Consider the following 144,179-nt stretch of genomic DNA (forward strand, 5'->3'; position numbering starts at 1 on the left):
GCCAATCTCTCCAAAAAAATGTGGTGATCGATGGTGTCAAAAGCGGCACTAAGGTCTAGGAGCACGAGGACAGATGCAGAGTCTGGTCTGATGTCATTAAAAGGTCATTTACCAATTTCACGAGTGCAGTCTCAGTACTATGATGGGTCTAAAACCAGACTGGAGCGTTATACATGATTTGTCTTCAGGAAGGGAGGGAGTTGTTGCGCAACAGTTTTACGTTTTTTTATTTAGAGGAATGGGAGATTCGATTATAATTTTGAAAAATTTACGGGTCAAGTTTTGGATTTTTCAGGAGATGCTTTATTACTGCCACCTTTAGTGCGTTTGGTTCACATCTGGAGAATAGGGATACTTTTATTATGTTCAACATAGGAGGGCCAAGCACAGGAAGTAGCTTTTTCAGTAGTTGAGTTGGAATAGGGTCTAGTAGGCAGCTGGAAGTTTCAGAGGCCATGACTATTTTCGTGAATGTGTTGAGAGATACAGGATTTAAAAACTTAAGTGTCTCCATTGATCCTAGGTCCTGGCAGATTTGTGCAGACTCAGGACGACTGAGCTTTAGAGAAATATGCATATTCATAGTGGAGTCCATAATTTGCTTTCTAATGATCATGATCTTTTCGTCGAAGAAGTTCATGATTTCATGACAGCTGAAGTGAAGGCCGTCCTCACTTGGAGAATGCTGCTTTTTAGTTAGCTTTGCGACAATCCAACATTTATTTTTTAGACTATTTTTATTCTCATCAATCAGGTTGGAAAAGTAGTCTGATCAAGCAGCAGTGAGGGCTTTTTCAGAAGAGCAGCATTTCCATTACAATTTTCTGGAAGATTGCTTCAGGGCTCAGGTATTTTCTGTATACCAGGGAGCTCATTTCTTGTGACAAATGTTTTTTATTTTTTAGAGATGTGACTGTGTCCGAGGTATTACGCAAGGTTAAGTTTAGGTCCTCGGTTAGGTGGTTAACAGATTGTTTTTACTCTGACATTCTTGGATAGGTGGAGGAAGTCTGAAAGGGCATCTGGGAATCTTTGTGTTGTCCGTGAATTTATAGTGCGATTTTTAATAATCCTTGATTGGGGTCTGATCAGATTATTTGTTGCAATTGCAAATTTAATTAAATGGTGGTCCAATAGTCCTGGATTATGAGGAAAAACATTTAGATCCACAATATTTATTACACTAGACACAATGTGTAGGTCCAGAGACATGCTGGATAAAACCCACTGAGTTGATGATGGCTCTGAAAGCCTTTTGTAGTGGGACTGTCACCAGAAATGTGAATATTATCAGCCATGACTACGAGGTCCGAGGAATTCCGAGAACGCAGTGAGGAATGCTGTATACGGCCCAGGAGGCCTGTAAACAGTATCTATAAAATAGTGATTGAGTAGGATGCAAAGATTTCATGACTACAAGCTCAAAAGACAAAAACGCAGTAATTTTTTACAAAATCAAATGACATTTGCTGTCGTAAATGTTAGCAAAGCCTTTGCGGGACGTGGGATGTGCAGGGGGAAATGGTCACTAATGTAACCAGGAGGAGAGGCCTCATTTAATTAACACTGTAAACTCATAAGGCTTTAGCCATGTTTCAGTCAGGCCAATCACATCAAGGTTCTGATCAGTGATTACTTAATTGACTATGACTGCCTTGGAAGTGAGGGATTTAACGTTAAGTAGTCATATTTGAGATGTGAAATAGTATCACAATGACTTTCAATAATGACAGGAATGGAGGAGGTCTTTATTCCAGTAAGATTTCTAAGGCAAACACCGCCATGTTTAGTTTTGCCCAACCTAGATTGAGGCACAGACACTGCCTCAATGGGGATAGCTGAGCTGACTACACTGACTGTGCTAGTGGCAGACTCCACTAAGATGGCAGGCTGGTAACGGCCTACTGCCTTGCCTGCACCCTATCTCATTGTGGAGCTAGATGAGTTAGAGCCCTGTCTATGTTGATAGATAAGATGAGAGCACCTCTCCAGCTTGGATGGAGTCTGTCACGCCTCAGCAGGAGAGGCTTGTTCCTGTTTGTAGGGAAGTCCCAGAAAGAGGGGCAGTTATCTACAAATTCTATCTTTTGGGAGGGGCAGAAAACTGTTTTCAACCAGCGATGGAAAACAGTGGGCAGGGAAACCGACATAAAGGTTCATCTGAAGATGGTTCTGGCTGAAGCTAAAACTGCATATAGATGGTATGGGGATATTGTTACCCACATCGGCACCAACGATGTTAAGTTACACACTGAAGTTATGTTGCACTTGGTGACCTCTGACTGTTTCACTTTTAACATCGTTGGTGGAGATGTAGGTAACAATATCCCCATACCATCTATACGCAGTTTTAGCTTCAGCCAGAACCATCTTCAGATGAACCTTTATGTCGGTTGCCCTGCCCACTGGTAAACAATGTATGATCGCTGGATAATTCTTTTTAAGTCTAATATTGCGGATAATGGAATCTCCAATGACAAGGGTTTTTCAATTGGTCAGATCTAATGGTGTGAGGCTAAGGCTGTGAACACAACTCATTGCTTTGTGGGGAAACCATCACATCATTTATATGATTTCACAATGTTAACTGCAGGGTTCTTTGTTTTGTCATCCTACCATTGTGGGCCAAACATATACACAAAAACATTATTTTAACCATAATAATAATTAGCACAGTCAGACAGAACACTACACGGGCAAAACGCCTAGAGAAATTCTGAGATTACTGTGTGCTGGTTGTTCAAAATTCGCTATGAATGCTGGACGTTGTGCTTCACTATGAGCAGACGAAAAACACAGGAAGTCAACATTTCTATATTTTCCCAGTGAAATGAAAATGCACTCGTTCTAGCTTGTGGTTTGGATAATGTTGACGTTTATGACAAAAAGGTGACTATATGCCATGGCAGAGCCAGGGTGAAATTCCCCTTTAATCATATGCATCTGCGTAACTGCGGCACTTTTCCCTTCAATCGCTCAATTGTACCACTAGACAGGTTTCCATTGACCCAGGTTTATTGACAAAAGCAATGTCCTAAATAAAATAATAATTGCGATGTGTAAAGGAAACCGCAGATATAGGAGAACATTTCTGAAGATTGGTAACATTTGTTTCCATTCGACAGGGGTGGATTTTTCTTTTGTCTAACAACTGACTATGGAAATAAATTACACAATTACACAACTGCAGCCCACAAGTCGGGGCATCCCTGCATGTGGGCATTTGCATGAAGCCCCCCCCCCTCGGGAACCCCCTTGGTTCCTGCATCTTCATGCTTGTGTGACACTTTCGAATGTGGGTCAAAAGGGAAATATATTTTTTACTGGAGTTTAGCAGTGTCCTTCACTCCCGCATGTCCTCACCTTCATTAACAGAACTGTGGGAAAACATGCCCGACAGGCGGGGGTGAACGACACTCTAACGCTCTCCCCCGCCTCACACTAGCACAGCAGGCGGAAGGCTGGGGCAACACCCCTCCCAAAAGAACCTGTTGTGCACCAGAGAAAATTGTGGCCGACAGGCGGGGGCGAAGTACACTGTCTACTGGTCGTACCCTGTACTAACTAGCTTGATAGTTAGCGTCACCGCCTGTTAGCTAGCTTATTAGTTAACACAAGGTTTCGCCCCTGCCTGCTGTGTACCGGAGTACTCCTTGGACTAGCTGGCTGGCACACTGTGTCCTTCGACCAATAGAAGTATAAAGAAGGGTTCCTGCAAATGCATTAATGCCCACATGCAGGAACGGTTCCATTGGCACCCTTCTCAAATGACGATGACCTTATAATTTTGAAGGTACGCAGGGCACGCAATCTCATCATGGAACTATAAAGCTCCACTCCACATTTCATTCAAAATGCCTACTGCTTGCAAAATAATGTTTTTCAACTATAAAAATAATCTTTCATTGCAGGACAAGGATCGCCCTGACTTTCAAAGATGCCTGAATTGCTATGCCTTTCTGGTTGGCTGGCAAGTTTCACCATCCAATTAGTATTGCAATAGTGCATGTTTCACCATGGCACGGACCGTGGAGATACGTTGGCACATGAGAATTATTAGTATACAGTGTATGGCAAACAGTCAGTTATTACATTCTATCCATGCTGGCTTTTGCGGACTACCTGAGACATGAAACAGATGATGGGAGGGCATATAGACTGTCGCCGATTTAATAACGCAATTGGCAATTGTCACATCTATTTTCTATGCAAACTTTCTAAATTTTTACAAAACAAATCACAGGACAAGTTCATGGAAACATAGCTACTGTATCATTGTACCCCTCAGGAGACTGAAAAGATTTGTCATGGGTTCCTAGTTCCTCAAAAAGTTCTACAGCTGCACCTTGGTATGGCAACTGCTCAGCATCTGACCACAAGGCGCTACAGAGGGTAGTGCGTATGGCCTAGCACAACACTGGGGCCAAGCTTCCTGCCATCCTGGACCTAAACAGCAGAGGGAGCACCACCCTATCCACGTTGACGAGACAGTAGTGGAGAGGGTAGAAAGTTTTATGTTCCTCTGCGTACATATCACGGACAAACTGAAATGGTCCAACCACACAGACAGCGTTGTGAAGAAGGCACAGCAGCGCCTCTTCAACCTCAGGAGGCTGAAGAAATTCGGCTTGTCACCAAAAACACTCACAAACTTTTACAGATGCACAATCGAGAGCATCCTGTCGGGCTGTATCACCGCCTGGTACGGCAACTGCTCCGCCCATAATCGTATGGCTCTCCAGAGGGTAGTGAGGTCTGCACAACGCATCACCGGGGGCAAACTACCTGCCCTCCAGGACACCTACACCACCCTATGTCAGTACAGGTGCATCAAAGCAGGGACCGAGAGACTGAAAAACAGCTTCTATCTCAAGGCCATCAGACTGTTAAACAGCCATCACTAACATTGAGTGGCTGCTGCCAACATACTGACTCAACTCCAGAAAAAATTTGAAAAATTGATGTAATAAATGTATCACTAGCCACTTTAAACAATGCCACTTCATATAATGTTTACATGCACTACATTACTCATCTCATACGTATGTACTGTACTCTATACCATCTACTGCATCTTGCCTATGCCGTTCTATACCATCACTCATTCATATATATTTATATGTACATATTCTTATTCATTCCTTTACACTTGTGTGTTTTTAAGGTAGTTGTTGTGAAATAGTTAGGTTAGATTACTCATTGGATATTACTGCACTGTCAGAACTAGAAGCACAAGCATTTCTCTACACTCGCATTAACATCTGCTAACCATGTGTATGTGACAAATAACATTTGATTTGATTTATATACTAGGTGGTGTCAGAGGAACACCCCCAAAAAACCATAAGACTGCTGAACAATTAATCAAATGGCCACCCGGACTATTTACATTAACACCCCACCCGACCCTTTCATTTTACACTGCCGCTACTCGCTTTTTATTATCTATGCATAGTCACTTTACCCCTACATACATGTACAAATGACCTGCGCTGACCTGTACCCCCGAGCATTGACTCGGTACCGGTAACCCCTATATGTAGCCTCGGTATTGTTATTTTGAGTTGATTACATTTTTTTGGTTTATTTAGTAAATATTTTCTTAACTCTATTTCTTGAACTGCATTGGTGGTTAAGGGCTTGCAAGTAAGCATTTAACTGTAAGGTCTACACCTGTTTTATTTGACACGTGACCAACAAAAAAAAGCTCTGAGGACGGGATATGGCCTTGGTTGATGAAGTCATGTATTTCAAGCGGCGACTGATGTAAAACCTTCAGGTTTTTGAAGATCAGCTCATTTTCCTGTGCTTTTTTAAATATGCATATGTGTAACATCAAAAATGGATCCGTTTTAATGTACTGCAGTCTCATTTGGCAGGTGCACGAACCCTCTTTGATGTCCACACTCAGAGGCCAAGTCCAACGAGATATGAACATTTTAATTTCCTTGTAGTTCCAATGTTGTTCCAAATCTTTTTTGATCTTTTTTTTCAGTAGAGTGATTGGCTGAGCTAATGGTACAAAAAAAATCACTCCAAACTAAATGAGGAAAGATCTATCGGTTTGGGTTAGGGTTTTACATTACGGTTTGTTGTCACCATCATGTCCATACAGTATTGATGACATTTTGCCCCAAGGCAGACTTCCGATCGTCCAACAGATTTTTTTGTGACTGATCCATGTGAAAAGTCCAACATCAGCTTGTGAAGGAGAATGCTGCATGAGTCATTTTCAATGACACCCGTTATATGGCATGTCTGGTCCAGTGCAGTCAAAAATGTGATTTTCCTGTGTTTTATCAATATTTCCACATTGAGGTTGGAATAATAATGTGCAATTGTGAAAATTATGAAAATGCCCTTATAGTGTAAAAGATGTTTGAAAAGACCACCTGAAACTTCAGCCTGTTTTGGTGGGAGGGAGTTATGGCCTTCGATGGTGACATCACCATGTAGTAAATTAGTTAATGGCCAATAAGAAAGAGTTCCAAAACTCTGTCAATAACAGCTCATTTTCAGTTTTCCCTCCCAACTCAAACCACTGACAGTTCTAGCAAAATTATTGCATGAGAAATTGGTTTTTGCTAAGAAGCTATTTGTTTCTTATTTTTGACCATTTTTATGGAAAACAATCACAGTAAGGTACTTAATTTTTACCCAGAAATGATTTGAAGATGAGATAAAAACGGCTGCATTGGTACTTTACTTAAACAATTCCATCCTCAAAATATGGAAAGATATTTCTGCCCTCAGGCTAAGATTTAATAAGGAAAACAGTGTTTATGAAAGTGTTTACATAATGTAGTTGAATTAAGAGAAACTCAACTGCATATTATTAATAAAAAAGGACTTATTAATGTAAAAGTTCAGAGTGCTGAGGGAGAGACTGCTGGTGCATGTAGACAGCATTACAAAAATCATGTAAGGTCCAATTCCTCATTAAGCCCTTCGGGGTGTAGAGTTTTTAATGAGGAATTGGAGGGCTTAATAAGGAATTGGACATTGTTGCATGTTTCTTGTAATGTTGTCTACAGGCACCAGCAGTCCCTTCAAAGCCCTGATGAGCCCGAAACGTGTGCTCCATATGTGTTTTATAGCACCTTGCACGTTCTGTAATTTTTGAGCATGGATTGAATTAATGTCACGTCCTGACCATAGAAAGCCTGTATTTTCTATGGTAGAGTCGGTCAGGGCGTGACTAGGTTTTTTTTTGTCTAGTTTATTATTTCTACGTGGGGTTCTAGGTTTAATTTTCTATGTTGGTGTTTGTGTATGATTCCCAATTAGAGGCAGCTGGTAATCGTTGTCTCTAATTGGGGATCATACTTAAGTTGTATTTTTTCCACCTGTGGGTTATGGAATGTTGTTTATGTTTAGTTGCCTGTTAGCACTGCATTGTCGTCATGGTTCGTTTATTGTTTTTGTTTTTTTCTAAGTTTCACTCTCTAATAAATAATGTGGAACTCTACGTACGCTGCGCCTGGGTCCGTCTATACTAACGATCGTGACAATTAACTACATTATTTTTGCATCTTGGCTTCCTTGGGGTATTCCTTTTCATGGTTTTGAGTGTGAGTACCTTTTGAACTCCACATATATTTTTTCTCCTACGCACCAGCCACCTTCCATTCTAGCCTGAGCCTAAACCCATATTCTGGCTTTTATTGTAGTTAATTACCACGTTTCTGTGCTGATCTAGGTTGAATATTTGAACAATGAAAACTACAACTTCCAATCAGTCTAGCGTCCCACATAGTTCTTGACTAAGTTTTTCTCCTGCATGATTTGATTTCTCTAGAGAAACGGCACATTGAGCTCCCCCAAAAAACTATTCAATTAGTTTAATAACCCCCCCCCTCAATAACCCCCTCAATAACCCCCCCCTCAATAACCCCCTCAATAACCCCCCTCAATAACCCCCCTCAATAACCCCCCTCAATAACCCCCCTCAATAACCCCCCTCAATAACCCCCCAATAACCCCCTCAATAACCCCCCTCAATAACCCCCCTCAATAACCCCCCTCAATAACCCCCCTCAATAACCCCCCTCAATAACCCCCTCAATAACCCCCCTCCAAAAACCAACAATTTTTTTTTTTTGCTCAGCACTATGCAAATTGGTGAATTTTCATAAAGGGCACGTTGTAATTTTTTCCAACAGCACCGGTCAGACATTTCAGAGGACTTCTCGGTCTTGTCATATGGTCAATCCTCTATTGACAGATCTAACTCCTTAAATAAATTCCCAGTGAGAACTAGATTTTCAAAAAGCAGAATAATACATTTCACTGGGACTTGTGCATGGCCTTAGCAGTCCGACACAGCGATAATGGATTCAAGAGAGACTCATAATGTCTCCTCAATTTTCTCTCCGTGGTTAAATAATAACTGTTGTGTCAGTTTACATGGACTTCAGAATGTAAAATTCTTGCCTATGCATACATCAACCAGCACTATCTGCCCCAGAGTGGGTGGCTGTCATTATGTTTGGAGAGTCCCATCCACTTTCCTGCATTACCATGGAAACAATGCTAACAATGCCAGCAAATCTTCATCTTTTATTTTCCGTTCGAATATATTCAACTGGGGCCTCTTACCGACCTCTTGTAGATGAGCCCTGATTGCAAGAGATGGACCAGGGCGGTTTTTATTGGAAATCTTACCACATTACTACTGGTTTCTGAGTGTATCAGACAGTTTCAGTTTTGCGTCAACTATCAGTGAAATAATCAATAATCAATTATCTAAAAACATTGTTCACATTTCCATTTTCTGACATGTTTTGTCCCTGGCAGGGAAGAGAACTTCACCTGCTAAATGTTGTTGTGATACACAGCAATTTCATTTGAGACTAACTGCATGATCATTTCAGCACCATGGATCGAGACAATTTAGACAAGCAGGGTTAAAATCAGTGAGGCATGTTTTAAGAGTCTCTGATGCTCATTTTCTTCTCATTCAAAGAGCAAACGCAAAGCAGTCAAAGTGTTCATGTAATTTGCCACCACATTTTCCATCTGTCAAAGCAATTGGTGAGTTGCGTTTTCTTCAATTTACTAAGCTTGGGTTTGTTTTTGCTATGTGCTCATGGTAAGGGATTCGTAATTGGGTTGTACACTAGGTCTGAAAAATGTGTTGAAGGAAATCTTGTAGTTCCTCTAGTTTAATATTATATTTTATTGAATGCATTAAATGTCTTTAAAACAAAACATCTCACCTTGAAAATGTGCAGTACACTACCAAACAAACTGGCGTATACTGGCCACCTGATATAATACACAGATCTTAATGTACCTCTGCAGAGCAAAAATAGATAGCCTTGACAATGTGCATTGCCTCAAAACAGAGCATCAAGGCATGTTAACCTCCGTTATAATTGAAAAACTCCTGATCTCCAATTCAGATCTTTGGGGGAAGTAGGAAACTTGTGAAAATGGCCAGCAGCTTTTTCCTTGTTAAGCGGCAACAAATAGAGACTTACAGAAACAGTCTTCCGTTGCTGAATAATCCGATTTTTCAGTGATTTTCATAAAAGTTATTGGGTGAGCAACAGAAAGACGGCTTGGGGTTAACACTGCAGCAAAGGCTCTGTCTTCAGCACACCATAATTACTGTGGCTCTCTACCAACACTTCCAAAAACTGTGCTGCTCCAACCATTGTTTTTGATTGGATGACTTTCCCCAAGGTTCAAATCCTGATGTAAAATATGACTAAACCAGCCTCTATCTAGTCATTGTAAGACAACTGTCTTCCCATTTTCTTAGCCCAGCACCGAGAGATTTATTCATAAAAAGCTGGTTTCCCAGACACTGATTAAGCCTGGTCCTGGACTAAAAAGTGTCATAACATGATATATTTTATTGTAGAATAGAAAAGTAGTGACAATAAATGACAATAAATGTCATTACGCACATATTGACCATGGGCAACAACAGTAAACACAAAGGAAGTCCATGGTAGATACTGAATGGACATTTTCCCCTCTTTCCACTATGTGGATTTACAAACTTCTTAAACAATTCACATGTTGAACACTTAATTATCTACAGAGAGAATAATGTACTTTCAGTCTTTAGCGGTCTACAGTTTATCTATGTTTTCTTATTTGTTAACAGTCATCTGCATTCACAACCATTTCAATCCACTGACACTGAATGTGTCAAATAATGGAAATATCCACTCAGTTACCAGTTTATTAGGTACACCCATCGTACCGGGTTAAAAAAAAGGCCAAACTACGGTTTGCAACTGCACATAGGGTGGCAGGGGAGCCTAGTGGTTAGAGTGTTGGACTAATAACCAAGAGGTTGCAAGTTCAAATCCCCGAGCTGACAAGGTACAAATCTGTCGTTCTGCCCCTGAACAGGCAGTTAACCCACTGTTCCTAGGCCGTCATTGAAAATAAGAATTTGTTCTTAACTGACTTGCCTAATTTAAATAAAGGTTAAAAAAATGGGGTCAGAAATCATGCTTTTTTTGGAGAAATGTCCTCTGGTCTGATGAAACAAAAATAGAACTGTTTGGCCATAATGACCATCATTATGTTAGGAGGTAAAAGAGAGAGGCTTGCAACCCGAAGAACACCATCCCAACCGTGAAGCACGGGGTGGCAGCATCATGTTGTGGGGGTGCTTTGCTGCAGGAGGGACTGGTGCACTTCACAAAATAGATGGCATCGTGAGGATGAAAAATTGTGTGGTTATGTTGAAGCAAAATCTCAAGACATCAGTCAGGAAGTTAAAGCTTTGTCAAAAATGGGTCTTCCAAATGGACAATGACCCCAAGCATACTTCCAAAGTGGCAAAATGGCTTAAGGACAACAAAGTCAAGGTATTGGAGTGGCTATCACAAAGCCCTGACCTCAATCCTATAGAAAATTTGTGGGCAGAACTGAAAAAGCGTGTGTGGGGAAGGAGGCCTACAAACCTGACTCAGTTACACCAGCTCTGTCAGGAGGAATGGGCCAGAATTCACCCAACTTATTGTGGGAAGCTTGTGGAAGGCTACCCGAAACGTTTGACCCAAGTTAAACAATTGAAAGGCAATGCTACCAAATACTAATTTGTGTATGTAAACTTCTGACCCACTGGGAATGTGATGAAAGAAATAAAAGCTGAAATTAATCATTCACTCTACTATTATTCTGAGATTTCACATTCTTAAAATAAAGTGGTGAACCTAACTGACCTAAGACAGAGAATTCTTACTTGGAGTACATGTCAGGAATTGTGAAAAACTGAGTTTAAATGTATTTGACTAAGGCGTATGTAAACTTCTGACTTCAACTGTATTCTGCCCATTCTAACAGTCAGTCGAACAGTAACTGAATGCCTCTTTGCATGTCTGCATGCTTTATATAGCATGCCACAGCCACCTGACTCGCTGTCTGTAGGAGCGAACCATTTTTGTGAACGGGGTGGTGTACCTAATAAACTGGACAAATGTACAGTAGTCATATACTGTACACATAGGCATATTGTTTCAAACGTAATCTCCAATGCAATCTAGAACTGAAGAGACAACATACCGGTAAAGGGGATGTGCCCCAGAAATGCATGTGCTTACTAACCTTGTGCCTCCCCTCACAAAAACAGTTTGTTGATCATCCTTTTAACTTCATTTGAACTGGAAGACATTTGAGAATGAATCATAGCACTTAAAACCAGCCAAATGGAGGGAATCCAAATTAAAATGACTACTGCTTGTGGCATGGTGTTAGAAAAGGGTCCCTATAGACCATACTTTTGGAGTAGTTCGGACTGCCACTGCCGCTTGCGCTCGGGGAAAGCCTGTGGGATTTTGATGTTGTTAAAGTCCTGTATGCACTGCTTCATCTCTTCCTCTGCGCTGGGTCTCTCCGTGTTCTTCTTCCTGCTCAGGCCGCCCTCACGCCCCATCAGCGACTGGAAGAGCTCGCTGTTGCGTCGCTTATCTGGCAGCTGCATCCACTGCACTGACGAGCCCTTCTTGGAGGGCCGCCCAAGGGTGAGGGTGCTGGGCTGCCGAGAGACAGACTGGAGGGCTCCGCAGGGGGCCATGGATGCCCCGCCGCCTCCCCCACCCAAGTTGTGGCCGTCCTGGGGCGAGGTGGCCTCAGAGTGGGTCTCGGAGCTGGAGGTGGAGAGTTCGTTGAGGGAGGTGCCGCTCTCGCTGCCCTTGTCGGTGCCCAGTTTGTCCTTCTGGCGCTCCTCACAGTCCTGCTTGGGGGAGACGATCTTCGATGCCGGCCCTGGCAAACACAGAGCAGATAGACAAGGTCAGTCACATGTTGAGACAACTGGAGTAAAGAGCACCTGTGAATGTCATGCTGCCAATTTCCCCCAAATTTCTCCTTCAGTGCCACAGCCGTTCCACTTATGTTCTGTTACAGTACAAGCACACCTAATTCATCTTGGTGATTAGTTGAGCAGTTGAATCGGTTGTGCTAGGTACTCGCTCGCGTTCTCACTCTCTCTCTCTCTCTGGTTACAGTAAGAAGGCTAACGCATCTCAACACTCAGCATAAAATCCTTGTCAGTGGCTAGGTTTCCATCCAATTGGCTACAGATTTCCGTGTAAATATTCTGAAATCTGCATAAAAACAATATTCACATGTTTACAAGTAACTCATTTTGATTCAAGTGAAAGGGTGCCTTTTTGCAGCGTTAGTATTTTCTGACATTCCACAGCTCAGGGTTTTTTGTAGAATGAGTTTGGCTGAATCTGACCCCTGGTTTTATAGCATCAGAACTAGAGGCATAATTTCTATTATGTCGATTCTACAATTTGCCCATAACATTTAATTGAAATATGAATCAAAAAATGCTTCTACACCCCCCTACCCACTGCAGAATAAACAAAAACACATAAATGATCTACATTCACAATAGCTGATATGGCTTGTGTTCAAATGTCAGCCAGCCCTGGGTTTTTGGTGGGCCGCTGCAAGCCCGTATTAGCAAACACATGCAGGCTGTAAATCAGTGATGCACCTCAAAGGCATTGTACTTCATGGCTTCCACTTTGGTTCACTATCTCACTAATAGCAACAGTAGCCAAGACCCCAAGGACGCCAAACATCATTCACAATGAATGCCTCCACCACGGAAACCAATTACATATGTAGATCCTAGATTACTCTTCCCACAATGCAGTTCCTTTGTGTGGACAGAGATGTTTCTACCTCTGGGATTTACAGTAGTGATAGAGACAGATCTCGTTATCTCTGACACACACGCTCGTGCGCACACATGCTGTATCTCTATTGCCCCCCTCCCCCCCTCACACAGCAATTTTTTAAAGTTGAATCGAATCAGTACCAGGTTTCATTTTTTCATCTTTCTCTACACTCAGTGGCACGAATGGAGAAAAAAATAATGCAATAGACTGCAGAGGGTCAGTAGAAATCAAACCAATTTAGAACGTTCCCTGGGAACGTTCCCTGTTCCCTTTAAAACGGAGAATGTTCTGTCCTACTGTCTCCCATTTGATTTGAAAATAGAGCATGAATAACTTGCTACTCTCAATGCTTAGACAACTAAAGTCAAGCTAGTAGAGGGACTTTAGAGTTAGGGAGCCAGTACATCAGAGGAGAAAATGTGACTCCATTAGATAAATAGCATATCATACATCTTGTTTGACAAAGGCACGTCATATGTGGCTCCTTATTCTCTGTATACAGTAGTGCACTACCTTTGATTAGGGTCCGTAGGGAAAGTGTGCCATTCAAGGATTACTAACTCACCGAGACAGTTGGCATTCAACAATGTGTCCCGCCCTGACCTTAGATTCTCTGTTTTTCTATATATTCTGGTTAGGTCAGGGTGTGACTAGGGTGGGTACTCTAGTTGTTGTATGTCTAGGGTTTCTGTCATCTAGGGGTTTTGTATGTCTATGATGGCCTGGTATGGTTCCCAATCATAGACAGCTGTTTATCGTTGTCTCTGATTGGGGATCATGTTTAGGTAGCCATTTTCCCCATTGTTAGTTGTGGGATCTTGTCTATGTTTGGTTGCCTGTCAGCACTAGTTTGTATAGCTTCGCGTTTCATTTGGTTGTTTGTTGTTTTTGTTCATTCATTAAAAAGAGAATGTACACATACCACGCTGTGCCTTGGTCCAATCCTTATGACGAACGTGACACAATGTGCTTTTGTGTGGGATGGTTCTTGGCACCCTATCTCAATAAGTCTTAGGGACGCGACTCAATCGAAACCACATTGCAGTATTAAAAGAATAGTGTCAACATAGCTTTATCAGCAGAGTCAAATGAAATTACAGAATGGTTTGGGTGACTATAATTAATAGCAGGTAGACTACACAGGTATATTCTTTCCAGTTTTCAGAATAAGAATGTGTGCATGGGCAGTAGTGTTAGTGGATAGCTGCTATTTTGAAAGGGTTCACTTGCGTATTTTTTTTAATGTGATTGTTTTACATACTGGCTACTGTCGTGACTTTACTTTCATTCATCTTTTTATTTATTTTACCTTCATTTAACTAGGCAAGTCAGTTCAGAACAAATTCTTATTGTCAATGACAGCCTAGGAGCAGTGGGTTAACTGCCTGTTCATGGGCAGAACAACAGATTTGTACCTTGTCAGCTCAGGGGTTTGAACTTGCAACCATCTGGTTACTCTCCAACACTCTAACCACTAGGCTACCCTGCCGCCCTAATCTAATGACTTATTTATTTAGTCAACTAACTATGTTTAATTGTTACCTGATTAAATTAATCAGGTCTTTACCTATCACATCCATAAAACAGTCAACGTATTAATTATAACCTCGTATCATATCATTTTGAACAGTCGTAACCTCCTGCATCTGCAAAAACCCCAGCCTTACTTGATTCAGTACTACACAAATTGGTGTAATTATTTATTTACTAAATAACTACAGTAAATGGTAACACAGGTAATACATAAAAACAGGCCCTAGCAGACTGACAATATGGCGGATTATTACAAAGGAGATGAAGAGAAAGAGATGGAGAGAGGGGCAGAGACATAATACTATGGTACATTTAGAAACTACTCTCACAGTAATCATATACTTTGCACACAAACTTCCGCCCATTTGGAGTAAGAAATCATGAATGTAATTACAGTGGCTTTCGAAAGAATTTACCCCCTTGGCATTTTTCGTATTTTGTTGCCTTACAACCTGGAATTTAAAATACACTGCTCAAAAAAATAAATGGAACACTAAAATAACACATCCTAGATCTGAATGAATGAAATATTTTTATTAAATACTTTTTTCTTTACATAGGTGATTGTGCTGACAACGAAATCACACAAACATTATCAATGGAAATTAAATGTATCAACCCATGGAGGTCTGGATTTGGAGTGACACTCAAAATTAAAGTGGAAAACCACACTACAGGCTGATCCAGCTTTGATGTAATGTCCTTAAAACAAGTCAAAATGAGGCTCAGTAGTGTGTGTGGCCTCCACGTGCCTGTATGACCTCCCTACAACGACCTCCCTACAACGAGAACGGTGTTCTCTGGCAAATGCCAAACGTCCTGCACTGTGTTGGGCTGTAAGCACAACCCCCACCCGTGGACGTCGGGCCCTCATACCACCCTCATGAAGTCTGTTTCTGACCGTTTGAGCAGACACATGCACATTTGTGGCCTGCTGGAGGTCATTTTGCAGGGCTCTGGCAGTGCTCCTCCTGCTACTCCTTGCACAAAGGCGGAGGTAGCGGTCCTGCTGCTGGGTTGTTGCCCTCCTACAGCCCCCTCCACGTCTCCTGATGTACTGGCCTGTCTCCTGGTAGCGCCTCCATGCTCTGGAAACTATGCTGACAGACACAGCAAACCTTCTTGCCACAGCTCGCATTGATGTGCCATCCTGGATGAGCTGCATTACCTGAGCCACTTGTGTGGGTTGTAGACTCCGTCTCATGCTACCACTAGAGTGAAAGCACCGCCAGCATTCAAAAGTGACCAAAACATCAGCCGGGAAGCATAGGAACTGAGAAGTGGTCTGTGGTCACCACCTGCAGAACCACTCCTTTATTGGGGTTGCCTTGCTAATTGCCTATAATTTCCACCTGTTGTTTATTCCATTTGCACAACAGCATGTGAAATTTATTGTCAATCAGTGTTGCTTCCTAAGTGGACAGTTTGATGTCACGGAAGTGTGATTGACTTGGAGTTACATTGTGTTGTTTAAGTGTTCCCTTTATTTTTTGGAGCAGTGTAGATATTTTGTATCATTTGATTTACACAACATGCCTACCACTTTGAAGATGCAAAATATTTTTTATTGTGAGACAAACAAGAAATATGACAAAAAACTGAACTTGAGCGTGCATAACTATTCACCCCCAAAGTCAATACTTTGTAGAGCCACCTTCTGCAGCAATTACAGCTGCAAGTCTCTTGGGGTATGTCTCTATAAGCTTGGCACATCAAGCCACTAGGATTTTTGCCCAAGGCAGAACTGCTCCAGCTCCAAGTTGGATGGGTTCCATTGGTGTACAGCAATCTTTAAGGCATACCACAGATTCTCAATTGGATCGAGGTCTGAGCATTGATTAGGCCATTCCAAGACATTTAAATGTTTCCCCTTAAACCCCTCGAGTGTTGCTTTAACAGTATGCTTAGGGTCATTGTCCTGCTGGAAGGTGAACATCCGTCCCAGTCTCAAATCTCGAAGACTGAAATAGGATTCCCTCAAGAATTTCCCTGTATTTAATGCCATCCGTCATTCCTTCAACTCTGACTAGTTTCCCAGTCCCTACCGAAGAAAAACATCCCCACAGCATGATGCTACCACCACCATGCTTCACTGTGGGGATGGTGTTCTCAGGGTAATGAGAGGCGTTGGGTTTGTGCCAGACATAGCGTTGTCTTGATGGCCAAAAAGCACATTTTAGTCTCATCTGACCAGAGTACCTTCTTCCATATGTTTGGGGAGTCTCCCACATGCCTTTTGGCGAACACCAAACGTGTTTGATTATTTTCTTTAAGGAATGGCATTTTTCTGGCAACTTTTCCATAAAGCCCAGCTCTGTGGAGGGTACGGCTTAAAGTGGTCCTATGGACAGACACTCCAATTTCCGCTGTGGAGCTTTGCAGCTCCTTCGGGGTTATCCTTGGTCTCTTTTCCTCTCTGATTAATGCCCTCCTTGCCTGGTCCGTGAGTTTGGGTGGGCGGCTCTCTCTTGGCAGCTTTGTTGTTGTGCCTTATTCTTTCCATTTTATAATAATGGATTTAATGGTGCTCCTTGGGATGTTCCAAGTTTCAGATATTTTTTATAACCCAACCCTAACCTGTACTTCTCCACAACTTAGCCCCTGACCAGTTTGGAGAGCTCCCTGGTCTTCATAGTGCCGCTTGCTTGGTGGTGCCCCTCGCTTAGTGGGGTTGCAGACACTTGGGCCTTTCAGAACAGGTGTACATATACTGAGATAATGACAGATCTTGTGAAACTTTGATTGCACGCAGGTGGACTTTATTTAACTCATTATGTGACTTCTGAAGGTAATTGGTTACACCAGATCTTATTTAGGGGCTTCATAGCAAAGGAGGTGAATACATATGCACGCACCACTTTTCCGTTTTAAATTATTTTTGAATTTTATGAAGCAAGTTATTTTTTTCATTTCACTTCACCAATTTGGACTATTTTGTGTATGTCCATTGCATAAAATTAAAATAAAAATCAATTTAAGTTACAGGTTGTAATGCAACAAAATAGTAAAAATGCCAAAGGGGATGAAGACTTTTGCAAGGCACTGTATGTGTAAATGCCTTGGGTATCTCTGTCGGAACCAAGCCTTCTTGGAAAGGGGTTTGGTTGGCCCTTTCCGCGGCACACTTGTAATACTCTGATTGTCCAAAAGGGGTCCCCACCCATCTCTTCTACTGTTGCTCTCAACTGCCTTCGCTTGGCAACCGGCAATCCGTTGTGTAGTCCTGAAAAGAACTACAGAAGACACTCCACTTCCACTCGCTCTGGAAGATGATTCTTTGAAAATAGGCTAGCCAGCTATATCGATAGCTCTCAGTGGGGTGATGAGAGTAGTAGAATACGATGGTTTGAAGATTAGTTGAATGGTTCCATAAACTGATCCCACTCATAGGGGTGTCCATTGAAAGTTGACTAGCAACAACAACTGGGACCTAAAACACCCCCACCATGAGCACCCAATAAATTTGCCCAAGAAGAGTCAAACAAAAGAAAAACCCACACCAAACATAAAAAACAGGAAGAAATACAAAAAGTGAAGAATAACAACAAAAAAAGAGAGATGATCAGATAAAGGATTGTTTGTCTATAACTCAAATAGGGAGTGCAAACTAAAGGTGTTAACCCTCCACATCTCTCAAGACAACTGCACTGGGCCAGCCACTCTTAAATATCACCTGGGCCAGCACAGGTGAAACATCTTCCAACTAACGAGATGACGCCAATTGACAAACGAGGTGATACCTAACATCCAACCTCAAAATATAAATGGAAAAATCTAAGCCTGTAACATCTTCCCCCTTAAGACACCAAATATATCCTAGATTTTTGTTGGACAAGTTTGCTCACAACCAACAGAAAATAACATCCATCTCACAACATGATCAACTTAAATGCTTTGCTATTTAAATACGTCGCCTCCTCCAATTTATAAACATTGTGTCTACTGGCTGTCAACACTTAAATGCCAGACAGAACAGCTAAGCGTAACTGGATCATCAATTTGAGATACACTGGCCCAATTGCCTTGCCCAGAAGTGGCACGAGAATGCAATTTCCTCATTAGAACACCATCTCTGTCTAAGTATACCCCACAAACTTCAACAAACTCTTCCTCCGGACGTATCTCAGCAGAAAGGGGAGATGAAAACATCTTTACTCTGTTCAGAAATCAGCTGCTTCCTAGAAATCGAAGTGTCAACTGTAGGAACTCTCTTCCTTCAGTGGTCCTACAAACTCACTCACCTTAGGGGTTTTCAAAGGAAAAGTCAATTCAGGAGATTTACTAAAATTAGGATCACCCATAAACGTCTCAGACAGATCGACCATTGTGGGATCGCTGACATGTTCCTCAACACTAGACTTACTCCCGGCAACTTTCTTGGACATAGCACATGTAACGGCACACATTGGGAACACTCTAGGGTACTTTTCTGATAACCCATCAAGTTCCTCTACTCAGGGTTCTTTACAAACTACAGGATTTGGCACGACCTTCCCTCCAGCCAAATCATTTTCCAAAATAAATGAGCCCCTTCATTGGTAGGCTAGGATTCACTCCAACGACAACAGAACCAGAAACAAGATCAGACTTGAGTTCCACATTATAATTGATGGGAAATTATGTAAAATATATCACTAGCCACTTTAAACAATGCTACCTAATATAATGTTACATACCCTACATTATTCACCTCATATGCATACGTATTTACTGTACCCTATATCATCTACTGCATCCTTATGTAATACATGTATCACTAGCCACTAACTATGCCACTTTGTTTACATACTCATCTCATATGTATATACTGTACTCGATACCATCTACTGTATCTTGCCTATGCTGCTCTGTACCATCACTCATTCATATATCTTTTTGTACATATTCTTTATCCCCTTACACTGTGTATAAGACAGTAGTTTTGGAATTGTTAGTTAGATTACTTGTTGGTTATTACTGCATTGTCGGAACTAGAAGCACAAGCATTTCGCTACACTCGCATTAACATCTGCTAACCATGTGTATGTGACAAATAAAATTGGATTTGATTTGATTTGAAAAATGAACTTCCATGCAACCCATCTCCACGCCTTGTACTAACACACTGTAACCAGTTGCTGAAGTGTCTCAGACAAAGCAAAAAAACACCCTCCAAAATGAAAGGCTGGGCTGGAGGGCTCCCACAAGAAGAAACTGATTTTTTTCGCTCTCATTTTTCTGTTTCAACTTAGGACACAGAGACAATGTGTCCTTTTCTCACGGTAATAATAACAAACTGGCATATACAAAAAATCTGTTCTGTCGATCTTTCTTTGGGCACTGTAGAAAAGGACCGAAACCTTTTGGAGGTGACTTCTCTGAATTGCTTTTATGCGTAGGGATAACTACTGTGTGCATTGTTTGTGAAGGTAGTTTTATGTGCCAACACACACTCATCTGCCAGAGCTGCTGCTTTTTCAAGAGTGAGATCCTTGTGCTCATAAATGTAGGTAGAAACCCTTTCGTGAAGGCAATTTTTGAACTTCTCGAGAATTACGAGTGTCTTTTAAATCCTCAACGTCGTTGACCTTTTGAGAACCACACCACCGATCAGAAAGACACGCTTGTTCCCTTGCAATCTCAGCACGGCTTTTTGATTCTATCTTTTGTAGTTTACGGAACTGTTGTCCGTACGCCTCTGGGACCAACTCGTAAGCCTGAAGGATAGCAGCTTTACCAGTGTCATAATCTGAACTCTGGCCAAGAGAAAGCAGCGGTCACTTTGTTTTCCCCACAATAACATTTTGGAGGAGCAGTGACCAAATGTCACGCGCCAATTTTAGGGATGTGGCAGTCCGCTCAAACAGAGTAAAATATACACTATATATGTGACCCGATTCGTGAAGCTAGGCGTATGTCGCAAGTCACGACTTTCACATTCACAGGGGAGTCGTGCGAATGTAAAGAAATATATATATTTTTATCAAAATGCGTTTTTGGGGCGAAATGCCTCCTCAAACAACTTTCATGTGCCTTAATAACAAACTTATATGACATCTGTAAATTTGAATAAAATTGTTAAATTACAAGCCATTTTGCTTAAGCCACAGAAAAAGTTGGCAACCTTCCCCCTAGCCATGATTGGCTGAGATAATGAGTGGGCTGGACATGCCGAGAGAGGATTTCGGATTGGTCTGTCATATTGAAGGCTGCTGTCTATTTGAGCTGGTAAGTCTGTGTTGGTAATCCTGTCGAACGCGGCTTTAAAAAAAAAGTATTGTGTAGTGGAGCTGCATAAGTGTTGTTCTCCACTTTCTGGGAGACCGAGTTTTGAAATCAGTGGATTTAGAGTATGATAGCTAAAGAGATGGAGAAAACACCTGTCTCCGCATTACATCTGCAAACTGTTAGCAAGCTAGCTAATGTTAGCTGGCTGGCTCCCTAGCTGACGTTATTATTTGTTTCCCAGAGCCATTTGCAATTCTAGTTTAGGCATTGTTGGCACTTTGTTCATTGTTGGCACTTTGTTCATTGTTGTTTAACTAGCTATCTTTAGCTGGCTGGCTCGTTAGCTAACGTTACGTGAAGTGTGTACACCACCGGTTGAATATTGCCGGTGTCAGTAAACAACAGTAAACACAAGAGCGAAACGAGATGGGTGGGGCTAAAGCTTAAGAGGGTGTGAACGATGCTAAATGGGTGTAGACAAAGAAGAGCTCTTCACTAGGTACCAAAACATTCAAAGGCAATTTTATCAAAAGTGAGTTTACAAGTTGATCAACTTTCATAGCAGAATTACTTTCCCATTGTCCTCAAATGCAGTGTCTGATATACCATTTTGTAGTGCTGAGTCTCTACTTTTATCCAACGTAAAAAACACAATTTCACGTTTTGCTACATAAGACCGAATCCAGGTGGTGAGTCGCATATACAAAAGTATGTGGACACTCCTTCAAATGAGTTGATTTGGCTATTTCAGCAAAAACCGTTTTAAAACAGGTGTATAAAATCAAGCACACAGACATGCAATCCCCATAGACAAACATTAACAGTAGAATGGCCTTACTGAAGAGCTCAGTGACTTTCAACGTAGCACCGTCATAGGATGCCACCTTTCCAACAAGTCAGTTCGTCAAATTTCTGCCATGATAGAGCTGCCTCGGTCAACTGTAAGTGCTCTTAGTAGTAGGACACACAAGCTCACAAATCGCCTGTCCTCGATTGCAACACTCACTACAGAGTTTCAAACTGCATCAGCATAAGAACTGTTCTTCGAGAGTTTCATGAAATAGGTTTCCATGGCCTAGCAGCCGCACACAAGCCAAAGGTCACCATGCGGCAATGCCAAGCATTGGCTGGAGAGGTGTAAAGTTTGCCGCCATTGGACTCTGGAGCAGTGGAAATGCATTCTCTGGAGTGATGAATCACACTTCAAATCAAATGTTATTGGTCACATACACATGATTAGCAGATGTTAATGCGAGTGTAGCGGAATGCTTGTGCTTCTAGTTCCGACCATGCAGTAATATCTAACAAGTAATCTAACAATTTCACAACAACTACCTTTTACACACAAGTGTAAAGGAATGAATAAGAATATGCACATATAAATATATGGATGAGCGATGGCCGAACGGCATAGGCAAGATGCAGTAGATGGTATAGAGTACAGTATATACATATGAGATGAGTAATGTAGGTTATGTAAACATTATATAAAGTGGCATTGTTTAAAGAGACTAGTGATACATTTAGTACATTCAATTTTTAATTATTAAAGTGGCTAGAGATTTGAGTCAGTATGTTGGCAGCAGCCACTCAATGTTAGTGATGGCTGTTTAACAGTCTGATGTCCTTGAGATAGAAGCTGTTTTTCAGTCTCTGGGTCCCAGCTTTGATGCACCTGTACTGACCTCGCCTTCTGGATGATAGTGGGGTGAACAGGCAGTGGCTCAGGTGGTTGTTGTCCTTGGTGAACTTTTTGGCCTTCCTGTGACATTGGGTAGTGTAGTTGTCCTGGAGGGCAGGTAGTTTGCCCCCGGTGATCCGTTGTGCAGACCTCACTACCCTCTGGAGAGCCTTACGGTTGTGGGCGGAGCAGTTGCTGTACCAGGCGGTGATACAGCCCGACAGGATGCTCTCGATTGTGCATCTGAAAAAGTTTGAGTGTTTTTGGTGACAAGCCAGATTTCTTCAGCCTCCTGAGGTTGAAGAAGCGCTGTTTGTCTGTGATGAGTACGCCGAGGAACTTAAACTTTCCACCTGAGCCACTACTGTCCCGTCGATGTGGATAGAAGGGTGCTCCCTCTGCTGTTTCCTGAAGTACACGATCATCTCTTTTGTTTTGTTGACGTTGAGTGTGAGGTTATTTTCCTGACACCACACTCCAAGGGCCCTCACCTCCTCCCTGTAGGCCGTCTCGTCGTTGTTGGTAACCAAGCCTACCACTGTAGTGTCGTCTACAAACTTGATGTTTGAGTTTGAGGCGTGCATGGCCACGCAGTCATGGGTGAACAGGGAGTACAGGAGAGGCCTGAGAACTCACCCTTGTGGGGCCCCAGTGTTGAGGATCAGCGGGGTGGAATGTTTCCTACCCTCACCACCTGGGGGCATCCCGTCAAAGTCCAGGACCCATGTGCACAGGGTGGGGTTGAGACCCAGAGTCTCGAGCTTAATGATGAGTTTGGAGGGTACTATGGTGTTAAATGCGGAGCTGTAGTCGATGAACAGCATTCTTACATAGGTATTCCTCTTGCCCAGATGGGTTAGGGCAGTCTGCAGTGTGATTGGGATTGTGTCGTCTGTGGACCTATTGGCGCGGTAAGGCGTCTGACATTCCGAAGAACGAATCTGGGTTTGGCGGATGCCAGGAGAACGCTACCTGCCCGAATGGATTGTGCCAACTATAATGGTCTGGGGCTGTTTATCCTGGTTCAGGCTAGGCCCCTTAGTTCCAATGAACGGAAAACTTAACGCTACAGCATAGAACATTCTAGATTATTCTGTGCTTCCAACTTTGTTGCAACAGTTTGCGGAAGGCCCTTTCCTGTTTTAGCATGGGTAACAAAAGCAGACATTGAATATCCCTTTGAGCATGGTGGAGTTATTAATTTCACTGTGGATGGTCTATTAATTCATCCAGTCACTGCAAAGATACATGTGTCCTTCCTAAATCAGTTGCCCGAGAGGAAGTAAACCGCTCAGGGATTACACCATGAGAACAATGGTGACTTTAAAACAGGTACAGAGTTTAATGGCAGTGAGAAAACGGAGGATGGATCAACAACATTGTAGTTTCTCAATACTAACCTAAATGACAGAGTGTAAGGAAGAAAGCTTGTACAAAATAAAGTTATTTCAAAGCATGCATCCTGTTTTAATAAGACTCTAAAGTAAAACTGCAAAAGATGTGGCAAACCAATGAACTTTGTCCTAAATACAAAGTTCTGGGAAAATCCAACCCAACACATCACAGAGTACAACGCTCCATATTTTCAAGTATGGTGGTGACTGCATCATGTTATGGGTATGCTTGTCATCGGCAAAGACTAGGGAGGGTTTTTTTTTCAATAAAAAGAAACGGAATAGAGCTAAGCTTAGGCCAAATCCTAAAGGGATATCTTGTTCGGTTTGCTTTCCAACAGACACTGGGAGACATTCAGGAGTTGCTTACCAATACATTGATTGTTCCTGACTGGCCTAGTTACAGTTTTGACTTAAATTGGCTTCAAAATCTATGGCAAGACTCTAAAATGGCTGTCTAGCATGGATCAACAACCAACTTGACAGAGCGTGAAGAATTTTAAAAATAATAATGTACAAGTGTTATACAATCCAGTTGTGCAAAGCTCTTAGACTTACCCAGAAAGATTCAAAGAGAGACTTACTAATGTTAGACATTATTCTTCCACTTTGACATAAGAGTATTTTGTGTAGATCATTGAGAAAAAACAACAACAATTAAATCAATTTGAATCCCACCTTGTAACACAACAAAATGTGGGAAATGGTAACAGGTGTGAATACTTTCTGAAGGCACTGCACATGATAATTACAAGTATATCCTATGTAACTACATTGTTCTTATATGACAATTGATTCGGTATAGCCATTGAGCCACCTCAAAACATAGAAATAAACAAATAGAAAATCAAACCAAATGTTAATTGTCACATTCACTGAATACAGCAAGTGTAGACCTTACCTTGAAATGCTTACTTACAAGCCCTTAACCAACAATACAGTTCAAGAAATAGAGTTAAGAAAATATTTACTAAATAAACTAAATAAACTAAAGTAAAAAATGTAAATACATATTAACAAGGCTATATACAGGGGGGTGCTGGTACCAATGTGTGGGGGTACAGGTTGGTCGAGGTAATTTGTACATGTAGGTAGGGGTAAAGTGACTATGCACAGATAATAAACAGTGAGTAGGTGAGCCCCATTTGATGAACTGTTCAGCATTCTTATAGCTTGGGGGTAGAAGCTGTTAAGAAGCCTTTTGGAACTGCCGTGCGGTATCAGAGAGAACAGTCTGATTTGGGTGACTGGAGTCTTTTGGGCCTTCCTCTGACACCGCCTAGTATATAGGTCCTGAATGGCAGGAAGCTTGGCCCCAGTGATGTACTGGGCCGTACGCAGTACCCTCTGTAGCGCCTGTCGTGGAAATTCATATTGAGAGAGACTTTGCCATTTCTTCAAACAATCATCTTAATTTCATTTTGATTAATTATTGCAATAAGGGCCGAGCAGCCTAACCCTTACAGACAATGCAGAGTTTTTATATAGCTGACATTAAAGATGCTTAGTCATTGCTGGTTCCACCCCTCCTCTGCAGATTGGGGCATCATAAGTCATCCTGTGGTCATCCAAACCCGGTGCCGTTTCAACCTGACCCCGGCTTAGTTTCCCAGATGCCAGGATGATTAGAACAATAAGGGATTGTTCGAAACTCTTCCAGGCTATCTCTATCTCGGGTCACACACACCACATTTTGTCTATGGAATGCCGGCTTTAGATTTTATCACCAAGACATTGTCAGCTCAAGCTATCTCTGGCAAAACACATTTTCCTTGACCATACGCCCACTCTAACTGTAGGAGTGGAGACCATAAAAACACAGCATTAGTAGGACAGAAATGTATTTTTTTCTATCACACGCCTTACAGTCGGGTGCCAAGCAGTTGCCATACCAGACAACTGTCAGGATGTTCTCGATGATGCACCTCTAGATCGTTTTGAGGATCTGGGGATCCATGCTACATCTTTTTAGTCTCCTGAGGGGGAAAGGGTGTTGTTGTGCCCTCTTCACGACTGTCTTGGTGTGTTTGGACCATAATAGTTTGTTGGTGATGTGGACACCAAGGATCTTGAAACTCTCGAGCTGCTCCATTACAGCCCGCTGATGTTAATGTGGGCCTGTTCGGCCCTCATTTTCCTGTAGTCCACGATCATCTCCTTTGTCTTGCTCAAGTTGAGGGAGAGGTTGTTGTCCTGGCACCACACTGCCAGATCTATAACCTCCTCCCTCTAGGCCTTCTCATCATTACCGGTGAAAGTTAAAATGACAGGGTGTGTCTTGTTAAAATTGTTGTTACCAGGTCCTAGCCTATTTATCAACACTGGTATTACATGTGGATTTGATGATAGTGGCACCTTGTAGTTACATGTCATATTTTGGTTTTAGTTATTAACATGGTAATTCACAAGTGTCTAAAATGTGCAATTACAAAACAGTTATATAGTGGAAAAATAAAATGTGTAATAACATCAGTAATTACACATGTGGAATAACCTTCAGCAAGTGGATGTGTAATTACACATTCCTTCTTACAATTGTGTAATAACTTATAGGGCTTAAACCTTATTGCCAAGTAGTTACATACTAACACATGTAACTACTATGTCGTTACTACAGTTATTGTGTAGCTGCATAGTAATAGTGGCAACTTAATGTAAAGCGTTACCGAATTACATATTTGAACTTAAATTGTTCACATCCAAGGACAAGCTGGTGATCTAATATTGAACTGAGTCAAATCTCAACCCTCCCTATAAAGGATCTAGTTCCCCATAACCACTCTCCCATATAATTCCCTGCTGAGTCTTCATGTTTCAGATCGATTCTCTGGGAGAGTCTTTCTCAGGGCTGCAAGATCATCACTGAGCCCTAGGGACAGTAGGGAAAGGCTACTCAGGTGGGGTCGGTTAGTGCTGAATTAGGACCACTGATGCCACCGCCCTTCTCCGGTGACATTGGGACTATAATAGGTTTCCATCCAAACTTTTTATGCGCGTAAAGTGCAGCTGAAGTCGGAAGTTTACATAAACTAGTTTTAATGACTCCAATCTAAGTGTTTCAAACGCTCCACAAATGTCTTGTTAACAAACTAGAGTTTTGGCAAGTCGGTTAGGACATCTACTTTGTGCATGACACAAATAATTTTTCCAACAATTGTTTTCAGACAGATTATTCCACTTATCATTCACTGTATCACAAATCCAGTGGGTCAGAAGTTTACATACACTAAGTTGACTGTGCCTTAAAACAGCTTGGAAAATTCCAGAAAATGATGTCATGGCTTTAGAAGCTTCTGATAGGCTAATTGACATAATTTGAGTCAATTGGAGGTGTACCTGTGGATGTATTTGAAGGCCTACCTTCAAACTCAGTTACGCTTTGCTTGACATCATGTGAAAATCAAAAGAAATCCGCCAAGACCTCAGAAAAACAATTGCAGACCTCCACAAGTCTGGTTCATCCTTGGGAGCAATTTCCAGGTCCCTGAAGTTACCACGTTCATCTGTGCATATAATATTACGCAAGTATAAACACCATGGGACCACGCAGCCGTCATACCACTCAGGAAGGAGACGTGTTCTGTCTCCTAGAGATGAACGTACTTTGGTGCGAAAAGTGCAAATCAATCCCAGAACAACAGCAAAGGACCTTGTGAAGATGCTGGAGGAAACAGGCACAAAAGTATCTATATCCACAGTAAAATGAGTCCTATTTCGACATAACCTGAAAGGCCGCTCAACAAGGAAGAAGCCACTGCTCAAACTACGGTTTGCACATGGGGACAAAGATCATACTTTTTGGAGAAATGTCCTCTGGTCCGATGAAACAAAAATATAACTGTTTGGCGGCAGCGTAGCCTAGTGGTTAGAGCATTGGACTAGTAACCAGAACGTTGCAAGTTCAAACCCCCGAGCTGACAAGGTACAAATCTGTCGTTCTGCCCCTGAACAGGCAGTTAACCCACTGTTCCTAGGCTGTTGTTGAAAATAAGAATTTGTTCTTAACTGACTTGCCTAGTTAAATAAAATAAGGACCATAGTTATGTTTGGAGGAAAAAAGGGGAGGCTTGCAAGCCGATGAACACCATACCAACTGTGAAGCACGGGTGTGGCGGCATCATGGTGTGGGGGTGCTTTGCTGCACGAGGTGCACTTCATAAAATACATGGCATCGTGAGGATGGAAAATTATGTGGATATATTGAAGCAACATCTCAAGACATCAGTCAGGAAGTTAAAGCTTTGTCGCAAATGGGTCTTCCAAATGGACAATGACCCCAAGCATACTTGCAAAATGGCTTAAGGACAACAAAGTCAAGGTATTGGAGTGGCCATCACAAAGCCCTGACCTCAATCCTACAGAAAATCTGTGGGCAGAACTGAAAAAGCATGTGCGAGCAAGGAGGCCGACAATCCTGACTCAGTTACACCAGCTCTGTCATGAGGAATGGGCCAAAATTCACCCAACTTATTGTGGGAAGCTTGTGGAAGGCTACCCAAAACATTTGACCCAAGTTAAAAAATTTAAAGGCAATGCTACCAATTACTAATTGAGTGTATGTAAACTTCTGGCCCACTGGGAATGTGATGAAAGAAATAAAAGCTGAAATAAATCATTATCTCTACTATTATTCCGACATTTCATATTCTTAAAATAAAGTGGTGATGCTAACTCACCTAAGACAGGGCATTTTTACTAGGAATAGATATCTGGAATTTTGAAGGTGTATGTAAACTTCCGACTTCAACTGTACATGTCGGATAAGAAAAAATTAGCGACAGGCCCGATGAAACAGCAAATTTTCCAAATGTTGACTAAACATGCTAGACAAGGTGGGTTCTTTGTCCGTCTGTAAAATTAATTGTGAGAAATGGCGATGGAAATGCTCTTATGCAAAAATATGAATATAATAACCATCATAACGAAGTCAACTTGGAGTCAAACAATGACATGTTGTGTGGTCCTCTCACTATGACTTGTTGGGAAAGAAGGCAGTTTATTAGGCTACAGATTAAGTATGTGATAATGAACTTCACAAGGTAATTGATACTCCTTTCCAGTGAAGGTCTTATTCTGGAGACATTATGATCGATGTTTGGCTGCCTTTTGACAAATAAAAAGAATCGTTATCTTTTGTCCATAATCTAATCATCAAGGCTATCCTACCCACACTGTATCTGTGAGCTGTTGGCTAGAGAGCCTGTGCCAAGACCAGAGTGGACGCATTTACAATATACTGTAACGCAACATTTGTTTTTTACACAACCATCAGTAGAGTTGAAAATGCAATGGAAACTCATTTAACTTGTGTTCTTTATTCGGTACATGGGAATTTAATCGCAAAAGTTATTTATGTGCACTATGTCATCATAGTAGTGTGTAGTCTCTCTCTTTCCCTCGCTCTCTGCCTCTCTCTCTCCAACCACAGAACAACAGTTTAGGTTACCTATATTTTGCCTGTATTTTGATGATGGAAAGAAACAATGTTCTCAGAGAAATCTTTTATTTTTAAATGATTTGTTATTTGGATCCCCATTAGCTTTTGCAGAAGCAGCAACTACTTTTCCTGGGGTCCACAAAAAAAACATGACAATTAACCAAAGTCACACAAATGTAAAATACAACAATATACAAGCAATACAAAAAATATATAAACAATACAACTAAAGCATAATGTGTTAGTGTGTATGTGCATGCGTGTGTCCCCTCACAGCTCACGCCATTACATGAGTTGAATTTGTTTTTAAAGTTCATTTTGCTGTTTGCCTTCAGTAATTGGAAATTGAAGGGAGTTCCATGCGATCATGGCTCAGTATAAAAAACTTTGCTTTGCCGTGAATTCATTTTGTACTTGGGGACTGTGAAACCCCTGGTGGGATGACTTATGGGGGTATGGTTGTCTGAGCTGAATGTTATTTGATTATGCAGACAATCTAGAATTTTGGTCAAACATTTCTCATCAAATCCAGAAGAGAAATGGATAATCTCTCATCAGCCCCTAAGGCATGCTGCTCTGTTTTGAGCCAGCTGCAGTTTCGCTAGCTCTTTCTTTGCAAAACATGACCATATTACCAGACAGTAATCAAGATGGAAAAAGACCAGAGCCTGAACAACTAGTACAGTTGATTTGTGTCAAAAACAGACAGACCACTTCCCATCTTCACAACAACTTTGTCTGTAAATGATTTGACCATGATAATTTACCATCTAATGTTATACCTAGGAGTTTAGCTTCCTCAAGCTGCTCAATGGTCACATCCTTTATGAACTCCAGTTGAGGTTTGGGTCTTACTGAATGTTTTGAACCCAATAGAAGTCTTTTAGTTTTAGCTATATTTAAAGGGATACTTCAGGATTTTGGCAATTTACTTTCCCAGAGTTATATGAACTTGTGAAAAACATTGTTATGTCTGTGTCCAGTATAAAGAAAGTTGGAGGTAATTTCGTGAGCCAATGCTAACTAACATTAGCACAGTCATTGAGCAAATGCTAGTTAGCGACTTCCTTCAAACTGAACGCAGAGATATATAAAATGGCATCCTCAAGTTCATCTGACCCTAGGGAAGTACATAGATAAAGGGCCTCATTGCCAAAATCCTGAAGTATCCCTTTAAGACCAATTTATAATTAATCACCCATTCTGATACTGACTGTAACTCTTGATTTAGAATTTCAGTGAGCTCACTGGCTTTGGGTGCTGATGTATAGTGTGGAATCATCCACGTACACAGTCATTCTAGCTTAGTTTCCCAGATGCCAGGATGATTAGAACAATAAGGGATTGTTCTAAACTCTTCCAGGCTATCTCTATCTCATCTCGGGTCACACACACCACATCTTGTCTATGGAATGCCGGCTTTAGGTGTTTATCACCAAGTCATTGTCAGCTCAAGCTATCGCAGCAAAAACCATTTTCCTTGACCATACACCCAGTCTAACTGTAGGAAGCTAGAGTGGAGACCATACAAACACAGCATTAGTAGGACAGAAATGGATTTTGTTCCTGTCATCATTTGTAAAAATAGAGAAGCGTAACAGCCCAAGGCAACTGCCCCGAGGGACACTGCCCTATACATATCTGATGTTAAAGAAGCTTCCATTGAAGAACATAACATTGCAAAGTGGGGTTGGAGAAGTACATCCAGCACTTTCTCATATTGGAAATGTTTACGTGAAAGAGTAATACATCTCAATGAATAACAGGATATCATTAAGGCATGAATCCTTGGTTAAGAATCACTTGACACTTTAAAAACACCTTTCAGACCAGCCTCAACAAATGGACCAGACTGACCTCAGAGCCATATGGGTCGTTCCACCTCAAAAATGACAAAAAAAATGCAAGAAAGTTTGAATTTGAAACAGTGGCCAGATAAACAAAACCAAAGCATGGGCTGCTGTCATAGCTGGTCCATAGAGAGTTTACAGGGCTAGAAAAACTCAATTCAATTTTGTAAACTGTCCCTTTAACAATTTGTAGGGGGGGTTCTTTAATATCCTTGAAAATAAATATCTGAACACTATGAAGTTGATATGCGTACACACGCACTCAATTACACGCTCGCTTACACATATGGACGCATACACACACACACACACACACACTTGATCTCTCACTCTCTCTTTCTCTTCACTCATCTCCCTCTCTCTCCTCTCTCTCTCTCTATTGTTGAGAACCTTTCTCTTATTTAATGTCTTGTTTGTCTATGTTTACAACAAGCAATGGGAAGAGATCAGAACAGGGATGATGCGGGATAATAACTTATTGTAAGGGATACAGTTGTACTGTAGTAAAGCAATCTCTATAGAAATGTCATAATCATGTGAAATTTCAATTGAAATGGAAATGCTGGGATGTGTTTTTCAATTCAAACTATAATGCTAATATCATGGTGATACAATGTGGATTACAATTATCATCCTGAATATTAAGGCTTCATGTGACACACATAGACACTCAACCATGCAAATTGGCCGGGTTATTATTTATTTAGACATGACATGTTATAGACTTACTCTTATCCAGACATCACACCCACTCACTAAGTCGCATCCAATATCATACACATCAACCTACTCAGATTTACTACACAGATAATAGCTTGACAACATTTTCTAACATCTGTGGCACTGGCTCACAGGCAAACAGACAAGGGAATACAACAAATATTACTAGAACCTGTTTCTTGAATTCTAAACATCAGACATTTGAAATCTCAAATTTTGACCGTCATAATACCTCTTACGACAGTACATTTACAAGCACTAATTATGGTCAGTTTAGACTGAGAATAGTATCTAGTTACGGTACGGGGTGAAATAAGTATAGCCAGTTGTAATTGTAATGGTTTAGCAGATTATAAAAAATATCAGTCTTTACAGGGATTTGGTTTTATGTAGCAAAATGTTAAATGGTGTTTTTTTTTAAACATTTTATAAATGACTCGGAGCTAGAAAAGGTTATCATACACTACAGTTGAGGAACAATGGGAAAGTAATTCTGCTTTGAAAGTTGATAAACTTGTAAACTCACTTTTGAGAAAAGGGCCTTGGAATATTTTGGTATGTGGTGAAGAGCTCTCCTTTGTCTACACCCATTCAGCATTGTTCACACCCTCTTAAGCTTTAGCCCCGCCCATCTCTTTAAGGATTCACATGTGAGGCCATGTGCTAAACAGTGAGTAGTGTAGGAAAGATTAAGACTAAAAGTGGTAGTAGCCTACAATAAGGAAACATTTCAGGTGAACAGAAAGTGTCCAGATGTAAAGATACCTCAACAGAAAATGACTGAAGTAAAAGTCACCCAGTAAAATACTACTTGAGTAAAAGTATTTGGTTTTAAAAAATACTTAAAACCTCTTAAGCCTACCCCCTACTTTTTCGAACATTCTGTTAAAAATCGCGCAACATTTTGGCGTCCTGCTACTCATGCCAGGAATATAGTATATGCATATGATTAGTATGTGTGTATAGAAAACACTCTCACGTTTCTAAAACTGGTTAAATCACGGCTGTGACTATAACAGAACGTCTGTTTCATCGAAAAGCGCAGGAAAATCTGATCACTGAAAGTGGAAAAAAATATCCATGCGCCACTTCAACCCATTGTTAAAGGTGAACCGTATTAAATGAGGCCGAGGTTGCAGTACCTACAGCTTCCACAGGATGTCTAGAGTCTTCTCATTTGCTTCGGATTTGATTCTTGGTAGAACCGACCCAAGGGAACCGATTCCCTCCGACCTCCAACTTGATGTATTGGCTGAGTTTTTTCCGGACATTTTTTCCAGACGACCACCTATCGAATTTACATCGCCTCCTGATGATTTTTATCGCTTATTAACGTGTACTAATATCTAAAGTTGCATTAGAAAAGTATTTTGAAGTGATTTGTGAAAGTTTATCGTCGACTTTTTAACTTTAAAAAAATGACGTTACGTTATGAAACGCTATTTTTTTCCGTTTATCACACAGTCTTCATAGATCGATATCTAGGCTATATATGGACCGATTTAATCGAAAAAAAGACCCAGTATTGATTATGGGACATCAAGGAGTGCCAACAAAGAAGATGGTCAAAGGTAATGAATGTTTTATATTTTATTGTGCGGTTTGTGTAGCGCCGACTATGCTAATTATTTTGTTTACGCCCCTACGGGTCTTTTGGGGTGTTACATGCTATCAGATAATAGCTTCTCATGCTTTTGCCGAAAAGCATTTTAAAAATCTGACTTGGTGCCTGGATTCACAACGAGTGTAGCTTTAATTCAATACCAAGCATGTGTATTTTAATGAACGTTTGCGTTTTAACTAATACTATTAGCGTTTAGCGTAGCGCATTTGCATTTCCAGAGCTCTAGTTGGGACGTCTGCGTCTCAAGTAGGAGCAAGAGGTTTTAAGTATCAAAAGTAAAAGTGTAAATCATTTCAAATTCCTTATACTAATCCAGATGAACCAAAAAATTGTACACATTTTTTTCATTGACGGATAGCCAGGGACACTCGCTCAGACATTTACAAACGAAGCATGTGTTTAGTGAGGTCAAATGCAGTAGGGATGACCAGCGATGTTCTCTTGATAAATTTGTGAATGGGACAATTTTCATGTCAAAATGTAACGATTACTTTTGGGTGTCAGGGAAAATGTATGCAGTTAAATGTCCATTATTTTCTTTCAGAATGTAGTGAAGTAAAAGTTGCCAAAAATAGTATCAAAAGTAAGTAAAAATCTTTTAATTCCTTAAACTAGACCCAATTGTTTTTATTTATTTTTATTGACGGATAGCCAGGGGCACACTCCAACACTCAGCCATAACTTACAAACGAAGCATTTTTGTTTTGTGAGTCTGCGTCGTATGTCACAAAATCCTGTTATGACCACACATGTCAGTATTTATTTTATATATCAGTTTTTGTCTTGCAAGTGGATGGGTCTCTACAGAAGGTGTAAACGGTACAGCCAAATGGTTACTTGCATAGTAGCAATATCAAAATAGATCATGTCAATGTAAATAAAATATACAGTATGTACACGAACAATATCAATAACGATAGTGATAGATGAGGTAGTTATATGCATACAGTCAGGGGTAAAGTGGCTAAGCAGCAGGATAAAAAAAATGTGTAGCAGCAACGTATGGTGTGTGTGTTAGGAGAGAGTCATTTGAATAGAGGCACTGCAGATAATGCTGATGACTGGTCCGTCTGACCCACGCATGAACAAGGGAATCTATATTCGGAGAGCCTGTTTCTATCCTGCCCTTGACTTTGGTGCAGGGCATGCGATGTCCATAGCCTCTTCGTCGCAAAACTCCCTGATCTTCTCAAAAAGATACGTTTTCCTAGCTGTGTCCAGTCCAGGTGGTGCTTGTACAGGCAGACCATCTACGGGAGGAAGGATGTCAGTGTTGCGCAGCAGCTGAAACCTGGTCCCGACTGAGTCCGAACACTCCTTGGCGACAACAACACCAGGCTCCAGAGCATGGAAACTGTAAAACAGGAAATATATTTTCCAAAAACAAGACATTACAACACCAATTCATCTCCCAATTTCAGATAAGAAGAATAACCTCATACAATGCAATGAAAATTATATTCACCTGAAGTGCTGGTACTGCTTGAACTGTGGCAGTGGCCTAAAGTACGGAGTCAGGTGTTGTTGCCAGCCATTGCTTTCCACCAGCACCGTACCATCCTCCGAGACTGTGGTGGAGTATGTGTATGTTCCGCCAGGCACAATACCAGAGCACAAACGTGTTCTTGTTTTGGCCACTGCAGTTATCACAAATCAGGTGAACACGTGTTTCCACAACTCCGTGGTTGGTGAAGAAATGGTGCATGTAGTTGATGACTGCGCTGCTGCCTTTGCTGGATGACATGCCTGCATCAATCAAGTAGTTGACTTGTTGTGGTATTCCTTCACAGCAGACACCAAACAAGCCACACTTGCAAGGAGTTAAAAAGTAGATGGGACCTGGCTGCATAGGGTCAGAAGGATAGTGCACCTGCAAACAACAAAAGAACATTAAGATAAGTTAATGAAAAGAAAATGTAATGTAAAACGTGATATCATTTTGTAATGCATCGTTATCAGGTAAGTTTCACTTACCTACAAATGTGCAGAGCAGCAGCACTGCATACAGAAACATCGTCTTGGAAACTGGAAGTTAAAATGATATAACACACAGCCTGACTACACGTAACTCTGGAAAATACAGATCAATAAAAGTAGTGCCAGTCATGTTGGTCAGTTAAATAATGAAAACGTGTTGTTCATGCTTTACATACCAAGTGTTCAATTCCATGTAGAGACGCCACACTGCTGCTTTTGTCACTTGGGATGACAGCAGCTTTCCACCAAAGTGTTTGTGTCCTGTGTGGCGTCCTGGTAACACTATTGCATTATCCTCTGTGTAGCTGTTGATGAAGTTCACCACTCGCTGCAAGTCCTCATGCTTCAGGTGTAAGCTGTGCTTGCTTGGACCAGCTTTCTTTTTGATGGGAGGCATTAGACCATTCTCCTTGAATGACTGGTGGAGGTGAGTCAAAACAAATTTTATTCATCACATGCATCAAATACAACAGTAAACCTTACAGTGAAATGCTTACTTACAAGCCCTTAACCAACAATGCAGATATTATGAAAATACCACCAAAAAAAAGAAAAGAGATAAAAGTAACAAGTATTTAAAGAGCAGCAGCAAATTAACAATAGCGAGGCTTTATACAGGGGGCACTGGTATTGAGGTAATATGTACATGTAGCTAGAGTTATTAAAGTGACTATGCAAAGATAATAATAGAGAGCAGTAGCAGCGTAGAAGGGGGGGGGGCTATGCAAATAGTCTGGGTAGCCATTTGATTAGATGTTCAGGAGTCTGTTTAGAAGCCTCTTGGACCTAGTATTGGCGCTCCGGTACCGCTTGCCATGTGGCTGGAGTCTTTGACAATTTTTGTGGCCTTTCTCTGACACCGCCTGGTATAGAGGTCCTGGATGGCAGGAAGCTTGGCACCGGTGATGTACTGGGCCGTACGGTCTACCATCTGTAGTGCCTTGCTGTTGGAGGCCGAGCATTTGCCATACCAGGCAGTGATGCAACCCGTCAGGATAATCTCGATGGTGCAGCTGTAAAAACTTTTGAGGATCTGAGCACCCGTGCAAAATCTTTTCAGTTTCCTGAGGGGAATTAGGTTTTGTCATGCCCTCTTAATGACTGTCTTGGTGTGCTTGGACCATGTTAGTTTGTTGGTGATATGGACGCCAAGAAACTTGAAGCACTCAACCTGCTCCACTACAGCCCAGTCGATGATAATGGGGGCATGCTCAGTCCCCCTTTTCCTGTAGTCCACAATTCACTCCTTTGTCTTGATCACGTTGAGGGAGAGGTTGTTGTCCTTGCACCACACGGTCAGATCTCTGACCTCCCTATACGCTGTCTCATTGTTGTTGGTGATCAGGCCTACGACTCTTGTGTCATCGGAAACTTGAAGTCATGCCTGGCCGTGCAGTCATGAGTGAACAGGGAGAATAGGAGGGGACTGAACACGCACCCCTGAGTGGCCCCCGTGTTGAGGATCAGCGTGGCGGAAGTGTTGTTACCTACCCTTACCACCTGGGGGCGGCCCGTCAGGAAGTCCAGGATCCAGTTGGAGAGGGAGGTGTTTAGTCCCAGGGTCCTTAGCTTAGTGATGAGCTTCGAGGTCACTATGGTGTTGACTGCTGAGCTGTAGTCAATGAATAGTATTCTCACATAGGTGTTCCTTTTGTCCAGGTGTGAAAGGGCACTGTGGGGTGCAATAGAGTGAATAATTTGTGGATCTGTTGGGGCAGTATGCAACTTGAAGTGGGTCTAGTTTTTCTGGGATAATGGTGTTGATGTGAGTCGTGACCAGCCTTTCAAAGCACTTCATGGCTACAGACGTGAGTGCTACGGGTTGGTAGTCATTTAGGCAGGTTACCTTAGTGTTCTTGGGCACAGGGACTATTGTGGTCTGCTTGAAACATGTTGGTATTACAGACTCGCACAGGGAGAGGTTGAAAATGTCAGTGAAGACGCTTGCCAGTTTGTCAGCACATGCTGCATTAAAGTCCCTGTCCACTAGGAGCGGGGGATTAGCATTTTCCTGTTTGCTTCTGGCGGCTCTGGATGAACGTTTTCCTGTTTGCTCATGGCGGTATACAGCTCATTGAGTGCGGTCTTACTGCCAGCATCAGTCTGTGGTGGTATGTAGACAGTTACGAAAAATACAGATGAACTCTCTAGGTAGATGGTGTGGTCTACAGCTTATCATGAGATACTCTACCTCAGGCGAGCACAACCTCAAGATTTCCTTAGATATCGTGGACCAGCTGTTTACAAATATACATAGGCCGGCACCCTGTGTCTTACCAGAGACTGCTGTTCTATCCGGCCGAGAGTGTATAACCTGCCAGCTGTATGTTATTAATGTCGTCGTTCAGTCACGATTCGGTGAAACAGAAGATAACAGTTTTTATTGTCACGTTGGTAGGATATACGTGCTTTTAGTTTGGCCCATTTTTATTTTCCAGCGATTGAACGTTGGCTAACAGTACGGAGGGCTGTCACGCCCTGACCATAGAGAACCTTTTTATTCTCTATTTTGTTGAGGTCGGGGTGTGACTAGGGTGGGTAATCTAGGTTGTTTTATTTCTATGTTGGCCTGGTATGGTTCCCAATCACAGGCAGCTGTTAATCGTTGTCTCTGATTGGGGATCATATTTAGGCAGCCATTTCCCCACTGTGTTTTGTGGGATCTTGTTTTGAGTTAGTGCATGTGGCATCTTTGATGTCACGGTTCGTTGTTTGTATCTTTTTGTTTGGAAGTTTCGCGTCAATAAATATGTGGAACTTTAATTGTTCCGTCTCTTCCACACAACCATGACAGAAGATCCCACCAACAAAGGACCAAGCACCGTGAACATGAGGTGAGGAGGTTTTGGACTTGGGAGGATATGAGAGGATGCGAAACCCTTCCTTGGCGGCAGACGGAAGGAAAAAAGGGAGGACCTCGACGACGCCAGGGTTCGCACCCACAGAAAGCCCAAGGACAACCTTTAATCACACTGCACCTTTGTCACGGTTGTGTGGAGAGACGGACCATGGCAATGTCAGATTAGCCACTCGTCGCCTGATTCTCAACAAGGCACCCCAAACTCCTTCCGCAAAATCTCTATCTTTTTCCTGCGAATGACGGGGATGAGGGCCTGTCTGGGTGTTTGGAGTATATCCTTCCCGTCTGACTCATTAAAGAAAAATTATTTGTCCAATTCAAGGTGAGTAATCGCTGTTCTGATGTCCAGAAGCACTTTTCAGTCATAAGACACGGTAGCAGCAACATTTTGTAAAATAATTGACAAACAATGCAAAAAAAATAAGAAAATAGCCTGATTGGTTCATAAGAGCCAATAAAACATCAGCCATCCTCTCCAGCGCCATCTTTCATTTTTTACCTTTATTTTACTAGGCAAGTCGGTTAATTAAGAACAAATTCTTATTTTCAATGAAGTCTTAGGAACAGTGGGTTAACTGCCTGTTCAGGGGCAGAATGATAGATTTGTACCTTGTACCTTGTCAGCTTGGGGATTTGAACTTTCAACCTTCCGGTTACAAGTCCAACACTCTAACCACTAGGCTACCTTGCCACCCCAACATGTCAGATGTGTTAACCAGGTGTGTTCTATTGATGCTGAAAGACAAATTCCAGGTACAATTATTTGCCATTATTATACAATAGACAGCCGTAATCACCGTCAGACACACCTGGCTAACTTGATGGGTCATGTAATCATCTGGCGAAGTGGAGTCTTTGATTTAGACATGCTAGCTAAACAATGAACCATAATCAATAGAATACTAGCATTACAAACCGATTGTTATAGCTAGCTAAAGTTAACCAAATAGGTATCATTAGGCTATAACTAGTAATGCGAAATGGCATTCTGAGATAACATTACTACACACAGACCATAAACGTAATGTTAGCTAGCCGAGCCAGCCATCTAACATCGGCTAGCTAGCTAACAGTTAGCTTTAACTTGGTATTTTCTTTATACATGGAGCTAGCTAGCTAGCTACCTAAACCATGAACAATAATCCCCAATCCATAGAGTACTAGTAATACAAACCAATTGTCATAGCTAGCTAAAGTTAATCTTTGGGGTGTTCCTAGCAGAAAATAAGAATTTGTTCTTAACTGTTGCCTAGCCAAATAGTGGTTGACAGTGGGGGCATGAGATGATCAGTGGGGATCTAATGGTAGTATTCAGGGTGATGAGCTGTGTGCCTGCTTTTGCGACCTTTTGCCAAAGGCTTCCAACATAAAGATATAAAACTGTTTTTTTTATGAAGAATCATTGTTTTATTGCCAAACTTTCTTAACAAATCAAAAACTGTTCAAAATTTTGGTTTTTGCATCTGACCAGAGCACCTTTTTTTTCTTCCACACGTTTGGTGTGTTTTTCCCAGGTGGCTTTTGACTTGGCAAACTTTAAACCATTCCACACTTTATATGGATATCTTTAAGAAATGGCTTTCTTCTTGCCACTCTTCCATAAAGGCCAGATTTGTGCAATATACGACTGATTGTTGTCCTATGGACAAAGTCTCCTTCCACCTCAGCTGTAGATCTCTTCCATTGTAGATTTTGTTTAAGTTTTGGATCCTTGTTGGATCTTCCCATCAGGCCTTTGCAGACTTCAGGTAGAATGGTCCTGTATCTTCCATCTTCCCATCAATTTTAACCATCTTCCCTGCAGTTCATCCAGAGTGATCATGGGCCTCTTGGCTGCATCTCTGATCAGTCTTCTCCTTGTATGAGCTGAAAGTTTAGAGGGACGGCCAGGTCTTGGTAGATTTGCAGTGGTCTGATACTCCTTCCATTTCAATATTATCGCTTGCACAGTGCTCCTTGGGATGTTTAAAGCTTGGGAAATCTTTTTGTATCCAAATCCAGCTTTAAACTTCTTCACAACTCGGACCTGCCTGGTGTGTTCCTTGTTCTTCATGATGCTCTCTGCGCTTTTAACGGACCTCTGAGACTATCACAGTACAGGTGCATTTATATGGAGACTTGATTACACACAGGTGGATTGTATTTATCATCATTAGTCATTTAGGTCAACATTGGATCATTCAGAGATCCTCACTGAACTTCTGGAGAGAGTTTGCTGCACTGAAAGTAAAGGGACTGAATAATTTTGCACGCCCAATTTTTCAGTTTTTGATTTGTTAAAAAAGTTTGAAATATCCAATAAATGTCATTCCACTTCATGATTGTGTCCCACTTGTTGTTGATTCTTCACAAAAAATACAGTTTTATATCTTTATGTTTGAAGCCTGAAATGTGGCAAAAGGACTCAAGGGGGCCGAATACTTTCGCAAGGCACTGTACATGGATGAGTGCTTCACAGCAGACTGCAACCCCTTTCATTAAATAAGACTTCCTGTGTCATTTCCGTTGCTTGGCCCGTTGTTGTGTCAAGTCACTCTGGTTCAAATTGACCGTGTACAATGCCATACGAATCATCTTAAGCTTTAGCCCCCACCCAAACTCTGACCATTTCACTCTCCCTAGCAGAGCTGGTAAGGCTGTTTTCATGTTATCCAGAGTGTTGGTGACTAACTGTGCTCCTAGCAACAATTTAATGATGCTTTTTTTGCCAACGTTTACTGACACCGGCCATATTCAACCGGTGTTGAGCGTTCATAAATTCACGAGTTATTCTGCACTCTGGCACACAGACGAGAGCGCTCTAAAACAAAAATGGATACTTGAATAGTCAAGTCTTTTTGTTAAGATTTAAGATGCGATTCATAAAAGAAAACCGGCGTTAGACAGAATTACCTAGTGACCAGCTCAAATAGACAGAAGAGTGCTATATGGCAGACCAATCCAAACTCTGCTTTGCTTTATCTGGTTAAATAAAGGTGAAATAAAATAAAAATCATTAAGTTTGCCGACAACACAACCGTGGTAGGCCTGATCACCGACAACGATGAGACAGCCTATAGGGAGGAGGTCAGAGACATGGCAGTGTGGTGCAAGGATAACAACCTCTCCCTCGACATGATCAGGACAAAGGAGATAATTGTAGACTACAGGAAAAGGAGGACCGAGCACGCCCACAGTCTCACAGTAAAAGTGGTGAAGGACCGTAGTGAACGCTTAATTTGAGAGGTCCCTTCACATCTGGATCCGGGTGCTTTAAAAAAAAAAATGTAAATGTTTCTCCCCAATTTCGTGGTATCCAATTGGTAGTAGTTACTGTCTTGTCCTACTGCTCTACTAAGGAAACTGTCTCAGGAAGCCTTGCAAAGGGAGAGATACAGAATCATTGATAAACCTGTAAAAACAAACTTGGTAGTGGATATTCCATCAATACTAGATGAAAGAAAAAATAAAATAGGGTTTACTTTATCTTGGCCAGTTAGGCTTAATACACCCATTCATATACAGAATTATACTTCAGACACATCAGATGATCCGGTGTCCCGTAAAGCTGATTTGGGCACCTTCTAAAGTAAACAACTCTCTTCTAATCTTAATCTTTTTGACCTGTTTCATTGATATATAATTCTGTACAAACTGTCCCTAATTTCCCCACTATGTCTCTCACAGCCTTGCACATCCAAGTACAGAGCACTTTATCTAGAATGGAAAAAGATTATATTCACATTCATCACATCCACCTACGTACATTAGCATTGTAGCATGACAAATGTAGTGTAGTGAATGCAGGGGATAGCTTGACTGGGATTCAAACCTATATAGCAAATTTCAGTCCAACAACTGTCTGTCAAACAGCAAGAGACTGGAAGCCAGAGCAGTAAAAAACTTGATTTTCCATATATATAAACATACAGTACATACATACAGTACCAGTAAAACGTTTGGACACACCTACTCTTTCAAGGTGTTTTCTTTATTTTGACTATTTTCTACATTGTAGAATAATAGTGAAGACCTCAACACTCTGAAATAATACATATGGAATCTTGTAACCAAAAAAGTGTTAAACAAATAAAAAATATATTTTATAGGAGATTTTTCAAAGTAGCCACCCTTTGCCTTGATGACAGCTTTGCACACTCTTGAAATTCTCTCAACCAGCTTCATGAGGTAGTCACCTGGAATGCATTTCAATGAACAGGTGTGCCTTGTTAAAAGTTCACTTGTGGAATTTCTTTCCTTGCCAGTGCGCCATATTATGTCAAGAACAGCTCAAATAAGCAAAGAGAAACGACAGTCCATCATTACTTTAAGACATGCAGGTCAGTCAATGTGGAAAATTTCAAGAACTTTGAACGTTTCTTCAAGTGCAGTCGCAAAAACCATCAAGCGCTGTGATGAAACTGGCTCTCATGAGGTAGTGTATATTACGATAAATAGATTTGAAATTGTGTCTCATGGTAAATGGTGAAATAAGTATACCCAGTTAATTGTAATGGCTTAGCAGATAATAGAATAACAATACTTACCTGGCTCAGAGATGGAATATAATATCAATTGTTTACAGGAAATTCAAAAGGGGTGATGATATTAATTAACAGTCATTTTGATCCGAAGGACCGTTATTAGCATGTTTTAACCACCCCTATGCAAATGGTAGATCATCAGACACAACCAGGTCTGATTTCTTTATTACTGAAACAGGATACAAGTGGTAAATATAAAGGTCCAGTCCATAAAAAAAATAAAAATAAATCAAGGCCCCTAACACTTCAGTGTTGTGATGCAAAATGTATAGCGCATAGAATAAAAAAAGGTTTTGTTGGACATTATTCATTCTAATCAGACAGTTTTTTTGGGATGATAGGATGATACATTGCAGATAATATACTGTAAGGCAAGTACTGGAAACAATAGGACACTATGAAACATCAGGGAAAATCAGGCCTACTGACTTTGAAAAAAACTTTTGATAAATTACGACTGAAGTTTATCTATAAATGCCTGGAACATTTTAATTGGAGAATCTCTTATGCATGTGTTTTAATTAGTACATAGTTTTTTTACTTTTATCTTTGACCGTCGGGGTGGGGGGAATAGATCAGCTTTAATATTGCAGATTGTAGCTTCCATCAATGTAATTGTCTTCATCACTTCCAATCCCCCATATCTTTTTTTCTCTGAACAGGGGGGAAAATATCACAAATTTCACTGACAATACATTACATAGGATGAAGAAACAATATTCCAAGCCACAGCTCCATACTACTTGTCAGATATAGAGAACTGATGCTGTATACTCGTTGTTGAGATGGGATTGACATGGGATGTGGGGGGTCCGTGGATGGCTTTTGACCACTTATTTGGATTCCTCATGTCTTATTCATTGTCAGAATAAAGTTTAGTTTAAATTTGATGTTAGTTACCATCATTATTTAATATTAGATGAATCCTATTAATTAAAATGGCCAATTTGTGTGCAATCAATTAGTTTACTTTCTCAAAAATCGAATTATACAGTTGAAGTCGGAAGTTTACATACACTTAGGTTGGAGTCATTAAAACTCAACCACTCCATAAAAATCTTGTTAACAAACTATAGTTTTGGCAAGTCAGTTAGGACATCAACTTTGTGCATGACACAAGTAATTTTTCCAACAATTGTTTACAGACATATTATTTCACTTATAATTCACTGTATCACAATTCCAGTGGGTAAAATGTTTGCATACACTAAGTTAGAGCCTTTAAATGGGGAAATTAGAGCCTTTAAACAGGAAAACTAGAGCCTTTAAACAGGAAATTCCAGAAAATGATATCATGGCTTTAGAATCTTCTGATAGGCTAATTGACATAATTTGAGTCAATTGGAGGTGTACCTATGGATGTATTTCAAGGCCTACCTTCAAACTCAGTGCCTCTTTGCTTGACATCATGGGAAATTCAAAAGAAATCAGGCCAAAAATTGTAGACCTCCACAAGTCTGGTTCATCGTTGGGAGCAATTTCAAAATGCCTGAAGGTACCACGTTCATCTGTACAAACAATAGTACGCAAGTTTAAACACCATGGGACAACGAAGCCATCATACCGCTCAGGAAGAAGACGCGTTCTGTCTCCTAGAGATGAACATACTTTGGTGCAAAAAGTGCAAATCGACCCCAGAACAACAGCAAAGGACCTTGTGAAGATGCTGGAGGAAACAGGTACAAAACTATCTATACCCACAGTAAAATGAGTCCTATATTGACATAACCTGAAAGGCCGCTCTGCACGGAAGAAGCCACTGCTCCAAAACCGCCATAAAAAAGCCAGACTACGGTTTGCAACTGCACATGAGTACAAAGCCCGTACTTTTTGGAGTAATGTCTTCTGGTCTGATGAAACAAAAATGGAAATGTTTTGCCATAATGACCATCGTTATGTTTGAAGAAAAAAAGGGGAAGAACACCATCCCAACCGTGAAGCACGGAGATGGCAGCATCATGTTGTGGGGGTGCTTTGCTGCAGGAGGGACTGGTGCACTTCACAAAACAAATGGCATCATGAGGAGGAAAATGATGTGGATATATTGAAGCAACATCTCAAGACATCAATCAGGAAGTTAAAGCTTGGTCGCAAATGGGTCTTCCAAATAGACAATGACTCCAAGCATACTTTCAAAGTTGTGGCAAAATGGCTTAAGGACAACAGAGTACCAAATACTAATTCAGTGTATGTAAACTTCTGACCCACTGGGAATGTGTTTGAAAGAGATAAAAGCTGAAATAAATCATTATCTCTACTATTATTCTGACATTTCACATTCTTATAATAAAGTGGTGATCCTAACTGAACTAAGACAGAGAATTCTTACTTGGACTACATGTCAGGAATTGTGAAAAACTGAGTTTAAGTGTATTTGGCTAAGGCGTATGTAAACTTCTGACTTCAGCTGTATTTTGCCCATTCTAACTTCTAACAGTCGAACAGCAACTGAATGCCTCTTTGCATGTCTGCATGCTTTATATAGCATGCCACAGCCACCCGACTCGCTGTCTGTAGGAGCGAACCATTTTTATATATATTTGTGTGTGTGTGTGTGTGTGTGTGTGTGTGTGTGTGTGTATGTATGTTTTTTTACTTCTACCCATTTTTCTCCCCAATTTGGTGGTATCCATTTGGTAGTTACGGTCTTGTCTCATCGCTGCAACGTACGGACTCGTGAGAGGCGACGGTCGAGAGCCTTGCGTCCTTCGAAACAACCCAACCAAGGCGCACTGCTTCTTGACAAAATGCCCACATTACCCGGAAGCCAGCCGCACCATTGTGTCGGAGGAAACACCGTGCACCTTGGGGCCGTGTCAGTGTGCACTATGCCCGGCCCGCCACAGGAGGCGCTAGTGCACGATGGGACAAGGACATCCCTGCTGGCCAAAACCTCCCCTAACCTTGATGACGCTGGGCCAATTGTGCGCCGCCCCATGGGTCTGCAACAGAGTCTGGACCCGAACCCAGAATCTCTAGTGGCACAGCTAGCACTGTGATGCAGTGCCTAAGACCACTGTGCCACTTGGGAGGACCAAATAAGATATTTCAACAAAATTGTGTTTCCGGAATGCTTATCTTATCTGTTTCTAAATACAGAAAGGATTTCAGAACAATCTGAGATGGTGGGTGTCATGGCATGATGAAATTACATACACAAATTAGACTTTACGTATTCCTGAGTACTGCCAAGAAGTATGATACCTAGGAATGGTCTAGTTACTTGGTACAGAAATTAAAGTAGGGATGATGAGGAGTAATCCGTGACAGTCAAACAATCAAAGGTTGCATTTTCGAGTAGCTAACCCTTCCTCTAACTCTTATTCTAAACTTAACCCAATTCACCTAACCTGCTACATAAATACACCTTTCATTTGTCATTTTAATTCTCCTAACCTTTATCTTTAGTTCCTCTACGACGCACATTTTTCCCATATTTCTCCTTTGTTGGAATGTGCAACAAGCAACCTGGTCTCAGATAAAGATGTGCAACACTGTACGTCCTCCAGGATGTATGATAATTACGTCATTCCATTTGTATGCTATTGTATGACCAGGTAAGACTTATCGTATGATACGTCCTCTAATTCGTATCCTATTGTAAAACTGCTATTCCATTCATAATGTAACCTAACATAACACATCTGTCACACCCTGACCATAGTTTGCTTTGTATGTTTCTATGTTTTGGTTGGTCAGGGTGTGATCTGAGTGGGCATTCTATGTTGGATGTCTTGTTTGTCTATTTCTATGTCTGGCCTGATGTGGTTCTCAATCAGAGGCAGGTGTTAGTCATTGTCTCTGATTGGGAACCATATTTAGGTAGCCTGGGTTTCACTGTGTGTTTGTGGGTGATTGTTCCTGTCTCTGTGTTTTGCACCAGATAGGACTGGTTTAGGTTTTCGCACGTTTGTTGTTTTGTTAGTTTATTCATGTACAGTTTCTTTATTAAAGTACGATGAATAACAACCACGCTGCATTTTGGTCCGCCTCTACTTCACCTAAAGGAAACCGTTACAACATCATACTAAATGGGGTTTTAACAGATTTACATACAGAATAATATGAATTGCCCGAGACCACATTGAATGGACACCACATAAAAAAAGTGAGATATGCGAGAAAGCACACCAACGGCTAAGGAAGACATCTATTATCTAATCAAGTGAGAAAAAAAATATATTATATAAGTGCTCCCGATAATGCTTCACTGGGTGCTCATCCAAGAAATGAAGGCAAATTACAGTACATCTAGCTGTGCGCTAAGGATGAAAGGTGCAATTATGTTGAAAAGACACGGTGAATCTTAAGGTTGGAAAGCTCCACCGAATACTCACAGAACAAAACATGTACACCTGACCTGAGATGTTAATCATTTAAAAACATATGTCAAGCACACTGATCTCAAAAATGAAAAGCAGATAACTGTAATGCAATTCCCTATTCGACATCCATTGGCGATGAAGTGCATGGTTTGAAAGCAATATGATGGATAAGGTATCAGGGTAATATTTGATAAGGGCAATCGTTGAAAAAAGAAGACGACGAGAAATAGAAAGACTCATAGCAGGAATAAAGAAAACACAAATATAGAGATGGAATGCTGTTACAAATTGTCAGAATGATCATGTGTGTGTGTACATTCAGTCCAGGTTACTAATGAATGTAATAGAGGTGAAGGATCAGAATGAAAAGCAGAGGCCTCATAAAGTAATGATTTATAAAGATGGTCAGACTGAAAAAAAGATGGCGCGGGCTTTGACCTTTTGTCAAGGGAAAAGGGATTAGAGAAAAGAGTTGAATGTGATACCAATCTATAATTGAAATGCAAGTCTCCCTATCTCGCAGCAGCTGAGTTGGGGAAAGAAAAGGAGTGCATGGAATAAAAAATACATATGTGCCGATGATGCCCATGGGGAAATGGCTTTAGCATATACAGAGGGAGGGCAGCAGCATGATCAAGCCTTAAGCCACAAAAATGCAGGTTGTTTCTATGCTTCAGCACCATAGAATTGAATACCATTGAATACATGTACTGTATGTACTGTACATCAGTGGAGACTGGTGTATTGAGGAAGAGGGCGATTATCATTCGTTCTCCTCCTATGTGAGAATTTGAATTTAACTTGCAGTACATTCTCCGCTGGGTGTTTTTCAGACAGGTTTGTGGCTATTGCCACCTGTAATCTGTAAATCAATGTGCACATTTACTCTGTAGTAGAAATGGCTATTAAAAACAAGTTAAAAACATCCTGCTAGTGAACATCCAATTACAATGAAAGCACTAATCTGTTCATACTCAGGCTCACAACTTGTGTAGTGGTGGGAGTCTGGGAGAGCAGATGGCCTGACAAAACGATGTCCTAGAAATAATGCACATGGAAACGGTGGAAACATATTGTGTTCACTCATGCTTACATCTGCTAATCGGGTGCATGGAACATTCCCATCTGTGTCCATTTTCATGGTCCGGTAGAGTCCACAATGACTGCTTGGTCATGACTACTTACATTCCTGGTGTCTATCTGGATTTTAATAGACAGGCAAAGTGGCTACCGCCACTATTTTTCAGGCATGTTATCAGACAGCTTTCTGCCTAATTAATTAGACTTAGGCAGATAAAGACCACCATAGCTGGCATTTGCTTGATAAGAATCCCCAGCGCAATTGTACTTCCTAAAAAAAAGTTATGTTTTTTTTCCAGCAAAATGGCAGCCCTGATACTTGTTTTGCTATGCAGCCGAGGGATTGGGCTATTGAGTAGATTACTATGTAGCCTGCCAGACTGCACCATTTATGGCCTTAAGTTGTAAACAGGAAGGGATCGTTGTATGGCTATAGTAGAGATTGTTTTGAAAAGTAACGGTACTGATGGAAATCATTCTAACCGTAACCCGTAGAACGTTTGAATATGTTGGGGAAATATGTATACGTTTATGCATAGATCAACGCATTATTGTAAAATACAGTGCATTCGGAAAGTATTCAGACACAACTTTTTCCACATTTTGTTACATTACAGGCATATTCTAAAATGTATGAAATAGTCCCCCCCCATCAAACTACACACAATACCACAAAATGACAAAGCAAAAACAGGTTTAGATATTTTGGAACATTTATAAAAAAATATATCACGTTTACGTTAGTATTCAGACCCTTTACTCTGTACTTTGTTGAAGCACCTTTGGCAGCGACTACAGTCTTGAGTCTTCTTGGGTATGATGCTACAAGCTTGGCACACCTGTATTTGGGGAGTTTCTCCCAGTCTTCTCTGCAGATCCTCTATCCTCAAGCTATGTCAGATTGGATGGGGAGCTTTGCTGCTCAGCTATTTTCAGGTGTCTCCAGAGATGTTCGATGGGGTTCATCGAAACCACTCCTGCATTGTGTTGGCTGTGTGCCTAGGGTCGTTGTCCTGTTGGAAGGTGAACCTTTGCGCCAGTCTGAGGTCCTGAGTGCTCTGGAGCAGGTTTTCTTCAAGGATCTCTCTGTACTTTGCTCCGTTCATCTTTCTCAACTCTGGAACTCTGTCAAAGTGACCATCAGGTTCTTGGTCACCTCCCTGACCAAGGCCCTTCTCCCACAATTAATCAGTTTGGCCGGGCGGCCAGCTCTAGGAAGAGTCTTGGAGCGACTGTGTTCTTGGGGACCTTCAATGCTGCAGACATTTTTTGGTACCCTTCCCCAACTCTGTGCTTCAACACAATCTTGTCTCGTAGCTCTACGGATAATTCCTTCAACCTCATGGCTTGGTTTTTGCTCTGACATGCAATGTCAACTGTGGGACCTGATATAGATGGGTGTGTGCTTTTCCAAATCATGTCCAATCACAGGTGGACTCCAATCAAGTTGCAGAAACATCTCAAGGATGACCAACGGAAATATGATGATCCTCAGCTCAATTTCGAGTCTCATAGCAAAGGGTCTGAATAATTATGTAAAAACAATTTTTTTGCTTTGTCGTTATGGGGTATTGTGTGTAAATTGATTGAGGAAACCTTTTTATTCAATCCATTTTAGAATAAGGCTGTAACGTAACAAGATGTGGAAAAAGCGAAGGGGTCTGAATACTTTCCGAATGCACTGTATGTAGCAGCCCAGCAAATAAAATATATACAATTCTGTCTAGACTTCCTTCCACACTTTATCACTCCCTCTTTCAAATTAAGTCAACATTACGTGCGAAAGTACAGTGAAATTCCTTTCTCGCAAGCTCTAAAACCAACAATTAATTAATCAATTACAATTTAATACAATAAAAACACAAGGGAGAGCAAAAACACACAATAAATAAAAATACAAGTAAACAAGAGAAAGTAAACACACAATCCTGTTTCTTTCAAATACCATATCCCGGAATGTTCCATTGCCATATTTACAATCTGCAGTGATACTGGAGTGAGAAGTTGAAGTCGGAAGTTTACATACACTTAGGTTGGAGTCATTAAAACTTGATTTAAAACCACTCCACAAAATGTCTTGTTCACAAACTAGAGTTTTGGCAAGTCGGGTTAGGACATCTACTTTGTGCATGACACGAGTACTTTTTCCAACAATTGTTATCTGACAGATTATTTCACTTATAATTCACTGTATCACAATTCCAGTGGGTCCGAAGTTTACATACACTAACTTGACTGTGCCTTTAAACAGCTTGGAAAATTCCAAGAAATGATGTCATGGCTTTAGAAGCTTCTGATAGGCTAATTGACATAATTTGAGTCAATTGGAGGTGTACCTGTGGATGTATTTCAAAGTCTACCTTCAAACTCAGTGCCTCTTTGCTTGACATCATGGGAAAATCAAAAGAAATCAGCCAAGACCTCAGAAAAAAAATTGTAGACCTCCACAAGTCTGGTTCATCCATGGAAGCAATTTCCAAATTCCTGAAGGTACCACGTTCATCTGTACAAACAATAGTACGCAAGTATAAACACCGCGGGACCACACAGCTGTCATACCGCTCAGGAAGGAGATGCATTCTGTCTCCTGGAGATGAAAGTACTTTGGTGCGAAAAGTGCAAATCAATCTCATAACAGAAAAGGACCTTGTGATGCTGGAGGAAACAGGTACAAAAGTATCTATGTCAACAATAAAACGAGTCCTATATCGACATAACCTGAAAGGTCGCTCAACAAGGGAGAAACCACTGCTCCAAAACCGCCATAAAAAGCCAGACTACAGTTCGCAACTGCACATGGGGACAAAGATCGTACTTTTTGGAGAAATGTCCTCTTGTCTGATGAAACAAATATAACCATTTTGCCATAATGACCACCGTAATGTTTGGAGGAAAACGGGGGAGGCTTGCCGGCCAAAGAATACCATCCCAACCGTGAAGCACGAGGGTGGCAGCATCATGTTGTGTGGGTGCTTTGCTGCAGGAGCTGGTGCACTTCAGAAAATAAATGGCATCAGGAGGAAGGGAAATGATGTGGATATATTGAAGCAACATCCCAAGACATCAGTTAAAGTTAAAGCTTGGTCACAAATGGGTTTTCCAAATGGACAATGACCCCAAGCATACTTCCAAAGTTGTGGGAAAATGGCTTAAGGACAACAAAGTCAAGGTATTGGAGTGGCCATAACAAAGCCCTGACCTCAATCTTACAGAAAATGTGTGGGCAGAACTGAAAAAGCATGTGCGAGCAAGGAGGCCTACAAACCTGACTTCAGCTCTGTCAGGAGGAATGGGCTAAAATTCACCCAATTTATTGTGGGAAGCTTATGGAAGGCTACCTGAAACGTTTGACCCAAGTTAAACAATTTCAAGGAAATGCTACCAAATACTAATTGAGTGTATGTAAACTTCTGACCCACTGGGAATGTGACAAATGAAATAAAAGCTGAAATACTACTATTATTACTACTATTATTCTGACATTTCACATTCTTAAAATAAAGTGGAGATCCTAACTGACCTAAAACAGGGAATTTTTACTAGGATTAAATGTCAGGAATTGTGAAAAACTGAGTTTAAATGTATTTGGCTAAGGTGTATCTAAACCTCAGACTTCAACTGTATGTAAATGAGTAAATTGCCATAGGCATCAGGGTACATGATAATCAGAGTAGCAGCAGCGTATATGATGATTATATGTGAGTGGATGTGTGTAGAGTCAATATAAATGTATGTGCATATGTTTGTGCGAGCAAATTATGCAGTGAGTGTTTGTGTGATGGCGTGTCAGTGTGCATGAGTGTGTAGGGCCCTGTGAGAGTGCACACAGACACAGTTGAATGAAAGCATATCCTAATATTTAAGGGAATTTGACAGTGAATTTTTTTGTTGAATACTAATTATGCTCCTGCTATTGTGCTCACTATCTATTACGCACTGAAAATGAGTGTTTGACATTTCTAAAGGACAACAATGGCAAATCAAATGAGAAATTGCGAATGGGGATTATTTGTTTCAAGTGTAGAGTCAACTACCTATCTCTGAGCCTACCCCAAATGCTTATCTAAATGAAAGAATTGCAAGCCTTCTTAAATAGACAAACCCAATGGAGTGAAGTTTACGGAGTGAGCGAACGGCGAGAAAGTCAAAAACCAGCCTCCGCCTGACATCAGATGAAATCTATCATTTGGCCAGATGTGCTGGGAGTCCCACCACGTTTGTCACTTGTCCCAGTGATGGATCTGCAGTATTTCAGCATTGAAGAATGTCGCCGCATAAATCAACTTTGCTCTGTCATGCAGTTCGTTTCTTGTTTTTGTCGGCACTTCGCTTGACAGAAAATACAACTTTCTAAATGACATCTGTATGCAAATCGTATTATGCCAGGACAGTCCTCGGTTGCTCTCTGGTCATTTATAACCAACTCAGGGCATGTTTAAGACGATGAGGCCATATATTGACATTTCCGTTTTTACCATGGTCTTTAAGTCCAAAATCAAAATCATGTCCGACACTTTTAGACGCACAAAGTAGTCTGATCTCATGAGGAATCCACATCCCACGCCATCAGTAGTGTAGACGCAGCTATGTGCCCAAAATGACTGGAAAGGGATAAGCGCTGAATACGATAAGCACAATATCATTTCCATATCTTTTCCATCCGTTATGGGCATATAGCTGAATCTACACGACAGATGGCCTGGGACGTGGACTCCTCAACATAAGACCACATTAGAGGTCTGAATTCCTCTGGTTTTGGAGCGTAATGTCCCTTTGACTGACAATGCATCAGGGAATTGTGTTGTTCTTCTTGTTGGAACTTTGGCTAGCAGTAGCTTCAGGACTATGAATAGCTTAAAAAAACGAAGTAACAAGAATTCTAACCACCCAAACAGTAGACTGAAGACATATCAATGACCAAATGTAAGACGTTAATCTAGCTTAAGGTAGGCCTAATGCACAGTACAGATTTGAGAACTGTTCGCAGTGTGCGGTATATGTGGGGCTTTAGATAAGAATGGGCTGTAATAGGGAACGACTAGGGGTTTTGACTCCCTATGTGTCCCTGGCAAAGAGGATTAACTCCATAGAAGTAATTGAACGTGTGTGTGTGTGTGTGTGTGTGTGTGTGTGTCGAGCGAGCATGCGTATTCGGTCTCTGTGGAATACCAGCTACTGTATGAAAAAAAACTTAAAACACACTCAGCCAGCAAGAGCCTTTGGGTTTTATCTAAGAGTACAACATGTCAAGAATAAGTCTGCATTATGCTGGAATATGGAACATTTTATATATTGCACACTCCTTGTTTGCAAAGTTTCACATATGTATTCTAGCTTATTGCCAACTTTTCTGTCTATTGACCTTCAGACCAAAGACATTGGCAATCAATGTATTTGGTCTGAGAAACAGTGTGAACCTGCTGAACCATAACAGCATGTATAATGCATGGTAAGGTTCTGCAGTTTGGTTTAGGGATAAAGGTTAAAAGTGTATAATGCAGATGAGGGATGGATAACTCAGTTTTGGAAAACGCTTTCTTGAATGCTTTTAAATGTGGCCAATGCAGAACTTTACGGTTTAAGATTCTGGCTGTTTTTCTACTTACCCAGAGTCAGATTAACTCATGAATTTTTATGTCTCTGCATGCAGTGTAAAGTAAGCAGAATAGGCTGGTGGGAGGCGCTATAGGAGGATGGGCTCATTGTTATGGTTGGAATGGAACTAATGGAACGGTATGAAACATATGGAAACCACATGTTTGACGGATGAATTCCTTTCCAGACTTTACAATGGCCCGTCCTCCTACCGCGCTCCACCGGAAGGAAGTTGGAGGTAGTGTCACAAGCCAATATCAACTAGCGTTAGCACAATGACTGGAAGTCTACAGGTACAGTAGCGTAAGCTAGCAGCTTAATAGCCAGAATCTCACAGTATCCTTGTAACATGGTGAGGTTGGACCCAGGTGCAGAGAAGAGACCAGACGAGGAATCAGCGAATAAGGATAAACACAACTTTATTGAGCGCCTCCCGGGTGGCGTAGTGGTCTAAGGCTGTGCCACCAGAGACTCTGGGTTTGTGCCCAGGCTCTGTCGAAGCCGGCCGCGACCGGGAGGTCCATGGGGCGACGCACAATGGCCGGTAGGGATATCCTTGTCTCATTGCGCACTAGCGAATCCTGTGGCGGGCCGGGCGCAGTGCACGCTGACCAGGTCTCTAGCTGTACGGTGTTTCCTCCGACACATTGGTACGGCAGGCTTCCGGGTTGGATGCGTGCTGTGTTAAGAAGCAGTGCGGTTTGGTTGGGTGGTGTTTCGGAGGACGCATGACTCTCAACCTTCGTCTCTCCCGAGCCCATACGGGAGTTGTAGCGATGAGACAAGACAGTAACTACTAACAATTGGATACCATGAAATTGGGGACAAAATGGGGGTAAAAAAAATATATAATACTTTACTGAAAATGGTAACGAACGGAACACAGGGAAAACAATAAACCACTAAGTCTCAAACTCACTCAGGCGACAAACACACATGGCACACAATTCCAACTTCTGCAAAGGACAACAGAAAACACACCTGTTTTAACAGGATAATCATAATGAGTACATTGGACACACCCGAGTGTGGATGGTCTCTGCCGCCAACTAGTGACAGGTGGAACCATCACAATCCTTTTAACATGGTTGAATGCGACCTCTACGACAACATGGTCAATGCTTCCTAATTTTATTGTTTTTTTATTTATTTCACCTTTATTTAACCAGGTAGGCCAGTTGAGAACACATTTATTTAACCAGGTAGGCTAGTTGAGAACACCTTTATTTAACCAGGTAGGCCAGTCGAGAACACCTTTATATAACCAGGTAGGCCAGTCGAGAACACCTTTATTTAACCAGGTAGGCCAGTCGAGAACACCTTTATATAACCAGGTAGGCCAGTTGAGAACACCTTTATATAACCAGGTAGGCCAGTTGAGAACACCTTTATTTAACCAGGTAGGCCAGTTGAGAACACCTTTATTTAACCAGGTAGGCCAGTTGAGAACACCTTTATTTAACCAGGTAGGCTAGTTGAGAACACCTTTATTTAACCAGGTAGGCCAGTTGAGAACACCTTTATTTAACCGGGTAGGCCAGTTGAGAACACCTTTATTTAACCGGGTAGGCCAGTTGAGAACACCTTTATTTAACCGGGTAGGCCAGTTGAGAACACCTTTATTTAACCGGGTAGGCCAGTTGAGAACACCTTTATTTAACCAGGTAGGCTAGTTGAGAACACCTTTATTTAACCAGGTAGGCTAGTTGAGAACACCTTTATTTAACCAGGTAGGCTAGTTGAGAACACCTTTATTTAACCAGGTAGGCTAGTTGAGAACACCTTTATTTAACCAGGTAGGCTAGTTGAGAACACCTTTATTTAACCAGGTAGGCTAGTTGAGAACACCTTTATTTAACCAGGTAGGCCAGTTGAGAACACCTTTATTTAACCAGGTAGGCCAGTTGAGAACACCTTTATTTAACCAGTAGGCTAGTTGACAACAAGTTCTCATTTACAACTATGACCTGGCCAAGATAAAGCAAAGTAGTGCGACACAAACAACAACACAGAGTTACACATGGAATAAACAAGCGTACAGTCAATAACACAATAGAAAGAAAATAAAGTCTATATACAGTGTGTGCAAATGGTGTGAGGAGGTAAGGCAATAAATAGGACATAGTAGCGAAGTAATTACAATTTAGCAAATTAACACTGGAGTGATAGATGTGCAGATGAAGATGTGCAAGTAGAAATACTGGTGTGCAAAAGAGCAGAAAAGTAAATAAAAACAATATGGGGATGAGGTAGGTAGATTGGATGGGCTATTTACAGCTGGGTTAGCTGCTCGGATAGCTGATGTTTAAAGTTAGTGAGAGAAATGTAAGTCTCCAGCTTCAGAGATTTTTGCAATTCGTTCCAGTCACTGGCAGCAGAGAACTGGAAGGAAAGGCGGCCAAAGCAGGTGTTGGCTTTGGGGATGACCAGTGAGATATACCTGCTGGAGCGCGTGCTACGGGTGGGGTGTTGTTATCGTGGCCAGTGAGCTGAGAAGTTTAAGTTTATTTGCAGTTGATGTCTTAGACATGATAGTCTCTCTTGTATTTTTTTGAATATTCATAACATACAAACAATGTGCCTGCACTTGTAAAACATTTGTTTTATTTTAATATACTGTAATATACCATTATGTTGCCTACGTGCCAGTGACATTTCCTTGTAATGACATATGAAAAGTGTATCAACTCATATTTTGAACAACAGAATAGCAGCTCTATGCTTTACTGCATTCAACAGGAGACAAATCCGCTTTGTTATCGCAGTGATGCTCTATCATTGCTCCGGAATGAAGGCTTGATTCCCTCATAAATATCAATGCAATGCCCTGTTGCAGAGTGGTCAGTGAATTACGCAAGGCCCTAGCGGGACCACACAGGTGGATCAGTTTCGGTTTCAGCTTCAGAGAAGAGGTGTGTGTGTACAGCAATGCCAACTTTTCCATCGACAGGAAGAAAAGTTCAGATAACCCAACAGCCTCCTCAACCTCTTAAACCAGTCAAGCGTTTGTCAGCAGCAGCCGTAGCCTCAAACTCCTCAGGTGTCACTCAACACTTTTGCTTCATCACCCTATCCATTACCCCCCCCCTCTTACCCCTGCATATTTATGCCCTCCAGCACAATTCACTTTCAAAAGTGTTATACTATCATGGTAGGTGTGGCAGGTGGGGGGGGGTGTAAGATACTGTATATAGATGTCAGATATGATGACCCCCCCCCCTCTCTCCCACGGAGTGTTCTCACATACATCTTATGTTGGCATCTTGTTTTTCCTTCAAAATACACCTCCCATGGAAGCCTTTTTAAATGACACCTCAGAGCTCTCTCTGCCACACCTTGGCATGGTACAGGATTGTGAATGTAGCCCTGTCTTTAACTTGTAGCCGAGACTGATTGGTCAAGGTTCTATTGAAAGTATTTTACTCCATCTAAAAAATAATCTAACTGTAGTTTATGTTGTGGATGTCATTGATCTTGTACTATATTGATGAAAGGGAAACCAACCAATATCTTGGTAGTGTATTGATATAATGGAAAGATTTACAGTGCTTATTCAATCCTTGTCTCACAAAGAACAGACAACAGTTCAGTACAGTGTTAGAGAATGTTAGTGGTAATAGCTGAGGCTATAGATCATCCTTTAGACAAGAACTACAGAAAGAAGGCAAACATTGAACCATTTGTGTGTCTGCCTAGAAAAATCACTCACATGCTGGATCATTTTTAAAAACTTTTTATAGTACTGTAAACTACAAACTGATATCTTTATCAGAACCCAAGTTATGAGCTTTTACTTTAGTCAAAAAGTAAAAAGAGAGAACAAGCATTCAATGATTCTATTCGGTTTCATTTGAATTCCATTGAGAGGCATGAAAGAAAAACACCAACACTCAAGTTTGATTATTTCAAAAGAGATTGTCACTATATTTAAAACAGCAACTGCTTGTGTTGTTTGCATTAAATAATCATTACTATATCTAATTATTACACTGTCCAATAACATATAAATATATTTGAATTAGAGCAAAAATTATTTACATTTCAGGGCGATAATGAAAAGTAAACAACAAATCCTTAGAAATAAACACTTTCACAATATATACACACAACACTGGATGGCATGAAAGATAGCACAATGAGTCTGACAAGAATTATATACTGCTTTGTCAATACAAGGCCCAAATCCCCATCATCAGCATGAAGAAATTATGGAGGAAAAGGGGGAGGAGGGCGGGGTGCCTTGTAAGAACTTGCTGACAGGAAGGTAGGCATTGAGCCTCGTGGTTAGACTGTTGGGCCAGTAACCGAAAGGTTGCTGGATGGAATCCCTGAGCTGATAAGGTAAAAATATGTTGTTCTGCCCCTGAACACTGTTCCTCGGTAGGCTGTCATTGTAAATAGGAATTTGTTCTTAACTGACTCGCCTGGTAAAATAATCATTAAAAATAACACCATTACCCTCTGTATTATTGTCCAATGTGCAATCATTGGAAAACAAACTCTACGATTAAGACTATCCTACCAACAGGACATTAAAAACAGTAATATCTTACGTTTCCCCGAGACATGACAGATAATATAGAGAAGGCTGGTTTCTCTGTAATTTGGTAGGACAGAGCAGCTCTGTCTGGTAAGATGACATGCGGGGGTGTGTGTCTATTTGTCAATAACTGCTGGTGCGCAATGTCTAATATTAAAGAAGTTTCGAGGTATTACTCGCCTGATGTAGAATAACTCAAGATAAGCTGTAGACCACACTATCTACCAAGAGTTCTCATCTATATTATTTGTAGCCATCTATTTACCACCACAAACCGATGCTGGCACTAAGACAGTACTCAACAAGCTGTATAAAGCCATAAGCAAACAAGAAATCATCCAGAAGAGGCCCTCCTTGTGGCCGGGGACTTTTATGCAGGCAAACTTAAATCTGTTTTACCTAATTTCTACCAGCATGTCACCTGTGCAACCAGAGGAAAAAAACCTCTAGACCACCCTCGTCCTCCACTCTCCCTCGTCCTCCACTCTCCCTCGTCCTCCATTTAGCAAATCTGACCATAATTCTATCCTCCTGATTCCTGCTTACAAGCAAGAACTAAAGCAAGAAGCACCAGTGACTCACTCAATACGGAATTGGTCAGATGACGCAGATGCTACGCTACAGGACTGTTTTGCAAGCACAGACGCGAACATCTTATGCTATTCATCCAGTGGCCTTGAGGAGTATACCTCCTCATTCACTGGCTTCATCAATAAGTGCATCGACAACGTCGTCCCCACAGTGACCGTACGTACATATCCCAACCAGACGCCATGGATTACAGGCAACATCCGCAACGAGCTAAAGACCAGAGCTGGCACTTTCAAGGAGAGGCTCACTAATCTGGACGCTTAAAAGAAATCCCGCTATGCCCTCAGACAAACCATCAAACAGGCAAAGCATCAATACAGGACTAAGATTGAATCCTACTACACCGGCTCTACGCTCATCGGATGTGACAAGGTTTGAAAACTATTACGGACTACAAAGGGAAACCAAGCCATGAGCTGCACAAATACATGAGCCTACCAGACGAGCTAAATGCCTTTAATGCTCGCTTCCAGGCAAGCAACAATGAAGAATGCATGAGAGCTTCAGCTGTTCAGGATGATTGTGTGATCACTCTCTCCGTAGCTGATATCAGCAAGACCTTCACAAAGCCGTGGGGCCAGATGGATTACCAGGACGTCTACTCAAAGCATGCGCTGACCAACTTGCATTTGTCTTCACTGACATTTTCAACCTCTCCCTGACCAAGTCTGTAATACATACAGTTGAAGTCGTAAGGTTACATACGCCTTAGCAAAATTTCACAATTCCTGACATTTAATCCTAGTAAAAAAATCCATGTTTTAGGTCAGTTAGCACCACCACTTTATTTTAACAATGTGAAATGTCAGAATAACAGTAGAGAATTATTTATTTCAGCTTTTAGTTCTTTCATCACATTCCCAGTGTGTCAGATGTTTGCATACACTCAATTACTATTTGATTGCATTGCCTTTTTAAATTGTTTAACTTGGGTCAAACGTTTCGGGTAGCCTTCCACAAGCTTCCCACAATAAGTTGTGTGAATTTTTGCCCATTCCTCCCGACCGAGCTGGTGAACTGAGTCAGGTTTGTAGGCCTACTTGCTAGCACACGCCTTTTCAGTTCTGCCCACAATTTTTTTATAGGACTGAGGTCAGGGCTTTGTGATGGCCACTCCAATACTTTGATTTTGTTGTCTTAAGCCAATTTGCCATAACGTTGGAAGTATGCTTGGGGTCATTTGTCCATTTGGAAGACCCATTTGCGACCAAGCTTTAACTTCCTGACTGATGTCTTGAGACGTTGATTCAATATATCCACGTAATTTTCCTTCTTCCTGACATCTATTTTGTGAAGTGCACCAGTCCCTCCTGCAGCAAAGCATCCCCACAACATGATGCTGCCACCTCCGTGCTTCACGGTTGGGATGGTGTTCTTCGGCTTGCAAGCCTCCCCCTTTTTCCTCCAAACATAACAATGGTCGTTATGGCCAAACAGTTCTATTTTTTGTTTCATCAGACCAGAGGACATTTCTCTAAAAAGTACGATTTTTGCCCCCATGTGAAGTTGCAAACCGTAGTCTGGCTTTGGAGGTTTTGGAGCAGTGTATTCTTACTTGCCTTTCAGATTATGTCTATGTAGGACTCGTTTTACTGTGGATATAGATACTTTTGTACCTGTTTCTTCCAGCATCTTCACAAGGTCCTTTGTTGTTGTTCTGGGATTGATTGGCACTTTTCGCACTAAAGTACGTTCATCTCTAAGAGAGAGAACATCTCCTTCCTGAGCGGTATGACGGATGCGTGGTCCCATGGTGTTTATACTTGCATACTATTGTTTGTACAGATGAACGAGGTACCTTCAGGTGTTTGGAAATTGCTCCCAAGGATGAACCAGGCTTGTGGTGGTCCACAATTTTTTTCTGAGGTCTTGGCTGATTTCTTTTTATGTTCCCATTTTCACAGAGTTTGAAGGTAGGCATTGAAAAACATCCACATGTACACCTCCAATTGACTCAAATTATGTCAATTAGCCTATCAGAAGCTTCTAAAGCCATGACATAATTTTCTGGAATTTTCCAAGCTGTTTAAAGGCACAGTCAACTTAGTGTATGTAAACTTCTGACCCACTGGAATTGTGATACAGTGAAATAATCTGTCTGTAAACAATTGTTGGAAAAATGACTTGTGTCATGCACAAAGTAGATGTTCTAAATGACTTGCTGAAACTAGAGTTTGTTAACAAGACATTTGTGAAGTGGTTGAAAAACAAGTTTTAATGAGTGTATGAAAACTCCCGACTTCAACTGTATATGTTTCAAACAGACCACCAAAGTCCCTGTAACCAAGAAAGCTTAGGTAACCTGCCTAAATGATTACAGCCCCGTAGCACTCATGTCGGTAGCAATGAAGTGCTTTGAAAGGTTGGTCATAGCTCACATAAACACAAACATCCCGGAAACCCTAGACCCACTCCAATTTGGATACTGCCCCAACAGATCCACAGATGACGCAATCTCAATCGCACTCCACATTTTCCCACCTGTACAAAAGGAACGCCTTTGTGAGAATGCTGTTCATTGTCTACAACTCAGCGTTTAACACCATACTGCCCACAAAGCTCATCACTGAGTGATGAAAATAAATTTGTGATAAGTGATAAGACTGCTCTAGGACTAAACACCTCCCTCTGCAACTGGATCCTGGACTTCCTGACGGGCCACCCCAGGTCGTAAGGGTAGGTAACAACACATCTGCCACGCTGATCCTCAACATTGGGGCCCCTCAGGGGTGCGTGCTCAGTCCCCTCCTGTACTCCCTGTTCACCCATGACTGCGTGGCCAAGCACGACTCCAACACCATTAAGTTTGCTGGCGACACAGCAGTGGTAGGCCTGATCACTGACAACGATTAGACAGCCTATAGGGAGGTCAGAGATCTGGCAGTGTGGTGCCAGGACAACAACCTCTCCCTTAATGTGATCAAGACAAAGGAGCTGATCATGGACTATAGGAAAAGGAGGGCCAAACAGGCCCCCATTAACATTGACGGGGCTGTAGTGGAGCAGTCAAGAGTTTCAAGTTCCTTGGTGTCCACATCCACAACAAACTATCATGGTCCAAACACACCAAGACAGTTGTGAAGAGGACACAACAACACCAATTCCCCCTCAGGAGACTGAAAAGATTTGGCATGGGTCCCCAGATCTTCAAAAAGTTATACAGCTGCACCATCAAGAGCATCCTGACCGGTTGCATCACTGCCTGGTATGGCAACTGCTTGGCATCCGACCGTAAGGCGCTACAGATGGTATTGCCTATGGCCCAGTATATCACTTGAGCCAAGCCTTCTGACATCCAGGACCTATATAGTAGGCGGTGTCAGAGAAACGCCCCAAAAATTGTCAAAGACTCCAGTCACTCAAGTCATAGGCTGTTCACTCAGCTACCTCACGGCAAGCGGTACCGGAGCGCCAAATCTAGGACCAAAAGGCACCTGAACAGCTTCTAACCCCAAGCTATAAGACTGCTCTAAAATTAATCAAATGGCCACCCGGACTATTTACATTGACCCCCTCCCCCCCTTTGTTTTTACACTGCTGCTACTCGCTGTTTATTATCTATGCATAGTCATTTTACAAATTACCTCGACTAACCTGTACCCCTGCACATCGACTCAGTACCGGTACCCCGTGTATATAGCCTTGTTATTGTTATGTAATTTTCTTGTGTTCATTTTTTTACTTTAGTTTATTTAGTAAATATTTTCTTGAACTGCATTGTTGGTTAAGGGCTTGTAAGTAAGAATTTCACGGTATTCGGAGCATTGAATTCGGAGCGTGTGACAAATAAAATGTGATTTGATGTACTAAAAAGACTTCAGACACCTTTCATTCGTTAGTAGTCAGTTGTCCAACTGAAATGTGTCTTCCGCATTTAACCCAACCCCTCTGAATCAGAGAGGTGTGGGGGGCTGCCTTAATCGACATCTACGGTGCCCGGGGAACAGTGGGTTAACTGCCTTGCTCAGGGGCAGAACGACGTGTATATATATAACATATAACGACATATTTACCTTGTCAGCTCAGGGATTCAATCCAGCAACCTTCCGGTTACGACCCAACGCTCTAACCACTGGGCTACCTGCTGCCCCCTTTCAGTCCCCTGGCATTGCACATAGGCCTAATGTGTCCAAAGTTTTCTGTCACGTCCTGACCATAGAAAACCTGTATTTTCTATGGTAGAGTAGGTCAGGGCGTGACTAGGGTTTTTTTGTTCTAGTTTGTATTTTCTATGTGGGGTTCTAGGTTTGATTTCCTGTGTTGGTGATATGTATGATTCCAATTAGAGGCAGCTGGTTATCGTTGTCTCTAATTGGGGATCATACTTAAGTTGTATTTTTCCACCTGTGTGTTATGGGATATTGTTTATGTATAGTGTGCTTGAGCACTACGTAGTCACGGGTCTTTGTAAGTTTTGTAATTTTGTTTCCAGTTTCACTTATCCATTAAAAGATGTGGAACTATACTCACGCTGCGCCTTGGTCCGCTCATTTAGAAGAACGTGACATTTTCACAGAAGCTTCATGGACCATAATAATGTCCAATGTAAAGAATGTCTGTTGACTGTTTTGCTGCTTCTGATATTTTAATAAAACATTGTTTATAGGCTACTGTGGGTCTCCGCTGGCAAAATCGACCATAACTAATTACATTACTGCCAAGACCAGCTTTTGGTGAGCAAATTGGCATTTTTAAGGACACATCTCAAATATTTACACCCATCCCACCTTAGTTCAAGCGAGCTGATATCCAACCCAAATAGCAGAGAGCTGGCTTTGCCAAAGAGCGAGCATTTGACATTACTGCCGCCTTAACGGCAGCAGAAAATAGAGCCCCTAGTTTCATTGGAAGAGGAATGATCGAAAACTGCCTGAGGGCAGATAGATGGGGTTTTGGTGGGGTGTATCTAGGGGTGAGGTGTGTCTGGGGAATAGGGAATGATTTGTGGAGGGGGGACGACTGCTCCAATCTAAACAGATTGGAGCATTCTAATCAATACAAATAAATACTGAGAAAGAGGGGAGTGTGTGTACGTGTTTGTGCGTACATGGTGTGCCTGTGTTGATGTAGGCTATGTGCGCTTGTGTATCAATGTGTATGTGTGTTTGTATACCTGCAAAGACTTCAGGGGACTGAAAGGTGTTCATGAAGAAAATGCCCAGTCTATGTTATGACTGTCTACAGTTCCAGACATTTTGCTCCCTGACTTGTTGCCAGACCCCTGTCTCACCTCCCCCAGTCACGTTTCCCTGCTGCTAATGAAGAACTCTTGGCTTGGTCTCATTGGATGTGAAGGCTTTGACGGATTGGGGAGGCTTGACGTGGGGGAGAGCAGGCACACAGGGGCAGGGGGCAGCGAGGTCGACAGGGCCTGTCGGCCGGCTTTAGTGTGATGTGTTGCTGCCCCGTGGGAGCTGGCTGCCTAGTTCTCTTTTGTCAGGTTGAAGAACACGTCCAAGGGGCCTGGGAAGGTGGAAGATTATATATTTTTGCTTGTCAGTGGCAACTCCATTGAAGAAAAGTGTGTGTTTTTTGTGAGGTGTGATTATCAGCCATTGCTTTTTGAAAAAAGTAAGTGTATAAATATTATAGATTATTTTTGAAATCATCAAACATAAGACCAAAATTGAAAAAGCAAGCTCTGCTACCTCAAGGACATTGAATGTTGTCCATTGCCCTAGAATGTGAGCACTGATAAACGTGATGTGGCCTACAACAAGCATTCAGATATCGGTGCCGTTCATTGTTGGAAATGTCACAGGAAGGCCAAAAAGATCATCAAGGACAACAATCACCCGAGCCACTGCCTGTTCACCACGCTATCATCCAGAACGTGAGGTCAGTACAGGTGCATCAAAGCTAGGACAGAGAGACTCAAATATAGCTACTATGTCAAGGAAATAAGACTGTTAAATAGCTATAACTAGCACATTAGAGGCTGCTTTCTATATACATTGTCTTGAAATCACTGCCCACTTTAATAAATGGAACACTAGTCACTTTAGTAATGTTTACATATCTTGCATTTCTCATCTCATATGTTTATACTGTATTCTATACTATACTATTCTAGTCTATGCTGCTCTGACATTGCTCGTCCATATATTTATATATTGTTAATTCCATTCGTTTACTTACATTTGTGTGTGTGTGTGTGTGTTAGGTATATGTTATGCAATTATTAGATATTACTTCTTATATTAGATCTTACAGCACTGGCGGAGCTAGAAACACAAGCATTTCGCTACACCCGCAATAACATCTGCTAAACATGTTTATGTGACAAATAACATTTGAAATGATTTGAATTGGGGATTTGATTAGGGGTGTGAAGTTGGGATCCATAACACTAAGAAAAATCCCTACCCGAAAACTGTTTTCTTTGTTATTCCCCCACAAACTTAAAATCACAGTGCAGTTATCACAAAGCATTAGTTTCCGTGTTAAGCCTATAGCCTAACTAGATATTAGGCTAACGGCCTGGGAAATGTTGTAAAATGTGATAAAACCAAGAGAGGCATGCATTTGCGAGGCATGCAAGTCAAGAAATGACGAGATACAGATGACCAAGAAATGTTTTCTGCCTGCCTGCCTGCCCCCCCTCCTCTCTCTCCCTCGATCTGGCTCGCCTCCGCTTTGCTAATGATGCTAGTGTGTGTTCAGCCTTCGGTCTGTTGCGTGCAGAATATCCTAGCCAATTCATTGATGATAGGCCCTGCTTTACTGAATTCGCGAGACATTGCAAGCCAAGAAATGGCAAGATACAGCATTCCATTGCGAGTTACAGCTTTTGATAGGCCTACAGTGATTCTTCCTTTTAAAAGGTTTTGAGTTTATGACGTGACCGTTTGCGGTAGATGGTGTCAGATTGTGGTAAATTGCATCATTCTGGCAACAATAGCTGACTCTTAAATAACGTGCCATAGAAATCTTGCAGCACCCCGCAAGCTGCGCTGCAGTGCGCCACAACTTTCAAAGGAAGAACCACTGTAGTGCACTGTTCTGACTGTCTGCCTGATGCCGACCTGCCCACCTGCCCCACTCTCTCTCCATGCCGTGCTCTATATGAAGGATGCAAGTTTTTTTGTTCTCAGAAGTACGGCAACTAATCTCCTCCATCAAAAAGAATAGTCGATTCCAAGAGTCGATTCCCCAAAAGTCGATTCCAAGAGAAATCAAATGTAGACACTCAGAAATGGGAGTGGACACCTGGAGTAACTACGGCTTATTTATTGCCTTACCTCCCTGATCTCACTACATTTGCACACACTGTACATAGATTGTTCTATTGGGTTATTGACTGTAACTTTGTTTATCCCATGTGTCGTTGTTTGTGTCGCACTGCTTTGCTTTATCTTGGCCAGGTTGCAGTTGTAAATGACAACTTGTTCTCAACTGGCCCACCTGGTTAAATAAAGGCGGAAAAAAAATTACTTTAAAAGTCTATTTTTGATTTTAAAAGATCATTTGCCTCGTTTTGTCACATCGACACAAACTTGACTTGTCACGTGCACCGAATAGAACCGTGAAATGCTTACTTACGAGCCCTTAATTAACCAACCACGCAGTTCAAGAAATAGAGTTTAGAAAATGATGCCGAGCGGCTGCCATACCAAGTGGTGATGCAACCGGTCAGGATGCTCTCCATGGTGCAGGTTATACTTTGAGGATCTGGGGACCCATGCCAAATCTTTTCAGTCTCCTGAGGGGGGAAATTTGTTGTCGTGCCCTCTTCACAACTGCCTTGGTGTGTTTGGACCATGATAGTTTGTTGGTGATGTGGACACCAAGGATCTTGAAACTCTCGACCGCTCCACTTCAGCCCCGTTAATGGAGGCCTGTTGGGCCCTCCTTTTCCTATAGTCCCTGATCAGCGCCGTTGTCTTGCTCACAATGAGGGAGAGGTTGTTGTCCTGGCACCACACTGCCAGGTCTCTGACCTCCTCCCTATAGGCTGTCTCATTGTTGTCGTTGTCACTTAATAATGGTGTTGGAATCGTGCTTGGCCACGCATGGGTGAACAGGGAGTACAGGAGGGGATTAAGCACGCACCCTGAGGGGCCCCAGTGTTGAGGCAGATGTGCTGTTGCTTACCCATACCACCTGGGGCGGCCCATCAGGAAATCCAGGATCCAGTTGCAGAGAGAGATTTAGTACCAGGGTCCTGATGAGTGATGAGCCTTGTGGGCACTATGGTGTTGGATGCTGAGCTGTAGTCAATAAACAGCATTCTCTCATAGGTGTTCCTTTTGTCCAGGTGGGAAAGGGCAGTGTGGTGTGCGATTGCGTCATCTGTGGATCTGTTGGGGCAGTATGCAAATTGGAGTGGGTCTAGGGTTTCTCGAATGATAGTGTTGATGTGAGCCATGACCATCCTGTCAAAGCACTTCATGGCTAGCTACGTAATCATTTAGGCAGGTTACCTTTGCTTTCTTGGCACAGGGATTATGGTGGTCTGTTTGAAACATGTACAGTAGGTATTACAGACTCGGTCAGGGAGAGGTTGAAAATATCAGTGTACAGTAGACAAGCTTTGCATACACGTCCTGGTAATCTGTCTAGCCCTGCAGCTTTGCGCATGACCTGTTTAAAGGCCTTGCTCACATCTGCTATGGAGAGCGAAATCACAAAGTCGTCTGGAACAGCTGGTGCTCTCATGCATGCTTCAGTGTTGCTTGCCTCGAAGCGAGCATAAAAGGCATTTAGCTTGTCTAGTAGGCTCGCCTCACTGGGCAGCCCGCGGCTGGGTCTCCCTTTGTAGTCTGCAATATTTTTCAAGCCTTGCCACATCCGACGAACATCAGAGCAGAGGATTCCATCTTAGTCCTGTATTGATGCTTTACTTGTTTGATGGTTCGTCTGAGGGCATAACAGGATTTCCTACTAGCGTCCAGATTAGTGTCCCGCTCCTTGAAATTGGCAGCTCTAGCCTTTAGCTCAATGCGGATGTTCCCTGTAATCCATTGCTTCTCGTTAGGAAATGTACGTATGGTCACTGCGGGGACGACGTCGCCGATGAAGCCGGTGACTGAGGTGGTATACTCCTCAATGCCATTGGATGAATCCCAGAACATTTTCCAGTCTGTGCTAGCAAAACAGTCCTGTAGCGTAGCATCCGCATCATCTGACCACTTCCGTATTGAGTGGGTCACTGGTACTTCCTGCTTTAGTTTTTGCTTGTAAGCAGGAATCAGGAGGATAGAATTATGGTCAGATTTGCCAAATGGAGGTTCAGGGAGAGTTTTGTGAGCATCCCTGGGTGTGGAGTAAAGGTGGTCTAGAGTTTTTTTCCTCTGGTTGCACATGTGACATGCTGGTAGAAATGAGGTAAAATGGATTTAAGTTTGCCTGCATTAAAGTCCCTGACCACTAGGAGCGCCTCTTCTGGATGAGCATTTTCTTGTTTGCTTATGGCCTTATACAGCCCGTTGAGTGCAGTCTTAGTGCCAGCATCGGTTTGTGGTGGTAAATAGACGGCTACGAATAATATAAATGAGAACTCTCTTGGTAGATAGTGTGGTCTACAGCTTATTATGATGTATTCTCAGGTGAGCAATACCTCGAGACTTCTTTAATATTAGATATTGGGCGCCAGCAGTATTTTACAAATAGACACACACACACCCGTCCCTCGCCTTACCAGACGTGGCTGCTCTGTCCTGCTGATGCACGAAGAAGCCACCCAGCTCTATATCCGTGTCGTCGTTCAGCCACATCTCGGTGAAACACAAGATAATACAGTCTTTAATGCCCCGTTGGTCGGATAGTCTTAATCATCCAGTTTGTTTTCCAATGATTGCACGTTGGCCAATAATATGGAGGGTAGTGGTGGTTTTCCTCCTCATTGGCAGATTCTTACAAGGCAATCCTCCCCCTTTTCTCTGTCTTTTCTTCACGCTGATGACAGAGATTTGGGCCTTGTCTTGACAAAGCAGTATGTCCTTTGCATCAAACTCATTAAAGAAAAAAAATCTTTGTCCAGTTCGAGGTGAGTAATCGCTGTTCTGATGTCCAGAAGCTCTTTTTGGTCATAAGAGACAGTAGCAGCAACATTGTGTACAACATGAGTTACAAACAATGTGAAAAAACAAAAAACAAAATAGCACAGTTGGTTAGGAGCCCGTCATCAAGTTATTACAATAGACTTCTTATTGCTTTTCCTTTTTCATTTGGTAAACAAAATTGCATCTTCCACTAGCCTATTAGACCTGTCAAATAATGGGATGGAAGGCTAATCTTCTTATAACATTTGGGCAATGTCCAATTGTTCATGGCTTGAACACGCAGTACACTTTTGAAATACGAATGCAACGTGTGTAGACTAATGTTTCCATGTTGAAGCCAATACAAAAAAACTAGATAGGCTACAAGTTTGTTATGACTAGGCCTATTCTGTGGTTACTGTATACTATTTAATACACTTCGATCATCAATGTATAGGGTAAACATTCATGCCAATGAGCCCTTAGGCCTACGTGTGCATACATTGCCTTATGCTCGTGGAACGAGAGATGCGATTTATGATATCATGCTTCTGACCTGACATTGTTTTAAAAAATGTTTTTCATTTCATTTGACTTAACTTATTAGAAAGATTCACCAGTCAGTGGGTTTATGTTGAGAACATACATGGCTTGAATGCAATGCAATTTCATCTGCTATTTCTGGAGAAGTGCAAATGTGACCTATAGGATGGCTCCATGATGTTTATAAAACATTACATTTGTGAGCAGTGTAACAGTGAGTGGACATTCACCCTTTCTCTTTATATTGCATCTTTGTCCAGATGTTTGGATGTGCGTAAAACCCTCCATAGTCTAAGTTTCCTTGTCTGTATTATGTGCGGGGGAGCACGGGGAGCAATTAAGATATCTGTAACAGTATTCAAACAACCTATTTAAAACAACTTGTTTCGGGTTTTTTTCTGAATTTGATTATAAACATACACAGTCTTTTTAGGCCTTGACATTCAAAATCAAATCAAATGTTATTTGTCACATACACAGCAGATGTTATAGATATCCCTCTATTGTTGTGGGGGCTGTGCTTCGGCAAAGTGGGTGAGGTTATATCCTTCCTGTTTGGCCCTGTCCGGGGGTGTCATCGGATGGGGCCACAGTGTCTCCTGACCCCTCCTGTCTCAGCCTCCAGTATTTATGCTGCAATAGTTTGTGGCGGGGGGCTAGGGTCAGTTTGTTATATCTGGGGTACTTCTCCTGTCTTATCCGGTGTCCTGTGTGAATTTAAGTATGCTCTCTCTAATTCCCTCTTTCTCTCTTTCTTTCTCTCTCGGAGGACCTGAGCCCTAGGACCATGCCTCAGGACTACCTGGCATGATGACTCCTTGCTGTCCCTAGTCCATCTGGCCGTGCTGCTGCTCCATTTTCAACTGTTCTGCCTGCGGCTATGGAATCCTGACCTGTTCACCGGACGTGCTACCTGTTCCAGACCTGCTGTTTTCAACTCTCTAGAGACAGCAGGAGTGGTAGAGATACACTCTTAATGATCGGCTATGAAAAGCCAACTGATATTTACTCCTGAGGTACTGACTTGCTGCACCCTCGACAACTACTGTGATTATTATTATTTGACCATGCTGGTCATTTATGAACATTTTAACATCTTGGCCATGTTCTGTTGTAATCTCCACCCGGCACAGCCAGAAGAGGACTGGCCACCCCTCATAGACTGGTTCCTCTCTAGGTTTCTTCCTAGGTTTTGGCCTTTCTAGGGAGTTTTTCCTAGCCACCGTGCTTCTACACCTGCATTGCTTGCTGTTTGGGGTTTTAGGCTGGATTTCTGTACAGCACGTTGAGATATCAGCTGATGTACGAAGGGCTGTATGAATACAATTGATTTGATATTGCGGGTGTAGCAAATGCATGTGTTTCTAGCTCCAACAGTGCAGTAATATCTAACAAGTAATACCTAACAATACACACAATCTAAAGTAAAGGAATGGAATTAAGAATAAAAAATATTTGTATGAGCAATGTCAGAGTGACATAGACTAAGATACAGTAGAATAGGATAGAATACAGTATATACATATGAGAAGAGTAATGCAAAATAAGTAAACATTATTAAAGTAACTAGGGTTTCATTATTAAAGTTGCCAGTGATTTCAAGTGTATGTATATAGGCAGCAGCCTCTAATGTGCTAGTGATGGCTGTTTTTCAGTCTCTCTGTCCCAGCTTTGATGCATCTGTACTGACCTCGCCTTCTGGATGATAGCGGGGTGAACAGGCAGTGGTGGTTGTTGTCCTTGATGATCTATGCGAGGGTTTTAGGTGCCAAACCAAATTTCTTCAGCCTCCTGAGTTTGAAGAGGCACTGTTGCGCCTTCTTCACCACACTGTCTGTGTGGGTGGACCATTTCAGTTTGTCAGTGATGTGTACGCCAAGGAGCTCGAAGCTTTCCTCCTTCTCCACTGCTGTCCCGTTGATGTGGATAAGGGGGTGCTCCCTCTGCTGTTTCCTTAAGTCCACAATCAGCTCCCTAGTTTTGTTGACGTTGGGTGAGAGGTTATTTTCCTGGCACCACACTCCCAGGGACACTCCTCTCACCTCCTCCCTAGTGAATTTAATATTGCTTATTGATTATGTTCGGCATGTCCAAACTGCAAATTACAGTGGACCTAGCCCAGATGAGGCTGGTGGAAGGAGCAATAGGAGGACAGGCTGATTGTAATGGCTGGAATGGAATTAATGTTTAATGTAAACATGGCTTACATATTTTTTGATTTGTTTCATACCGTTTCATTTATTCCATTCCAGCCTTTACAATGAGCCTGTCCTCCTATAGCTCCTCCCACCAGCCTCCTCTGGCCTAGCCTCTATATCAGTGTGAATGCTATTGCCTATGTTTATTAATGTATTTCCATATTGAGCAATGCAATTACAATAATGTGACTGCAAGTATGCTCACCATATTTAGCAAATATGGGGCAGGCAATTCAACGAACTAGGCTTCAACAGACTAACATTTGTATTGGAGTTGATGACAATGCAATACATGAAAGACTGTAAATCCACGACTTGAAGCAACCACATTTTTAGCCATGGTCCATGTTCTGGCCAGTGAGGTGTCAAGGCTTGAAACACCCACAACTTGTTTATGAATCAAAACCCAGGCCTCTCACGCCACCGTCAGCTATTGCACCCATAATTCTGGTTGTGAAAATAGCAAAAATATTTCTGACACTCGCCCGAACTTATAGCCTACCGCCAGCACTAAGACTTTGTTAAAATAGAGCCCTATATGTAACTGTCATACACACCTTTCTCTCTAATCTATTCTCATATTTACTAGATCTATTGTGATTTTGGAACACGTGTCAAAAACAGATTAGAGGAACAGGGAGGATGTTCTAAAGGAAAGTGAAGAAGCTGGTAATGATTACTTTGAACCACGTAGAGGAACATGTATTCTTTACCTTTAAAAGCCTGTACAATCCAAGTTCAAATAGATTAGGCAAATAATCCATTCAATCATTTCACTTGTGAAGCGAAATTTGACACAATACCAAAACCTGACAAAACATGTTAGACCCACTTTTCCAAAATGTATGCTAGTGAATGCGTGAGAAGTCATTTTGCACTTACTGAAGAAGATGTACTCTGTGTAGCTGCTCCAGAGTTTGTCGTCCCTGTACTGGTTGACAAAAGCGGCTGTTCCCGTGGAATTACAAGCCACCATTGTAAAGCCCGCCTCAGAAAGACGGTCAAATGCCTGCTCCAAGTAGGTGAACTTGAGGTAAAACCTTGACGTGTACTTCTCCGGCGGCCGATCTGGGTCCCGGCTCTCGTTCAGTGTTTCCCCAAACACCTCTTTGGCCAGGGCGATGCGTCCACACACCATGATCCTGGCCACGCGTCGGAACTTGGCGTCGGCTTGATTGTCCCGCACCGTGGTGTAGGATCCCCTGTAGCCGATGGTGATGAACCCTGACCTCTTGTCCGAGGAAGTCAAGGTACGACCTGTGGGGTACTCACTGCTTTGTGAGCTCTCCTCAATATCGCTGTGGCAGCCTTCATCATTCATGGAGCCCTGCTTGGAACCCACCCTGGGCCCCAGGAGGCGCAGCAGTTCGCCCAGCTGGAAGTGCTCGGCTTCCCTCTGCAGGCGCTCACGCTCAGGGAAGTGGTCGGGCAGCACCAGCTGGCGGTCTCGCAGGAAGTCCAGCACGTAGCGGAACAGGAAGCCATCGCGGTCGATAAAGAAGCGACCGCGGCTGTCCCTTGGCAGCTCCCGTGGCGGGCACCGGGTGAACATGGCGTGCAGGGTGGTGTCGGGCACGCTGACCAGGGTAGAGCGCTTCGTGACATACACCTGGCCACCCACGTTGAGCTCCACTACCTCCGGGTAGGGCAACGGGGCCGGGCCAGACACCTCGCTGATGGGCAGAATGGTCTCCTTCATGGCCATGGTCCTGTAGTTCTACCAGGGTATAGAGAGAAATCAAACAACTTCCAAACCCAATAAGGTCCTCTTAGATCCTCTCAAACAAGTGGAGCAAAATATCTCAGTAAGGAGCGGTCTCAATAGAATCAATAGAGGTCACCAAGGAGTTCACAGCATAGCAGGTGCTGAAGTTTGAAAGGGGCAGAGGACTACATCCCTGCTGTTAAAGGAAGCTAAGGAGGAAGAGAGCGAGGGAGAGCGAGAAAGAGAGAAAATATGGAGAGACAGAGAAGTGTCCTGTCACCTCACTAATGGAGAGTGCAAATGCGAAGAGAGAGCGATAGAGCAGGAGAAGAAAAAAAAAACACTGAGTGACTCCCGGATGACATCATCCTCTGAATAAAAGGGGAGGTGCTGCAGTTACAGCCTTTTAAAGAGGAAGTACTGCTACAATATTACCCAACTTCATCTCCTTTTTAAAGTCTGAAGATGACCTGGTAATGAAAATTACATAAATAACATTATAAACAGACACATATTTTCAGACATTAACCAATCCCAGGATTTTTGAACGTTGCTTCCGTAATGTCGAAGGTAAAAATGTGACATATGTCGCAGTCTGTTTATATGCGTCACATGTCTTTTTAACAAATGCTATAATATATTACACAACCATATTTCCTACACAATATGTATTTTTGGTTGATTGGAAATGCAACAATGCTGTAGCAGTGGCAAATATCCAACACATTTCTATGGTTCAACATTTGGGTTCAAATCAGAGGCACACAGTGCCATCTGTTGGAATGCTGCAAAACATTTAAACACGATCTTAACATGTTCTATGTCCAATAAACTTACACATCGTTGAGGTCTTGTTTTTTGCCTAACAAATAACATGTTGAAATGTTGAACAAAATGAGTCAATTATCATTTATATTGATGAGGAGACGATCTCAATGTGAACTATTAGACAACAGCGACGCCCAAAATAAATGATGAGATGTAGACCTATGTAAAACACCTAAATCACTAGGAAATGTTTCCGCTTCTCCAATTATTCCCCAAGCATATACTGATCCAACTCATTAGCTCAACCGAAAATTCTCCAATACCTTTTCTATATGATTACATCTGACGCCAATGTAATAAAACGATACCACAGTACAGCACAGAGGCTCACAGGTCATTGAACACAATGAAACATTACAAGGCCATTAATCAAAGTCAGACTTTCCTCCATCTAATTGAACAGCGAGCGTCATCGAATATGCTTACTGCTTGAAAATGTCTTAATTAATCTCCTCTTATGACCCACGATGCTTTGCACCCACAGCTCTGGGTCACAGCCAACATGCTGACTCAGCAGAAACTATGGTTGCTTTCCAATGCTCAGACGTTGCATGCATCAAACAATGATTGCGTGCCACGTCATGGACTGTGTCATCGACTGATCGATTGCAATAACACATGTGGTTAGCTGATACTTAAAATACCTTTCCAGGCGTTGAAAGATCTGGCATGAGTTAGCAACGCCTGGGCAAAGGAACGTTCCCTATGACAAGTTCTGTGAACTTTAACCTCTCACTACTAGCCATTTGTTTTTATAAGAAACTCTACATATATTTCAAATATGTGGACAAAAATCATATTTAAGTGTTTCTCTAAACCATACACAAAGGCAAGAATATCAGAGAGCTGATATTATATAGAGAAACATGAGATCTCACCACATTCCAGAAATGATGAGTTTAAACAGTTTGTTTTAAAGGGGGCATGGGGACTTGAACATGAGCTCTCAAGATCCAGAGCCAAATGCTCGACCACTGAGCTATTCCCCCTCTTAGTAACATATTGAAAGGAGAGACATATGGTCTAATAAAGAACATTTTAGTTTGAGAAAAGCACCCATTAAGGACACTCCCTATCTCAAACTATAGTTAAGAACTATTGATTTAAAGGGGGCACCAGGATTCAAACTTCAGACCTCTTGAGCTACAGTCAAATGCTCTACCACTGAGCTATAGCCCCTCTCTTTGGTTGTTTAACATGGGGTCAACATAGGTCTCCAAATGCAGTTATGAAAGACAATGAGCTAAGTAGACCAGACCCAGCTGCTATTGCATTGGTGTCTATGGGAGACACCACATGCTACATACAGTATTTATGTCTCTTAAAGCTGCAATATGTAACTTTTTGGGCGACCCAACCCAAAAACTGTGTGTTATAGATATGTCATTCTCATTGAAAGCAGGTCTAAGAAGCGGTAGATATGTTCTATGTGAGCTATTTCTATGCTTCCAGTTCATACGTTATTTTACTTTCAGTTTTGTACACCATCTTTAAACAGCTGAAAATACAATATATTTTGTTATGGAAAATATATTTCACAGTGGTTTAGATGGTACAATGATTCTCTACAAAATACTTTTTGTTTGTTTGTTTTCTCTCATAAACTAAAATTAGGCGAAATATTCTAATTTTAGCAACCAGAAAATGGCAGAGCGATTTCTACGTGGTGTGTCTTTAATTTGTTGTGGTTTTAAAAGGTTTGTATTAGGGATGTTAATGCTAACGGTTAATTGGTTAGCAGCCGAAAATACATTGGATCAGTCATGCTTATTGGTCTAGAAGTTCATTTGCATCATTTTGTCTAATTAAATTGATGCATGTGTATTTGTATTACTTTATCACATGTGCTACAGGGCCTAGTAGGCAATGTGTGGAATAATATCACCTGTCGGACAGCGAGAGCTGCAGCTCCAGGAATACAAAAAATGACCCCCGCTACAGAAGGCTATATCGGTCCACTAATACAGAACTAGTAAAGGCCCAGTGATCTACTTTTGTGAATTTTTGCATTTTCTATTATTATTATTAGTGTTTTTATAAATCATTACATTTTTTACTCTGATTTTTCAGGTGGTGTTTCAGCAACCTACTTCCTGCGGCTATGGTCAGTAGCTGTCATTCTAAATGCTGTGGTCACTGCATAAACTAGCTATGGGTTGAACATAACTTGTTATTGTTGCCCATGGTGGAATCATATCTAACCAGCTGGCTCCTGAAGCCTATGTGACATGTTTATGGGCCCGTGAGCTGCCGAGTCATCGCAGTCTAGATAACAATAGCTAGCTATCATTGCTAGCTGAGCTTTTTTTTATAAGAAAACGGCTGAGGTGACTCAAACCCTGTAGCTAGATAACAATCCCTCCTCGGCAACAATGTTATTGTTATCTGGGAATATTAGATGTGTCTATTAATTCTAAGATGGCTGTCATTGAACTTGGTGGAGACTACTGAAATTGTCCACCATGGTTTTGTGTTGAGGGCTTGGATCTCACTCCCCCAATAAGGCTCGACCAATCACCCAACTAATAAAAATGAGTTTGTCTCCAGCTATCCTAAGAAAGGAAATTGTGTGTGTGGCCATGTGCCATACACTTTGATGTTACTTGCACTGGACTGTGTTAAAGGCAGCAGCACAGTGAAACTTTGTTTAGATCAGTTTTTAGAAAGCAGTAGCAAAAGTCACAAAAGAAACCTGAATGGTTTTCTGCAAATATATAACAGGAGTCTTATTTTTGGGAACTTTACAGTCCTATTGATCAAACAACCCTACCGAAAAATGCATCAACCCCTACAACAACAAAAAAATGATATTGTTCGACTGCTATTCCATTCATAATGTAACATATCGTATACTCTGTCACATATAATCTGTCACAGAATAATGTGAATTGCACTAACACCACGTTGAATGGACACCACATTAAAAAAGTGAGACGTGAGAAAGCACACCAACATATATGATCTAATCAAGCGTTGAAATAAATATTATATAGTGCACCCGATAACGCTTCACTGGGTGCACATCCAAGAAATGGAGGCAAATTACAGTACATCTAGCTGTGCGCTGAGGATGAAAGGTGCAACTATGTTGAAAAGACACGGTGAATCTTTATACGAAGGTTTGAATGCTCAGCTGAATATGTACTGTACGACAGATTTTTGATATGTCAAGCAAATAGTACACTCAAAAATGAAAAGCAGGATAATTGTAATGCAATTCCCGATTTCAACATTCTGTTTGACATTTGGGCTGAAGTGCATGATTTTACATAAATAATGTATCAGGGTAATGACATGTGATAAGGGTAATTGTTGAAAGAAAGAGATATGACAATGGAAATGGAAGAGAATAGGCTTCCAATACAGGAATAAAAGAACACAAATGTAGAGATGGAATGCTGTTACAAATTGTCAGAATGATCATATTGTCAGAATGATCATTCAGTCCAGGTTACTAATGAATGTAATAGAGGTGAAGGATCAGAATGAAAAGCAGAGGCCTCATAAAGTAATGATTTATAAAGATGGTCAGACTGAAAAAGATGGCGCGGGCTTTGACCTTTTGTCAAGGGAAAAGGGATTAGAGAAAAGAGTTGAATGTGATACCAATCTATAATTGAAATGCAAGTCTCCCTATCTTGCAGCAGCTGAAAGAAAATAAGTGGATGGAATAAAAAAAGAAAAGCGATGAAGATTCTCAATGTGCCGATGATGCTCATGGGGAAATGGCTTTAGCTTATACAGAGGGAGAGCTGCAGCATGACCAAGCTTTAGGCCACAAAAATGTTTTTCCATGCTTCAGCACTATGGACATTGTATTGAATACATGTACAGTTCCAGTCAACAGTTTGGACACACCTACTCATTGAAGGGTTTTTCTTTATTTTGTACTATTTTCTATATTGTAGAAAAATAATAATAATAATCAACACGGACTTTCAACTCCCTCCAAAGATTTTCTATGGGGTTGAGATCTGGAGACTGGCTAGGCCACTCCAGGACCTTGAAATGCTTCTTACGAAGACACTCCTTTGTTGCCCGGGCGGTGTGTTTGGGATCATTGTTATGCTGAAAGACCCAGGCACGTTTCATCTTCAATGCCCTTGCTGATGGAAAGAGGTTTTCACTCAAAATCTCACGATACATGGCCCCATTCATTCTTTCCTTTACACGGATCAGTCGTCCTGGTCCCTTTGCAGAAAACAGCCCCAAAGCATGATGTTTCCACCCCATGCTTCACAGTAGGTATGGTGTTCTTTGGATGCAACTCAGCATTCTTTGTCCTCCAAACACGACGAGTTGAGTTTTTACCAAAAAGTTATATTTTGGTTTCAGCTGACCATATGGCATTCTCCCAATCTTCTTCTGGATCATCCAAATGCTCTCTAGCAAACTTCAGATGGGCCTGGACATGTACTGGCTTAAGCAGGGGGACACGTCTGGCACTGCAGCATTTGAGTCCCTGGCGGCGTAGTGTGTTACTGATGGTAGGCTTTGTTACTTTGGTCCCAGCTCTCTGCAGGTCATTCACTAGGTCCCCCCATGTGGTTCTGGGATTTTTGCTCACCGTTCTTGTGATCATTTTGACCCCACGGGGTGAGATCTTGCGTGGAGCCCCAGATCGAAGGAGATTATCAGTGGTCTTGTATGTCTTCCATTTCCTAATAATTGCTCCCACAGTTGATTTCTTCAAACCAAGCTGCTTACCTATTGCAGATTCAGTCTTCCCAGCCTGGTGCAGGTCTACAATTTTGTTTCTCGTGTCCTTTGACAGCTCTTTTGTCTTGGCCATAATGGAGTTTGGAATGTGACTGTTTGAGGTTGTGGACAGGTGTCTTTTATACTGATAACAAGTACAAACAGGTGCCATTAATATAGGTAACGAGTGGAGGACAGAGGAGCTTCTTAAAGAAGAAGTTACAGGTCTGTGAGAGCCAGAAATCATGCTTGTTTGTAGGTGACCAAATACTTATTTTCCACCATAATTTGCAAATAAATTCATTAAAAATCCTACAATGTGATTTTCTGGATTTTTTTTCTCATTTTGTCTGTCATAGTTGAAGTGTACCTATGATGAAAATTACAGGCCTCTCTCATCTTTTTAAGTGGGAGAACTTGCACAATTGGTGGCCGACTAAATACTTTTTTGCCCCACTGTACATCAAACCCTGGTTGCCATGTTCTCAGAATGTAAGATATTAATGTTCTAGACACGTTTCATGGGAAAGTTGCAAAAACATTTCTGTGTATCAGTTGTTAGGATGTCACCTGATGATCCCAAAGACACATTCTCCAAAAAAAGTGCATTGTTATTACACATCAGACCTTGTTACTGTTGCCAAGCCCTGATTGGTAAACCACTGATGCAGTCTTAGCTCTTTTTGTCTTAGGGATACTCACACAGTACTTTCAACATAGTGTTTTCAACGTACATACTTGACAGAGATGATTACATTCTGCATGTTTATTCATACTGTAATTATTATTTAGTTTAAGTTGGATGTATTATGTATTTAAACGTGTGTGTGCATGTGAGTGTGTGTGTGCATGCATGTGAGTGTGTGTGTGAGAGTTAGGCTATATGGAGGAGATTACTGAGCAGTTTGGTTCATCAGGCCGACACCCAGTCTTTGCTTGAAGTTATTGAGGGATGATGATGTTTTGGCAATGTGAAGATAAGAATTCCAGAGTATGGTACCTCTGTATCTGATAGAGAATTGACTATGTGAGGTGCAGCAGTGGGGAGGGTGAAGGTTATCACAGTGTCTGGTGTTATATAGATGGATTTCAGAATTAACCTGGAATAATCCATTGAAGGGTTTATTGTTGGGGTTCATTCCTTGTTCCTGGTAAATCATTGGCTCATTCAAAAACCTTTATTAATGCAATTGCAGACAGAAGTTCACAATATGAACATGGCAGACACAACAGGGACATGGCAGACACAACAGGGACATGGCACGCATGTTTCCGAGTAAGTTCTGCAAAATAGAAAAGGGTCCGAGTTGTTTCATTATTCCTACAGTCATATATCTTAGTGATGTCACTGTCTCCGTTATTACCTCCTAATCATGAGACCAAAACCATGCCTACACAGCTATGTAAACAAGAGTTTTAGTGTTATCTAAAATAGCAGTAAATGTCCACTCCCCAAGTTGATTTATAGTGGAATGTCTGACTAGTCTCTTATCTCTTACACTCCCCTGCAGGGTTCTGTCTCAGTCACACAGTTTCTTTATAAGAGGCAGAGATTAGAAAAGACTGTGGAACAATATTAAACCTTTAAAATTAATATATATATATATATTGTTAATCTGTATTCAGGACCCTATAAATGTAAATAGGGCTCTTATAACCCCTCCCCTTCTAGTATTCATTTGTTGAAATGTGAAATTAATGTACGAGAATATAACACAATATATCTGGTAAAAGATAATACATTCTTCCGTTCTTTTGTATTTTTTGTACCGTCATCTTTGTAATGCAAGAGAAAGGACATAATGTATTATTCCAGTCCAGCTGCAATTTAGATTTTGGCCACTATATGGCATCAGTATATGTGCAAAGTTTTAGACTGATCCAATGAATCATTGCATTTCTGTTCAAAATGTTGTATCAAGACTTCCCAAATATGCCTAATTTGTTTATTAATAACTTTTCATGTTAAAAACTGTGCACTCTCCACAAACAATAGCATGCTGTTCTTTCACTGTAATAGCTACTGTAAATTGGACAGTGCAGTTAGATTAACAAGAATTTACGTTTTCTGCCAATATCAGATATGTCTATGTCCTGGCAAATGTTATTGTTACTTACAACCTCATGCTAATCGCATTAGCCTACGTTAGCTCAACCGTCCCGTGGAAGGGACACCGATCCCAAATTAAGCAAAGGTGCAGATGGAGCCAGGTAATTAGAGGAGGTGGCTGTGTAGGTATGAGGCACAGACAATATTACAGTAAATGAGATATGGGTAAATTAAGCTATAGTATAGAGTTAGGAATCAAGCCTGAGGAACCAAACCACTAATCTTTCTGATGATACCAACAGATTTCATCACTTTGCTGCAGACAAATTGAATATGATCTTTCCAGGATACCTTTTCATCAATTACAACTCAGAGGAATTTAGTGGATGTGACTTTTTTTTCTTACTCGTGAATAGAACAAAGTATGATTTTTTTTTTTTACATTTAAAGATAATTTGTTTATCTGAAACCATTCAGAGAATTTCACCATGCCTGAGTTGGCTTAATTAATTTGTGTCCTCACCTGGGATTTGAACTCTCAACATCGTGGATCACGGGATGCACCTTTGCTTAATTTGGGAATGTCACTTCCGGCGCCGACAGAGATGGCCGCCTCGCTTCGCGTTCCTAGGAAACTATGCAGTTTTTTGTTTTTTACGTGTTATTTCTTACACTAGTACCCCAGGTCATCTTAGGTTTCTTTACATACAGCCGAGAAGAACTACTGAATATAAGATCAGCGTCAACTCACCATCAGTACGACCAAGAATATGTTTTTCGCGATGCGGATCCTGTGTTCTGCCTTACAACCAGTGTAACCGAGTGGATCACATGCAGCGACCAAAAAAAAAAACGACTCAGAAAAAGAGGGAAACGAAGCGGTCTTCTGGTCAGACTCCGGAGACGGGCACATCGTGCACCACTCCCTAGCATTCTTCTTGCCAATGTCCAGTCTCTTGACAACAAGGTTGATGAAATCCGAGCAAGGGTAGCATTCCAGAGGGACATCAGAGACTGTAACGTTCTCTGCTTCACGGAAACATGGCTAACTGGAGAGACGCAATCCGAAGCGGTGCAGCCAGCGGGTTTCTCCACGCATCGCGCCGACAGGAACAAACATCTTTCTGGTAAGAAGACGGGCGGGGGCGTATGCCTTATGGCCAACGTGACATGGTGTGATGAAAGAAACATACAGGAACTCAAATCCTTCTGTTCACCTGATTTAGAATTCCTCACAATCAAATGTAGACCGCATTATCTACCAAGAGAATTCTCTTCGATTATAATCACAGCCGTATATATCCCCCCCGAAGCAGACACATCGATGGCTCTGAACGAACTTTATTTAACTCTCTGCAAACTGGAAACGATTTATCCGGAGGCTGCATTCATTGTAGCTGGGGATTTTAACAAGGCTAATCTGAAAACAAGACTCCCTAAATTTTATCAACATATCGATTGCGCAACCAGGGGTGGAAAGACCCTGGATCATTGTTACTCTAACTTCTGCGACGCATATAAGGCCCTGCCCCGCCCCCCTCTCGGAAAAGCTGACCATGACTCCATTTTGTTGATCCCTGCCTACAGACAGAAACTAAAACAAGAAGCTCCCACGCTGAGGTCTGTCCAACGCTGGTCTGACCAAGCTGACTCCACACTCCAAGACTGCTTCCATCAGGTGGACTGGGAGATGTTTCGTATTGCGTCAGACAACAACATTGACGAATACGCTGATACAGTGTGCGAGTTCATTAGAACGTGCGTTGAAGATGTCGTTCCCATAGCAACGATTAAAACATTCCCTAACCAGAAACCGTGGATTGATGGCAGCATTCGTGTGAAACTGAAGGCACGAACCACTGCTTTTAATCAGGGCAAGGTGTCTGGTAACATGACTGAATACAAACAGTGCAGCTATTCCCTCCGCAAGGCTATCAAACAAGCTAAGCGCCAGTACAGAGACAAAGTAGAATCTCAATTCAACGGCTCAGACACAAGAGGTATGTGGCAGGGTCTACAGTCAATCACGGACTACAGGAAGAAACCCAGCCCAGTCACGGACCAGGATGTCTTGCTCCCAGGCAGACTAAATAACTTTTTTGCCCGCTTTGAGGACAATACAGTGCCACTGACACGGCCTGCAACGGAAACATGCGGACTCTCCTTCACTGCAGCCGAAGTGAGTAAGACATTTAAACGTGTTAACCCTCGCAAGGCTGCAGGCCCAGACGGCATCCCCAGCCGCGCCCTCAGAGCATGCGCAGACCAGCTGGCCGGTGTGTTTACGGACATATTCAATCAATCCCTATACCAGTCTGCTGTTCCCACATGCTTCAAGAGGGCCACCATTGTTCCTGTTCCCAAGAAAGCTAAGGTAACTGAGCTAAACGACTACCGCCCCGTAGCACTCACATCCGTCATCATGAAGTGCTTTGAGAGACTAGTCAAGGACCATATCACCTCCACCCTACCTGACACCCTTGACCCACTCCAATTTGCTTACCGCTCAAATAGGTCCACAGACGATGCAATCTCAACCACACTGCACACTGCCCTAACCCATCTGGACAAGAGGAATACCTATGTGAGAATGCTGTTCATCGACTACAGCTCGGCATTCAACACCATAGTACCCTCCAAGCTCGTCATCAAGCTCGAGACCCTGGGTCTCGACCCCGCCCTGTGCAACTGGGTACTGGACTTCCTGACGGGCCGCCCCCAGGTGGTGAGGGTAGGCAACAACATCTCCTCCCCGCTGATCCTCAACACTGGGGCCCCACAAGGGTGCGTTCTGAGCCCTCTCCTGTACTCCCTGTTCACCCACGACTGCGTGGCCATGCACGCCTCCAACTCAATCATCAAGTTTGAGGACGATACAACAGTGGTAGGCTTGATTACCAACAACGACGAGACGGCCTACAGGGAGGAGGTGAGGGCCCTCGGAGTGTGGTGTCAGGAAAATAACCTCACACTCAACGTCAACAAAACTAAGGAGATGATTGTGGACTTCAGGAAACAGCAGAGGGAACACCCCCCTATCCACATCGATGGAACAGTAGTGGAGAGGGTAGCAAGTTTTAAGTTCCTCGGCATACACATCACAGACAAACTGAATTGGTCCACTCACACAGACAGCATCGTGAGGAAGGCGCAGCAGCGCCTCTTCAACCTCAGGAGGCTGAAGAAATTCGGCTTGTCACCAAAAGCACTCACAAACTTCTACAGATGCACAATCGAGAGCATCCTGGCGGGCTGTATCACCGCCTGGTATGGCAACTGCACCGCCCTCAACTGTAAGGCTCTCCAGAGGGTAGTGAGGTCTGCACAACGCATCACCGGGGGCAAACTACCTGCCCTCCAGGACACCTACACCACCCGATGCTACAGGAAGGCCATAAAGATCATCAAGGACATCAACCACCCGAGCCACTGCCTGTTCACCCCGCTGTCATCCAGAAGGCGAGGTCAGTACAGGTGCATCAAAGCTGGGACCGAGAGACTGAAAAACAGCTTCTATCTCAAGGCCATCAGACTGTTAAACAGCCACCACTCACATTGAGTGGCTACTGCCAACACACTGTCAATGACACTGACTCTACTCCAGCCACTTTAATCATGGTAATTGATGGGAAATGATGTAAATATATCACTAGCCACTTTAAACAATGCTACCTTATATAATGTTACTTACCCTACATTGTTCATCTCATATGCATACGTTGATACTGTACTCTATATCATCGACTGCATCCTTATGTAATACATGTATCACTAGCCACTTTAACTATGCCACTTGGTTTACATACTTATCTCATATGTATATACTGTACTCGATATCATCTACTGTATCTTGCCTATGCTGCTCTGTACCATCACTCATTCATATATCCTTATGTACATATTCTTTATCCCCTTACACTGTGTATAAGACAGTAGTTTTTTTTTGGAATTGTTAGTTAGATTACTTGCTTTTTATTACTGCATTGTCGGAACTAGAAGCACAAGCATTTCGCTACACTCGCATTAACATCTGCTAACCATGTGTATGTGACAAATAAAATTTGATTTGATTTGATTTGATTCAAATCTTCCTGCTACTCCTCGATGTCTGTGTCAGTTGTAAATTAATTTGGACTATTCTCTCATTACTGATTTTTAATTTTTAGATTTATTAGGATCCCCATTAGCCGACACCGATGGAGACAGCTAGTCTTTAAAAAATATATATCTATTTATTAGTTCCAAATAGGACAATAATTTTTTTTTTTTAAAGAAATGTAAGGTGTATTACCAGCTTTAATATTGTAGCTTACATCAATGTAACTGTCTGCATCACTTCCAATATACAGTAGCTAGTCTTACTGGCGTCCCGCAGCTAGTGTTACTGGGGTCCGGCACATAGCGAAAAACATTTTAAAGACAAAATACTTAACATTAACGTGTGTGTGTGTGTGTGTGCATCTATCAGTTACATCTCAGTACATACACACAACAAGTAGGCCACATGGGGGAGAGGCGTTGTGCCGTGAAGTGTTGCTTTATTTGTTTTTTGAAACATGTTTGCTGTTCATTTGCGCTATATGAGATTTGATTTACTTATTTCAACAATTTAAGGTCTTTCTATATAGTTGTCTAATGCTGGACAGGGCCTAACATTACTAGCCAAATAAACACATGCCATTGAGACATCCTTTTTTGGGACAGTGGTTAGGGTGTTCGTCAATGGTGCTGGTGACTAGGGTTCAAGGCCCACAAGGGGAGTCACCTCCTCTCACATTCTTAGCAATATACTGTATGTCAATGTCAACACATTTATTTGATCTGATTTAAAATGAGTTCCTCATTGAAAGATGGGAATCAGTAGAATTCTAGATAGCTGTGCATCTCAAAGAGAACACGTTATCATCTTTTTGAAATCCACACCACCTGTACCATGGAGAAAAAACATGTGTCTCTGATTAGGAATCACATCAGCTCTCGTCATTGCATTTCTATCTTTAACATTCCAAGTTTGTTGCTGAATACATGGCTCAGGCGGTAGTGTTGCTTCTGATAGAAACATACCCAGAACATGGATGCCATATTCTCAGAATATAACAAAATGTGTATAGCATATCTGGACTTTCTCACATGTGCCATTTAAGCAATGATAATGCCCCAGTTATACCAAAACAATACACAACACTGAGTTCCATCTCCAAGTTTTAATGTGGAAAAACAGACAGATCAGATTGCAACAGAATCACTTCGGACAAATCACAGAAATCACAATAAAATGTTAGATACTGCTGCACTGTCGGATCTAGAAGTGTAAGCATTTCGCTACCCTCGCAATAACATCTGCTAACCATGTGTATGTGACCAATAACATTTGATTTGATTTGAAAAGGGCAATCTGCCGTTGTACATGCACTTTTGAACTTTTAAATTAATTATATACTTCAGGTATAGGCAGCTAGATTCAGCTTCGGACAGTATTTTTCGGAGTAGATGGTCGGGGGGGGTGGAACATTATTATAATGATTTGTGCACTTGTCGTGTCTTTGGCTATGCCGGATTAAGTGATATGACATGCTATTCTATAAAATCCTTTCTCCGTAATTAATATTACCTGATTGAGCTAATCATGTATATGTAGGAAAGAGAGTCCGGGCACCACGAAATAGTATTTATAGAGCAGTTATCTTCCGAATAAACTCTTAAAGACCTATCAATATTTTACATCAATAGCAGTCAATATTAATCGTCACCTTAATTCTGTCTCATCTGAAACTTGTACATTCTTGGTTATCTTCACGAACCCTGGCTAACAAGTTGAATCAGCAATACAAAATTGGGTTTAATTATTTATTTACTAAATACCTAACTAATCACAGAATTACATATACAAAGAATGAATCATATCTTGATAACAAATCACGTCATAAAGGAAAACGTCCCTAGCGGAGGGAACAGATATTACAGCTGGTTACACAAAAGAAAAGGGGCTGGGTTTGAGTGAAAGAGCGGGAAGACTGAGGGACAAAGGGAGAAGCTGTGCTATCGTAAATACAGTATCTTATGCATTCTAAATTACCGCCCATTTCGGTAGGTTGGTGGTAGATGGAAGGCCATGTTGCCAAACCGAGTCCTTTGTCCTTTGAAGAATGTCTCTGGTGGTCAATTGGATACGTTGTAGTAACGTTGTTGTGTGGTAGACGGGATACTCTGTCTGTTCTTTCCTAGCCCACGTTTGCAGCTGCTGTTGCTTACTCAACGGCTAGGAGGTATCACTTCTGTTATGAATAAGAGTTCAAAGTTCATACCATTCGCAACCAAAGCTCACGCTGAGGTTGGCTTAGTTCTGTAGTTGACATGTTAGTCCTTTTAACGCAGAGGCCGCAGACCTCACTTACTTGGAACAGGAGGATATATTGTCGTCAAGGCTTTATATAGGAAGGGAGAGGAGGGCGTGTTTGAAAAGTTTTATAACCCATGTCCCTTCACAGGGGCGGGCCACTGATTGAGCAGAGCCCTAACCTTATGAAAACCCAAATCTCTCATTAATCTCTTCAACAATAATTTTATATTCAAACATTTAAATTGAACAACAATTCCATGTGAATCCAATAACTACAATGTGCAGATTTTCCACTGTAGAGTTTATGTCATCCTATCATTGATGAGAATGTCTCAGATGATGACCGAACTGACATGATATTCATTAAGTACCACCGCATATGTTCAATTGGTTGGAAGACCAGAATATAGTTCATTTCCCCCCACCTTCTGATGTTCCCACAATCTCTATGTTAACCAAGGGGTTTTCAAATTTCACATCAGTAGGGTAGAGAGAGGAAAAGGGGGGGAAGAGGTGTTTATGACTGTCATAAACTTACCCCCAGGCCAACATCATGACACACTTCAAATTGACCACAACTAATCCCAAAAAGAGATTGTATTTGACAATAATAATTTCATACCTTGATTACATTGAGACATGACATCATACCTCTTTTTTATTTTTGGCAGTACTTGGGAAAAGATTTCCTATATTAAACACATTTTTTAGCTGAATTCCTGTTGGTTTTACTTGAAAACACCATCTTAAAAGCATTGTGTGTGAGAGTATCCATTACCTTGCTAACAGACAAAGAGAAATGAATGGATCAGTGGTTAACCAAACAGGGCCTTGATTGGCTCAGCAATAGTAAAAGAGGTGATCTATAATTATACAAATGTTTTTGAAACGTTCCCATGAAACATGTCTAGAACATTAATATCTTATATTCTGAGAACCAATGCAACCCTGTTCTGTGTATGTTTGCAGAATAGACAGGGTTTCTCCTTCCACTGATAACATTCAATTTAATAATACAAAAATACAATAGTATTAGTAGTATTTATTAGGAACCTCAATTAGCTGCTGCCCAGGCAATTTTCATAACAATCGGTTATGAAGGCTGACTACCTGTTATGAGAGTGCAGCAAGGAGCCAAGGTAAGGTGCTAGCTAGCATTAAATGTATCTTGAATAAAACAATCAATCTTAATATAATCATTAGTTAACTACACATGGTTGATGATATTACTAGTTTATCTAGCTTGTCCTGCGTTGCAAATAATCGATGCGGTGCCTGTTAATTTAACATTGAATCACAGCCTACTTCACCAAATGGATGATTTAACAAGCCTATTCGCGAAAAAAGCATTGTCGTTTCATCAATGTGTATCTAACCATAAACATCAACGCCTTTCTGAAAATCAATACACAAATATATGTTCAAACCTGCATATTTAGTTAATATTGCCTGCTAACATGAATTTCTTTTAACTAGGGAAATTGTGACACATCTTTTGCGTTCTGTGCATCAGAGTCAGGGTATATGCAGCAGTTTGGGCCACCTGGCTCAATGCGAACTGTGTGAAGACCATTTCTTCCTAATAAAAAAAGCGCAATCATTGCACGAATGTACCTAACGATAAACATCAATGCCTTTCTTAAAATCAATACACAAATGTATATATTTTTAAACCTGCATATTTAGTTAAAAGAAATTAAGTTTGCAGGCAATATTAAACGCAGGAAATTGTGTCACTTCTCTTGAGTTCATTGCACACAGAATCAGGGTATATGCAACGGCTCGTTTCGAACTAATTTGCCAGAATTTTACGTAATTATGACATAACATTGAAGGTTGTGCAATGTAACAGGAATATTTAGACTTAGGGATGCCAACCGTTAGATAAAATACAGAACGGTTCCGTATTTCACTGAAAGAAGAAACTTTTTTTTCTTCGAAATCATAGTTTCCGGATTCGACCATATTAATGACCTAAGGCTCGTATTTCTGTGTGTTATTATATTATAATTAAGTCTAAGATTTGATAGAGCAGTCTGACTGAGCGGTGGTAGGCAGCATCAGGCTCGTAAGCATTCATTCAAACAGCACTGTACTGCGTTTGCCAGCAGCTCTTCGCAATGCTTGTAGCATTGCGCTGTTTATGACTTCAAGCCTATCAACTCCCGAGATTAGGCAGGCAATACTAAAGTACCTATTAGAACATCCAATAGCCAAAGGTATAGGAAATACAAATGGTATAGAGAGAAATAGTCTTCTTACCTGGGAATATTGAAGACTCATGTTAAAAGAAACAACCAGCTTTCATATGTTCTCATGTTCTGAGCAAGGAACTTAACCTCTCTAGGGTAGGGGACAGCATATGAAATATGATATGCATCTAACAGGTAGATTTAGATAGAAAACTCTAACGTTTTCAAAACTGTTACAATAGTGTCTGTGAGTATAACAGAACTAATTTAGCAGACCTGAAAACCTGAGAAAAATCCATTCAGGAAGTAGTTTTTTTTTGTGGTTTTGTAGTTTTCTATTCAATCCCATTACAGTATCCATTGACTTAGGACTCCATTTGCAGTTCCTATGCCTTCTTATAAATGAGGGAGTAAGACCAGTCTGAACGAGTGGACCCTAACGTGACGCAGAGTTTCAGGCACATGTGTATTTCTTGTTTACGTTTTATATTGACGACGTTATTGTCCGGTTGAAATTTTATAGATCATTTAAACGCTAAAAAACAACCTGAGGATTGAATATAAACATTTTGTTTGATATGTTTCTATGAACTTTACGGATACAATTAGGATTTTTTTGTCTGATTGTTTTGACTGAATTTGAGCCTGTGGATTACTGAAGAAAATGCGCTAACAAAACGGAGGTTTTTGGATATAAAGAGACTTCATCGAACAAAAGGAACATTTGAGTAAATGAATGTCTTCTGATTGGCACCATATGAAGATCAAAGGTAAGGGATTAATTTTCTCTATTTCTGAGTTTTGTAACGCTTCTGCTTGGCTGGTTACTGTTTGTAATAATTTGTCAACTGGTCTATGTTCTGGGCTAGGTATGTTCTGGGCTAGGTATGCTTTCTCCGAAAATCATTTTATAAATGTGACACTGGTTGGTTTAACAAGAAGTTAATCTTTAAACCTATGTAAAATATGTTTTGTTTTCTGAATTTTTTATAATGAGCATTTATGTAATTCAATTTGGAGCTCTGCAACCTCACTGGATGTTGGCCAGATGGGAAGCTAGCCTCCCACATACTCTAGAGAGGTTAAACGTTAGCTTTTTTACATGGCACATATTGCACTTTTACTTTCTTCTCCAACACTTTGATTTTGCATTATTTAAACCAAATTAAAGATGTTTCATTATTTACTTGAGAATAAATTGATTTTATTTATGTATTATATTAAGTTAAAATAAAGTGTTCATTGTTTAATCAGTATTGTTGTAATTGTCATTATTACAAATATATATTTACAGTGGGGCAAAAAAGTATTTAGTCAGCCACCAATTGTGCAAGTTCTCCCACTTAAAAAGATGAGAGATGCCTGTAATTTTCATCATAGGTACACTTCAACTATGACAGACAGAATGAGAAAAAAAAATCCAGAAAATCACATTGTAGGATTTTTAATGAATTTATTTGCAAATTATGGTGGAAAATAAGTATCTGCAATAGGTAAGCAGCTTGGTTTGAAGAAATCAACTGTGGGAGCAATTACTAGGAAATGGAAGACATACAAGACCACTGATAATCTCCCTCGATCTGGGGCTCCACGCAAGATCTCACCCTGTGGGGTCAAAATGATCACAAGAACGGTGAGCAAAAATCAGTCATACAGGCGAGACAACCAAGCATCACATATCACTACATACAGTTGAAGTCTGAAGTTTACATACACTTAGGTTGGAGTCATTAAAACTTTTTTTTTTTTTTTTGGGGGGTTTCAACCACTCCACACATTTCTTGTAAACAAACTAAAGTTTTGGCAAGTCGGTTAGGACATCTGCTTTGTGCATGACACAAGTAATTTTTCCAACAATTGTTTACAGACAGATTATTTCACTTATAATAATCAAAAGACATTAGCCAAGACCTCAGAAAAAAATTGTAGACCTCCACAAGTCTGATTCATCCTTGGGAGCAATTTCCAAATTACTGAAGGTACAACGTTCATTTGTACAAACAATAGTATGCAAGTATAAACACCATGGGACCACGCAGCCGCATACCGCTCAGGAAGGAGACGTGTTCTGTCTCCTAGAGATGAACATACTTTGGTGTGAAAAGTGCAAATCAATCCCAGAACAACAGCAAAGGACCTTGTGAAGATGCTGGAGGAAACCGGTACAAAAGTATCTATATTCACAGTAAAACGAGTCCTATATCGACATAACCTAAAGGGCTGCTCAGCAAGGTAGAAGCAAACTGCTCCAAACCACCATACAAAAGCCAGACTACGGATTGCAAATGCACATGGGGACAAAGATCGTACTTTTTGGAGAAATGTCCTCTGGTCTGATGAAACAAAAATAGAACTGTTTGGCCATACGGGGGTGGCAGCATCATGTTGTGGGGGTGTTTTGCTGCAGGATGGACTGGTGCACCTCACAAAATAGATAGCATGATGAGGAGGGGAAATTATGTGGCTATATTTAAGCAACAATTCAAGACATCAGTCAGGAAGTTAAAGCTTGGTCACAAATGAGTCTTCCAAATGGACAATGACCCAAAGCATACTTCCAAAGTTGTGGCAAAATGGCTTCAGGACAACAAAGTAAAGGTATTGGAGTGGCCATCACAAAGCCCTGACCTCAAGCCTATAGGAAATGTGTGGGCGGAACTGAAAAAGCATGTGCGAGCAAGGAGGCCTACAAACCTGACTCAGTTACACCAGCTCTGTCAGGAGGAATGGGCCAGAATTCACCCAACTTATTGTGGGAAGCTTGTGAAAGGCTACCCGAAATGTTTGACATAAGTTAAACAATTGAAAGGCAATGCTACCAAATAACAATTGAGTGTATGTAAACGTCTGACCCACTGGGTATGCAATGAAAGAAATTAAAGATTAAATAAATAGCTCTCTACTATTATTCTGACATTTCACATATTAAAATAAATGGCAATCCTAACTGACCTAAGACAGTGAATCTTTACTTGGATTAAATGTCAGAAATGGTGAAAAACTGAGTTGAAATGTATTTGGTTAATGTTTATGTAAACTTCTGACTTCAGCTGTAATACAATACATAATACAATGCAAAATACAATACAAAATACCTAAAAATGTCTGTGTGTGTCTTCACAGTCCCCGTTGTGCAGTAAGGTGTTTTTTAAATCTGATTTTATTGCTAGCTTGAGTTACCTGGGGTGGCAGAGAGTTCCATGCTAATTTCCCAAATATTTCAATATAACAGGCAGGAGTGAGTACACAATCGTTTAATTTTATTTTTGTATTGGGTGTATCTACCAATGGCCTGTATATGTCCGGAACGATACATCCACTGTTTTGTTATTTTTGTTTCACTCTGCCTGCAAACACACTGGATGATTCAGAATCCATTGAGGAGCTTGAACAATTCATTGACGAGAGATAGTTAAGAACTCAAAGAAACATATCACTGGTTTCGGAGGATTCAAGCACTGTTAAGGACAACAAACCCAATCAATAAAACAAACCAAAGCCAAGTTGGCCAAGAGGTATCATCGATTTGCATTGCATTATGTTAGTAATCAATTCAACCGGTACTGTGTGTGTTTATGTATTTCAGTGTGATTATTTAGCTAGACAGTAAATAAATAATTAAGCCAACTAGGGTTTGTGCAGATTTATAGAATATTATGACGTTCAGAATGAGACTGATATGAGGTAATAATGATTAATGGATGACTGGTATGATAACGATATATTCTGATATATTCTTCAGTTAATTCAGGAAACGGTAACTCATTAACCAAACTTTTCCCATGGTGCCCCAATATTGCTAATGAGTTAATCGTCACATGACTAATTGAATCACGTAATAATTAAACACAGTTAATTGATTTAATAAAATAACATTTGTCACATTAATGATAGTCACATCATGACACTATCATGATAATCTCAAATAACTCATCTATGTAAAAAAAAACTGCATGCATGATCATAATAATTGGGAGTCAGGTGAACTACTGTTCTGTGATCTGAGGACATGCATTAGCATGTTAAATTAGGAGGCTGCATATTGCACAGAACAAAGCAGTAAGGATTGTTTTAAGGTGGAGATATGGTTCTTCTGTTGTAGTCATGCTCAATGCTTGGTTGGTCATCAATCGACAGGATAAAAAAAAAACATGGTTATTTTATTTCACAATGTACACCATTTCAAACGGCCAAACTCCATTCACAACAGATTTCAGTTGGTAAGAGACAGACCTTCAGTAAATACTAGGAATAGATTGTCCACTATCTATGTGTTATCCAGACAGAAAAGAGAAATAGGCTAAATAATATTTCGATTCAGGGAAATAACGACATTCAAAAATGTATCTGAGCAAACCAGAACCCTTTAAATATATAAATTCATACAATACTTTAGAACAATTTAAATATAATAAATTGTAAAGTTGTGTTGGACTATGGTAGATGAAGGAATCAATCTGTCTTTTCAGACTGTTAGAGTATTTATCTGGTCAATATGTCAGTGCATTATGTCTGTTTGTAACATTGTGTTATATGTGAAAATGTGATCCTATTATGAATTGTATTTTAAGTAGGGCTAGGCATCCCGTCCGGCGAAATTGGATGTAAAATGTAATTAAACTAAAATATTTCATATGGAAAGAAGACTGATTTCGAACTCTGACTGCAAGTACCAAAACAACAACAACAACAACAAAAATTGTTTGGGAAGAAACAAGCCTGAAACCTTGAACAAAGACAGTTGACATCTAGTGGAAGCCAATAGGAATTGCAATCTGGGAGCTGGAATTTTTACATATCCCATAGCTTTCCATTGTAAGAGCATGGGCTCTTAAAAACAATTACTGGTTAATTCTTCATTGGATTTTCACCTACCATATCAATTGTGTTATAGTCTCATACACTATTTGAACATTTCTACAAACTTCAAAATGTTTTCTATCCAATGGTACCAATTATATGCATATCCTGGCTTCTGGGCCTGAGTAGCAGGCAGTTTACTTTGGGCACATCAGTCAGACAGGAAGTGGAGAAAAATAGACCCTTGCCTGAAGAAGTTGTTTAAGGACTCTTGAAAGATTTGTCCAAATGAGGACTAAAAGAGATCCTAATGAAATGAAATGAAACCTTCAACACAACACCTCGCACAAAGACCAATTGTGATGCAGGCAATCGCTCCTCAACTTTGAGCCAGGATCGATTGACATGCCTGTTATTGACATTCACACTCCATTTGCATCTAAGTGCAATATGTGCTGCTCTTTTCTGGACCAACTGCAATTTGCCTATGTCCTTATTTGCCACATAATTGGGCTGTGGTCCAGGTGCGACCAAACTAAGGCCTGCAGGACCTGTCTGGTTGACTCAAGAAAGCAGAGCAGCGCCTTCTGATGGACGGACCTCTTCCAGTTTTTCATGGAGTCTATATGTGTTTCAGAGTCTATGTGTTTTGAACATGACAGCTTGCTATCTAGGGTTATACCCAGCAGTTTAGTCTCCAACTTGCTCAATCACCACATTATGCAATAATGGATCTAGATGAGGTTTAGGGCTGAGCGAGTGACTTGTCCCAAAAACGATGCTTTTTCGTTTTTGACATATTTAGCACTGGCCTATGGCTAGTTATCCATTCTAAAACTGACAAGAGCTGTATGTTAAGGGTGTCAGTTATTTATTTGACTGTCGTTGCTGATGTGTATACTGTTGAGTCATCAGCGTACATAGACACACAGGCTTTAAAAGGTTGCCAAATAAGATGTTAATGCCGAGTGCCAGGCCTCTGTTCATTTAGAGACATCAGTAGCAAGCCCGTCTGACAGTCTGGACTTCATCACATCATCTTTTGCAAGTCTCTAGGTTCTGGCTCTATAGATGCATCAGTGAACACATGCCCATATAGTCACTGTTCTATTACCAATGGGAGTTAGGATCGGTGATATCTGACAAACATTTACTATGTTGAAGTTTGAATAAGTTCGAGACTAAACCTACCTAATTTGTGTCTCCCCATCGATGACGTTGGTGAGCAGGCATAAGGTGAGGCTGGTGGTAATGGCTTTTCCAACGCCCCTGGCCCCTCAGCAAAGACATTGCAACCAATATAATGTTATATACTGTATAAGGGGAATACAACCATCGCATCGCTGCAGATTTTGTTTTTGATACTGTCCATATGTAGTTTGTTTTTGGTCGCAGGTTCAGGAATTACTGAATTGCAACATTTACCTGGAGCTAACTCTGCAAATAGCACTGCTGGATGATTTAAAAAGTCAAGAGCGATCCTATAATAGAATAATACTCTTAGCAAAATCTTTCATTTACAGTCAGCAGAAACTACGGGAATAGAAAGTTTCAGAACTTTTGTGAAACATCACAGCAACATTGAAAAATATAGGGCTAATAGAAATCCAAACTGGATGGTCTTCAGAGATAGATGGGAGGGGTTGAGGGTAGCTGAAGGATGGGACTAAAGACAAACAAAATATTACTATTGTAAAATATACTGTGTCTGTAAAATGTATATAGTATGTCCATTAGTTTACTCCAATTAGGGGAGGGGTGGTAGCATTAGGGGAATATAATAACAGAAAATATATATATTTTTAAAATACTTATATTTTATATATACAGTAACAGTAACAAGTTTGGACAAATCTGCTCATTCAAAGGTTTTTCTTTATTTTTAAAATCTATTTTCTACATTGTAGAATAATGATGAAGACATCAAAAACAATGAACAACAGATATGAAATCATGTAGTAACCAAAAAAGTGTTAGATTCTTCAAAGTGTCCACCCTTTGCCTTGATGACAGCTTTGCACACTCTTGGCATTCTCTCAACCAGCTTCATGAGGTAGTCACCAGGAATGCATTTAATTTAACAGCTGTTAAAAGTTCATTTCCTTCTTTATGCATTTGAGCCAATCAATTGTGTATGTGACAAGATAGGGGTAAACAGAATAATAATAGTGAAGACATCAAAACTATGAAATAACGCATATGGAATCATGTAGTAATCAAACAAATGTTAAACAAATCAAAATAGATTTTATATGAGGTACCAAGTGCAATCGCACTTGAAAAGTAGCCATTATTTACTATTTTACACCTAGGTTTACTCTACAATACTCTTAAAACCTCTCTGGGATATGTGGGACGGTAGCGTCCCACCTCGCCAACAGCCAGTGAAAGTGCAGGGCGCCAAATTCAAAACAACAAAAATCTCATAATTAAAATTCCTCAAGCATAAGTATTTTTCACCATTTTAAAGGTAAAATTCTCATTAATCCAGCCTCCGTGTCTGATTTCAAAAAGGCTTTACAGCGAAAGCACCACAAACGATTATGTTAGGTCACCACCAAGTCACAGAAAAACACAGCCATTTTTCCAGCCAAAGAGAGGAGTCACAAAAAGAACAAATAGAGATAAAATTAATCACTAACCTTTGATGATCTTCATTAGATGACACTCATAGGACTTCATGTTACACAATACATGTATGTTTTGTTCGCTAAAGTGCATATTTATATCAAAAAATCTAGTTTTACATTGGCGCTTTACGTTCAGTAGTTCTAAAACATGAGAGCATAGAGACACAGAGAGACACATCAATTTACAGAAATACTCATCATAAATGTTGATGAAACTACAAGTGTTATACATGGAATTAGAGATATACTTCTCCTTAATGCAAACGATGTGTCAGATTTCAAAAACACGTTACGGAAAAAGCATACCGTGCAATAATCTGAGTACAGCGTTCAGACAACAAAGCAGCCAAAAAGATATCCGCCATATTGTGTAATCAACATTAGTCAGAAATAGCATTATAAATATTCACTTACCTTTCATGATCTTCATCATAATGCACCCCCAGGAATTCCAGTTCCACAATAAATGTTTGATTTGTTCGATAAAGTTCATAATTTATGTCCAAATAAGCTTCTTTTGTTAGGGCGTTTGGTAAACAAATCCAAACGGGCGTTCAGGTCCAGCCGAACGTCGGACGAAAAGTTAAAAAAGTTATATTACAGGTCGTAGAAACTTGTCAAACTAAGTATAGAATCAATCTTTAGGATGTTTTGTTATCATAAATCTTCAATAATGTTCCAACCGGAGAATTCCAAGCAATGGAACGAGAGCTAACTCTCTCGTGACCGTGCCTCACGAGTCTGTGGCACTCTGCCAGACACCTGGCTCAATCCTCTCTCATTCGCCCCCACTTCACAGTAAAATCCTCAAACAAAGTTCTTAAGACTGTTGACATCTAGTGGAAGCCTTAGGAAGTGCAATATGACCCCATTTACACTGTATATTGGAATGGCAAAGAGTGTGATAGTAGACGAGTATCCCGTCTATCACACAACAACGTTACTACAACATAACCAATTGACCACCAGAGACATTCTTCAAAGGACAAAGGACTCGGTTTGGCAACACGGCCTTCCATCTACCACCAACCTACCGAAGCGCAGCTCAGAGTAAATATTTATTGCATTTTCCTTTTCCAAATGGGCGGCAATTTAGAATGCATAAAATACTGTGTTTACGATAACACAGCTTCTTCCTTTGGTCCTCAGTCTTCCCACTCTTTCACTCAAACCCAGCCCTTTTCTTTTGTGTAACCAGCTGTCATATCTGTTCCGCCGCAAGGGAAGTTTTCCTTTATGACGTAATTTGTAATCAAGGTATGATTAATTCTGTGTATATGTGATTCTGTGATTAGTTAGGTATTTAGTAAATAAATAATGAAACCCAATTTTGTATTACTGATTCAACTTGTTAGCCAGGGTTCGTGAAGATAACCAAGAATTTACAACTTTCAGATGAGACTGAATTAAGGTGACGATTAATATTGACTGCTATTGATGTAAAATATTGATAGGTGTTTAAGAGTTTATTCGGAAGATAACAGCTCTATAAATATTATTTCGTGGTTCCCCCGACTCTCTAGTTAATTACATTTACATGATAAGCTCAATCAGGTAATATTAATTACGGAGAAATTATTTTATAGAATAGCCTGTCATATCACTTAATCCGGCATAGCCAAAGACACGACAATTGCATGGCTTCTAAAGGTACATTTAAAAGTGTCCCATACAATAAGAGGATCTGCTGTACATATGTTATGTCGGAAAAAGTAAGTTATAAATTCTTCTGTCCTGGTTAATAACAAGTCATTATCCAGTAGGCTTTGATTCAATTGCCAATATGCTCGCCCACGTGGAAATTCTTTAAGAGTAATATATATGCCAATTATGTGATGGTCCAACCACATTCTGTCCTGTATCAACACTTTTTTAAATGTTTGGTGCCATAGAGAATGACATAAGAAGGTAATCAAGAAGACTAGCTTGATTGAGCCTCTGCCATGTATTTCTCACTAGGTCGGATATTTGAGCTTCGATATATCAACTAATTCCAATATATCCATGACATTCATGATTTCCTTAAGTGCGGGTGGTGATAGTTTGTAGTGTGATTTCCTTTACGGTCCATATACTGTAGGTATTTAACCTTTTTAACCATCGCCCCTGTGTGAGTTTTTTTCATGCTTGTGATGTCAGAATGCTCTCACTATTCCAAAATGTGATTGTTATGCAACAGGACAGTTTCCCGTTCTGCCCTCAAACCAAGGCACACTGCCTGCTAACTATCTATAGGCTATGTTTCAACTTGTCAATTTGCAATGATTTTCTAACAAGTGTTAATTGAGTTGTGTTCCGCCTCCTCGTTAATTCACATAAGTAGCCCATTTCACTCTTACGGACAATTTATGTTTGAGGCTTTACTGAGCCGGACAAACTTCTCTCTTCAATGAGAGCCCAAGCAGTTCCCGAGTGTTTCCTTAGACAAAGTATGAAGACATTGCGCATCTCTAGTCAGAACAGGTCTTGCACAAACATTTTCACCAGCACATTTTCTGGCTGGTGCCCGCATTGCCTCCATGGTTGTTTTCCTTACAAATTGGACTGTGGACATGTGTCCGTTACTATCAAAGTCAGTGGCTTATTTTCTGTATATCATGTTATTGTTTCTGCTGTAGCGATCATAATATATTTACTGTTTTCATTCACATGTTTTCAAGTACTGGTGACAAATCATGCATTACAATTCTTGCATAGATTTAATGGACACACAATGTGTGTAAAATACTTTTTTTGAATGTGGTACTGATTATGATGATCTAATGATAAGGTATTTGCCGGCTATGTGTGGCACCATGTTTGTTGACATCATACAATGCATTCTGGTTGTCATGTAAGTGTCTGTCAGAGAAAAAATTTATAACAAGGGATAGTTCACTCGACTGGCTTATGGTGCTTTCAAGACAACTGTGAACTCGGAAAAATACTATGTAAAATCATGACGTCAATGATCTTCAGGTCGTAAAGTCGGAGCTCTAGAAATTGACCCGAGTTCCCGAGTTGGAATTCCGAGTTGGATGACCATTCAAAACTATTTTTCCAGAGTTCCCAGTTTTGTCCAGAGTTCCCAGTTGTCTTGAACGCACTGAAGTTGGAAGTCTGAGATTTACCAGTTCCCAGTTGTTTTGAACACAGGCATCAGATTGTAACTTTGGTACCTCAGAATAAAGCCAGCTCAGCTTTATTTTTATTTAGCGTATAAACTTCTCGTGTTTGCCCCCGATTTATTGATAAATCCCCATCATAGTAATATTTCCTGCATCATATCCCCCCACGATACTTTCCCCCATTTCCACCCCCCATGGACTTGACAACCCCCCACAAACTCCCCTAAAATGGTTTCATCCCTGTATAGCTTTTGCGCTATGGTTAGGCTAGGCTTGTATTTGATGTGATGATCTGTGAGGTGAAAAATTGTATTTGCTTTCTGATTTGTAAAAAAGGGTAAACGACTTGTCAAGTTATGTGCTCCGATTCTTGCATACACTGTAACAAGTACATTGACAATTTGTAATATGCTGAAAAGTGGCTAAACTAAGTTCATATTTGTCAGGCAATGAGCTTAGCCATCTTTGACTTTGTTTATTTGCGTCTTATAGTGAATGGCGTTCTGAGATTAGGGAATTATCAAACCAGGTGAATCACTGCGTGTATTGAGAGATTGCATTCATGAGAAGGTGTCCATTGTGTATGCAGATTGCTCTGAGGGAGAACAGGACTCCATCAGTGTGGAGGTCTTCACTAGTGCCATGGGAGACGCTGGAATTGTGCAGAAGCTACTGGAGAAGCATCCACGCACATTGACACGAGCCTATGAGGTTGCCCACGGGTACGAAACCACCAAGCAAGCAGCTAACAGTGTTACTCAACTAAAGCAGTCTGATGTGCGAACTACAGAGTGGAGATCCAGAGCAGCTACCTCACGGGAATGCATCGACCACAGCGACGATGAAGGCGAGAGTTGGACAACACCATCTGTCGAGCGGAGTCAGAAACCTCCAATGTCCAGCTTCAAGCCACACAAACCAAGCGAAAATACAAATGGGAACAAAATCAGATGCCACAACTGCCAAAGCATTGGACACATGAAACAGGGCTGTCCCTCACCAAGGATGCCAGTTAAGCCGCGGGCAGTCCCCGAATCGCCCAATTCCCCCGAAAACTTAAACACACCGGCTGTTCTCAGTGTCAAGGGCACAGGTCCCGAAATAAGTATCCACCTACTAATGTATGACATGGAGATATGTGTTCTATTGGAAATGTCCTGCCTTGGCTGTTACAACGCCATTCATCCAGACGTTAAACCTCCACTCCAGCTATTGACTGTGCAGTCTCCGGAGGGCAATAGTCCTGTAAATGTCAAATCCTTTGGAGAAGTTCACCTCCCCATTCAGGTTGATACCCACACAGACAGTGTTAACTTCATCGTTGCAGACGTGGTAGAGAACACCAAAGCCATCCTTGGTCATCCTTCAATCCGAAGAACAGTCCCAACCTTAATCCAAACGCAACCTTAATTTACTTGTTGTGTCGCACTGAGGTTCCAAACTCTGTTTTAGAAGAGATTAACTTTATAACCAAAGTTATAGTATTTACACTTTGTAGTCAATTTTGACACTAGAATAAATGTTTTGGACTTATCGACGCTTATACCGATGCCACATAGGCCATTTTCAAAGGTATTAGTTGCTTTTTAGGGGCAGTCGCAGTAAGAAAAATGCAATCTATACAAATATCCACCGGATGAATTTACTCAAAATATATTAGGAATGATACACTATATATCCAAACGTATGAGGACATCCCTTCAAATGTGTGATTGGGCTATTTCAGCCACATCCATTGCTGACAGGTGTATAAAATTGTGCACACAGCCATGCAATCTCCATAGACAAACATTGGCACTACACTGGCCTTACTGAAGAGCTCAGTGACTTTCAACGCGTCACAACAATAGGATGCCACCTTTCCAACAAGTCAGTTTATCAAATTTCTGCCCTGCTAAAGCTGCCCCGGTCAACTGTAAGTTCTGTTATTGTGATGTCCAAGTGTCTAGGAGCAACAACAGCTCAGCCGCGAAGTGGTAGGCCACATAAGCTCACAGAACAAGGCCGCCGAGTGCTGAAGTGTGTAGCGCGTAAAAATGGTCTGTCCTCGGTTGCAACACTCACTACCGAGTTTCAAACTGCCTCTGGATCAACAGCACAAGAACTGTTCTTCAGAAGCTTCATGAAATGGTTTTCCAAGGCCAAGCAGCCGCACACAAGCCTAAGATCAACATGCACAATGCAGAGCGTCGGCTGGAGTGGTGTAAAGCTTGCCACCATTGGACTCTGGAGCAGTGGAAACGTGTTCTCTGGAGTGATGAATCACGCTTCACCATCTGGCAGTCTGACGGGCAAATCTGGGTTTGGCGGAAGCCAGGAGAATGCTACTTGCCCGAATGCATAGTGCCAACTGTAAAGTTTGGTGGAACTTGGTCTGGGGCTGTTTTTCAGGGTTTGGGCTAGGTCCCTTACTTCCAGTGAAGCAATTCTGTGCTTCCAACTTTGTGGCAACAGTCTGGGGAAGGCCTTTTCCTGTTTGAGCATGACAATGCCCCCATGCACAAAGTGAGGTCCATACAGAAATGGTTTCTTGAGATCGGTGTGGAAGAACTTGACTGGCCTTGACCTCACCCTCATCGAACACCTATGGGATGAATTGGAACACCGACTGCGAGCCAGGCCTAATCGCCCAACGCCATTGCCCAACCCCACTAATGCTCTTGTGGCTGAATGGGAGCAAGACCTTGCATGTTCCAACATCTAGTGGAAAGCCTTCACAGAAGAGTGGAGGCTGTTATATCAGCAAAGGGGGGACCAACTTCATAAAAAATACCCATGATTTTGGAAAGAGATATTCGACGAGCAGGTGTCCACATATTTTTAGTCATGTAGTGTATGAAGAGTGGTACTCATTGATGTTTTGTGTTGGATTTGCCCCAAACATAACACTTTGTATTCAGGACATAAAGTTAATTTCTTTGCCACATTTTTTGCAGTTTTACTTTAGTGCCTTATTGCAAACAGGATGCATGTTTTGGAATATTTGTATTCTGTACAGGCTTCCTTATTTTCAATCTTCAATCTGTCATTTAGGGTAGCCATAAACACACCTACAATGTTGTTAATCCATCCTCAGTTTTCTCCTATCACAGCCTATCACAGTGTAACTGTTTTAAAGTCACAGTTGTCATCATGGTGAAATCCCTGAGCAGTTTCCTTTCTCTCGGGCAACTGAGTTAGGAAGTGTAGTGTATTAGTGGTGCAATTCAACCCTGGCACGACGCACAGATGTAGGCTATTCTTGGGTATGTATTGGTTGGGTTTGGGACCAGAAATAAAGTATAGGTCAATGATTCCCATGATTCTGAGTCAAGTCAATATATTACAACTGGTGACGAGAATATGGAAATCAAAAAATATACCTTTTCTACTCAATATGCTGGGTGAGTGCAGGAAAAGTGAATTTGTAAAGGGACTTTCATGAAAACCTAGCCTTGCCGTTTATCTAACAGAGCTAACTAGGAAGCAAGTGCACTAGCTAGCAAAAGAAGCTAAGAACAATGGCACTGAGCTTACCTTCTCTCCCGCCATTTGATGTGCATTCCGACCCAGCCAGTGTTGGTTTGCGATGGGCAAAATGGATTAATAGTTTCCAACTGTTCATCACTGATTCAGGAGCCAAAGATGCAGCACAAAAAACAAGCTATTCTATTGCACTTGGAAGGTTCGGATGTGCAGGATATACTCACAAAGTTAGCCGACATTGGGGAAGACAAGTACTATGAGGTTGACGAGTACGTCACTCCACAAAACAACATCACCTACAAGAGACATTTGTTTAGGCAAGCTGAACAAGCGCAAGAGGGAATCAGTGGACACGTTTGTGAGCAGAATTAAACAGTTGGCTGATACATGTGATTATGGAGATTTCAAAAACGATTTCATACGGGACCAAGTATTTGGAGGCTGTTGACCAGCATGCGGCCAGAATGGAAAGACTGAACGTCAATGCAATTCAACAGGGGAAAAGTGAACAAAAACACCCAGATGGGACTGTCACAAAATTGGAAAAAATAAAAAAGAATTCTTCATCCAACAAGGGCAAGCCATCTAATGATGACCAACCTGTCAAATGCTTCAGATGTGGTCAGGAGGGCCCTACTGGACGGCCATGTTCCATCACACACGGTGGCGAAGATGGACACTTCTCCAAAATGTGCAGAAAGACAAAGACAAAAACTAAATGTAAATCAAGCCATAAACACACCTGCTATACAAAATTACAAAACTGACATTGACAATGATGAACGTGTTCACACTTACCAGAAGTACTGATGACGCTGAAATACAATTATTAGACAATGACCAGCCAGTTAAAATTGACTCTGGGGCTAGCTGTAATATCGTGGGCACAGCAACATTCAGTCATTTGCAGACCCGCCGCAATACGCAATTGAAACCAACATTCAAGAGACTTTACCCATATGGTTCAATACAACCATTAGCAGGCCTGTTCACTGCCAACAGTACAGCAGTTGTTAGTTCTGAGTCAGTCACTACAGACATTCTAGTCATGAAAGATGCACAGATGGCTGTACTGGGAATGAAATCAGCAGTTGTTCTTGACGTTTTGTACATAGGGCCAAAGTCACACATAAACTCAGTCCAAGCTGATGACACTCAAAGATGCACTGCAGGTGGAATACAAAGACTGTTTCACAGGGCTGGGAAAACTTAAAAGACATCCAGTTAGGAATGAAAGTACATGAGACTGTCACACCTGTTGCATAGCCATTAAGCAGAATTCCATTCAGTGTCAGGAAGCTGGTTGAAGAGAAGACAAACAAGCTAGAGGATAAGGATGTTAATGAGAACGTGAACGTACCTACACCATGGGTGTCACCATTAGTTGTAGTGCACAAGAAAACCGGTGACATCAGGGTATGTGTTGACATCCGTAGAGCAAAGGAAGCTGTTCTGCGGGCAGGACACCCCATCCCCACCATCGACGAGATCCTGGAGGACATGTTGGGAGCCGTGGTCTTCTCAAAACTGGACCTAAAGTGGGGATATCATCAGATCGAACTGAAACATGAGGCTCTTTCCTTGAACACATGCGTGACTCACACAGGTTTGATATGTCTGTGCTCTAGACAAGGCATCGAGGGGGTCCACAACATCTCTGATGATATCATTGCGTTTTTGGAAGAACACACAAGAACACAACAAAAAACTACACCAAGTCCTGAGATGACTGCAGGAGAGGGGGCTCACCCTCAACAGTGACAAGTGTGAATTCCAACTGACGGAGATGGAGTTCGTGGGCCATGTTCTCTCGAAAAACGGCATCGGAGCAGCACAGTCAAAGGTGGAAGTGGTGCAGAACACACGTAGACCGACAAATGCTGCTGAAGTAAGGAGTTTCTTAGGACTAGTGAACTACTATGGAAGATTCATCCCTAATCTGACGACCACACAACCTCTGAGAAGACTCACAAAAGCATCATGCAAATGAAAATGTGGAGATGAGCGAGACTCATCATTCAACTCGCTGAAGAATGCGCTGGCCAGTTCACACAACATGGACTACTTAAATCAAGATTCATAGACACACGTGATTGTGGATGTTAGTCCAGTGGGGCTAGGGGTTATCTTGAGTCGGAAGGAAAAAGATGATTCACACAGGCCACAGTGTACTACGCTAGCCGTACTCTCACAGATGTAGGGCGACGCTAGTCTCAAACTGAAAGAGAGGCACTAGCCATAGTCAGGTCGGAGAGATGTTTCAAATCAAATCAAATCAAACTTTACTTGTCACATGCACCGAATTCAACAAGTGTAGACCTTACCGTGAAATGTTTACTTACAAGCCCTTAACCAACAATGCAGTTCAAGAAAAGTTCAGAAAATATTTAACAAATAAACTAAAGTAAAAAATAATAAAAAGTAACACAATAAAATAACAATAATGAGGCTATATACGGGGGTAGCGGTACTGAGTCATTGTGCGGGGATACATGTTAGTTGGGGTAATTTGTACATGTCGGTAGGGGTGAAGTGACTATGCATAGATAACCTCTCTGGGGTAGGGGGCAGTATTTTGAAGTTTGGATGACAAACATGCCCAAAGTAAACTGCCTGTTACTCAGGCCCAGAAGCTAGGATATGTATATTGTAGTATTCGGTAGAAAACACTCTAAAGTTCATAAACTGTTAAAATAATGACAATGATGGACACTTGAATGACAATGATGGACACAACTGATTTGGCAGGCAAAACCCCGAGAACAATCCAACCAGGAATGCTTTTTTTTAGTTCATTGGACTTTCCATTGCTTTTCTATGGGGAAGCCTAATGATTAGGACCCAGAGTGCAGTACCTATGGCTTCCACTAGATGACAACAGTCTTTAGAAATTGTTTAATGTTTTTTTGTTGTTGAAAAATTAAGACGTATTCGTATTCTTTCTAAGTGTCACTCAGAAGGCCTCTGGTCTTTTGGTGTGCATGAATGAGTGCGCGCCCCTCACTGTTTTTCTCCGGATTTGTTAACAGTTTATTCCGTCTTAAATTTGATCAATTATTAACATATTAGGGTACCTGAGGTTGGATTAAAAACGTTGTTTGAAATGTGTGGACCAAGTTTACAGGTAACTTTTTAGAATCCCTTGTAGGCATGTTGGGCGAGTTGGAACAGGTGTATTTCTGAATCAAACGCGCCAAATAAACAGACAGTTTTGGGATATAAAGAAGGACTTTATTGAACAAAACGACCATTCATTGTGTAACTGGGACGTTTGGGATTGCAAAAAAGATGAAGATCTTCAAAGGTAAGGGATTTATTTTAACACTATTTCTGACTTTCGTGATGCATCTGCTTGGTTGGAAAATGTTTGACGTGCTCCGGTGAGGCCTCACACTTGGTTATTTATCTCCTGTATTGAATATAGTATTTTCCATCTTAAATTTTAATGTTTATTTACATATTAGGGTAACTGAGGTTGGATTAGGAATGTTGTTTGACATGTTTGGACCAAGTTTATTGGTAACGTTTGGGATATATTTTGTATGCATTTTGAACGAGGGGAAACAGGTGGATTATTGAATGAAGCGCGCCAAATAAACAAACATTTTGGGAATATAAAGAAGGACTTTATCGAACAAAAGGACCATTTGTTATGTAACTGGGACCCTTGTGATTGGAAGCAGATGAAGATCTTCAAAGGTAAGGGATTTATTTTATCACTATTTCTGACTTCCGCGATGCATCTGTTTGGTTGGAAAATGTTTTTTAATGCTTATGCGGGGCTCTGTCCTCAGATAATCACATGGTATGCTTTCGCCGTAAAGCCTTTTTGAAATCTGACAACGCAGCTGGATTAACAAGAAGTTAAGCTTCTAAATGATGTAAGACACTTGTATCTTCATGGATGTTTAATATTACGAATGTAGTATTTTTGAATTTCGCGCTCTGCAACTTCACCGAATGTTACCATCCCACCTGCCCGTCAGAAGATACTGAACATTGAGTAGCAGCAGTGTACAAAACAAATGGGGGGTGGTCAATGTATATAGTCTGGTGGCCATTAATTGTTCAGCAGCCCTTTGGTCCTAGACTTGGCGCTCCGGTACCCCTTGCCGTGCGGTAGCAGAAAAAACAGTCTATGACTTGGGTGACTGGATTCTCTGACAATAGTATGGGCTTTCCTCTGACACCGCCTGGTATAGAGGTCCTGGATGTCAGGAAGCTTGGCCCTCTGTAGCGCCTTACGGTCAGATGCCGAGCAGTTGCTATGCCAGGCAGTGATGCAACCGGTCAGGATGCTCTCGATGGTGCAGCTGTAGAACTTTTTGAGGATCTGGGGACCCATGCCAAATCTTTTCAGTCTCCAGTCTTCATGTGTTTCTCTATGACAAAGGCTTTGTAATGGTAACTGACCACAAGAGACTATTTTATTCTCCAAAATCCAAACCACCAGCGAAGATCGAAAAATGGGCACTGGCAATGTAGCCTTACAGATTGAAGGTTGTAAACGAGCCTGGGCCTCAGAATTCACCCGACTCACTGTCACGGTTGACACTGAACCTTCCAGCTTCTCCACACTACTAGGACGTATAGTGGCAAAATTACAAACTCTGTTATGCACATCATTTGTATAAACCTTAAACTTGTACATTTCTACTGTCTGTTTCTCTCATGTAAGAAGAGGCGCTCTTGTTTCTGAGTAACTTAGTCACATGGTCAAAGACAAAGGGCCGTCTGAGAGTGACCAGTTTTTTTGGTCCATCCTGTTCTTTTCCTATCTTTCAAGAGCACAGTTGTGTGGAGATATGAAGAGAACAGTGGCTAGCTTGTGAAGCAGCGACAATTGTATCAGCAGAAAGGAGTAACAGAACTGTCGTTATCACTTGTTTGTACGCTATGTTCCCACCATGATCTCACACACCTGCTAAACTGCCACATAGACCAAAGAGGTTGTGTTTTTCTATAAAGGCTGGGACCCGACTCTTGTTTGTTGGGCTCTTGACTGTTGCACCTGTTGAGCGATTGTTAACCAGCTCCATTTTGGGCAAATCTTATAATAAAATAAGTTGTTTTGAAGAATCTACAGTCTCTCTCTTCCTTTCTGGTTAGAATTTCCATGTCAGACGACGACACTGTGCCATGTGCATTCAGCACACGAGAGATGGAAGAAACGTCAGCAAAAGGACCCAATTCTAGCTACTCTAGAACAAACATACACCAACAAACATCAGACAGTGTGGCTGGAGGACATGCGACACTGCACACAGTCGTGTTCAGGAAGAACTCTCTATTGTTGGTCAGATAATTCTACGAGGCAATTGCATTTCCATTCCACTAGCAGCTCAGAAACAAACATTGATGTTAGCACACGAAGGGAATCAGGGGATATTAAAAATAAAATAGAGACTGCGCACAAAAGTACTGCTCACGAAGTCCTTTCCACCGTGTCAAGTTCAATTGCACACTACCAAAGCAGGCCCCTAAAGTCAGAATAGAGCTTCCAGCTAAACCATGGCAGATCCTAGCCTGACATGTGTGGGCCGTTTCCAATAGGAGAACATCTCCTCGTAACAAAAGATGGGTTGATGTGAGGATCCTAAACCGCATCACCACCGCCAATGTAATCAAAAGCCCGAGGGAGACGTACGCAGTCCATGGGTATCCTGAGTCCATCGTGACGGATAATGGCGCTCCTCTTACCGTCAGTGATTTCCGAGCATACGTGGAGGGGAAAAGGGGTCTGACACCGCCACATCACTCCATACGGGTCTCAGACCAATGGCAAAGTTCAAAGGCAGAACATGTCAAAGCAACCCGCTCTGCTCAATCAGAAGGGAAGGCACACAGAACTATGTCCGTTTCTCATGGCCGGCAGGTGTACACCACATTCAGATGCAGGCCTCAGTCCAGCTGAACTGTTGAGCTGTCAGCCCGACATGCAGCCAGGACCTGAACCGACAGACCTAGGAGAGCAACTAAAAGCACAATCCAGCAAGGTGACATGGTTCTGCTACAGACAACAAAGCGGAACAAGTTGTCCACTACCTTTGAACCAGGGCCATACGTTGTCATGGACAGGAAGGAGAACTCCTGGAAAGTAATAGCCAGAGGACCATGTGACACCATTCTTTTGTGAACGTGCGGATACTACCACAGTCAAGACAATGGACTACAAGTGACAGAGACAATGACCAGGCAGAGCCTGCGACACTGCATAGACAAGTGCCTGCACCTGTCGAGGCCGTTCAGCCAAAGCCTCGACCCCGGGGACTCAGGCAACAAAGCAGTGCATCTGAAGGACTATGTTAGATAGGCATGTTGCCATAATGGATCAGAATAATCTCTGACACATTCTGATTGGCAGGGCCGTCTACCCCTAGCCATCACCGGAAAAGTTCCCGGCAAGAGTTCTTGTCAACAAAAAGAGTTCCAGCAATGTAACCAGTGTCATGGCTGATTGTTTAAAGCAAGCAACAGTAAACATTACAGTATGTTGTTGTTGGAAAATATTTGAAGAGATGTGTCATAATAATAGCGAGTCAAACCGCTAAGAAGAGGGGTGTGGACTATTAGCGGCACCTAGTGGAGCAATAACAGCAGGGCATGATGAGGAAACGTGATGCACAGATGTTGGTTATTCTTGGATATGAAGTTGGTTGGGTTTGGGACATGGAATAAAGTACAGGTTAATAAATCCCTTGATTCTGAGTTAAGTCAATACATAACTTGAAGAACGCCTGTATCATTGTAGTGACTGGGTTTATTGATACACCATCCAGCTCAAAGGGATATTCAATGTCTGCTTTTTAATCATTTTTTTTTTAACCATGTACCAATAGGTGCCATTCTTTGCGAGACATTGGAGATCCTCCCTGGTGTTTGTGGTTGAATCTGTTTTGAAATGCACTGCTCGACTGAGGAACCTAACCGATAATTGTATGTTTTGGGTCCAGAGATCAGGTAGTCACTCAAAACTCATGATAAACACGATTATCGCACACAGAGTGAGTCCGTGCAACTTATTACGTTACTCCTGAACTGATGGAGGCTTGCCAAAACAAAGGGGTTGAACACTTATTGACTCAAGACATTTCAACTTTTCCTTATTTTTTAAAAATTCATTAGTCAACATTTCTACAAAACATCATTCCACTTTGACATCATGGGATATTGTGTTTAGGCCCGTGACATAACATCTCAATGCGATCCATTTTAAAGGCATGCTGTAACAACTTTCTGAAAAAGTTAAGGGATGTAAGTATTTTCTGAAGGCATAGTATCTAATGGAGAGACATACTGACTAATAGGTGACATTTTAGGTGGAGCGGAGGCAACAAAGGACACTTCCTCGGTCAAAATACAGTCATCAAGACCTCTTGATTTGCGGTCTCATTCTTTACCGATGAGCTCCAACCCCTTCTGTTAGACATTTTTTCTCTCTCAGTCAGACAGTTCCTAACAGTGGACATTTTAAATGAAGAGTTAAATCACCTAATAACGAACACAGACCTATAATGTATTCCATTTCAAGGGGGCACCAGAATTTGAAACCGGGACCTCTTGAGCTGAGGTCAAACGCTCTACCACTGAGCGATACCCCCTCTGTCAAGAACTGCCAGACGGAGAGAAAAAAACATTTTTAGATTGAGTAACAGCACCTAATAAGGAACACTCCCCCAAAACACACTCATAAAGTATTTGAGATCCAAGGGGCACCAGATTTGAATCTGGGACCTCTTGATCTGCAGTCAAATGCTCTACCACTGAACTATACCCCTCTGCTTGAAACTGTCTAAAGGTGGAAAAATGGTCTAATAAGGAACATTTCAGCTGGAGATGGACACCACCTAATAAAGTACTCTCTCGCATTGAAAACATACCCATAAAGTATTTGATTTCAAGTTGACAAAGGATTTGAACCTGAGACATCTTGAACTGAAGTCTATTGCACTTCCACCTCTGTTAGGAACTCTCTGACTGAGAGAAAAAACATCTAATGAGGGACATTATAGATTGAGTAGGATAACCTTAAAAGGAGCACTTCCTGCCTCTGACTCAAGATACACTTAGATGAAAGTACATTATCCAAGGGGCACCAGGATTTGAATCTGGGACCTCTTGATCTGCAGTCAAATGCTCTACCACTGAGCTATACCCCCTCTGCTTGAAACTGAAAGGTGGAAAATGGTCTAATAAGGAACATTTCAGCTGGAGATGGACACCACCTAATAAAGTACTCTCTCGCATTGAAAACATACCCATAAAGTATTTGATTTCAAGTTGACAAAAGGATTTGAACCTGAGACATCTTGAACTGAAGTCTATTGCACTTCCACCTCTGTTATGAACTCTCTGACTGAGAGAAAAAACATCTAATATGGGACATTTTGGATTGAAGAACATAATCTAAAAAGGACTAATGCTACCCTCAAGATGCACATCCAAAGAACATGATCCAAGGGGGCACCAGGATTTGAACTTGGGACCTCTTGATCTGCAGTCAAATGCTCTACCACTGAGCTATACCCCTCTGCTTGAAACTGTCTAAAGGTGGGAAAATGGTCTAATAAGGGACATTTCAGCTGGAGATCTTCATATCCGGATAAAGTACACTCTCTCTTTGAAAACATACCCATAAAGTATTTGACTTCAAGTTGACAAAAGGATTTGAACCTGAGAAATCTTGAACTGAAGTCTATTGCACTTCCACCTCTGTTTTGAACTCTCTGACTGAGAGAAAAAACATCTAATGAGGGACATTATAGATTGAGTAACATAATCTAAAAAGGAGCACTTCCTCTCTCAAGATACACTTTGAAAGTACATGATCCAAGGGGGAACCAGGATTTGAATCTGGGACCTCTTGATCTGCAGTCAAATGTCTACCACTGAGCTATACCCCCTCTGCTTGAAACTGTCTAAAGGTGGAAAATGGTCTAATAAGGAACATTTCAGCTGGAGATGGACACCACCTAATAAAGTACTCTCTCGCATTGAAAACATACCCATAAAGTATTTGATTTCAAGTTGACAAAAGGATTTGAACCTGAGACATCTTGAACTGAAGTCTATTGCACTTCCACCTCTGTTATGAACTCTCTGACTGAGAGAAAAAACATCTGATGAGGGACATTATAGATTGAGTAGGATAACCTTAAAAGGAGTACTTCCTCTCTCAAGATACACTTTGAAAATACATGATCCAAGGGGGCACCAGGATTTGAATCTGGGACCTCTTGATCTGCAGTCAAATGCTCTACCACTGAGCTATACCCCTCTCTGCTTGAAACTGTCCAAAGGTGGGAAAATGGTCTAATAAGGGACATTTCAGCTGGAGATGGACACCACCTAATAAAGTACTCTCTCGCATTGAAAACATACCCATAAAGTATTTGATTTCAAGTTGACAACAGGAATTGAACCTGAGACAACTTGATCTGAAGTCTATTGCACTTCCACCTCTGGTAGGAACTGTCTGACTGAGAGAAAAAACATCTAATGAGGGACATTATAGATTGAGTAGGATAACCTTAAAAGGAGCACTTCCTCTCTCAAGATACACTTAGAAAGTACATGATCCAAGGGGGCACCAGGATTTGAATCTGGGACCTCTTGATCTGCAGTCAAATGCTCTACCACTGAGCTATACCCCCTCTGCTTGAAACTGTCTAAAGGTGGGAAAATGGTCTAATAAGGGACATTTCAGCTGGAGATGAACACCACCTAATAAAGTACACTCTCTCTTTGAAAACATACCCATAAAGTATTTGATTTCAAGTTGACAAAAGGATTTGAACCTGAGACATCTTGAACTGAAGTCTATTGCACTTCCACCTCTGGTAGGAACTCTCTGACTGAGAGAAAAAACATCTAATATGGGACATTATAGATTGAGTAACATAACCTAAAAAGGACTACTTCCTACCCTCAAGATACACTTTGAAAAGTACATGATCCAAGGGGGCACCAGGATTTGAATCTGGGACCTCTTGATCTGCAGTCAAATGCTCTACCACTGAGCTATACCCCTCTGCTTGAAACTGTCTAAAGGTGGGAAAATGGTCTAATAAGGGACATTTCAGCTGGAGATCTTCATACCTAATAAAGTACTCTCTCTTTGAAAACATACCCATAAAGTATTTGACTTCAAGTTGACAAAAGGATTTGAACCTGAGACATCTTGAACTGAAGTCTATTGCACTTCCACCTCGTTTTGAACTCTGACTGAGAGAAAAAACATCTAATATGGGACATTTTAGATTGAGTAACATAATCTAAAAAGGACTACTCCTACCCTCAAAATACACATCAAAAGTACATGATCCAAGGGGGCACCAGGATTTGAATCTGGGACCTCTTGATCTGCAGTCAAATGCTCTACCACTGAGCTATACCCCCTCTGCTTGAAACTGTCTAAAGGTGGAAAAATGGTCTAATAAGGGAACATTTCAGCTGGAGATGGACACCACCTAATAAAGTACTCTCTCTCATTGAAAACATACCCATAAAGTATTTGATTTCAAGTTGACAAAAGGATTTGAACCTGAGACATCTTGAACTGAGGTATATTGCACTTCCACCTCTGGTAGGAAGTGTCTGACTGAGAGAAAAAACATCTAATGAGGGACATTATAGATTGAGTAGGATAACCTTAAAAGGAGCACTTCCTGTCTCAAGATACACTTAGAAAGTACTTGATTTAAGGGGGCACCAGGATTTGATCCTGAGAAATTGTCTAATAAGGGACATTTCAGATGGCGATCTACATAACCTAATCAAGAACACTCTCTCTTTGAAAACATATCCATAAAGTATTTGATTTCAAGTTGACAAAAGGATTTGAACCTGAGACATCTTGAAATGAGGTATATTGCACTTCCACCTCTGTTATGAACTCTCTGACTGAGAGAAAAAACATCTAATATGGGACATTTTGGATTGAATAACATAATCTAAAAAGGACTAATGCTACCCTCAAGATACACATCGAAAGAACATGATCCAAGGGGGCACCAGGATTTGAACCTGGGACCTCTTGATCTGCAGTCAAATGCTCTACCACTGAGCTATACCCCCTCTGCTTGAAACTGTCTAAAGGTGGAAAAATGGTCTAATAAGGAACATTTCAGCTGGAGATGGACACCACCTAATAAAGTACTCTCTCTTTGAAAACATACCCATAAAGTATTTGACTTCAAGTTGACAAAAGGATTTGAACCTGAGACATCTTGAACTGAAGTCTATTGCACTTCCACCTCTGTTATGAACTCTCTGACTGAGAGAAAAAACATCTAATATGGGACATTTTAGATTGAGTAACATAATCTAAAAAGGACTACTCCTACCCTCAAGATACACTTCAAAGTACATGATCCAAGGGGGCACCAGGATTTGAATCTGGGACCTCTTGATCTGCAGTCAAATGCTCTACCACTGAGCTATACCCCTCTGCTTGAAACTGTCTAAAGGTGGAAAAATGGTCTAATAAGGAACATTTCAGCTGGAGATGGACACCACCTAATAAAGTACTCTCTCGCATTGAAAACATACCCATAAAGTATTTGATTTCAAGTTTACAACAGGAATTGAACCTGAGACAACTTGATCTGAAGTCTATTGCACTTCCACCTCTGGTAGGAACTGTCTGACTGAGAGAAAAAAAATCTAATGAGGGACATTATAGATTGAGTAGGATAACCTTAAAAGGAGCACTTCCTCTCTCAAGATACACTTAGAAAGTACTTGATTTAAGGGGGCACCAGGATTTGAATCTGGGACCTCTTGATCTGCAGTCAAATGCTCTACCACTGAGCTATACCCCTCTGCTTGAAACTGTCTAAAGGTGGGAAAATGGTCTAATAAGGGACATTTCAGCTGGAGATCTACACCACCTAATAAAGTACTCTCTCGCATTGAAAACATACCCATAAAGTATTTGATTTCAAGTTGACAAAGGATTTGAACCTGAGACATCTTGAAAGTCTATTGCACTTCCACCTCTGGAAGAACTGTCTGACTGAGAGAAAAACAATCTAATGAGGGACATTATAGATTGAGTAGGATAACCTAAAAGGACTACTTCCTCTCAAGATACACTTTGAAAGTACATGATCCAAGGGGGCACCAGGATTTGAATCTAGGACCTCTTGATCTGCAGTCAAATGCTCTACCACTGAGCTATACCCCCTCTGCTTAAAATTGTCTAAAGGTGGAAAAATGGTCTAATAAGGAACATTTCAGCTGGAGATCTTCATATCCGGATAAAGTACACTCTCTCTTTGAAAACATACCCATAAAGTATTTGATTTCAAGTTGACAACAGGAATTGAACCTGAGACATCTTGAACTGAGGTATATTGCACTTTCACCTCTGGTAGGAACTGTCTGACTGAGAGAAAAAACATCTAATGAGGGACATTATAGATTGAGTAGGATAACCTTAAAAGGAGCACTTCCTGTCTCAAGATACACTTAGTAAGTACTTGATTTAAGGGGGCAACAGGATTTGATCCTGAGAAATTGTCTAATAAGGGACATTTCAGCTGGAGATGGACACCACCTAATAAAGTACTCTCTCTCATTGAAAACATACCCATAAAGTATTTGATTTCAAGTTGACAAAAGGATTTGAACCTGAGACATCTTGAACTGAAGTCTATTGCACTTCCACCTCTGTTATGAATCTCTGACTGAGAGAAAAACTCTGACTGAGAGAAAAAACATCTAATGAGGGACATTATAGATTGAGTAGGATAACCTTAAAAGGAGTACACTTCCTCTCTCAAGATACACTTTGAATTTTAGATTGACATGATCCAAAAGGGGATCCAAGGGGGCACCAGGATTTGAATCTGGGACCTCTTGATCTGCAGTCAAATGCTCTACCACTGAGCTATACCCCTCTGCTTGAAACTGTCTAAAGGTGGAAAAATGGTCTAATAAGGAACATTTCAGCTGGAGATGGACACCACCTAATAAAGTACTCTCTCGCATTGAAAACATACCCATAAAGTATTTGATTTCAAGTTGACAAAAGGATTTGAACCTGAGACATCTTGAACTGAGGTATATTGCACTTCCACCTCTGGTAGGAAGTGTCTGACTGAGAGAAAAAACATCTAATGAGGGACATTATAGATTGAGTAGGATAACCTTAAAAGGAGCACTTCCTGTCTCAAGATACACTTAGAAAGTACTTGATTTAAGGGGGCACCAGGATTTGATCCTGAGAAATTGTCTAATAAGGGACATTTCAGATGGCAATCTACATAACCTAATCAAGAACACTCTCTCTTTGAAAACATATCCATAAAGTATTTGATTTCAAGTTGACAAAAGGATTTGAACCTGAGACATCTTGAACTGAAGTCTATTGCACTTCCACCTCTGTTATGAACTCTCTGACTGAGAGAAAAAACATCTAATATGGGACATTTTAGATTGAGTAACATAATCTAAAAAGGACTACTCCTACCCTCAAAATACACATCAAAAGTACATGATCCAAGGGGGCACCAGGATTTGAACCTGGGACCTCTTGATCTGCAGTCAAATGCTCTACCACTGAGCTATACCCCTCTGCTTGAAACTGTCTAAAGGTGGAAAAATGGTCTAATAAGGAACATTTCAGCTGGAGATGGACACCACCTAATAAAGTACTCTCTCGCATTGAAAACATACCCATAAAGTATTTGATTTCAAGTTGACAAAAGGATTTGAACCTGAGACATCTTGAACTGAGGTATATTGCACTTCCACCTCTGGTAGGAAGTGTCTGACTGAGAGAAAAAACATCTAATGAGGGACATTATAGATTGAGTAGGATAACCTTAAAAGGAGCACTTCCTGTCTCAAGATACACTTAGAAAGTACTTGATTTAAGGGGGCACCAGGATTTGATCCTGAGAAATTGTCTAATAAGGGACATTTCAGATGGCAATCTACATAACCTAATCAAGAACACTCTCTCTTTGAAAACATATCCATAAAGTATTTGATTTCAAGTTGACAAAAGGATTTGAACCTGAGACATCTTGAAATGAGGTATATTGCACTTCTACCTCTGTTATGAACTCTCTGACTGAGAGAAAAAACATCTAATATGGGACATTTTGGATTGAAGAACATAATCTAAAAAGGACTAATGCTACCCTCAAGATGCACATCCAAAGAACATGATCCAAGGGGGCACCAGGATTTGAACCTGGACCTCTTGATCTGCAGTCAAATGCTCTACCACTGAGCTATACCCCCTCTGCTTGAAACTGTCTAAAGGTGGGAAAATGGTCTAATAAGGGACATTTCAGCTGGAGATCTTCATATCCGGATAAAGTACACTCTCTCTTTGAAAACATACCCATAAAGTATTTGACTTCAAGTTGACAAAAGGATTTGAACCTGAGACATCTTGAACTGAAGTCTATTGCACTTCCACCTCTGTTTTGAACTCTCTGACTGAGAGAAAAAACATCTAATATGGGACATTTTAGATTGAGTAACATAATCTAAAAAGGACTACTCCTACCCTCAAAATACACATCAAAGTACATGATCCAAGGGGGCACCAGGATTTGAATCTGGGACCTCTTGATCTGCAGTCAAATGCTCTACCACTGAGCTATACCCCCTCTGCTTGAAACTGTCTAAAGGTGGAAAAATGGTCTAATAAGGAACATTTCAGCTGGAGATGGACACCCTAATAAAGTACTCTCTCGCATTGAAAACATACCCATAAAGTATTTGATTTCAAGTTGACAAAAGGATTTGAACCTGAGACATCTTGAACTGAAGTCTATTGCACTTCCACCTCTGGTAGGAACTGTCTGACTGAGAGAAAAAACATCTAATGAGGGACATTATAGATTGAGTAGGATAACCTTAAAAGGAGCACTTCCTGTCTCAAGATACACTTTGAAAGTACATGATCCAAGGGGGCACCAGGATTTGAATCTGGGACCTCTTGATCTGCAGTCAAATGCTCTACCACTGAGCTATACCCCCTCTGCTTGAAACTGTCTAAAGGTGGGAAAATGGTCTAATAAGGGACATTTCAGCTGGAGATGGACACCACCTAATAAAGTACTCTCTCTCATTGAAAACATACCCATAAAGTATTTGATTTCAAGTTGACAAAAGGATTTGAACCTGAGACATCTTGAAATGAAGTCTATTGCACTTCCACCTCTGGTTAGGAACTCTGACTGAGAGAAAAACATCTAATGAGGGACATTATAGATTGAGTAGGATAACCTAAAAGGAGTACTTCCTCCTCAAGATACACTTTGAAAGTACATGATCCAAGGGGGCACCAGGATTTGAATCTGGGACCTCTTGATCTGCAGTCAAATGCTCTACCACTGAGCTATACCCCCTCTGCTTGAAACTGTCTAAAGGTGGGAAAATGGTCTAATAAGGGACATTTCAGCTGGAGATCTTCATATCCGGATAAAGTACACTCTCTCTTTGAAAACATACCCATAAAGTATTTGACTTCAAGTTGACAAAAGGATTTGAACCTGAGACATCTTGAACTGAAGTCTATTGCACTTCCACCTCTGTTATGAACTCTCTGACTGAGAGAAAAAACATCTAATATGGGACATTTTAGATTGAGTAACATAATCTAAAAAGGACTACTCCTACCCTCAAAATACACATCAAAAGTACATGATCCAAGGGGGCACCAGGATTTGAATCTGGGACCTCTTGATCTGCAGTCAAATGCTCTACCACTGAGCTATACCCCCTCTGCTTGAAACTGTCTAAAGGTGGGAAAATGGTCTAATAAGGGACATTTCAGCTTGAGATGGACATCACCTAATAAAGTACTCTCTCGCATTGAAAACATACCCATAAAGTATTTGATTTCAAGTTGACAAAAGGATTTGAACCTGAGACATCTTGAACTGAAGTCTATTGCACTTCCACCTCTGGTAGGAACTGTCTGACTGAGAGAAAAAACATCTAATGAGGGACATTATAGATTGAGTAGGATAACCTTAAAAGGAGTACTTCCTCTCCTCAAGATACACTTTGAAAGTACATGATCCAAGGGGGCAACCAGGACTTGAATCTGGGACCTCTTGATCTGCAGTCAAATGCTCTACCACTGAGCTATACCCCCTCTGCTTGAAACTGTCTAAAGGTGGGAAAATGGTCTAATAAGGGACATTTCAGCTGGAGATGATACCACCTAATAAAAACACTCTCTCTTTGAAAACATACCCATAAAGTATTTGATTTCAAGTTGACAAAAGGATTTGAACCTGAGACATCTTGAACTGAGGTATATTGCACTTCCACCTCTGGTAGGAACTGTCTGACTGAGAGAAAAAACATCTAATGAGGGACATTTAGATTGAGTAACATAACCTAAAAGGACTACTTCCTACCCTCAAGATACACATCAAAAGTTCATGATCCAAGGGGGCACCAGGATTTGAATCTGGGACCCTTTGATCTGCAGTCAAATGCTCTACCACTGAGCTATACCCCCTCTGCTTGAAAGTGTCTAAAGGTGGGAAAATGGTCTAATAAGGGACATTTCAGCTGGAGATCTTCATATCCGGATAAAGTACACTCTCTCTTTGAAAACATACCCATAAAGTATTTGACTTCAAGTTGACAAAAGGATTTGAACCTGAGACATCTTGAACTGAAGTCTATTGCACTTCCACCTCTGTTTTGAACTCTCTGACTGAGAGAAAAAACATCTAATATGGGACATTTTAGATTGAGTAACATAATCTAAAAAGGACTACTCCTACCCTCAAAATACACATCAAAAGTACATGATCCAAGGGGGCACCAGGATTTGAATCTGGGACCTCTTGATCTGCAGTCAAATGCTCTACCACTGAGCTATACCCCCTCTGCTTGAAACTGTCTAAAGGTGGAAAAATGGTCTAATAAGGAACATTTCAGCTGGAGATGGACACCACCTAATAAAGTACTCTCTCGCATTGAAAACATACCCATAAAGTATTTGATTTCAAGTTGACAAAAGGATTTGAACCTGAGACATCTTGAACTGAGGTATATTGCACTTCCACCTCTGGTAGGAAGTGTCTGACTGAGAGAAAAAACATCTAATGAGGGACATTATAGATTGAGTAGGATAACCTTAAAAGGAGCACTTCCTGTCTCAAGATACACTTAGAAAGTACTTGATTTAAGGGGCACACCAGGATTTGATCCTGAGAAATTGTCTAATAAGGGACATTTCAGATGGCAATCTACATAACCTAATCAAGAACACTCTCTCTTTGAAAACATATCCATAAAGTATTTGATTTCAAGTTGACAAAAGGATTTGAACCTGAGACATCTTGAAAAATGTGGTATATTGCACTTCTACCTCTGTTATGAACTCTCTGACTGAGAGAAAAAACATCTAATATGGGACATTTTGATTGAATAACATAATCTAAAAAGGACTAATGCTACCCTCAAGATACACATCAAAGTACATGATCCAAGGGGGCACCAGGATTTGAATCTGGGACCTCTTGATCTGCAGTCAAATGCTCTACCACTGAGCTATACCCCCTCTGCTTGAAACTGTCTAAAGGTGGAAAATGGTCTAATAAGGGACATTTCAGCTGGAGATGGACATATCACCTAATAAAGTACACTCTCTCTTGAAAACATACCCATAAAGTATTTGATTTCAAGTTGACAAAAGGATTTGAACCTGAGACATCTTGAACTGAGGTATATTGCACTTCCACCTCTGGTAGGAACTGTCTGACTGAGAGAAAAACATCTAATGAGGGACATTATAGATTGAGTAGGATAACCTTAAAAGGAGCACTTCCTCTCTCAAGATACACTTAGAAAGTACTTGATTTAAGGGGGCACCAGGATTTGATCCTGAGAAATTGTCTAATAAGGGACATTTCAGATGGCGATCTACATAACCTAATCAAGAACACTCTCTCTTTGAAAACATATCCATAAAGTATTTGATTTCAAGTTGACAAAAGGATTTGAACCTGAGACATCTTTAACTGAAGTCTATTGCACTTCCAACTCTGTTATGAACTCTCTGACTGAGAGAAAAAACATCTTATATGGGACATTTTAGATTGAGTAACATAATCTAAAAAGGACTACTCCTACCCTCAAAATACACATCCAAAGAACATGATCCAAGGGGGCACCAGGATTTGAATCTGGGACCTCTTGATCTGCAGTCAAATGCTCTACCAATGAGCTATACCCCCTCTGCTTGAAACTGTCTAAAGGTGAAAAATGGTCTAATAAGGGACATTTCAGCTGGAGATCTTCATATCCGGATAAAGTACACTCTCTCTTTGAAAACATACCCATAAAGTATTTGACTTCAAGTTGACAAAAGGATTTGAACCTGAGACATCTTGAACTGAAGTCTATTGCACTTCCACCTCTGTTATGAACTCTCTGACTGAGAGAAAAAACATCTGATGAGGGACATTATAGATTGAGTAGGATAACCTTAAAAGGAGTACTGCCTCTCTCAAGATACACTTTGAAAGTACATGATCCAAGGGGGCACCAGGATTTGAATCTGGGACCTCTTGATCTGCAGTCAAATGCTCTACCACTGAGCTATACCCCCTCTGCTTGAAACTGTCTAAAGGTGGAAAAATGGTCTAATAAGGAACATTTCAGCTGGAGATGGACACCACCTAATAAAGTACTCTCTCTTTGAAAACATACCCATAAAGTATTTGACTTCAAGTTGACAAAAGGATTTGAACCTGAGACATCTTGAACTGAAGTCTATTGCACTTCCACCTCTGTTATGAACTCTCTGACTGAGAGAAAAAACATCTAATGAGGGACATTATAGATTGAGTAGGATAACCTTAAAAGGAGTACTTCCTCTCTCAAGATACACTTTGAAAGTACATGATCCAAGGGGGCACCAGGATTTGAATCTGGGACCTCTTGATCTGCAGTCAAATGCTCTACCACTGAGCTATACCCCCTCTGCTTGAAACTGTCTAAAGGTGGGAAAATGGTCTAATAAGGGATATTTCAGCTGGAGATGAACACCACCTAATAAAGTACTCTCTCGCATTGAAAACATACCCATAAAGTATTTGATTTCAAGTTGACAACAGGATTTGAACCTGAGACCTCTTGTTCTGAAGTCTATTGCACTTCCACCTCTGGTAGGAACTGTCTGACTGATAGATGAACCATCTAATGAGGGACATTATAGATTGAGTAGGATAACCTTAAAAGGAGTACTTCCTCTCTCAAGATACACTTTGAAAGTACATGATCCAAGGGGGCACCAGGATTTGAATCTGGGACCTCTTGATCTGCAGTCAAATGCTCTACCACTGAGCTATACCCCCTCTGCTTGAAGCTGTCTAAAGGTGGAAAAATTGTCTAATAAGGAACATTTCAGCTGGAGTTGGACACCACCTAATAAAGTACTATCTCTTTGAAAACATACCCATAAAGTATTTGACTTCAAGTTGACAAAAGGATTTGAACCTGAGACATCTTGAACTGAGGTATATTGCACTTCCACCTCTGGTAGGAAGTGTCTGACTGAGAGAAAAAACATCTAATGAGGGACATTATAGATTGAGTAGGATAACCTTAAAAGGAGCACTTCCTGTCTCAAGATACACTTAGAAAGTACTTGATTTAAGGGGGCACCAGGATTTGATCCTGAGAAATTGTCTAATAAGGGACATTTCAGATGGCAATCTACATAACCTAATCAAGAACACTCTCTCTTTGAAAACATATCCATAAAGTATTTGATTTCAAGTTGACAAAAGGATTTGAAGGATTTGAACCTGAGACATCTTGAACAGAAGTCTATTGCACTTCCACCTCTGTTTTGAACTCTCTGACTGAGAGAAAAAACATCTAATATGGGACATTTTAGATTGAGTAACATAACCTTAAAAGGAGTACTGCCTCTCTCAAGATACACTTTGAAAGTACATGATCCAAGGGGGCACCAGGATTTGAATCTGGGACCTCTTGATCTGCAGTCAAATGCTCTACCACTGAGCTATACCCCCTCTGCTTGAAACTGTCTAAAGGTGGAAAAATGGTCTAATAAGGAACATTTCAGCTGGAGATGGACACCACCTAATAAAGTACTCTCTCGCATTGAAAACATACCCATAAAGTATTTGATTTCAAGTTTACAACAGGAATTGAACCTGAGACAACTTGATCTGAAGTCTATTGCACTTCCACCTCTGGTAGGAACTGTCTGACTGAGAGAAAAAAAATCTAATGAGGGACATTATAGATTGAGTAGGATAACCTTAAAAGGAGTTCTGTCCTCTCTCAAGATACACTTTGAAAGTACATGATCCAAGGGGGCACCAGGATTTGAATCTAGGACCTCTTGATCTGCAGTCAAATGCTCTACCACTGAGCTATACCCCCTCTGCTTAAAATTGTCTAAAGGTGGAAAAATGGTCTAATAAGGAACATTTCAGCTGGAGATCTTCATATCCGGATAAAGTACACTCTCTCTTTGAAAACATACCCATAAAGTATTTGATTTCAAGTTGACAAAAGGATTTGAACCTGAGACATCTTGAAATGAGGTATATTGCACTTCTACCTCTGTTATGAACTCTCTGACTGAGAGAAAAACCATCTAATATGGGACATTTTAGATTGAGTAACATAATCTAAAAAGGACTACTCCTACCCTCAAAATACACATCAAAAGTACATGATCCAAGGGGGCACCAGGATTTGAATCTGGGACCTCTTGATCTGCAGTCAAATGCTCTACCACTGAGCTATACCCCCTCTGCTTGAAACTGTCTAAAGGTGGAAAAATGGTCTAATAAGGGACATTTCAGCTGGAGATGGACATCACCTAATAAAGTACTCTCTCGCATTGAAAACATACCCATAAAGTATTTGATTTCAAGTTGACAACAGGAATTGAACCTGAGACAACTTGAACTGAGGTATATTGCACTTCCACCTCTGGTAGGAACTGTCTGACTGAGAGAAAAAACATCTGATGAGGGACATTATAGATTGAGTAGGATAACCTTAAAAGGAGTACTGCCTCTCTCAAGATACACTTTGAAAGTACATGATCCAAGGGGGCACCAGGATTTGAATCTGGGACCTCTTGATCTGCAGTCAAATGCTCTACCACTGAGCTATACCCCGTCTGTTTGAAACTGTCTAAAGGTGGAAAATGGTCTAATAAGGAACATTTCAGCTGGAGATGGACACCACCTAATAAAGTACTCTCTCGCATTGAAAACATACCCATAAAGTATTTGATTTCAAGTTGACAAAAGGATTTGAACCTGAGACATCTTGAACTGAAGTCTATTGCACTTCCACCTCTGTTATGAACTCTCTGACTGAGAGAAAAAACATCTGATGAGGGACATTATAGATTGAGTAGGATAACCTTAAAAGGAGTACTGCCTCTCTCAAGATACACTTTGAAAGTACATGATCCAAGGGGGCACCAGGATTTGAATCTGGGACCTCTTGATCTGCAGTCAAATGCTCTACCACTGAGCTATACCCCCTCTGCTTGAAACTGTCTAAAGGTGGAAAAATGGTCTAATAAGGAACATTTCAGCTGGAGATGAATACACCACCTAATAAAGTACTCTCTTTGAAAACATACCCATAAAGTATTTGATTTCAAGTTGACAAAAGGATTTGAACCTGAGACATCTTGAACTGAAGTCTATATTGCACTTCCACCTCTGGTAGGAACTGTCTGACTGAGAGAAAAACATCTAATGAGGGACATTATAGATTGAGTAGGATAACCTAAAAGGAGCACTTCCTGTCTCAAGATACACTTTGAAAGTACATGATCCAAGGGGGCACCAGGATTTGAATCTGGGACCTCTTGATCTGCAGTCAAATGCTCTACCACTGAGCTATACCCCCTCTGCTTGAAACTGTCTAAAGGTGGGAAATGGTCTAATAAGGGACATTTCAGCTGGAGATCTTCATATCCGGATAAAGTACACTCTCTCTTTGAAAACATACCCATAAAGTATTTGACTTCAAGTTGACAAAAGGATTTGAACCTGAGACATCTTGAAATGAAGTCTATTGCACTTCCACCTCTGTTTTGAACTCTCTGACTGAGAGAAAAACATCTAATATGGGACATTTTAGATTGAGTAACATAATCTAAAAAGGACTACTCCTACCCTCAAAATACACATCAAAAGTACATGATCCAAGGGGGCACCAGGATTTGAATCTGGGACCTCTTGATCTGCAGTCAAATGCTCTACCACTGAGCTATACCCCCTCTGCTTGAAACTGTCTAAAGGTGGAAAAATGGTCTAATAAGGAACATTTCAGCTGGAGATGGACACCACCTAATAAAGTACTCTCTCGCATTGAAAACATACCCATAAAGTATTTGATTTCAAGTTGACAAAAGGATTTGAACCTGAGACATCTTGAACTGAGGTATATTGCACTTCCACCTCTGGTAGGAAGTGTCTGACTGAGAGAAAAAACATCTAATGAGGGACATTATAGATTGAGTAGGATAACCTTAAAAGGAGCACTTCCTGTCTCAAGATACACTTAGAAAGTACTTGATTTAAGGGGGCACCAGGATTTGATCCTGAGAAATTGTCTAATAAGGGACATTTCAGATGGCAATCTACATAACCTAATCAAGAACACTCTCTCTTTGAAAACATATCCATAAAGTATTTGATTTCAAGTTGACAAAAGGATTTGAACCTGAGACATCTTGAAAAATGTGGTATATTGCACTTCTACCTCTGTTATGAACTCTCTGACTGAGAGAAAAAACATCTAATATGGGACATTTTGGATTGAATAACATAATCTAAAAAGGACTAATGCTACCCTCAAGATGCACATCGAAAGAACATGATCCAAGGGGGCACCAGGATTTGAACCTGGGACCTCTTGATCTGCAGTCAAATGCTCTACCACTGAGCTATACCCCCTCTGCTTGAAACTGTCTAAAGGTGGGAAAATGGTCTAATAAGGGACATTTCAGCTGGAGATCTTCATATCCGGATAAAGTACACTCTCTCTTTGAAAACATACCCATAAAGTATTTGACTTCAAGTTGACAAAAGGATTTGAACCTGAGACATCTTGAACTGAAGTCTATTGCACTTCCACCTCTGTTTTGAACTCTCTGACTGAGAGAAAAACCATCTAATATGGGACATTTTAGATTGAGTAACATAATCTAAAAAGGACTACTCCTACCCTCAAAATACACATCAAAAGTACATGATCCAAGGGGGCACCAGGATTTGAATCTGGGACCTCTTGATCTGCAGTCAAATGCTCTACCACTGAGCTATACCCCCTGCTTGAAACTGTCTAAAGGTGGAAAAATGGTCTAATAAGGAACATTTCAGCTGGAGATGGACACCACCTAATAAAGTACTCTCTCGCATTGAAAACATACCCATAAAGTATTTGATTTCAAGTTGACAAAAGGATTTGAACCTGAGACATCTTGAACTGAGGTATATTGCACTTCCACCTCTGGTAGGAAGTGTCTGACTGAGAGAAAAAACATCTAATGAGGGACATTATAGATTGAGTAGGATAACCTTAAAAGGAGCACTTCCTGTCTCAAGATACACTTAGAAAGTACTTGATTTAAGGGGGCACCAGGATTTGATCCTGAGAAATTGTCTAATAAGGGACATTTCAGATGGCAATCTACATAACCTAATCAAGAACACTCTCTCTTTGAAAACATATCCATAAAGTATTTGATTTCAAGTTGACAAAAGGATTTGAACCTGAGACATCTTGAAATGAAGTATATTGCACTTCTACCTCTGTTATGAACTCTCTGACTGAGAGAAAAACCATCTAATATGGGACATTTTGGAATGAATAACATAACCTAAAAAGGACTAATGCTACCCTCAAGATACACATCGAAAGAACATGATCCAAGGGGGCACCAGGATTTGAACTTGGGACCTCTTGATCTGCAGTCAAATGCTCTACCACTGAGCTATACCCCCTCTGCTTGAAACTGTCTAAAGGTGGGAAAATGGTCTAATAAGGGACATTTCAGCTGGAGATCTTCATATCCGGATAAAGTACACTCTCTCTTTGAAAACATACCCATAAAGTATTTGACTTCAAGTTGACAAAAGGATTTGAACCTGAGACATCTTGAACTGAAGTCTATTGCACTTCCACCTCTGTTATGAACTCTCTGACTGAGAGAAAAAACATCTGATGAGGGACATTATAGATTGAGTAGGATAACCTTAAAAGGACTACTGCCTCTCTCAAGATACACTTTGAAAGTACATGATCCAAGGGGGCACCAGGATTTGAATCTGGGACCTCTTGATCTGCAGTCAAATGCTCTACCACTGAGCTATACCCCCTCTGCTTGAAACTGTCTAAAGGTGGAAAAATGGTCTAATAAGGAACATTTCAGCTGGAGATGGACACCACCTAATAAAGTACTCTCTCGCATTGAAACCATACCCATAAAGTATTTGATTTCAAGATGACAACAGGATTTGAACCTGAGACATCTTGAACTGAAGTCTATTGCACTTCCACCTCTGTTATGAACTCTCTAACTGAGAGAAAAAACATCTGATGAGGGACATTATAGATTGAGTAGGATAACCTTAAAAGGAGTACTGCCTCTCTCAAGATACACTTTGAAAGTACATGATCCAAGGGGGCACCAGGATTTGAATCTGGGACCTCTTGATCTGCAGTCAAATGCTCTACCACTGAGCTATACCCCTCTGCTTGAAACTGTCTAAAGGTGGAAAAATGGTCTAATAAGGGATATTTCAGCTGGAGATGAACACCACCTAATAAAGTACTCTCTAGCATTGAAAACATACCCATAAAGTATTTGATTTCAAGTTGACAACAGGAATTGAACCTGAGACCTCTTGAACTGAGGTCTATTGCACTTCAACCTCTGTTATGAACTCTCTGACTGAGAGAAAAAACATCTAATGAGGGACATTATAGATTGAGTAGGATAACCTTAAAAGGAGTACTTCCTCTCTCAAGATACACTTTGAAAGTACATGATCCAAGGGGGCACCAGGATTTGAATCTGGGACCTCTTGATCTGCAGTCAAATGCTCTACCACTGAGCTATACCCCCTCTGCTTGAAACTGTCTAAAGGTGGGAAAATGGTCTAATAAGGATATTTCAGCTGGAGATGAACACCACCTAATAAAGTACTCTCTCTCATTGAAAACATACCCATAAAGTATTTGATTTCAAGTTGACAAAGGATTTGAACCTGAGACATCTTGAACTGAAGTCTATTGCACTTCCACCTCTGGTAGGAACTGTCTGACTGAGAGAAAAACATCTAATGAGGGACATTATAGATTGAGTAGGATAACCTTAAAAGGACTACTCCTACCCTCAAAATACACATCAAAAGTACATGATCCAAGGGGGCACCAGGATTTGAATCTGGGACCTCTTGATCTGCAGTCAAATGCTCTACCACTGAGCTATACCCCCTCTGCTTGAAACTGTCTAAAGGTGGGAAAATGGTCTAATAAGGGACATTTCAGCTGGAGATCTTCATATCCGGATAAAGTACACTCTCTCTTTGAAAACATACCCATAAAGTATTTGACTTCAAGTTGACAAAAGGATTTGAACCTGAGACATCTTGAACTGAAGTCTATTGCACTTCCACCTCTGTTTTGAACTCTCTGACTGAGAGAAAAAACATCTAATATGGGACATTTTGGATTGAATAACATAATCTAAAAAGTACTAATGCTACCCTCAAGATGCACATCGAAAGAACATGATCAAAGGGGGCACCAGGATTTGAACCTGGGACCTCTTGATCTGCAGTCAAATGCTCTACCACTGAGCTATACCCCTCTGCTTGAAACTGTCTAAAGGTGGAAAAATGGTCTAATAAGGAACATTTCAGCTGGAGATGTACACCACCTAATAAAGTACTCTCTCGCATTGAAAACATACCCATAAAGTATTTGATTTCAAGTTGACAAAAGGATTTGAACCTGAGACATCTTGAACTGAGGTATATTGCACTTCCACCTCTGGTAGGAAGTGTCTGACTGAGAGAAAAAACATCTAATGAGGGACATTATAGATTGAGTAGGATAACCTTAAAAGGAGCACTTCCTGTCTCAAGATACACTTTAGAAAGTACTTGATTTAAGGGGGCACCAGGATTTGATCCTGAGAAATTGTCTAATAAGGGACATTTCAGATGGCAATCTACATAACCTAATCAAGAACACTCTCTCTTTGAAAACATATCCATAAAGTATTTGATTTCAAGTTGACAAAAGGATTTGAACCTGAGACATCTTGAAAAATGTGGTATATTGCACTTCTACCTCTGTTATGAACTCTCTGACTGAGAGAAAAAACATCTAATATGGGACATTTTGGATTGAATAACATAATCTAAAAAGGACTAATGCTACCCTCAAGATACACATCAAAAGAACATGATCCAAGGGGGCACCAGGATTTGAACCTGGGACCTCTTGATCTGCAGTCAAATGCTCTACCACTGAGCTATACCCCCTCTGCTTGAAACTGTCTAAAGGTGGGAAAATGGTCTAATAAGGGACATTTCAGCTGGAGATCTTCATATCCGGATAAAGTACACTCTCTCTTTGAAAACATACACATAAAGTATTTGACTTCAAGTTGACAAAAGGATTTGAACCTGAGACATCTTGAACTGAAGTCTATTGCACTTCCACCTCTGTTTTGAACTCTCTGACTGAGAGAAAAACATCTAATATGGGACATTTTAGATTGAGTAACATAATCTAAAAAGGACTACTCCTACCCTCAAAATACACATCAAAAGTACATGATCCAAGGGGGCACCAGGATTTGAATCTGGGACCTCTTGATCTGCAGTCAAATGCTCTACCACTGAGCTATACCCCCTCTGCTTGAAACTGTCTAAAGGTGGAAAAATGGTCTAATAAGGAACATTTCAGCTGGAGATGGACACCACCTAATAAAGTACTCTCTCGCATTGAAAACATACCCATAAAGTATTTGATTTCAAGTTGACAAAAGGATTTGAACCTGAGACATCTTGAACTGAGGTATATTGCACTTCCACCTCTGGTAGGAAGTGTCTGACTGAGAGAAAAAACATCTATGAGGGACATTATAGATTGAGTAGGATAACCTTAAAAGGAGCACTTCCTGTCTCAAGATACACTTAGAAAGTACTTGATTTAAGGGGGCACCAGGATTTGATCCTGAGAAATTGTCTAATAAGGGACATTTCAGATGGCAATCTACATAACCTAATCAAGAACACTCTCTCTTTGAAAACATATCCATAAAGTATTTGATTTCAAGTTGACAAAAGGATTTGAACCTGAGACATCTTGAACTGAAGTCTATTGCACTTCCACCTCTGTTATGAACTCTCTGACTGAGAGAAAAAACATCTGATGAGGGACATTATAGATTGAGTAGGATAACCTTAAAAGGAGCACTTCCTGTCTCCAGATACACTTCGTAAGTACTTAATTTAAGGGGGCAACAGGATTTGAATCTGGGACCTCTTGATCTGCAGTCAAATGCTCTACCACTGAGCTATACCCCCTCTGCTTGAAACTGTCTAAAGGTGGAAAAATGGTCTAATAAGGAACATTTCAGCTGGAGATGGACACCACCTAATAAAGTACACTCTCTCATTGAAAACATACCCATAAAGTATTTGATTTCAAGTTGACAAAAGGATTTGAACCTGAGACATCTTGAACTGAAGTCTATTGCACTTCCACCTCTGGTAGGAACTGTCTGACTGATAGAAAAAACATCTAATGAGGGACATTATAGATTGAGTAGGATAACCTTAAAAAGGAGTACTTCCTCTCTCAAGATACACTTTGAAAGTACATGATCCAAGGGGGCACCAGGATTTGAATCTGGGACCTCTTGATCTGCAGTCAAATGCTCTACCACTGAGCTATACCCCTCTGCTTGAAACTGTCTAAAGGTGGGAAAATGGTCTAATAAGGGACATTTCAGCTGGAGATCTTCATATCCGGATAAAGTACACTCTCTCTTTGAAAACATACCCATAAAGTATTTGACTTCAAGTTGACAAAAGGATTTGAACCTGAGACATCTTGAACTGAAGTCTATTGCACTTCCACCTCTGTTTTGAACTCTCTGACTGAGAGAAAAACCATCTAATATGGGACATTTTAGATTGAGTAACATAATCTAAAAAGGACTACTCCTACCCTCAAAATACACATCAAAAGTACATGATCCAAGGGGGCACCAGGATTTGAATCTGGGACCTCTTGATCTGCAGTCAAATGCTCTACCACTGAGCTATACCCCCTCTGCTTGAAACTGTCTAAAGGTGGAAAAATGGTCTAATAAGGAACATTTCAGCTGGAGATGGACACCACCTAATAAAGTACTCTCTCGCATTGAAAACATACCCATAAAGTATTTGATTTCAAGTTGACAAAAGGATTTGAACCTGAGACATCTTGAACTGAGGTATATTGCACTTCCACCTCTGGTAGGAAGTGTCTGACTGAGAGAAAAAACATCTAATGAGGGACATTATAGATTGAGTAGGATAACCTTAAAAGGAGCACTTCCTGTCTCAAGATACACTTAGAAAGTACTTGATTTAAGGGGGCACCAGGATTTGATCCTGAGAAATTGTCTAATAAGGGACATTTCAGATGGCAATCTACATAACCTAATCAAGAACACTCTCTCTTTGAAAACATATCCATAAAGTATTTGATTTCAAGTTGACAAAAGGATTTGAACCTGAGACATCTTGAAATGAGGTATATTGCACTTCTACCTCTGTTATGAACTCTCTGACTGAGAGAAAAAACATCTAATATGGGACATTTTGGATTGAATAACATAATCTAAAAAGGACTAATGCTACCCTCAAGATGCACATCGAAAGAACATGATCAAAGGGGGCACCAGGATTTGAACCTGGGACCTCTTGATCTGCAGTCAAATGCTCTACCACTGAGCTATACCCCTCTGCTTGAAACTGTCTAAAGGTGGGAAAATGGTCTAATAAGGGACATTTCAGCTGGAGATCTTCATATCCGGATAAAGTACACTCTCTCTTTGAAAACATACCCATAAAGTATTTGACTTCAAGTTGACAAAAGGATTTGAACCTGAGACATCTTGAAATGAAGTCTATTGCACTTCCACCTCTGTTATGAACTCTCTGACTGAGAGAAAAACCATCTAATGATGGGACATTTAGATTGAGTAACATAATCTAAAAGGACTACTTCCTACCTCAAATACACTTCAAAAGTACATGATCCAAGGGGGCCAGGATTTGAATCTGGGACCTCTTGATCTGCAGTCAAATGCTCTACCGCTGAACTATACCCCCTCTGCTTGAAACTGCCTAAAGGTGGGAAAATGGTCTAATAAGGGACATTTCAGCTGGAGATGGACATCACCTAATAAAGTACTCTCTCGCATTGAAAACATACCCATAAAGTATTTGATTTCAAGTTGACAACAGGAATTGAACCTGAGACAACTTGAACTGAGGTATATTGCACTTCCACCTCTGGTAGGAACTGTCTGACTGAGAGAAAAACATCTAATGGGACATTATAGATTGAGTAGGATAACCTTAAAAGGAGCACTTCCTCTCTCAAGATACACTTTGAAAGTACATGATCCAAGGGGGCACCAGGATTTGAATCTGGGACCTCTTGATCTGCAGTCAAATGCTCTACCACTGAGCTATACCCCTCTCTGCTTGAAACTGTCTAAAGGTGGAAAAATGGTCTAATAAGGGACATTTCAGCTGGAGATTTTCATATCCGGATAAAATACACTCTCTCTTTGAAAACATACCCATAAAGTATTTGATTTCAAGTTGACAAAAGGATTTGAACCTGAGACATCTTGAACTGAAGTCTATTGCACTTCCACCTCTGTTATGAACTCTCTGACTGAGAGAAAAAACATCTAATATGGGACATTTTAGATTGAGTAACATAATCTAAAAAGACTACTCCTACCCTCAAAATACACATCAAAAGTACATGATCCAAGGGGGCACCAGGATTTGAATCTGGGACCTCTTGATCTGCAGTCAAATGCTCTACCACTGAGCTATACCCCTCTGCTTGAAAATGCTCTACCACTGAGCTATACCCCTCTGCTTGAAACTGTCTAAAGGTGGAAAAATGGTCTAATAAGGAACATTTCAGCTGGAGATGGACACCACCTAATAAAGTACTCTCTCTCATTGAAAACATACCCATAAAGTATTTGATTTCAAGTTGACAAAAGGATTTGAACCTGAGACATCTTGAACTGAGGTATATTGCACTTCCACCTCTGGTAGGAACTGTCTGACTGAGAGAAAAAACATCTAATGAGGGACATTATAGATTGAGTAGGATAACCTTAAAAGGAGTACTTCCTCTCTCAAGATACACTTTGAAAGTACATGATCCAAGGGGGCACCAGGACTTGAATCTGGGACCTCTTGATCTGCAGTCAAATGCTCTACCACTGAGCTATACCCCCTCTGCTTGAAACTGTCTAAAGGTGGAAAATGGTCTAATAAGGGACATTTCAGCTGGAGATGGACACCACCTAATAAAATACACTCCCTCTTTGAAAACATACCCATAAAGTATTTGATTTCAAGTTGACAAAAGGATTTGAACCTGAGACATCTTGAACTGAGGTATATTGCACTTCCACCTCTGGTAGGAACTGTCTGACTGAGAGAAAAAACATCTAATGAGGGACATTATAGATTGAGTAGGATAACCTTAAAAGGAGCACTTCCTGTCTCAAGATACACTTTGAAAGTACATGATCCAAGGGGGCACCAGGATTTGAATCTGGGACCTCTTGATCTGCAGTCAAATGCTCTACCACTGAGCTATACCCCCTCTGCTTGAAACTGTCTAAAGGTGGGAAAATGGTCTAATAAGGGACATTTCAGCTGGAGATTTTCATATCCGGATAAAATACACTACTCTCTTTGAAAACATATCCATAAAGTATTTGATTTCAAGTTGACAAAAGGATTTGAAACTGAGACATCTTGAACTGAAGTCTATTGCACTTCCACCTCTGTTTTGAACTCTCTGACTGAGAGAAAAAACATCTAATATGGGACATTTTAGATTGAGTAACATAATCTAAAAAGGACTACTCCTACCCTCAAAATACACATCAAAAGTACATGATCCAAGGGGGCACCAGGATTTGAATCTGGGAGCTCTTGATCTGCAGTCAAATGCTCTACCACTGAGCTATACCCCCTCTGCTTGAAACTGTCTAAAGGTGGGAAAATGGTCTAATAAGGGACATTTCAGCTGGAGATCTTCATATCCGGATAAAGTACACTCTCTCTTTGAAAACATACCCATAAAGTATTTGATTTCAAGTTGACAAAAGGATTTGAACCTGAGACATCTTGAACTGAGGTATATTGCACTTCCACCTATGGTAGGAACTGTCTGACTGAGAGAAAAAACATCTAATGAGGGACATTATAGATTGAGTAGGATAACCTGAAAAGGAGCACTTCCTGTCTCAAGATACACTTAGAAAGTACTTGATTTAAGGGGGCACCAGGATTTGATCCTGAGAAATTGTCTAATAAGTGACATTTCAGATGGCGATCTACATAACCTAATCAAGAACACTCTCTCTTTGAAAACATATCCATAAAGTATTTGATTTCAAGTTGACAAAAGGATTTGAACCTGAGACATCTTGAAATGAGGTATATTGCACTTCCACCTCTGGTAGGAACTGTCTGACTGATAGACAAACCATCTAATGAGGGACATTATAGATTGAGTAGGATAACCTTAAAAGGAGTACTTCCTCTCTCAAGATACACTTTGAAAGTACATGATCCAAGGGGGAACCAGGACTTGAATCTGGGACCTCTTGATCTGCAGTCAAATGCTCTACCACTGAGCTATACCCCCTCTGCTTGAAACTGTCTAAAGTTGGAAAAATGTTCTAATAAGGGACATTTCAGCTGGAGATGAATACCACCTAATAAAATACACTCCCTCTTTGAAAACATACCCATAAAGTATTTGATTTCAAGTTGACAAAAGGATTTGAACCTGAGACATCTTGAACTGAGGTATATTGCACTTCCACCTCTGGTAGGAACTGTCTGACTGAGAGAAAAAACATCTGATGAGGGACATTATAGATTGAGTAGGATAACCTTAAAAGGAGTACTTCCTCTCTCAAGATACACTTTGAAAGTACATGATCCAAGGGGGCACCAGGATTTGAATCTGGGACCTCTTGATCTGCAGTCAAATGCTCTACTACTGAGCTATACCCCCTCTGCTTGAAACTGTCTAAAGGTGGAAAAATGTTCTAATAAGGGACATTTCAGCTGGAGATTTTCATATCCGGATAAAATACACTCTCTCTTTGAAAACATACCCATAAAGTATTTGATTTCAAGTTGACAAAAGGATTTGAACCTGAGACATCTTGAACTGAAGTCTATTGCACTTCCACCTCTGTTTGAACTCTCTGACTGAGAGAAAAACCATCTAATATGGGACATTTTAGATTGAGTAACATAATCTAAAAAGGACTACTCCTACCCTCAAAATACACATCAAAAGTACATGATCCAAGGGGGCACCAGGATTTGAATCTGGGACCTCTTGATCTGCAGTCAAATGCTCTACCACTGAGCTATACCCCTCTGCTTGAAACTGTCTAAAGGTGGAAAAATGGTTCTAATAAGGGACATTTCAGCTGGAGATTTTCATAATAAAATACACTCTCTCTTTGAAAACATACCCATAAAGTATTTGATTTCAAGTTGACAAAAGGATTTGAACCTGAACCTGAGACATCTTGAACTGAGGTATATTGCACTTCCACCTCTGGTAGGAACTCTCTGACTGAGAGAAAAAACATCTAATGAGGGACATTATAGATTGAGTAACATAATCTAAAAAGGAGCACTTCCTCTCTCAAGATACACTTTGAAAGTACATGATCCAAGGGGGAACCAGGATTTGAATCTGGGACCTCTTGATCTGCAGTCAAATGTCTACTACTGAGCTATACCCCCTCTGCTTGAAACTGTCTAAAGGTGGAAAAATGTTCTAATAAGGGACATTTCAGCTGGAGATCTTCATATCCGGATAAAGTACACTCTCTCTTTGAAAACATACCCATAAAGTATTTGACTTCAAGTTGACAAAAGGATTTGAACCTGAGACATCTTGAACTGAAGTCTATTGCACTTCCTCCTCTGTTTGGAACTCTCTGACTGAGAGAAAAACCATCTAATATGGGACATTTCAGATTGAGTAACATAATCTAAAAAGGACTACTCCTACCCTCAAAATACATATCTAAAGTACATGATCCAAGGGGGCACCAGGATTTGAATCTGGGACCTCTTGATCTGCAGTCAAATGCTCTACCACTGAGCTATACCCCCTCTGCTTGAAACTGTCTAAAGGTGGAAAAATGTTCTAATAAGGGACATTTCAGCTGGAGATTTTCATATCCGGATAAAATACACTCTCTCTTTGAAAACATACCCATAAAGTATTTGATTTCAAGTTGACAAAAGGATTTGAACCTGAGACATCTTGAACTGAGGTATATTGCACTTCCACCTCTGGTAGGAACTGTCTGACTGAGAGAAAAAACATCTAATGAGGGACATTATAGATTGAGTAGGATAACCTGAAAAGGAGCACTTCCTGTCTCAAGATACACTTAGAAAGTACTTGATTTAAGGGGGCACCAGGATTTGATCCTGAGAAATTGTCTAATAAGTGACATTTCAGATGGCGATCTACATAACCTAATCAAGAACACTCTCTCTTTGAAAACATATCCATAAAGTATTTGATTTCAAGTTGACAAAAGGATTTGAACCTGAGACATCTTGAAATGAGGTATATTGCACTTCCACCTCTGAAATTATGAACTCTCTGGTAGGAACTGACTGATAGAAAAACATCTAATGAGGGACATTATAGATTGAGTAGGATAACCTTAAAAGGAGTACTTCCTCTCTCAAGATACACTTTGAAAGTACATGATCCAAGGGGGAACCAGGATTTGAATCTGGGACCTCTTGATCTGCAGTCAAATGCTCTACCACTGAGCTATACCCCTCTGCTTGAAACTGTCTAAAGGTGGGAAAATGGTCTAATAAGGGACATTTCAGCTGGAGATCTTCATATCCGGATAAAATACACTCTCTCTTTGAAAACATACCCATAAAGTATTTGATTTCAAGTTGACAAAAGGATTTGAACCTGAGACATCTTGAACTGAAGTCTATTGCACTTCCACCTCTGTTTGGAACTCTCTGACTGAGAGAAAAACCATCTAATATGGGACATTTTAGATTGAGTAACATAATCTAAAAAGGACTACTCCTACCCTCAAAATACACATCAAAAGTACATGATCCAAGGGGGCACCAGGATTTGAATCTGGGACCTCTTGATCTGCAGTCAAATGCTCTACCACTGAGCTATACCCCCTCTGCTTGAAACTGTCTAAAGGTGGAAAAATGGTCTAATAAGGGACATTTCAGCTGGAGATGGACATCACCTCATAAAGTACTCTCTCGCATTGAAAACATACCCATAAAGTATTTGATTTCAAGTTGACAACAGGAATTGAACCTGAGACAACTTGATCTGAAGTCTATTGCACTTCCACCTCTGGTAGGAACTGTCTGACTGAGAGAAAAACATCTAATGAGGGACATTATAGATTGAGTAGGATAACCTTAAAAGGAGCACTTCCTCTCTCAAGATACACTTAGAAAGTACTTGATTTAAGGGGGCACCAGGATTTGATCCTGAGAAATTGTCTAATAAGGGACATTTCAGATGGCGATCTACATAACCTAATCAAGAACACTCTCTCTTTGAAAACATATCCATAAAGTATTTGATTTCAAGTTGACAAAAAGATTTGAACCTGAGACATCTTGAACTGAAGTCTAATGCACTTCCACCTCTGTTATGAACTCTCTGACTGAGAGAAAAACCATCAAATATGGGACATTTTAGATTGAGTAACATAATCTAAAAAGGACTACTCCTACCCTCAAGATAAACATCTGAATAACATGATCCAAGGGAGCACCAGGATTTGAAGCTGGGACCTCTTGATCTGCAGTCAAATGCTCTACCACTGAGCTATACCCCCTCTGCTTTAAACTGTCTAAAGGTGGAAAAATGGTCTAATAAGGGACATTTCAGCTGGAGATGGACATCACCTAATAAAGAACACTCTCTCTTTGAAAACATATCCATAAAGTATTTGATTTCAAGTTGACAAAATAATTTGAACCTGAGACCACTTGATCTGAAGTCTATTGCACTTCCACCTCTGGTAGGAACTGTCTGACAGAGACAAAAACATCTAATAACAGACATTTTAGATGGAGAGTTATATTGCCAAATAAATTAACTGTTAATAAAGACCTCTCCCTCTATGAAAACTCACCTATAATGTATTTGATATCAAGGGGATAGTAGGATTTGAACCTGAGATCTGAAGTGTAACGCACTTCCCCCTCTGTTAGAAACTGAGAGATAAAAAAGATGAGACAAAAAACAGCTAATAAGTGAAAACCCCCATGAAATGGACAAAAATGAATGGCAACATATTGGCATTGGACAAAACACATACACAATCGCAAATACCACTCAAATGGACGGCAGTTCATCCAAACCATATGGCAAGTGGCATTTGGCAAATGACAAGTGTCATACAAAATAAATCCCAAAGATGGAGAGTGCACTCTACCGTAGATGTTCATGTCACAAAGTGAAGACCCAAGGGTCAAATTTTGAAAATCTAAAAAATAAAATTCAACACCCTCTAAAAAAGTGCTTTCTGGACCATTTTTTTTTTGTCAATTATACCGTATGAACAAACCTTTGTCTTATTTTATTGAGTTTGTCCATAAGGCCTATGTTTTGTGATTAAGAGTAACAGCACCTAATAAAGAACACTCCCTCTCTCAAATCACACTTATAAAGCATTTAATTTAAAGTTGGCAAGTTGGAATCTGGGACCTCTTGATTTGTAGTCAAATCCTCTATCACTAAAGCTGTACCCCATCTACCAGGAACTGGAGAGAATTACCGTCTAATAAAATACATTTTAGATTGATAGTAACAGCACCTAATAAGGAACACCCTCTCTCAAGATACACTTATAAAGCACATTACTTCAGGCGGGCTGCAGGATTTGAACCTGGAGTGCAAAAGGGTGCACTAGGATTTGAGTTATGACAGAGAAAGTCAAAAGTGGCTTTTCAAGCATCCTGGTGTTCAGTATTGGTCCACAGGAGGCCAGTAGACGGCTTGAAAATAAGTTATTTTGCCATTTTGCCAACATGCCAATTCCTTCTATTGACAAACTATTGAATATAAAATACCTTGACTACCCAAAGTAATATTGGTTGAATAATATGGTGTGTAATATGGTGTGTTTGTCAATGATGTGGGCGTGGCTATCTTTTTTATCCTTATTCACTGAATCTTTTGGTTACATTAGCAGAATCTAATGAGAATTTGTGATTCAACTAGAAAATGCATAGCTAATCTGTAATGAATTGGTTATGGCCCAACACCACACCGTAATAAGATATGATTCCCATTCATCATATCACAATCAACTTTTACCAGTTGAATGTGGACACAAATATACTCATTTTCTGTATAACATTGTTTCTGAAATATTGTAAAGTAGGCAAATTAGTTAATCTAATGTACAAACCTGCATATCACGAAATAAAAATGTTCTGGACATTGGATGAAACCAAGTATTTTGGTTTCATTTTGTTAAGACACCCCAGGTACGGATTTACACATAGCCAATTGTGGATAAATACTTTGAAATCTGTAAAATTCCAAAAAAGCTAGTAAAAAGCATATTTTGCAAATTTTGGGGGGAAAATGTCATATAACATTTTACGGGGACAATGTATCAACAATTCCTTGTGTATAAATTTGGAGAATATGTCTAAGGATAACCACACAACATTTGTTGAATGCAGATGCTTCTGAGGCTACTTATACTAAGCTAACACATGGAATTGTTTTAAGATGGTCATACCATATCTCATTTAGCTATTTGATTTTGAGTTTTAGGACCCCTGTAGGTATAAATAAATGTATTGTATGTAGAAATGATTTGATAAAATATTGAATTTGGCCTTTACTATTATAGCCCATAGAAACGTTTTTTTTCTATTGTCTAGTTTTTCATACATCTAGGAGATATACAAAAGCTCTTCAACACATACAGTGCCCTCCATAATTATTGTGTCAATGAATTTTCTACAATTATCTTGGCTCTATACTCCAAAAGCTTTGAAATCAAACAAGGACAAAGATGTTAAAAGGGCAGACCGTCAGCTTTAAATTTTGAGGGTATTTTCATCCATATTGGGTGAACCGTTTAGAAATTACAGCACTTTTTGTACACAGTCTCCCCTTTTTAGGGTAGAAAAAGTATTGGGACAAATTCACTTATGTGTATTAAAGTAGTAAAAAGTGAAGTATTTGATCTCATATTCATAGCACACAATGACTACAATAATCTTGTGATTCTACAAAATTGTTGGATGCATTTGCTCTTTGCTTTGGTTGTGTTTCAGATTATTTTGTGCCCAGTAGAAATGAATAGTAAATATTGCATTGTGTCATTTTGGAGTCAGTTTTATAGTAAATAAGAATAGAACATGTTTCTAAACACTTCTAATCATGGATGCTACCATGATTACGGATAATCGTGAATTAATCGTGAATAGTGATTAGTGATAGTTACAGATGCACAAATATCATACCCCCAAGACATGCTAACATCTCACAATAACAATAACATGGGAGGTCAGCATTTTTTGGGGGGGGGGTGTATGATATTTGTGTGGCTGTAACTTGACGTGGTCATTGCATGTTATGAATATGGCACCAAATACTTAATCTTTTACTACTTGAATACACATATAAGTACATTTTTCCAAATACTTTTGCTCACCTAAAATGAAGGGACTGTGTACAAAAAGTGTTGCAATATCTAAACAGTGCACCCAATATGGATGAAAATACCTTCAAATTAAAGCTAACAGTCTGCAGTTTAACCTCATAGTCAGTCAATGTTTGATTTCAAATCCCACATTTTGGAGTATCGAGTCAAAAGAAGAAAAAATGGTGCGCACTGTATTTACCCCCCTTATTTTCGGCACCAAACTACTCCCATAATTAGTTTTTCCGGGTACCAGGTTACCTTCAGACGAGAACATTGTGGGGTCATATTAATTTTGTAGGCTAAACCATTCGAACACTACAGACAGAGGTTAGCACATGGACGTTACCGACTTCAGACGAGTCTTGTGTGTTTTGTAGGCCAAACCATTCGAACACAGGACACCACAGACGTTTTCGTGAGATTTTTGGGATGTCTCCTGGTCTGACAAAGAGCTCTGTAACTCTGCCACTTTCCACCACGCATACGGAAGGCCGACATGGGCGGATGCAGTGGATTAAGACGCATCCCATACCGACAGTCCTGTCTCTATCTTAAACAGACTGATTTTTGGGATGTCTCGTGGTCTGACAAACAGCTCTGTAACTCTGCCACTTTCCACCACACATACGGAAGGCCGACATGGGCGGATGCAGTGGATTAAGACGCATCCCATACCGACAGGCCTGTCTCTATCTTAAACAGACACATTTTTGCAGGGGATGTTGAAGGGGGTGCGTCAATCTCATCCCACAATTTAAAAGTGGTTACAATTCATGACATTCTGATGACGGTAGTATGATAAACGAACAAAAATATACATTATCACCAACTTTTTTTAAACGTTTGTGCCCAGTGGGTGTTGTTTTTTTATTTAAAGGTGTAACTCCATTACATCCAGCTGTTTTTATCTACATCAGACAGTTCAACGGAAATGTACCGTTGCAGGCAATTGTCGCGTCTAATTTCTATGCAACTTTTTAAAAATATCACTGGACAAGTTAATGGAAACAGAGCTCCTGGTGCGATTCATATTGTGGTGTGAGCAAGTTGATTCGTTCCCAGTGTCGTGAATTCATTGATGCTAAGGGAAGCCAGGCTTCCCCAAAAAATTGACCAAGAAACAAACATACAAAATAATTCATCTTTCATCGCTCTGTATTTCATCAATAAAAATGCTGTACGTATCTCGCCGGAGAAAGCATCAAAACGAATGAAACAGCGCCCCTGTGTCTCAGTATGTGTAGCCCATCTATCTGATGCTGTCTTGTCAAAAATAGTTTAACATTGCCTTGAATGCAAGGGAAGCCAGTGAGCATTTGACCTCCCATGATGAAAAACGATATAAAATAATAACTAATCAGCGTTGAGCTAAACTTAGTGAGCTCAGCTGTGAATGGTCCTGGCACGCCAAAAAAAGGGTCAAGGGAAGCCAGTTTGGATTTGGCTTCACACCAATCACATCACATCAGAAGCCAAATGTCATTGACAGAAAGGAACAATATTGTTGCATCTCATTTTGTCATTGTCCGGTGGCTAGCTTGCGATTACCTAAATGAATCATGGATGGAGATAGGGATTTAGACTTGTGGTTTTACTTAATTCTCTGTACTGGCCAATGATTATAACAGCGATTCTGATCCAACCAAAAATTCATACATTGTGCCCCTGGCCTGAGAGGATGGAAGTTCAACATGTAGCTAGATGTAGTAGGTTAATGTTAACTAGCTGGCCTGGCACATTTTTGAAAATGAAAGGAAGTTAGGCTAGCGATCAAGCATTTTAGCCAAGTAGGTTAGGACAACAAAAACTAAAAGTGTATACTGTACGACAGTCGTAGACCATTTAGGCAACATGAAAGAGGAGGATGGCATTGGCGTTTCTCTACAAGTAGGGTGAGGTAACATGTTTTTTCTACTTGCACGCAACACACACACACAGAGAAATCAGAACCATGGACAGCCACATCATATTTAGCTTACGTTGAATGGACTAAATCGTTTTTGGTATCTTTTAGTTGTCACTGTATTAGACTAAGCATAGGTGATTAGATGATATTGAAACGTTGAAGATGAAATGGTGCTGGAGTAGTGGAGGCAGTGCAACAGGTGCAGACTAAAAGTGGAATGCTTACTTACGAGCCCTTCCCAACAAGGGAAAGCCGTCATTGTAAATAAGAATTTGTTCTTAACTGACTTGCCTAGTTAAATAAAATAAAATATATATATTTTTAAATAATAGAAAAGTAATAACATGAGGAATAAATACACAATGAGTAAAGATAACGTGGCTATATAGACAGGGTACCAGTACCGAGTCTATATGCGGAGGTACTATGTAATTGAGGTAGATATGTACATGAAGGTAGGGATAAAGTGAATAGGCAACAGGATAGATAGTAAACTGCAGCAGCAGTGTATGTGATGAGAGTCAAAAGAGTCAATGGGTCTCGATAGCTATTGGTTATTTAACTATTTAATCAACTAT

The 144,179-nt window shown here is 40.8% G+C and overlaps 1 protein-coding gene and 41 non-coding genes across 42 annotated transcripts; all 42 read right to left on the bottom strand.

Moving 5' to 3' along the window:
* Positions 1–11,239: 11,239 nt before the first annotated feature.
* On the bottom strand, positions 11,240–73,825 carry LOC112256358 (BTB/POZ domain-containing protein KCTD8-like). Its single transcript, XM_024429557.2, has 2 exons — positions 72,704–73,825; positions 11,240–12,231 (listed from the first exon to the last, which is right to left on the bottom strand). Exons 1-2 carry the CDS (start codon positions 73,524–73,526, stop codon positions 11,732–11,734), a joined length of 1,323 nt encoding a protein of 440 aa, XP_024285325.1. The 5' UTR covers positions 73,527–73,825; the 3' UTR covers positions 11,240–11,731.
* A 37,898-nt stretch (positions 73,826–111,723) lies between these two features.
* trnac-gca lies at positions 111,724–111,795 on the bottom strand. The gene has a single exon. It is a non-coding gene; the product is annotated as a tRNA-Cys (tRNA).
* Positions 111,796–112,094: 299 nt separating this feature from the next.
* Positions 112,095–112,166, bottom strand: trnac-gca. Its single transcript has one exon. It is a non-coding gene; the product is annotated as a tRNA-Cys (tRNA).
* A 1,051-nt stretch (positions 112,167–113,217) lies between these two features.
* trnac-gca lies at positions 113,218–113,289 on the bottom strand. The gene has a single exon. It is a non-coding gene; the product is annotated as a tRNA-Cys (tRNA).
* A 673-nt stretch (positions 113,290–113,962) lies between these two features.
* Positions 113,963–114,034, bottom strand: trnac-gca. Its single transcript has one exon. It is a non-coding gene; the product is annotated as a tRNA-Cys (tRNA).
* Positions 114,035–114,640: 606 nt separating this feature from the next.
* Positions 114,641–114,712, bottom strand: trnac-gca. Its single transcript has one exon. It is a non-coding gene; the product is annotated as a tRNA-Cys (tRNA).
* A 1,039-nt stretch (positions 114,713–115,751) lies between these two features.
* Positions 115,752–115,823, bottom strand: trnac-gca. The gene has a single exon. It is a non-coding gene; the product is annotated as a tRNA-Cys (tRNA).
* Positions 115,824–117,142: 1,319 nt separating this feature from the next.
* Positions 117,143–117,214, bottom strand: trnac-gca. The gene has a single exon. It is a non-coding gene; the product is annotated as a tRNA-Cys (tRNA).
* Positions 117,215–117,818: 604 nt separating this feature from the next.
* Positions 117,819–117,889, bottom strand: trnac-gca. The gene has a single exon. It is a non-coding gene; the product is annotated as a tRNA-Cys (tRNA).
* A 302-nt stretch (positions 117,890–118,191) lies between these two features.
* Positions 118,192–118,263, bottom strand: trnac-gca. The gene has a single exon. It is a non-coding gene; the product is annotated as a tRNA-Cys (tRNA).
* Positions 118,264–118,564: 301 nt separating this feature from the next.
* Positions 118,565–118,636, bottom strand: trnac-gca. Its single transcript has one exon. It is a non-coding gene; the product is annotated as a tRNA-Cys (tRNA).
* Positions 118,637–118,935: 299 nt separating this feature from the next.
* Positions 118,936–119,007, bottom strand: trnac-gca. Its single transcript has one exon. It is a non-coding gene; the product is annotated as a tRNA-Cys (tRNA).
* Positions 119,008–119,310: 303 nt separating this feature from the next.
* Positions 119,311–119,382, bottom strand: trnac-gca. The gene has a single exon. It is a non-coding gene; the product is annotated as a tRNA-Cys (tRNA).
* Positions 119,383–120,059: 677 nt separating this feature from the next.
* trnac-gca lies at positions 120,060–120,131 on the bottom strand. The gene has a single exon. It is a non-coding gene; the product is annotated as a tRNA-Cys (tRNA).
* Positions 120,132–120,434: 303 nt separating this feature from the next.
* trnac-gca lies at positions 120,435–120,506 on the bottom strand. Its single transcript has one exon. It is a non-coding gene; the product is annotated as a tRNA-Cys (tRNA).
* Positions 120,507–121,112: 606 nt separating this feature from the next.
* Positions 121,113–121,184, bottom strand: trnac-gca. The gene has a single exon. It is a non-coding gene; the product is annotated as a tRNA-Cys (tRNA).
* Positions 121,185–122,162: 978 nt separating this feature from the next.
* On the bottom strand, positions 122,163–122,234 carry trnac-gca. Its single transcript has one exon. It is a non-coding gene; the product is annotated as a tRNA-Cys (tRNA).
* A 301-nt stretch (positions 122,235–122,535) lies between these two features.
* On the bottom strand, positions 122,536–122,607 carry trnac-gca. The gene has a single exon. It is a non-coding gene; the product is annotated as a tRNA-Cys (tRNA).
* A 303-nt stretch (positions 122,608–122,910) lies between these two features.
* Positions 122,911–122,982, bottom strand: trnac-gca. Its single transcript has one exon. It is a non-coding gene; the product is annotated as a tRNA-Cys (tRNA).
* Positions 122,983–123,594: 612 nt separating this feature from the next.
* Positions 123,595–123,666, bottom strand: trnac-gca. The gene has a single exon. It is a non-coding gene; the product is annotated as a tRNA-Cys (tRNA).
* A 304-nt stretch (positions 123,667–123,970) lies between these two features.
* On the bottom strand, positions 123,971–124,042 carry trnac-gca. The gene has a single exon. It is a non-coding gene; the product is annotated as a tRNA-Cys (tRNA).
* A 303-nt stretch (positions 124,043–124,345) lies between these two features.
* On the bottom strand, positions 124,346–124,417 carry trnac-gca. The gene has a single exon. It is a non-coding gene; the product is annotated as a tRNA-Cys (tRNA).
* Positions 124,418–125,094: 677 nt separating this feature from the next.
* On the bottom strand, positions 125,095–125,166 carry trnac-gca. The gene has a single exon. It is a non-coding gene; the product is annotated as a tRNA-Cys (tRNA).
* Positions 125,167–125,467: 301 nt separating this feature from the next.
* On the bottom strand, positions 125,468–125,539 carry trnac-gca. The gene has a single exon. It is a non-coding gene; the product is annotated as a tRNA-Cys (tRNA).
* Positions 125,540–125,840: 301 nt separating this feature from the next.
* Positions 125,841–125,912, bottom strand: trnac-gca. Its single transcript has one exon. It is a non-coding gene; the product is annotated as a tRNA-Cys (tRNA).
* Positions 125,913–126,519: 607 nt separating this feature from the next.
* Positions 126,520–126,591, bottom strand: trnac-gca. The gene has a single exon. It is a non-coding gene; the product is annotated as a tRNA-Cys (tRNA).
* Positions 126,592–126,894: 303 nt separating this feature from the next.
* trnac-gca lies at positions 126,895–126,966 on the bottom strand. Its single transcript has one exon. It is a non-coding gene; the product is annotated as a tRNA-Cys (tRNA).
* A 603-nt stretch (positions 126,967–127,569) lies between these two features.
* Positions 127,570–127,641, bottom strand: trnac-gca. Its single transcript has one exon. It is a non-coding gene; the product is annotated as a tRNA-Cys (tRNA).
* A 303-nt stretch (positions 127,642–127,944) lies between these two features.
* Positions 127,945–128,016, bottom strand: trnac-gca. Its single transcript has one exon. It is a non-coding gene; the product is annotated as a tRNA-Cys (tRNA).
* Positions 128,017–128,693: 677 nt separating this feature from the next.
* Positions 128,694–128,765, bottom strand: trnac-gca. The gene has a single exon. It is a non-coding gene; the product is annotated as a tRNA-Cys (tRNA).
* A 300-nt stretch (positions 128,766–129,065) lies between these two features.
* trnac-gca lies at positions 129,066–129,137 on the bottom strand. Its single transcript has one exon. It is a non-coding gene; the product is annotated as a tRNA-Cys (tRNA).
* Positions 129,138–129,440: 303 nt separating this feature from the next.
* trnac-gca lies at positions 129,441–129,512 on the bottom strand. Its single transcript has one exon. It is a non-coding gene; the product is annotated as a tRNA-Cys (tRNA).
* Positions 129,513–130,119: 607 nt separating this feature from the next.
* trnac-gca lies at positions 130,120–130,191 on the bottom strand. Its single transcript has one exon. It is a non-coding gene; the product is annotated as a tRNA-Cys (tRNA).
* Positions 130,192–130,493: 302 nt separating this feature from the next.
* On the bottom strand, positions 130,494–130,565 carry trnac-gca. The gene has a single exon. It is a non-coding gene; the product is annotated as a tRNA-Cys (tRNA).
* Positions 130,566–131,919: 1,354 nt separating this feature from the next.
* Positions 131,920–131,991, bottom strand: trnac-gca. The gene has a single exon. It is a non-coding gene; the product is annotated as a tRNA-Cys (tRNA).
* Positions 131,992–132,596: 605 nt separating this feature from the next.
* On the bottom strand, positions 132,597–132,668 carry trnac-gca. The gene has a single exon. It is a non-coding gene; the product is annotated as a tRNA-Cys (tRNA).
* A 1,455-nt stretch (positions 132,669–134,123) lies between these two features.
* trnac-gca lies at positions 134,124–134,195 on the bottom strand. The gene has a single exon. It is a non-coding gene; the product is annotated as a tRNA-Cys (tRNA).
* A 302-nt stretch (positions 134,196–134,497) lies between these two features.
* Positions 134,498–134,569, bottom strand: trnac-gca. The gene has a single exon. It is a non-coding gene; the product is annotated as a tRNA-Cys (tRNA).
* Positions 134,570–135,550: 981 nt separating this feature from the next.
* On the bottom strand, positions 135,551–135,622 carry trnac-gca. Its single transcript has one exon. It is a non-coding gene; the product is annotated as a tRNA-Cys (tRNA).
* A 1,427-nt stretch (positions 135,623–137,049) lies between these two features.
* trnac-gca lies at positions 137,050–137,121 on the bottom strand. Its single transcript has one exon. It is a non-coding gene; the product is annotated as a tRNA-Cys (tRNA).
* Positions 137,122–138,112: 991 nt separating this feature from the next.
* trnac-gca lies at positions 138,113–138,184 on the bottom strand. The gene has a single exon. It is a non-coding gene; the product is annotated as a tRNA-Cys (tRNA).
* A 604-nt stretch (positions 138,185–138,788) lies between these two features.
* Positions 138,789–138,860, bottom strand: trnac-gca. Its single transcript has one exon. It is a non-coding gene; the product is annotated as a tRNA-Cys (tRNA).
* Positions 138,861–144,179: the final 5,319 nt, after the last annotated feature.

Source organism: Oncorhynchus tshawytscha, linkage group LG08 (assembly GCF_018296145.1).
Source record: "Oncorhynchus tshawytscha isolate Ot180627B linkage group LG08, Otsh_v2.0, whole genome shotgun sequence".
NCBI classification, from domain to species: domain Eukaryota; kingdom Metazoa; phylum Chordata; class Actinopteri; order Salmoniformes; family Salmonidae; genus Oncorhynchus; species Oncorhynchus tshawytscha.

Excerpts from the sequence above, each read along its gene's own strand:
- LOC112256358 (XM_024429557.2), bottom strand. The coding sequence starts at position 73,526 with ATGGCCATGAAGGAGACCATTCTGCCCATCAGCGAGGTGTCTGGCCCG. Across the intron at positions 12,232-72,703 it reads CACAGAGTACATCTTCTTCA|GGCCGGCATCGAAGATCGTC; the intron begins GTAAGTGCAAAA and ends TGTGTTTGCCAG.